At 34.2% G+C, this 144,179-nt stretch overlaps 4 protein-coding genes across 5 annotated transcripts; 2 read left to right on the forward strand and 2 right to left on the reverse strand.

The window, feature by feature from the left end:
- Nucleotides 1-19,403: 19,403 nt before the first annotated feature.
- LOC124363941 (probable cytochrome P450 303a1) lies at nt 19,404-34,522 on the forward strand. The gene is made up of 5 exons (XM_046819239.1): nt 19,404-19,491; nt 30,467-30,647; nt 31,141-31,258; nt 31,680-31,818; nt 32,488-34,522. Exons 1-5 carry the CDS (start codon nt 19,404-19,406, stop codon nt 32,673-32,675), a joined length of 714 nt encoding a protein of 237 aa, XP_046675195.1. The 3' UTR covers nt 32,676-34,522.
- Nucleotides 34,523-35,441: 919 nt separating this feature from the next.
- Nucleotides 35,442-81,954, reverse strand: LOC124363778 (zinc finger protein on ecdysone puffs-like). The gene is made up of 14 exons (XM_046819043.1): nt 81,801-81,954; nt 67,141-67,426; nt 63,006-63,170; nt 62,247-62,470; nt 56,509-56,551; nt 55,242-55,307; nt 54,990-55,091; nt 54,701-54,847; nt 50,429-50,530; nt 50,216-50,309; nt 47,998-48,255; nt 47,391-47,527; nt 39,398-39,535; nt 35,442-36,297 (listed from the first exon to the last, which is right to left on the reverse strand). Exons 2-14 carry the CDS (start codon nt 67,417-67,419, stop codon nt 36,007-36,009), a joined length of 2,046 nt encoding a protein of 681 aa, XP_046674999.1. The 5' UTR covers nt 67,420-67,426; nt 81,801-81,954; the 3' UTR covers nt 35,442-36,006.
- A 9,631-nt stretch (nt 81,955-91,585) lies between these two features.
- On the forward strand, nt 91,586-104,489 carry LOC124363789 (telomere length and silencing protein 1 homolog). The gene is made up of 6 exons (XM_046819053.1): nt 91,586-91,857; nt 94,276-94,390; nt 95,381-95,529; nt 98,515-98,727; nt 100,859-100,992; nt 103,899-104,489. Exons 1-6 carry the CDS (start codon nt 91,754-91,756, stop codon nt 104,054-104,056), a joined length of 873 nt encoding a protein of 290 aa, XP_046675009.1. The 5' UTR covers nt 91,586-91,753; the 3' UTR covers nt 104,057-104,489.
- Nucleotides 104,490-107,997: 3,508 nt separating this feature from the next.
- On the reverse strand, nt 107,998-143,993 carry LOC124363798 (integrator complex subunit 8). 2 transcript variants are annotated; one of them, XM_046819062.1, is made up of 15 exons: nt 143,703-143,993; nt 135,535-135,733; nt 129,471-129,644; nt 126,931-127,156; nt 126,294-126,536; nt 125,345-125,587; nt 122,625-122,832; nt 121,386-121,519; nt 120,025-120,135; nt 116,104-116,254; nt 115,160-115,411; nt 114,676-114,910; nt 112,980-113,098; nt 110,708-110,862; nt 107,998-108,472 (listed from the first exon to the last, which is right to left on the reverse strand). In XM_046819062.1, the coding sequence occupies exons 1-15, from the start codon at nt 143,818-143,820 to the stop codon at nt 108,170-108,172; spliced, it is 2,871 nt and encodes a 956-aa protein (XP_046675018.1). In that variant the 5' UTR covers nt 143,821-143,993; the 3' UTR covers nt 107,998-108,169. The 2 variants fall into 2 exon arrangements, with proteins under 2 accessions (XP_046675018.1, XP_046675025.1); XM_046819069.1 differs by lacking the exons at nt 129,471-129,644; nt 135,535-135,733; nt 143,703-143,993 and adding an exon at nt 128,115-129,433.
- Between the last annotated feature and the right edge of the window lie 186 nt (nt 143,994-144,179).

Below are 144,179 nucleotides of genomic sequence, written 5' to 3' on the forward strand. Positions count from 1 at the left end.
TGACTACAAAATGACAAATATTACGTTTATTTATACGCTGAAACGGTTGTTTACATTCATACTCTAAAATAAACTATAGCCCTTTAGTTTTCTAAGAGAAAAAAACCACTACATTGTACATAGGAAAAAAGATAGATTTAATTACAAAAAAGCCGAAAATACTTTATGTTTGTAAAACATATTAACCCGATTCATTGATGTTGACGTCATGATGAACACGGGAATATATACTTTAAGCCGATATAACAAAAATATTCCCTTCTTTAAGCCGATATAACGTAAATATACACTACTTTAAGCCGATATAACAAAAATATACACTACTTTAAGCCGACACAACAAAAATATACACTAGGTTTAAGCCGACATAACAAAAATATACACTACTTTAAGCCGACACAACAAAAATATACACTACTTTAAACCGAAATAACGATAAGAATACTCTACAACCGAAGACAGCAATTAAAAAGATAACTTTTAAACAATACTGGTGAGGCAATGAAATCTTTATAATACACTAAAACTATTAACGCATACTTAAAGTACTTTAAGTTATAACACAATAAGTTACAAAGACGTGTACGCACACATTTATCATACTGTATTTGGCATATTTCTGACCTCGAGGAGGAAGCAAAGAAGACCTTGCGGATTAAGAAGGAACGGAATACGAATAAATAACGTTACATTCTCACGCTGATACAATTTCAGCTAACTCGGTTTCCGCGGTCCGACGCAAACTTATAAATATTTCGGTACCTTTAATCTTCCCCTGGCCAACGCTGTAAGTTGTATTCATGCCGCATCTTATCTGTAGTAAGAGTTTAGATAAATAAATATCGATAGATATCACACCCCGTCATAAAGGGTCATCTTCTTATAAAGGAAAAAGTTCAGAGATGCAGTAATAGTTATTATAAATTATAAAATATCCAAGGAGGACAAATAAGGTGTATATAATATTTTTTCACTTCCAAACAACTAAACAATGTTTTTAAGGTGTTAATGTTAATGAAAGACGTCAATGTAAATGAAAGAGCTTCAAAGTAAAAAGAAAGACACACGTTGATCGTTTATGTCCCCAGCGTCATGAAATTAAAAGGCCCATGATAAATAGTTTTGTGAAAACAACAATATTAAATAACACTCAATGGAATTGCGTAGGAAGCACACTAAACCAGCAATGCAGTGAGATAGTGACAGGTAGGAAAGAACCCACGTGAATTGCGGTAATGAGTGAAGGTTTCTACACAAATAATGCCAAACACGAGGGTTATTACCTGTCATAGGCCGGCCGTAGTGCTATGATGTCAACAAATCCCTACTCAGTTGTTACAAGACAGTTATTAACAAACAGGTAGTAACTAACCCTCGTGTGTTGCACAACTGAGTGGGGGTTTGTTGACAACCTAACACTACGGCCGGCCAGCCAGTGACAGGTAGTAACTAACCCTCGTGTGTTGCACAACTGAGTGGGGGTTTGTTGACTACCTAACACTACGGCCGGCCAGCCAGAGACAGGTAGTAACTAACCCTTGTGTGTTGCACAACTGAGTGGGGGTTTGTTGACAACCTAACACTTCGGCTGGCTAGCCAGTGACAGGTAGTAAGTAACTAACCCTCGCGTGTTGCACAACTGTGTGGGAGTTTGTTGACAACCTAACACTACGGCCGGCTAGCCAGTGACAGGTAGTAACTAACCCTCGTGTTTGCACAACTGTGTGGGAGTTTGTTGACAACCTAACACTACGGCCGGCCAGCCAGTGACAGGTAGAAACTAACCCTCGCGTGTGTTGCACAACTGAGTGGGGGTTTGTTGACAACCTAACACTTCGGCTGGCTAGCCAGTGACAGGTAGTAAGTAACTAACCCTCGCGTGTTGCACAACTGAGTGGGGGTTTGTTGACAACCTAACACTACGGCCGGCAAGCCAGTGACAGGTAGTAACTAACCCTCGTGTGTTGCACAACTGTGTGGGAGTTTGTTGACAACCTAACACTACTACGGCCGGCCAGCCAGTGACAGGTAGTAACTAACCCTCGTGTGTTGCACAACTGAGTGGGGGTTTGTTGACTACCTAACACTACGGCCGGCCAGCCAGTGACAGGTAGTAACTAACCCTCATGTGTTGCACAACTGAGCGGGGGTTTGTTGACAACCTAACACTACGGCCGGCCAGCCAGTGACAGGTAGTAACTAACCCTCGTGTGTTGCACAACTGAGTGGGAGTTTTGTTGACAACCTAACACTACCGCCGGCTAGCCAGTGACAGGTAGTAACTAACCCTCGTGTGTTGCACAACTGAGTGGGAGTTTGTTGACAACCTAACACTACGGCCGGCCAGCCAGAGACAGGTAGTAACTAACCCTTGTGTGTTTGCACAACTGAGTGGGGGTTTGTTGACAACCTAACACTTCGGCTGGCTAGCCAGTGACAGGTAGTAAGTAACTAACCCTCGCGTGTTGCACAACTGTGTGGGAGTTTGTTGACAACCTAACACTACGGCCGGCCAGCCAGTGACAGGTAGAAACTAACCCTCGCGTGTGTTGCACAACTGAGTGGGGGTTTGTTGACAACCTAACACTTCGGCTGGCTAGCCAGTGACAGGTAGTAAGTAACTAACCCTCGTGTGTTGCACAACTGAGTGGGGGTTTGTTGACAACCTAACACTACGGCCGGCCAGCCAGTGACAGGTAGTAACTAACCCTCGTGTGTTGCACAACTGAGTGGGGGTTTGTTGACAACCTAACACTACGGCCGGCTAGCCAGTGACAGGTAGTAACTAACCCTCGTGTGTTGCACAACTGTGTGGGAGTTTGTTGACAACCTAACACTACCGCCGGCTAGCCAGTGACAGGTAGTAACTAACCCTCGTGTGTTGCACAACTGAGTGGGGGTTTGTTGACAACCTAACACTACGGCCGGCCAGCCAGTGACAGGTAGAAACTAACCCTCGTGTGTTGCACAACTGAGTGGGGGTTTGTTGACAACCTAACACTACGGCCGGCCAGCCAGTGACAGGTAGAAACTAACCCTCGTGTGTTGCACAACTGAGTGGGGGTTTGTTGACTACCTAACACTACGGCCGGCCAGCCAGAGACAGGTAGTAACTAACCCTTGTGTGTTGCACAACTGAGTGGGGGTTTGTTGACAACCTAACACTTCGGCTGGCTAGCCAGTGACAGGTAGTAAGTAACTAACCCTCGCGTGTTGCACAACTGTGTGGGAGTTTGTTGACAACCTAACACTACGGCCGGCTAGCCAGTGACAGGTAGTAACTAACCCTCGTGTTTGCACAACTGTGTGGGAGTTTTGTTGACAACCTAACACTACGGCCGGCCAGCCAGTGACAGGTAGAAACTAACCCTCGTGTGTTGCACAACTGAGTGGGGGTTTGTTGACAACCTAACACTACGGCCGGCCAGCCAGTGACAGGTGAGAGACGCTATATCTGGCCACACTGACGAGCCGGCACCGCGCCGCGCCCGCTATTATTAACCTACCCACTCGACCACTACATCGTATTATTTTCGCAATACCGATTATAATCAGATTTAGCAGGATCGTCCATCATTCATCAGTAAAGTAATGAATCAGATATACAATTGATACTTTGGAAGTTTGTATACTTATTTAAAAAAAAAACACACAGAAAGCTTCATTTGATAATACATAGCGGTTTCTTTCAACGATTTTCTAGTAATTATAATATATTATTGGGATTTAGTATGTTTATTCCTAAAATGGAATGGATGTCTTGTAACACACAACAAACTGTCAACAGGCAAAACTGTCAAACACTAATTCCTATTTGGAAACATGTAATCTTACAGAAAAATCAAATTTAATGCCGTTTAAAATGTTTCTTAACTCAAAAATTTCAACATTTAAGTAACATTAGCATAAGTAAAATATAAACAATGGTAACAGATAGAATAGTTTAAAAAATATTTTAAAGCTGGTTACTTAACTATTAACTCAATGAAATATAGTGGGGCTAAATCTTCTAATCAAATTTTATAGGCACCAACCACAATAATTTCGTAGAACATTAATTTCCACGGGTATCTAATTCAGAGTACTATTTTGTTATTTGGGAATCCATAATACTAACCCATAAATACCATACCACCATAATTCTAAACCCCCTAAATATATTATATTTACTGCCCAAACTTCATCACAATCATCTCCGTGTGGAAGGTTACATTAAGGAAGTTACATTGATCAATCCAAAGATATATTGGAACCATCAATCCAGCAACCATTCGAACAAACTTACTATCTTAATATTACTATCTTTTTGTTCCATTTACAGTAATCAATGTGTTACACACACACAAATAAAAAAGAAACAAACAATTCACAATGCTCTTAAAAAAACAATAGCATAATATTACATGAAAACAGCTGACCAACAATCAGCAACCAAATCAGGTGTTTTAAATGAAGAAAACCTAATAAACAATCTATCAAGACATTGTTGAGCAAGTCAATGTTTTGAACGTGATTGTCACTGTTTGAATGTTCTGTTCTTCTTTGTAATTCCTGTTAGTTTTTCCTGTTAATTTACATTTCTTTTATTACTATGTTTCTTGTACGATATGAACCGTTTTACTTTTGAAGAGTATGCTGATATTCACTTTGTGTACGGACTTGCTGGAGGCAATGCCAGATTAGCTAGCAGATTGTACAGAGAGCGCTTTCCAGATAGGCTGCACCCAGTTCATAGCGTCTTCAGTGCCGTTCATATTCGTCTTAGGGAAACTGGACATTTGAAAAATAATGTTGTAGAACGGGTAAAATCCGTACGGACTGTTGATTTTGAGGAAGAGGTTTTATTATTCGTAGAAGAAAACCCCTCCACCAGCGTTCGCGCTATTGCTCATAATTTGGATGTATGCAAAAGTTCTGTGTGGAAAGTGTTAAATGAAAAACGTTTGTGCCCTTACAGACATAAGAAAGTACAAGCCTTAGAACCTGCAGATTTTCCTCTCAGGGTAGACTGCTCTCGTTGGTTCCTTCACAAATTAGTTGATGAACCCGATTTTTTAAGGTATGTTCTCTTTACTGACGAAGCGTCATTTACTCGAGATGGCATATTTAATAGCCGAAACAGCCATTTATGGGCTGAAGAGAACCCTCATGAAATTGTGCAATGTAAGTTTCAGCACAAATTTTCTGTCAATATCTGGGCTGGAATAGTAGACGGATATTTGATTGGGCCACACATTATACCAAACAGGCTGAACGGACCTACTTATGAAGTTTTTTTGAGGGAAATCTTACCTGAGCTGTTGGAACATGTTCCTATTGAAACTAGACAAAGAATGTGGTTCCAACACGATGGAGCACCGGCCCACTTTTCCCTGATTGCTAGAGAACATTTGAATGAAGTGTATGGAGATCGTAGGATTGGACGTGGAGGTCCCGTCCCTTGGCCTCCACGGTCACCTGACCTCACACCCATTGATTTTTACTTGTGGGGACACATGAAGCAATTAGTGTATACCACTCCCATACAGAATGAAATGGATCTAGTAGCTAGAGTTGTTGAGGCTGCTGCAGTTATTCAAGACAGTAATCCTTTTGAAGGGGCGAGAGAATCGTGCTTACGACGCTTCAGAATCTGCAACGAGTTACAAGGACGCCACTTTGAGCAACGATTATGAAAGTTTTACAGTAATGTAATCATTGATTTCTTAATAAAAAATATCATGTTCAATAAAATTTTTCAAACACATTGAATTAATTACGCTGTTTCACACAATTGCCACGTAAGAAAACCCTATACCCAACCATAACGTAGCCCTATTAAAATTTTTTTAAGATTTAAAAACCAGGATTCACAATTGGTTAAGAACTTTTTTTAAATTTACCTTAAAACAAATTTAAAAAATAAATATTAAATTTCAGATTATAAATATTTATATAAATATTTGTTCACTATTTTAATAGAGAACCTTAAAAAGTTTATTCGTAAAAATCCACTACACTGTTGTATGTACTTGCAATGCATGGATTTAACCTGTTTTTACGTTTGGTGCTGTAACTCAGTTATTTGTTATTCAATCTTTTTGAAACAAAAATTGTTGAATTGGTAATAAAATACGCTAAAAAAAGTTATCCTGGTGAATTTGTTGTCAAAGTAGCCGTTTCAAAGCTAATACAATTTGAAAATTTTGAACGGCCGCCATTTCGAAATGCAATGAGATATTTGTTTTATTTTTTTTTCACTGAAAAGGACCAACACTAGGTTAACATAACTGTTAAGTTTGAATTCTGTATCTTAAGTGGTTTTTGAGTAGTAATTTTTTTCCCAAAAAACACATACAGACAGACAGACGCTAAACGAACCGAAATAGGGCACCTGTTATATTGCATTATTTGTTAGTTTTTGGCCTGCTGAACAATGTGGCAAAGTTTGTTCGAATGGTTGCTGGATTTTATATATATATATATATATATATATATATATATAAATATAAAATATATGGGTATATATAAAGGTATAAAGCATCACTAAGGGTACCTTTGTACCTACCTTGCGTAGCGTAGTAGATTATCAATGTTGTTTCCTGTTGATTTCCACAGCCAGAACCGGGTATCATTCGAGATGTGATGGTTTCGTTTATTAAACTTCTGACTGATAACCCTCGGACAAGGTGAGAGTGGCTGCAGGCGTGGGAGGCCTTCACACATTTACACACTCCGTGAAGTACAATGAGCCACAGCCAGTCTGTTAGCAAACCTAGTAGCCTACTATATCGACACCCGTGTTACCTGAAAACTTCTGACTGATAACCCTCGGACAAGGTGAGAGTGGCTGCAGATGTGGGAGGCCTTCACACATTTACACACTCCGTGAAGTACAGCGAGCCACAGCCAGTCTGTCAGCAAACCTAGTAGCCTACTACATCGATACCCGTGTTACCTGAAAACTTCTGACTGATAACCCTCGGACAAGGTGAGAGTGGCTGCAGACGTGGGAGGCCTTCACACATTTACACACTCCGTGAAGTACAGCGAGCCACAGCCAGTCTGTCAGCAAACCTAGTAGCATACTACATCGATACCCGTGTTACCTGAAAACTTCTGACTGATAACCCTCGGACAAGGTGAGAGTGGCTGCAGGCGTGGGAGGCCTTCACACATTTACACACTCCGTGAAGTACATGCGAGCCACAGCCAAATCTGTTAGCCAAACCTAGTAGCCTACTAAATCTATAACCCAGTTGTTTTTACCTGAAAACTTCTGGACTGATAACCCTCGGACAAGGTAGAGAGTAGCTGCAGAAGTGGGAGGGGCCTTCACACATTCTACACACTCCGTGAAGTCCCAGCGAGCCACAGCCAGTCCTGTCAGCAAACCTAGTAGCCTACTTACAATCGAATTACCCGTGTTACCATGAAAAACTTCTGGACTGATAACCCTCGGACAAGGTGAAGAGTGGTCTGCAGGCCGTGGAGTAGGTGCCTTCACACATTTAACACACTCCGTGAAGTACAAACGAGGCCCACAGCCAGTCTGTTAGCAAACCTAGTAGCCTACTATATCGACACCCTCGTGTTACCCATGAAAACTTCTGACTGATAAACCCTCGACAAGGTGGAGAGGTGGCTGCAGATGTGGGTAGGGCCTTCACAGCATTTTACACACACCGTGAAGTACAAGCGAGCCACAGCCAGATCTGTCAGCAAACCTAGTAGCCTACTACTAAATCGGATACCCGTGTTACCTGAAAACATCCTGACTGATAACCCTCCGGGGGAAAAACACAAGGTGAGAGTCCGCTGCAGGCGTTGGACGAGGCCTTCACACATTTACACCCTCCGTTAAGTACAGCGAGCCCACAGCCTTCATGTTTCCTGTCAGCAAAAACCTAGTATCCTACTACATCGATAACCCGTGTTACCTGAAAACTTTCTGACGGATATCCCTCCGGTACAAGGTGAGAGTGGCTGCAGACGTGGGTGATGGCCTTCACACAATTGTACAAACACTCCGTGACAGTACAGCGAGGCCAAAACCAGTCTGTCAGCAAACCTAGTAGCAATACTACATCGAGTACCCGTGTTACCTGAAAACCTTCTGACTGATAACCCTGCGGACAATGGTGAGAGTGGCCTGCAGATGTGGGAGGCCTTCACACATTTACACACTCCGAGAAGTAACAGAAGCGAGCCCACAGCGTCCTGTCAGCAAAACCTAGTAGCCTACTACATCGATACCCGTGTTATATCCTGAAAATCTTTCTGACTGATATAACCCTCGGACAAGGTGAGAAGTGGCTGCAGGCGTGGGAGGCCTTCACACATTTACACAACGCCGTGAAGTTACAACGAGCCACAGACCAGTCTGTTAGCAAACACCTAGTAGCACTACTATAATCGAACACTCCGTGTTACCTGAAAACTTCTGACTCGATAACCCTCCAGGACAAAGGTGAGAGTGGGCTGCAAGATATGGGAGGGCCTTCAACACATTTTACACACTCCGTGAAGTACAGCGAAGCCACCAGCCAGTCTGTCAGCAAACCTTAGTAGCCTACTACAATCGATACCCGTGTTACCTGAAAAACTTCTGGACTGATAACCCTCGGACAAGGTGAGAGTGGCTGCAGGCGTGGGAGGCCTTTACACATTTACGACACTCCGTGAAGTACAGCGAGCCACCAGCCAGTCTTGTCAGCATAACCTAGTAGCCTATCCTACATCGATACCCGTTTTACCCTGAAAACTTCTGACTGATAACCCTCGGACAAGGTTGAGAGGTGGCTGCAAGACGTGGGGAGGCCTTCACACATTTTACAGACACTGCCGTGTAAGTACAGCGAGCCACAGCCAGTCTGTCAGCAAACCAAGTAGCATTTACATACATCGATACCCGTGTTACCTTAAAACTTCTTGACTGAATAACCCTCCGGAACAAGGTGAGAGTGGGCTGCAAGGCGTGGGGTAGGCCCTTCACGACCATTTGACCAACACTCCGTGAAGTACAGTCGAGCCACAGCGCAATCTGTTATGCAAACCTAGTAGCCTACTACATTGATACCCGTGTTATACCTTGAAAAACTTTCAGACTGATAACCCTCGGACAAGGGTGAGAGTGGCTGCTGGCGTGGGCGGCCTTCATCACATTTACACACTCCGATGAAGTACAGACGAGCCAAGCCACAGCCAATTCTGTTAGCAAAACCTTAGTAGCCTACTACAAATTCGACACCCTTGTTTACCTGAAAACGTTCCTGACTGATAAACCCCTCGGACAAGGTGAGAGTGGGCTGCAGATGTTGGGAGGCCTTCACACAATTGACACACTCCGTGAAGTACAACGAGCCCACAGCCCAGTCTGTCAGCAAAACAAGTAGCCTACTACATCGATACCCGTTGTTACCATGAAAACCTTCTGACTGATAAAACCCTTCGGACATTATGGGTTGAGAGTGGCTGCACAGGCGTGGGAGGGACCTTCCACACATTTACACACTCCGTGAAGTATACAGCGAGCCACAGCCAGTCCTGGCTTCAGACAAACCTATGTACCTACTACATCGATACCCGTGTTACCATGAAAACTTCTGACTGATAAAACCCTCGAACAAGGTAGGGAGTGTGCTGCAGGCGTGAGGACGGGCCTTCCACACATTTACACACTCCGTGAATTACAGCGAGCGACACAGCCAGTCCCTGTCATCAAACCTAGTAGCCTACTACATACGGATACCCCCCGTGTTACCCTTGAAAAACTTCCTGACTGATAACCCTCGGACAAGGTGTGAGATTGAGCTGCAGGCGTGGGAGGCCTTCACACTTTTACACGACTTCCCCGTGAAGTACAGCGAGCCCACAGCCAATCTGTTAGGCAAACCTAGTAGCCTACAACATCGACACCCGTAGTTACCTGAAAACTTCTGGGTGAAAACCCTCGGAAACAAGGTGAGATTTGGCTGCAGATGTTGGAGGAGGCCATCACATCATATACACTCTCCGTGGAAGTAACAGCGAGCCACAGACCCCTGTCTGTCAGCCAAACCTCAGTAGCCTACTAACATCGATACCCGTGGTTTTTCTGAAAAACTTTCTTGGACTGATAAACCCACGGACAAGGGGAATGGAGAGTGGCCTGCAGGCGTGGGAGGCCTTTCACACATTTACACACTCCGTGAAGTACAACGAGCCACAGCACAGTCTTTTTAGCAAAACCTAGTAGCCTACTATAACTCGACCACCCGTGTTACCTTGAAAACTTCTGACTGATAAACCCTCGGACAAGGTTGCGAGAGTGGCGCAGATGTGGGGAGGCCTTCACACATTTACACACTTCCGTTAAGTACAGCGAGGCCACAGCCAGACTGTCAGCAAACCTAGTAGCCTACTACATCGATACCCGTGTTACCTTAAAACTTCTGACTGATAACCCGAACCCTCGGACAAGGTGAGAGTGGCTGCAGGCGTGGGAGGGCCTTCACACATTTACAACACTTACTCCCGTGAAGGTACAGCGAGCCACAGCCAGTCTTGTCCCCCAGCAAACCTAGTAGCCTACTACATCGATACCCAGTGTTTAACCTGAAAACTTCTGACTGAATAAACCCTCGGACAAGGTGATAGTGGCTGCAGGCGTGTGGAGGCCTTCACACATTTAACACACTCCGTGAAGTACATGCGAGCCACAGGCCGAGTCTGTCAGCAAACCTAGTAGCCTACTACATTGATACCCGTGTTACCTGGAATACTTCTGACTTGATAACCCTCGGACAAGGTGAGAGTGGCTGCAGGGCGTGGGAGGCCTTCACACATTTACACACTCCGATGAAGTACAGCGAGCCACAGGCGTCTGTTCAGCAAACCTAGTAGCCCCTACTACAGTCGATACCCGTGTTATCTGGACAACTTCTGGACTGATAAACCCTCGGACAAGGTGATAAGTGGCTGCAGGCGACGTGGGAGGCCTTCACACATTTACACACTCCCGTTAAAGTACAACGAGCCACAGCCAGTCCTGTTAGCAAACCTAGTAAGCCAACTATATCGACATCCGCAAACCCGTGTATCATATACCTGAAAACTTTCTGACTGATTAACCCATCTGAAAAAGGTGAGTAGCTGGCTGCAGATGTGGGAGGCCTTCACACAATTTCCACATCCTCCGTGAAAGTTACAGCGAGCCACAGCCATTCAGTCAGATGTACAGGCAAACCTAGTTAGGCCTACTACATCGATACCCGTGTTACCTGAAAAACTTCTTACTGAATGTTAACCCCACGGACAAGGTGAGAGTGGCTGCAGCGTAGGGAGGGCCTTTACACCATGTACACACTAATACCGGTGATAGTACAGCGAAGCCACAGCCAGTCTGTCACCCCCCCAAACCAAGTAGCCTACTCACATCGATACCCGTGTTACCTGAAAACTACTGACTGATAAACCCTCGGAACCAAGGTGACGAGTGAGGCTGCAGAGCGTGGGAGGCACCTTCACACATTTACACAACCGCTCTCCGGTGAAGTACAGGCGAGCACACAGCCCAGTCCTGGGTCAGCAAACCTACGTATCAAACTACATCGATACCCGTGATTACCGTGAAAACATCTGACTGATAACCCTTCGTACAAGGTGAGAGTGGCCTGGCAAGGCGTGGGAAGGCCTTCGACACATTTACACACTCCGGTTGAAGTACAGCGAGCCACAGCCAATCTGTTAGAAAACCTAGCTAGCCTACTACAATTGATACCCGTGTTACCTTGAAAACTACAGACTGATAAACCTCTCGGACAAGGTGAGAGTGGTTCAGCAGTCGTGGGAAGGTGGGCCTTCACAACATTTTACACACCTCCCGTGGAAGTACAGCAGCGAGCCCATCAGCCAAATCTGTTAGCAAAACCTAGTAGCCTACTACATCGACCAACCACGTGTTGGTGGATTTACCTGCGAAAACTTCTGACTGATAACCCTCGGACCAAGGTGGAGAGTGGCTCTGCAGGGTGGGAAGGCCATCACACATTTACACACTCCGTGAAGTACAGCGAGGCTCCACAGCCAGACTAGTCAGCAAACCTAGTATGCCTATCTACATCGAATAACCCGTGTTATCCTGAAAACATCTGACTGATAACCCATCGTACAAGGCTGTAGAGTGGCTGCAGACGTGGGAGGGCCTTCACACATTTTCAACACCACTCTCGTGAAGTACAGCGAGCCACAGCCGATCCTGATCAGCCAAACCTAGTAGCAAACTACACATCGGATACCCGTGTTACCCTGAAAACTTCCTGACTGATAAAACCTTCTCCCCGGACAAGGTGAGAGTGGTCTGCAGGCGTGGAGGAGGGCCCTTCACACATTTACCAACAGCTCCGTGTGTAAAAGTACAAAGCGATCCACAGCCAATCTGTTAGCAAAACCTAAGTAGCCTACTACCATTGATGACCCGTGTTACCCTGAAAACTTTTCCAGACTGATAACCTGCGGACAAGGTGACATGAGTGGCTGCTGGCGTGGGAGGCCTTCTACACATTTACACACTCCGTGTGAAGTTACAGCGAGCCACAGCCAATCTGTTAAGCAAACCTAGTAGCCTACTACACTCGACAACCCGTGTTACCTGAAAACTTCTGACTGATAACCCTCGGACAAGGTGAGAGTGGCTGCAGATGTGGGAGGCCTTCACACATTTACACACTCCGTGAAGTACAGCGAGCCACAGCCAGTCTGTCAGCAAACCTAGTAGCCTACTACATCGATACCCGTGTTACCTGAAAACTTCTGACTGATAACCCTCGGACAAGGTGAGAGTGGCTGCAGGCGTGGGAGGCCTTCACACATTTACACACTCCGTGAAGTACAGCGAGCCACAGCCAGTCTGTCAGCAAACCTAGTAGCCTACTACATCGATACCCGTGTTACCTGAAAACTTCTGACTGATAACCCTCGGACAAGGTGAGAGTGGCTGCAGGCGTGGGAGGCCTTCACACATTTACACACTCCGTGAAGTACAGCGAGCCACAGCCAGTCTGTTAGCAAACCTAGTAGCCTACTACATCGATACCCGTGTTACCTGAAAACTTCTGACTGATAACCCTCGGACAAGGTGAGAGTGGCTGCAGGCGTGGGAGGCCTTCACACATTTACACACTCCGTGAAGTACAGCGAGCCACAGCCAGTCTGTTAGCAAACCTAGTAGCCTACTACATCGACACCCGTGTTACCTGAAAACTTCTGACTGATAACCCTCGGACAAGGTGAGAGTGGCTGCAGATGTGGGAGGCCTTCACACATTTACACACTCCGTGAAGTACAGCGAGCCACAGCCAGTCTGTCAGCAAACCTAGTAGCCTACTACATCGATACCCGTGTTACCTGAAAACGCGCTTGGTTATCAAGTGCCGCTATGAATTATACAACATCATTATTATAACTACACATCAAACAGCGCTGTAAGAAAATAGTTACAGTAACAGAAGAGTATTATGTTCTAGTACTTTTTAGAATTTGTAGTATTATATATAATTATTTTACGTATATTTATAACAATAGTGAGTGTGTAATATGTAAGTACAATGAGAAACAGCTACGATTTAAAAATTATATATTCTTATTACATACTAGGCATTTAACCAATAGTACAAGTTTTACGCAAATATATAACAGCAATACACCTCGCTGCGGCGGCATCACAGAAGAACCTGATAATTTCGCACGATGGGCAGTTTTGTTGTTGAGATCGAATACCGGTTTACCGTACCAAGCACAAACTGTGGAAGCTTCAGGTAATTATGCAACGCAGTGCGCTGCCCGCGGTTTTATTACAGTGGACTGATAATTTCGCCAGAGAGGAACTTTGTTGTTGAGATCTAATACCGGTTTACCGTACCAAGCACAAACTGTGGAAGCTTCAGGTAATTATGCAACGCAGTGCGCTGCCCGCGGTTCTATTACAGTGGACTGATAATTTCGCCAGAGAGGAACTTTGTTGTTGAGATCTAATACCGGTTTACCGTACCAAGCACAAACTGTGGAAGCTTCAGGTAATTATGCAACTCAGTGCGCTGCATGCGGTTATATTACAGTGGGCCTGATAATTTCGCTAGAGAGACAGTTATGTTGTTGAGATCTAATACCGGTTTATTATACCAAACACTTACCTTAGAAGCTCCAGGTAATTATACAACACACTATATTGCACACAGTGTCATTAGAGTGGACCTGGTAAGTTCCCACGATGAGCAGGGGTTATGAGGCGTATCATTGTTTTAACTAGTGAGTTAAACCTATTTGTATTGACCTTGATGAACTATTACGATATAATTCTAGCAATAACATTGCAGATGTCATTAATCAATTTTTAATGGCCCCTTTGATTTGCAATGCTTTTAAATTTAAATTTATTTTAAACATTTTATGAAACATACGTACGTAGGATTGAGAAGCCTATTAATTAAGTTCCAAAAGCAAATTGTAACCATATTGAAAACGTAATCTGAGAGACATGAAGGTGAGATGTTAAGATCCAAGATGTTATCATTGCAACAAGATTAATGAGGGATTTTAAGATAGCAACCCAACTTTGAATAAGCACTACACTGGATAGGTTATTATTACAGACCTCTAGTATGCGCCATCTCTCTTCTTTTTTTAATTTCTTCAAAGTAAGGTGTTAATTGATAGGCGTCCGACTAATAACTTTGTCTTAGCTCAAAAAACCTATTTTCGGAGGAAGAGTTGAAAGTTTTCATACAATAAAAAAAGTATACTATAAACAATCAATTAGGCTACATTAAGCACACAAATGACATACACATGACATGAGCTGCAACATGTATACGAGTACATTAAGCAGCTAAACGTGACTTTCCCACAAGTAAAGGACTATTCGCGAAATTGCACTTATACTTAGGAGAATTGAATAGAATGTTCAACATTCATTAAATATACGTACATTAAATGCCATTATATACGGGAGTACAATTTCAAACATGGTTGGATTCAGATTACAGGTAAACAATAAACCATAATTTGCATCTAACGCGAATTGTCAAACGAATCAAAATGAAACGGCACTGAGTTAAGCAGATTCGCCAAGCCATCAATGAGCTATTATTGCAATAATGCATACAGTCCCTATGAGGCTGACGGCAGGGGGGGTCAATTACTAATCATGTATATATTATGCTATACAAGCTGGTTATTATGTTGACTGTGTGCACATGGCTTATACATTCATAGATCCATTATGCGACTATTATAGATGCAAAGCTCATTGTAAAGATTACTTTGTATTAATTACAGCTACTGCCTGATTTAAAAACAAACGCCAGGAACAACTTAGGTATTTCCTACTGATAATAATAGCAATAAACAAACGTATGGATCGCTAGTTGTATGTTACTGCTTTACACAGTTTAAACGGACAATAATGAATTAAGCTCGTGTTTGCACGTTTCGCTGGCCACGTTGGAACTAAAAATATTTATACTGTTAAGAGATGGCAATAAAACCACATTTATTGACACAATACAAACGCCATGTTTAACCTCAACTCGTCACTCACCGTATTTCAGTTGATTTGCAAACAAAGTTCGATACTGATAAATATTTATGTTTCACAACAGCTAGGGGCGCCGAATGAAAACAAATGAAGACAACTTTATTCCGTCTGTTACAATATTTTAAATAGATTACAAACGCTGTATCGTGATTTCAGAGAAAATATATACAAAGTCAGTTTACTACAGTGTTTGTTCATAGTGAAACAGGTGGTGTGGAATTATGACCGACCGTCAACTTCGGAAGTGTATATAAGTAAAATATATCCAAAATTAATTATCTGAAATATCACTAAAACGTTAGTTGTTTTTGTTCCTGTGAGGCTAAAACCCTTTTAAGGAAATATTCAAGATAAAGTATATTCCAAAATAAATTAATCTTAACATCTAAAATTTTGCCAATTCGTATCACGAATATTGTCAAGTAACTTAGAATGCATAAGATATCGCCTTTGTGGATAACCTCCGAATATCGATAATTAGACACAAGGCTGCTAACAGTCGGAGGTAACGATCACATGTCCTGCACGTATTAGCCGTACACACGGCTGCTAACGGTCGGAGGTAACGATCACATGTCCTGCACGTATTAGCCGTACACACGGCTGCTAACGGTCGGAGGTAACGATCACATGTCCTGCACGTATTAGCCGTACGCACGGCTGCTAACGGTCGGAGGTAACGATCACATGTCCTGCACGTATTAGCCGTACACACGGCTGCTAACGGTCGGAGGTGACGATCACATGTCCTGCACGTATTAGCCGTACGCACGGCTGCTAACGGTCGGAGGAGGTATACGATCACATGTCCTGCACGTATTAGCCGTACGCACGGCTGCTAACAGTCGGAGGTAACGATCACATGTCCTGCACGTATTAGCCGTACGCACGGCTGCTAACGGTCGGAGGTGACGATCACATGTCCTGCACGTATTAGCCGTACACAACGGCTGCTAACGGTCGGAGGTAACGATCACATGTCCTGCACGTATTAGCCGTACGCACGGCTGCTAACGGTCGGAGGTAACGATCACATGTCCTGCACGTATTAGCCGTACACACGGCTGCTAACGGTCCGGAGGTAACGATCACATGTCCTGCACGTATTAGCCGTACGCACGGCTGCTAACAGTCGGAGGGTAACGATCACATGTCCTGCACGTATTAGCCGTACGCACGGCTGCTAACAGTCGGAGGTAACGATCACATGTCCTGCACGTATTAGCCGTACACACGGCTGCTAACGGTCGGAGGTAAACGATTCACATGTCCTGCACGTATTAGCTGTTACACACGGCTGCTAACGGTTGGATGGTGGACGATCACATGTCCTGCACGTATTAGCCGTACGCACGGCTGCTAACGGTCGGAGGTGACGATCACATGTCCTGCACGTATTAAGGTTGGGACACACATAACCGCACCGCGCCCGACACGTAAGACGGCCGTTTGTTGGCCGTCATACGGTGAAAGAATTGCAGTGCAAGGTTTCAACCTGCAAGTCCACACCTGTCCGCACCGACACCAGACCGTCGTGGCCGCACCGTGCCCGCACCGTCACCGATATGTTTAGTTTGAATTTTGACGGGCACGGTGCGGTCTACGAGCGGCATCTTATGTTGTTTACTGTTGCGTTCTTCTTTTTTAAAACAATTTAAGTAGTCTACACGTTCTATTTTATTGAATTATTTAGTATAGCCTGCTAACTCTACAACTTTTATCCTGTGTTCGCGTACAAAATCATATTTATTATTAAAAGTATTACAATTTCTTACCTTAGAGTAAACTAGTCATATTTTCTTATTGTGTATATTTTCTTATTACAACAAATTTGAAAACCATGTTGTACATTAAGTGATTTTAAACAACTAAATTCGAATTATGAAAAATCTATAAACATTTTTCATTCATTACAAAATAACAAGCATGTAATTATTTGCGCAAAAATCTATTTTTCTTTGATATATTGAAGTTACTTGATAAATTTATTCCGGTATTTTGTAAGGGTCATATTTTAGAATGTTTCTATGACATTTTTAATTTTTTATTCTTTTCACTTCAATAAAGTAAAAATAAAAATATTTTATTTACAATAAGATTTCAAGCAAGAAAAACTCATGTTAAAAATAAATAATAATAATAATAATAAATCATTTATTTCCCCATAATAACACACTGAAATATTACAAATAAATATTATTGCCAGTGCTTTAGTAATAAATAATACTATGACATAACGTATTTATTTACAATAGCAGTAAATAAAAAAATACAAAAAAATGTTTTCTACTTACTTTATTTCTAATTTATGTACTTGGAGTAATAAAATATAAAAAAGTAAGTTACATCCTTTTAGATTTTTCTTTCTTTTTTTAAACTAATAATTAGGCCAATAGATTTACAAAAATAAGGGAAATTTAGGTACCCTATAAGAGGCTGTGCCTGTGTTGGGGATACTATATACAAAAAGAGTAAAAAAATAAAAATAGCGGAATCGAGCAAGAATGAAATGATAAAAATGTGTCATTGTAGCTTATTTAGTAAATAATGTACTCTTACGTTTAAAAGTTTAAATTTAGTATAACTAGTGTGCTGTATTAAACAAAAAGGATTTATGCATGATTTGCAATTCAAATATTAGGCTTTACACATGTAACATTAAATACTATATTATAAATAAGTATTTTATAATGCTCTAACGTGCCTATTTAAATATTATTATAACTTAGCAGACAAGACTAACCATACAATAATTTATTAACTTAAACATATACTCAATATAATTTTGACCGATCAACCATACTCTATTTTTTTAGAAAATATATTTATGTTTCTACTATTTTTTTGACTGATTCTGGTAATAAATTATTTGTCCTCGGAGCTATAAAAGAAAAAAAATTGTAAAATCTGTTTTTTGTAAGTTCTCCAGTATATATTTTACAAATATTTACTATGTTTTACAAATTATTATTAACGGGCTTGCAACATGGCAAACTCTCTGGCATCACACTATAGCTCTTGGGTTTTAATAAAAAAAACACTAAATATACTGTTTGTAGTGTATTTGACCGAAATTCACTGCAATGAAACACAAAGAACAAGAATTATAGAGATAAAAATATAACCAAGATAATGACATTTACAAATTTTACATACTAGCTGATTGTACAAAGCTTTTACTGTAGCATTACAATGTTTCATTCACCACAGCGATTAATAAAAATAACAACAATGAAATTAACAATTTTCTAAGGTAATACTTAATCTTCCGAATATTTTTTAAGTAGCTGTCACTTCTAATTCAAAAGAAACATGTTCTAGTACAAACAGTGAGATTGTTGCGGTCGGACTGCATACGGACATGTGTGGCCTCACGGTAACCGAGCCGAGCCCGCACCGACACTCGGCCGACTCACGTGTCGGGCACGGTGCGGTTATGTGTGTTCCAACCTTTAGCCGTACGCACGGCTGCTAAACGGTCGGAGGTGACGATCACATGTCCTGCACGTATTAGCCGTACGCACGGCTGCTAACGGTCGAGAGGTGACGATCACATGTCCTGCACGTATTAAGGTTGGGACACACATAACCGCACCGCGCCCGACACGTGAGTCGGCCGATTGTTGGCCGTCACACGGTGAAACAATTGCTGCGCAGTATTTAACCTGCAAGTTCAGACACGTCCGCACCGACACCAGACCGTCGTGGCCGCACCGTGGCCGCACCGTCACCGATAGTTTCAGGTTTGAATTTTGACGGGCCCGGTGCGGTCTGAGAGATCTCTTTTGAGCGGCATCAGCCATGGATGTGGAGAAACTTATTGAAGAAATAAGGAAGTTTCCTGTAGTTTATGACCAGATCGAATGACAAATATCGGAATACAGAATACAAGGAGAAAGTGTGGAAGAAAATTGCTGACAATTTGGAGCTTGGAGAGGGTAATTATAAATTTAAAAAGAGTTGGTCCACATTTGCGTTCTTCTTTGTAAAAATATTTCAGCAAACGTTTTATTTAATTGAATTATTTAGTATACTAACCCTACATCGTGCGCTGACATTTTGTACGTTTTTATTATTTTAACTGCAATATACTTAAAATTAAAATAATTAATTTACAATATAGTTTTCAAGTACGGAAAATAAACATGTACTCTAGTACTGCTATACAATTGTACTCTTTGTCTCCGCAATAAATACTTGACTATTGACTATATTATATATTTTACTAATATTTACTATGTTTTACCCATTATTATAAAACTATCTGCAACATGGCAAACTATGGCCTCACACTAAACGTTCTTGTGTTAAAGTAATACAAAATATACTGTTTGTAGTGTATTTTATTGAAATTCAAAATCAAATTTATTGATAAAAGTATTGGAAATATTTTTTAGAGTAAACTGGTCATATTTTCTTATTGTGCTAATAAAATACATCAGTTGGTATTTTATATTGTTCTAATAATAAGTAATTATAAAACTATGTTGTATATTAAGTAATTTTAAATAACTAAATTAGAATTATGTAATGTATTGGATTTATTTGGTAAAATTTATCCCGGTATTTCGCATGGGCAAATTTACAATGTTTCTATGAAATTTTGTACGTTTTATTATTTTAACTGCATTAAAGGTCAAATAAAAATAATTTATTTACAATAAAGTTTCTTAGTACGAAAATAGTAGCGAGTATACATTTTAATTCGCCGCTTTTCATTAACACCGTTGGATTATACAGTTAGAGTTGGGATAAAAACTTGAAATTTCACAATTTTGTAGTCAATACTATGGCAATGACGATGTAGTAGATAAATATTTTAAAAGTTTATTACAAGTGCTATAAAATAAATATTAATTAATTAAAACCAAATTGAGCTTTGGCGATGAACATGAAATAATGAGTCGGCTGCTACTTTTTTTATTTATTGGTCAGGCGAGTTTCGTCTGCGAGAAAGTTTGAGATAATAAACCAAATTTTACCGTAGTATTTTTATAAATTTTTGGAGTAAACAGTTTGTCGAGAAACGAGGTATAAAGCAGATACAAATTTCATGCGGCGCAAACACGTGCCCGCTGCTTCGCCTCCCTACGCTGCAATAGGTTAAATGTTTAAATGCTCAACCTCTTTTATACTCAAATCTATAAACATTAGTAACTTATTATGGGAATATATCTAAATTTGATTAAATCAACTAATCGTTGTAGTGGGTTTCAAAAACAAGAAGTACATAATAAAATGAAATATGATATGTATTTAAAGCAATAGCCTCTAAATTAAACCTTTTACAATACGGAATAACTTGAATGTTCTAACTTAAATAGTAAGTTAACTTTTTAATGTAATGTTACAGTTTACAATGTTACTGTTTATTTGGTGTTACAGTATATATCAATGAATGATTTCTAACATTCTACTAAACAGGTTACAGTATACACGTTTTTTACAGTATCCTTTTATGGTATTTAGTTTTATATTACCTTACATTACAAGGAAATACAAATGGTACACCCACGCCATTTTCGCATCGGAAGTATATTTTTAGTTTGAATCAATTCCTTAAAAAAACTTCCAATAATACACATTATATAATCCATCCACGTATATATATATATATATATATGAGTTATTACTGTGTATGATATCTATTCTTTATTTGGTGAAAATAAGCCTGAAGAACAAGACTGACGAGAAGTATGAAGTCTACTACCCAAGGAATAATCACAGCTTTCGTTTTAAATGTATTACGAACTCTCTGTTTTATGGTAATTTTGTTTTCGTTATACACAATTTCGAAAGAATGGTTCTGAGCCTGACTATTTAAAATTATTTTTTTTAAAATTCATAAATTAGCACAAATATTATCCGTCACTCCGGAAATACAAAAGACATACAGCCTCTAGTTTACAAGCAGGATGAGATCGTTACGCGCTCGGACAGCGTTAACGGACAAGATCGTGGCCTCGCGGTAACCGAGCCGAGCCCGCAACCGAAACTCGGCCGACTCACGTGTCGGGCGCGGTGCGGTTTATGTGGTGTCCCATAACCTTTAGCCATAACGCACGGCTGCTAACCGGTCGGAAGGTGACGATCACATGTCCGTGCACGTATTAAAGGTTGGGACACACAATAACCCGCACCGTGCCCCGACCTACGTGAGTCCAGGCCGGATTGCCGGTGCGGGCTCGGCTCGGTTTACCGTGCAGGCCTACCCACAATGTACCGTATGCAGTCCGAGCGGCAACAATCTCCACTGTTTGTTTTCTAGAACATGTTTCTTTTGAATTCGAAGTGGACAGATACTTTAAAAAATATTCTGGAAGATTAAGTAATTGCTTGAGAAAAATTGTTTAATATAATTGTTGTTATTTTTATTAATATCCGCTGTGGTGAATTGAAACTATTGGTTAAATGCTACAGAGTAAAGCTTTTGATACCAATCAGCTAAGTATGTAAAAATTTGTAAATATCATTATCTTGGTATATTTTTTTTTATCCCTATAATTACTTGTTCATCTGGTTGGTTTCATTGCTTTTTTTTCAATGAATTGTCGGTCAAATACACTATATAACCACGTTATATTTAGTGTGTTTATTGTATTAAACCCAAGAGCTATTAGTGGTGATGCCAGAGAAGTTGGCAAGCCCTTTTATAATAATTTGTAAATACATACTAAATAATTTGTAAAATATATACTCGTTCTACTGGAGGATACTTACAAAAAACAGATTTTACAAAATGTTTTTTTATAGCTCCAAGGGAAAATAAATATTAGTTATTGCCCAGAATTAGTTAAAAATAGTAGAAACATAAATATATTTTCTAAAAAAATTAAGAGTTATGGCTTAATCGGTTCAAAATGATATTAGAGATATTCTGTTTAGGAATAATACATTAGTGTAATGGTTAGTCTTGTCTGCTAAGATTATAAATAATATTTAAATAGACACGTAAGCGCATTAAATAAAGAAATAATTATTTATAAATATAATATTTAATGTTACATGTGTAACGCCTAATATTTTGAATTGTAAATCATGCATAAATCCCTTTTTATTGTTTAACTAACAGCACACTAGATCTTTCTGTTGTTTTTTTTTTTTTTTTTTGTTTGTGTTTTTTTTTCTTATTTTTTTGATGGTATAAACTAAATTTAAACTGTATGAAACACGTAATGAGTACATTATTTACTACATAAGCTAACAATAACCTCATTTTTATCAATTTTCATTCTTGCTCGAATTCCGCTATTTTTATTTTTTAAACCCTTTTTTTGGTGATAATTAGTATCCCCAACACAAGGCACTCAGCCTCTTATAGGGGTACCCTAAATTATCCCTTATTTTGCAAATCTATTGGCCTACATTATTAGTTTTCTAAATAAAAGAAAGATAAAATTCTAAAAGGATGTTAACCTACTTTTTTATATTTTATTACTCTAAAGTACATTAAATTAGAAATAAAAGTAAGTAGAAAACATGTTTTTGTATTTGTTATTTACTGCTATTGTAAAGTGACGTTTTATGTCATAGTATTGTAATTTATTACTAAGCACTGGCAATAAATATTCTATTATATTTTATTTTGTAATATTTCAGTTTGTTATTATTGGGAAATAAATGATTTGTTATTATTATTTTATTTTTAACATGGGGGTTTCTTGCTTGAATACTCTTATTGTTAAATAAAATATTGTTATATTTTTTACTTTTACTTTATTGAAGTGAAATAGAAATAAAAAATGATAAAAATGTTCATTAGAGAAACATTCCTAAATATGACGCCTTTCACAAAATACCGGAATTAATGTAATCAAGTAATCTTCAAATACATCAAAGAAAAATAGATTATCGCGTGCTAAATAATTACATGCGCAAGCTACTGCTTGTTATTTTTATAATTAATGAAAAATGTTTTATAGATTTTTCATAATTTCGGACATTTTGGTACAACATGGGTATTTCAAATTTGTTGTAATAAGAAAATGTGGCACAAATAAGAAAACAATGACTATTGATGGCAATTTTATGTTTACTCTTAAGGTAAGAAAATGTAATTACTTTTTTTTTTTTTTTAAATAAATAAATTATGATTTTGTACGCGAACACAGGACAGGATGTAGAGTTAGTAAGCTATGCTAAAATAATTCACTAAAATAAAACGTGTAGGACTACTTAAATAGTATTTAAAATATAAGAACGACCACCCCACAACAGTAAACAACATATGATTCCGCTCGTAGACCGCAACCGTGCCCGTCCAAAATTCAAACTAAACATAATCGGTGACGGGTGCGGGCACGGTGCGGCCACGACGGTCTGGTGGTCGGTGCGGACATGTGTGGAACTTGCGAGGTTTGTAAAACTGCGCTTGCAATTCCCCCCCCCCCCCCACCCCCCCCCCCCCCCACCCCCCCCCCCCCCCACCCCCCCCCCCCCCCACCCCCCCCCCCCCCCACCCCCCCCCCCCCCCACCCCAGATAATCGGTTTTCACCATGTGTTTAATACGAGGGTAAAGGTAGGGACACCACATAACCGCACCGCGCCCGACACGTCAGTCAGCCGTATGCTGGCCGTCATACGGTTGAAAGAATTGCAGCGCAGTTTTCAACCTGCAAGTCCATACTTGTCCGCACCGACACCAGACCGTCGTGGCCGCCACCGTGCCCGCACCGTCACCGATATGTGGAGTTTGAATTTTGACGGGCACGGTGCGGTCTACGAGCGGCATCATAATATGTTGTTTACTGTTGCGTTCTTCTTTTTAAAACTATTTATGTAGTCTACACGTTCTATTTTATTGAATTATTTAGTATAGCCTACTAACTCTACATCCTGTGTTCGCTTACAAAAATCATATTTATTGATAAAAGTAGGCTATTACATTTTCTTACCATTAGATTAAACTAGTCATATCTTCTTATTGTGCATATTTTCTTATTACAACGAATTTGAAAAACCATGTTGTACATTAAGTGATTTTAAACAACTAAATTCGAACTATTAAAAAGTCTATAAACATTTTTTCATTAATTAAAAAATAACAAGCATGTAATTATTTGCGCAAAAATCTATTTTTCTTTGATGTTTTGAAGTTTATTTGATAAATTTATTCCGGTATTTTGTAAGGGTCATATTTAGAATGTTTCTATGACATTTTTATTTATTATTCTTTTTCACTTCAATAAAGTAAAAATAAAAATATTTTATTTACAATAAGATTTTCAAACAAGAAAAACCCATGTTAAAATAAATAATAATAATAATAATACTAAATCATTTATTTCCCCAAAAGTAACAAACTGAGTATTACAAATAAATATTATTGCCAGTGCTTAGTAATAAATAAGACTATGACATAACGTATTTACAATAGCAGTAAATAACAAAATAAAAAAAATGTTTTTCTACTTACTTTATTTCTAATTTATGTACTTAGAGTAATAAAATATAAAAATTAGGTTACATCCTTTTAGATTTTCTTTCTTTTCTTAAACCTAATAATTAGGCCAATAGATTTACAAAATAAGGCAAATTTAGGTACCCCATAAGAGGCTGTTCCTGTGTTGGGGATACTATATACAAAAAGGGTAAAAAATAAAAATAGCGGAATCGAGCAAGAATGAAATGATAAAAATTAGTTGTTGTAACTTATGTAGTAAATAATGTACTATTAGTCTACGTTTCAAGGTTTAAATTTAGTATAACTATTGTGCTGTAGTAAAACAAAAAGGATTTATGCATGATTTACAATTCAAATATTAGGCTTTACACATGTAGCATTAAATATTATATTATAAATAATTATTTTATAATGCTCTAACGTGCCTATTTAAATATTATTATAACTTAGCAGACAAGACTAATCATACACTAATTTATTATCTTAAACATATACTCAATATCATTTTGACCAATCAACCATACTCTAATTTTTTTAGAAAATATATTTATGTTTCTACTATTTTTGACTAATTCTGGCAATAAATTATATGTCCTCGGAGCTATAAAAGAAATAATTTTGTAAAATGTGTTTTTTTGTATGTTCTCCAGTATATATTTTACAAATATTTACTATGTTTTACAAATTATTATAAACGGGCTTGCAACATGGCAAACTCTTCTGGCATCACACTATAGCTCTTGGGTTTAATACAAAAAACACCAAATACACTGTTTATAGTGTATTTGACCGAAATTCACTGCAATGAAACACAATGAACAAGAATTATACATTATACATTAAACATATAACCAAGATAATGATATTATTTACAAATTTTACACACTAGCTGATTGTACAAAGCTTTACTGTAGCATTGCAATGTTTCATTCACCACAGCTATTAATAAACATAACAACAATGAAATTAACAATTTTCTCAAGCAATACTTAATCTTCCAAATATTTTTTAAGTATCTGTCACTTTGAATTCAAAAGAAACATGCTCTAGTACAAACAGTGAGATTGTTGCGCTCGGACTGCATACGGACATGTGTGGCCTCACGGTAACCGAGCCGAGCCCGCACCGACAATCGGCCGACTCACGTGTCGGGCACGGTGCGGTTATGTGTGTCCCAACCTTAATTCGGAAAGTAAGGTCCGATTCGCGTTAACTAGACAAACAGTAAGCGAGTAGGGAAATGCGCATGCGCCCTGACTCCCGGTATGCATTGCGCGCAGAACGACGCCATTTGCAGTGAAATCGTTGTAGTCTGCTGTTGTCTGTGTCTTTTTAAAATGTTTAAAACTATTGAACGTCCCGCCGACTGTGAAATACGGTCTGTGATACGGTTTTTGACAGCAAGGAACGTTTCAGCAGCGGATATTCATCGAAAGATAAGTGAAGTGTACTGTCCAAATGCATTGAGTGACAGCCAAGTGCGGAGGTGGGTGAGAGGTTTTAATGATGGACGGGAAAATGTCCATGACGAACCACGATCTGGTCGGCCGTCAGTGATCACCGAAGATTTGTTGAAAGCCGTCGATGAAAAAAAAGATCGGCGATTCACTGTTTCTTCATCAGCAATAGAATTTCCAAACGTGAGCACGTTGTTTAAAATTGTTTCTGAAATTTTGGATTTTCGCAAATTGTGCTCACGTTGGGTTCCCAGGCTGCTTACTGAGGAACACAAAAAAAGAAGAATGGGTATTGTTCTTGAATTTTTGATCCAATATCATCAGAAAGGGGATAACTTTTTAGACCACATTGTGACGGGTGACGAGACATGGGTTTCCCACATAACCCCAGAAACAAAACGCCAGTCAATGGAGTGGCGTCACTCGACGTCACCGGTTAAAGTGGTTAACAAGACTGGTTATCGTCGCAGGCGGCCGACTTCTATGACACCGGCATTCAAAAACTTGTAGATCGTTATGACAAGTGTTTACACAAAAGTGGAAATTATGTAGAAAAATAGTGATTGATGTCAGGAATCAAATAAAACAAGTTTTTTGAAAAAATATGGTGTGGTTTTTTTTAAATAAAAAAAACGGACCTTACTTTCCGAATTACCCTCGTATATTTGATGAATATGATTTACCAATGGATAATAATATAATATAATTACTTTAATGCTGAGATAATTCAAAAAGAGGTTAATACTTAGGAGTAAATGTTTGTTCAACCAAAATAATGAAATGCCTTTATTAAAGAGGTGAAGTTAGGGCTGTCAAGCCCTCTCTACTACTCAACCTCATATCATATACAGTAAATTAACAATCATCATCATCATCATCATCGTCAGACGTTTCCGTTCTCACGGGTCGTCGTACACAGCCTCCTCCACTTTAGTCTATCGTTCCAGGTCTCCTCTTCATCCACCTGTATTTTCTGTAGTCCCCTTCTCTCTATGTCTTTCCACACTTGGTCCTCCCATCTTCCTCTCGGTCTTCCTCTTGGTCTTCTTCCTCCTTCCTCCTTCTCCAGTGCTATTCTAGGCATTCTATTATCTCCCATCCTCTTCACATGCCCCATCCACTGTATTCTTCTTCCTTCCATTGTCTCTTGCAGTGAAACTACCTTCAATCTTTCTCTGGTTATTTCGTTCCTTATTCTATCTCTTCTTGTAGTCTTCTCTATCCCTCTTAAAAATCTCATTTCTGCAGCTTGCAATCTGCTTAAATCATTTTTAGTCCACGTCCACGTCTCTGCTCCATATAATAAAATTGGTTGGAAATAAGATTTATACATCAATACTTTTGATTCTTTCCCAATGTTCCAACTCCACACAATCTTCTTTACCATATTGAAAAACTTTCCACTCTTCCATATTCTGTTTCCTATCTCTTCTCTTATTGTGCCCCTATCTGTTATGATACTTCCTAAATAACAGAATTCCTTCACCTTTTCAAGTCTTTTTCCTTCAACTAACACGTCTTTGTTATTTCCATCCCTTCTCTCTACTTTCATTACTTTACATTTTTGTATGTTCATCTCTAAACCATATTTCTTCGCCACTTTTGCCCATTTGTTTAACTCTCGTTCTAACTCTTCTTCCCTATTTTCCCATATCATTATGTCATCCGCATATGCTATTGTCTTAAGTTCTTCTGCTCCTCTGTTTCCTTGTACTTCTAGAATAATTTCATCCATTATAATATTGAAAAGGAAAGGTGACAATATGCTTCCCTGCCTTACTCCTCTCTCTGTTTTAAAAGTATCTGTATATTTTTCTTCAATTCTTACCCTGTTTTTACATATGCCGTACAGGTTCTTTATTCTTTCTACTATTCCCTCACGCAATCCTCTCTTTCTCATACTCTCCCATATCCTTTCTCTCAGTACCTTATCATATGCCTTCTGTAGGTCTATAAACGCTACCATTGTATCTTTTCCGTATTCCCACCTCTTTTCTAACACTTGTCTCATCACAAAAATAGCATCCACCGTTGACCTACCTTTCCTAAAACCACATTGCTCCTCTCTTCCTGTTTCTTCCAGTACTGGTCTAATTTTCTGCAACAGTATTTTTTCATAAATTTTTTGTGTATGGCACAACAAAGTTATTCCCCTGTAATTCTCGCATTTTTGCTTATTGCCCTTCTTAAAAATCGGCACTATTATTCCCATTTTCCAGTCTTCTGGTATCTTCTTTTCCTTCCAAATCACTCTCATCACTCTGTACAACCATTGAATTCCCAATGGGCCCGCCGCCTTTATCATCTCAGCCGTCAGCTCGTCTATTCCCGCAGATTTCCCCTCTTTCATCTCTTTAACCGCTTTTTCCAATTCGCACATACTAAAATCCTCTTCATCTTCTGTCTCCTCTGTCATATCTCTTCTTTCCTCTTCATTTTCTGTTCCTTCCAGTAGTTCCTTAAAATACTCTTTCCACGTCTTCAAAACCTCTTTCTCCTCCCATTTGATTTCCCCTGAAACATCCACCACCTTAGTCAACATTTCTTTAGGTTTCGTCTTGTTCCTTATCACCCCATAAAAAATCTTCTTATTTCCTTTGAAGTTTGATTTCAGTTTTTCTTCAAAATCCTTCCATGTCCTCTCCTTTGCCTCCTTCATCATCTTTGCTGATGCCCTTGCAAGTCTCTTCCATTTATCCCTCTTTTCGTTTGACCTATCCTTAAACCATTCTCGCCAAGCTCTATTTTTGTTTTTAACTGCTTCAGCAATTCTTTCATTCCACCAAGGGGTCTCTTTATCCCTTCTTTTACCTGAAGTTCGTCCACATGTTTCTTCTGCAGCTTTGACTATAGCATTCTTGAAATTTGTCCATTCCTCCTCTCCTGTTTTGACCTCCCCCTTGGGTATCGTTCCTCTAATGTTATTTACAAACTCCTCTCTAACTTTCGTATCTTTTAACTTCCATGTCTTGATTCTTGTTAGTCTTTTGCATGTATCCTTTCCAAACCTCATTCTTTGAAAATCAGCTACCACCAGCCTGTGATCTCCTCCCATACTTTCACTGGGTATAACTTTTACATCTGCCATGTATGGCTGCAGGCATTTCCTCACTAATATATAATCTATTAAACTTGGCTGTTCACCATTCCAATTGTATCTTGTGTATTTGTGGCTATCCCTTTTCTTGTTCCAGGTGTTCCCTATCACTATATCATTCCTTAAACAAAAATCCAGTAAATTTTCTCCTTCTAAATTCCTTGTTCCTACTCCATAACATCCCATTACCTCTTCATATCCTTGTCTAAACTTACCCACTTGTGCGTTAAAATCCCCAATTATTATTGTTCTCTCTTCTTTTACTTGTCTTTCCAGATCCTCTTCAAACTCTCTCTTCTCATCGTCCGTGAATGAAACATTCATGGTCATTACTGAAACAAACGCCTATTTTGAGAGCCTTGAGAAAACCTATTATTCGGAGGGAATAAAAAAATTTGAAAAACACTGGACAAAATGTATTGAGCTAAAAAGAGATATATTGAAAAATAAAATGTTTATTTGCCGAAAAAAAAAATTGTTTTATTCATTAAGTCACACAGATCTATCAAACCGCTCTCATATTGTAACATGGTCTATCCATTTCAGGCTTCAATTTATAGTTAGTCCGAGATTCTTTACTTTGGTAATTTAGTTCACTATTGTTAAGTTTTAGTTTCGATGGTATCAAGTTTAATATGGTTAATCAGTCTACCTATAATCCTTGCTTGCGTCTTGTTTTCATTCAGGCTCAGTCCATGTGGTTTAGCTCAAAAGTTAATAGCTTCAATATCCAAGTTGAGCAGTGACACAGCTGTGTCTAGTTCATTAAATAAATAGTGAAAGTATGTTTGTAAATCATCTGCGTAAAAATGTATATTTGAATATCTTTTGATTGAAGTAATATCGTTAATGTAAAGTGAGAATAGAATAGAATAATATCACTTCAATAATATCAGTAGGTGTAAAATATTATAATCTGAAAGCACATGTTTCCAAAACAGATTTGTTTGTCCAGAACAACAATTGTTGGCAATCTGCCTGGACATGTTTATGGCTGGCTCTGAAACAACAAGCAAGTCTCTTGGCTTCTGTTTCCTGTATCTTCTGCTGTACCCTGATGTGCAGAGGAAGGCACAGCAAGAGATCGACAGAGTTGTGGGCAAGGAGAGACTGCCATCTTTAACTGACAGGCTTAAGTAAGATGACACTTTTATATTTGTGATGTAACATTTCACTTAGAAATACTGATAATAATATAAATAATTTTTAAAGAAACCAATAAATTTTGGAACCTAATGGATTCATATCATAACACAACATTAAACAAATATAAATTCTAATATTCTAATATTTATTCTGGCACATTGGTTATAGCAGATTATATAAAACTGTATAAAGTACAAACGCAATTTAATTTTAAATAAAAATAGCAGTATTGAATTTTGCATTGAAACTCTATACTAAATACTTTGCCCAATAGATGCTTTTTAGTTGTAAAAATTATTTTGTCTCATTCTTGAAAAAGTTTACTTTAACTTTTTGTTTCTGGTAAATTTTATTGCTACCTCATTAAATATTACTAAATAAAAATTAATTTGTTGTAAAACATCATTTGACAGTCCCATTACTATGCTAAGCATTTATACTTTTTACATTGCAAGACATTTTCATGAGAAATTGTGTCCACAGCATGCCTTACAATGAAGCTGTGGTGTTGGAGTCCATACGATTGTTTATGGGACGCTGTTTTGGGCTTCCCCACAGAGCTCTCAAAGATACAACACTTCAGGGATACAACATTCCCAAGGTAAAACTTATCAACCTTCCTATGGTGAAATATTCTTAACTGAATTAAGGTATGTACCAATTCTCAGAGATAATACAATTTCAACTTTAAACTTGAATGAAGGTTATATTATAGTGAGTTAGTGTTAAGAGCCCTTTTATGAATGTTAATATAAATAATTATGGTATCATAACAGTTTTAATTCATTTAATATATAAATATACACATATGTCCATGTCAATTTCTACATTATTAATGAAGATTAAAAAATTAATTGTCTCCTTTCTTCTATTTTTTTACAGTAATTTGATTGTGCTGTTATTCTATATTACAACTATCTTGTTCTAATTAATTTACTGTTTATGATAAAATGGTATCTTGGTGCAGTTATACTTAGATGTTGTTTGGTTAAATCTTTATTGAATTTACATTTTATGTTTAGGATACAATGATAATTGTCAATTTTAACTCAGTCATGATGAATCCTGAGTTTTGGGACAATCCTGACGAGTACAGGCCAGAGAGATTCATTAAGAATGGATGTCTTGAGATACCAGAGTTTTACCTTCCTTTTGGTTTAGGTAAGTAGGAGATACTAAATAGTTTTCACAGTTCTGAGAAAGAATACACATGTACTGTAATCTGACCACAACAATGCATGCAAGAGTACTAAGATGATAGGAGAAAGCACTCATTTTGCCAGTCAGTCAGTAAAAATGAATTCTTTGTATTTGAAAATGCAATGTTTTTTTATTACAGTTTCTGTTGCTATCATTTCCAATATCCATGATGAACTGTCCGTTTACAATTTAGTCAACAGCTCAGATTTTATCTTATGAAAAACAGCCGTATGAATCCAATACAACTGACTAAAGTTGTACCAATTGTTTTGGTAATTTCGATGAATTTCAAGGCTGTTACCAACCCTAGTAAATTGTAATTGCCCTCATTCAATTTAAATTATAATCAGAAACGTTTTTTGTAGTAATCTTAGCTTATTTGCCCATTACTTTCTTGCCTAAGCCAAAGAAAAAAGAAAGTGTTAAGGCAATCAAAATCAGTCTTGAATTGTTCCTATAAATGTAACCGATTGTATGGTAGGATACATTAAATCTGGGCTATCAAACAAAAACTGGTGATTACAAAAATCAGTTCAAACTAAGTGAGTTTCTATTTATCTCAAGCATTGTCTTTAGCATGTAAAGGTTAAGTTTGTACACACTTGTAATGAAAGGTAACAATATTTACAGGGAAACATCGCTGCATAGGCCAAACCCTCGCCCGGTCCAATGTGTTCCTACTGACCACCACTCTTCTACAGAAGTACGATTTCTGCGTGCCCCCTGGACAAGAGCCCCCATCGACCAAGGGTGTGGACGGAGCCACCCCTGGTACTGGCCTGTACAGTGCTATGGTCAGGCCTCGTTCAGTTCTCTGATCTTTCGTTCTCAATACTGCTTTCTTAAGCTTCATACTGATTCTAATTTAGAAATAATGATTAGTATAGACTTAGTTTAAGCAGATGTTAAGATACAACTCAGAGCATATTTGAAAAGTAAAAACAGTATTAATTAAACAGTATGATATGAAGTTGAGACTTTTAGGTTACCTTCAGCAAAATTAACCAATAGAATGTAAGTGGTTCTCAAACACCAATTGTACCCTCCAAGACAAGCATTTACATGGTGATGTGTTTGTCATTCACTCTTTTATGATAATTTCCAGAAGGATAAAAATAAAATAAGCATTACTTTAAGGTTAAGGTATAACAAGGCTCAATATTCTTGCTTACATTAAAATGGTAATAGATAAAAAATAACAGCTGTTTAAGAATTAATTAAGAAATTCGTGAAATTAGTTTGTTCTTATATGTAAGAGAGAGATCATATATTCCAGTCTGAGAACCACTAACCTGTATTATTATTAGTATAGTTTATACACTAGAGTTTAACCAGCATTTCATTTTATAGGAAGCCAGGTAGAGTGTGATAACAATATATATTCATCCACATAGCTACTATTAAATATTTATATTTTTAGATTATTACCAAGGATAACTATTTACTGTCAAATGTAACTGAAAACTTTAGATATCCTGAAATCAAAACTCGTTATTTTTTATGTAATTAAATTAGATCAATTCAGGATTAATCCTCTATATCAGAGGTTCCCAAACTTTTTTGGCCCACGGCTCCCTTTGAGTACAGACATGGCTTTGCGGCGCACCTAGTATAATTTATCCGTTTTGCATTGCACTTACATTACACTAATTAAATTTTTAGTATAAACATTTAATAGTTATTTGTTATTATACTTTACGTAGCATTGTTAATAAGATTGTTATTACTTTTTTAACAACACACCAGGTTTACCTTTTTCTTACAACGGTAAAAAACATCATTAAACACACAAAAGTTGGATTGTACTTGATTTATTGCAAAAAAATGTAATAATAATAACTTAAAACAACCATAAGAAAAACACGACTCCCTTTATAAGAAAATTCTATAATAGAAATGAAATGCTAACTTGAAAAATATTATACATAAATAACAAAGTCCATAAGTTTCTGTTTCAATGGGACGGATGCGCTTGTTTGTCTTTTATAAGCTCATTGTACCTGGGTGTAAATTTTGATATAGCAACCCGTATTTTCTTTTCAATGTTAAGCTTTGATCTATACTTGGATTTTATCACTGCAACAGCGGAAAAACCACACTCGCAAAGGTAAGAACTTGCTAATGGAATAACTGCACGCAAAGCCTTTTTGCTCAACAGTGGAAATTCGTTTTCATTACCATTCCAAAACTCAAACAGGGATTGGGACTGAAATTTTGATTTCAATGACAAGTCCGTTGAAATGTCAATTAGCTGTTCTGCATCTTCATTGCTGAAGTTTTAAGGTATTTCAGTTTGAAAACTGGTCCGCACTGTATTGTAGTATGATGACATTTAGACTCTTTGGTAGACAACGGCGGTGCACCTAGCACTAGCTCGGGCGCCCGGGGGCGCCGCGGCGCACACTTTGGGAAACTCTGCTCTATATGGTTCCCTGGGCACACCCCAATTATAGCCCACATTCATGAATTATCAGAGCCAAAGACTGACTTTTTTATTTAGATTGCTTCATTTAGGTTAGTTTTCATTGACATTAACTAAACATTCAGTACAAATGTAATAATCACAATACAAAAGAAGATAGTAACTATCCTGTGTATTGTAGAATAACTTAATATTCTATATGAATCTTCTCTTTTTTAGATAAGTATATTTATATGAAACATTTCAAAAGTTGTTTTAATTTGTATCCTTATCCCTTAAACATTTTTTGGGTGTATGTAAAGAAACTAATCCTTTTCCATTATAACAATTAAAGAGGTACTACTAAAACAATGTACCTTCTGATTATTTTAATACATGACTTAAGTTAGTAGCAGAAACACTTAGTGGTTTTCTTTGTGGTCACCAGCATCCATGGAGTCAAGATTCAGGGTCCAATTAAAAAGAAGACTTTTATTTTGAAAACTATACTTTGTAACGTCAAGAAATAACTGTTGAAGATTAGGACTATTAAGACTATATTTTCTTTAAAACAGAATGTCAGTTAAAAAAGATCAGTCAGCAATATTCATCTCAGAAAGTGTTAGTACATAACACAGTTGTTATAAGAAATTATTATTACAGGCAGTAGAGTAAACGATGATGGCTACTCTTAGTTGTATGAAATAAGCCCATGAACTGGCGGTCCTAACTTGTGCTGTAATTTTTCATATACAGTAGGTTTATTGTGGAGGAAAGTGAAAGAAATAAACCTATAATAACGGTTCAAAACCTGGGTTCTTCAGAGTTGTACAGGAACAGTGTTATCAACCTGCAATAAAACATGATTGTAGACTAAGTATGTGCTCCATGAAAGGTTGAAAATTTTACACAGATTCTCTTGCTAATAACCTAACATTTGTTTAAATTACCAAAAACCGAGGGTAATTTTGAAATTATATTCAGCTTCATATTGCCTTTATTTCCAAAATCTATAGCTTTTAAAACATTTTTATTGTACAAGATATCAGATTAAAATATTAGGGATGTACAAAAAGATTCCTTGTGACAAGGAAAGATAAGTTCCCATTATTATTGTATCATTCTCAAAATTATTAATTTCAATTAATTATAACAAGTAAAGCAGGATACATTAAAACACAACTTCTTGGTCATTGATCTTTATTAAAATGGTTTCAATATGTAACTGATCTAATCTGAACTTAATATTGCAAACTCCACAGGGAAAAATCAAAAATTACTTTCAATTTTACCCAACTATTTAAGGCTACAAATAGTTGACTATATTAATAATACAATTACATAAAGGGTTAACAAATTTCAAGTTTCTAATATAAAACTTACAACATTAAAACTATAAATATATTTTTATTATTATGATAAAAGGAATGGAGTAATGTCGCACAGGCTAGACACAAATACATAGATTTACTATGTAGCATAGAGGAGATACTTGAGACAGATGCTAAGAGATACAACAGAAGATGCAGTGATATAATAGGCCCTTTTCACACTATCCAGTACTGGACATACAAGTTATTGTATGTAACTGTCACACAGAATGTCCCTAGCACAGTCTCAAACCAGTTCCACTCACTCTAAAGCGATCAGTGCTGTGCTCTATAATTTCATCATGACTTTTGATCAAACAAAAATGTCCAAAACAGAAGTGTGAAAGGGACCTAACTTTTTTAAAGTAACAAGACACTTTATTTCCCACGCCTCCCTCCACGACGGCCACGAGCACCGCCCCTGGGAGTGGAAGCCTTTGGTGCAACACGTTCCTCCTTGCTCTCCTCCTCTGGTTCTTCCTCAACGTTTTCCTCATTGTCCTTTTGTATTTCTGCATAGGCTGCATCTATATCCTTATCAACCTCTTCCCAAACACTTTCTGGTATATCTACTTTTTCCTCCGCCTTCTCCTCCTCCACATCCATTTTTTCCTCGTCATTTTCATTTGTTTTGCGTCTCTTCCAGTTTCCTTCATCATCTTCACCACCCTAGAAAGTGAAAATTCAATGTACAATCAAAGAACTAAACAATTTTTTTATCAGACAAATCAGTGTACAAAACATCAACATGAAGAAGGATCAGCCATAGTAAAAATACAATACAAGCTGGGCATACTTTTCCAGATGTAATATTCTTCTTTCCAGATGTAAATGACATCTTCTTTGGTGCTTATGAAACAATTTTTATAAAGAACAACCAAAATAGTTAGGTAAGTAATAAAGCTGAGCCTTTCCAAAATGTACACTTGATGTTTTTTATCTAATTAAATATTAATTTTAATATTTTATATATACATTTTGGCACATAATTTCATAATTATTAACATTCTCTTTACTGCAATTTTAAATGACATGTTTTTATTTAAGTAAATATTTGTTAACCCTTTGAGTGCCACGTCATATTTTCCCAAGTCATACGCATAAATTGCCGGAGCATTTCCTTCTGTTTTGCAAGCGTGTGTGGAAAAAACTATATTAAAAAAACTATTCAACCGATTTGAATAATTTTTTTTTAGTTTGTGTGTTATAAAACAAGGTATTTTTTCCATATAATATTATAATTTTATTTTTATTTACACAAAAAGAATATAGGTTATAACAAAAAACTAAAAAATGAAAAAAAATAAATTTCAAGTTTGAACTAAAATTTTATTTATACAATATTTTTTTTATTTTTTTTTAGCTATACCATATGAAAGAGCATGAAAAACTGAACAAAAATCATGCATAATATGGTGTGTTACAGTAATATTTAACCAGATACTGCAATATATACAAAATACAACAAAAAGCAATTTTTGTTCAAGTTTGTCAAAAGTTTAGAAACAATATTATAACTATCCTATTTCACTCAATGAAGTAAGACGACTGTAAAATACTAATTATATAAAAAGTATATAAAAATATACACAGGCCTACAATATAACCTTACTTCACCTAAAATCAATAGTTTGATTGGAACTTGCGTTTTACTTCATCACCAATCCAACAATAAAATATACGTCACTAAACACGAAAAAAGAAGTTTATAAATGCATTGTAAGTTTTACTGAACACAATTGCAGAATAGTAATAACAACAGTTTTCAGCATAAACACACGAAACTAGCACAATGTAAACACACAACAAACGAAACTGTGTAGTTAATGGCAACAAGTAGCAGCTGACCAACTATTGCGTCATCTGTTTTTTTTCTGATGGCAAATAACTACAAGGGGGCGGTGAACAATAAAAATCAATCACAATCGATTGTTCGAAACTTGTAGATTGCCGTGAAATAAGTTATTTGTCAAAACAAAAATGAATTATATGTGATATTAATTAAATACAAATCGTCTACTGGGTAGATGCCGGCAATTTATACACATTTAACAACATCTACTATGTAGACGCTGCGGCACTCAAAGGGTTAATAATATTATTTATTACACCACTTTTTTATTCAGTTATGTCGGTCTTATGATGCTTTCCTTGATATTTAGATCACAATAATTTTTTAATAAATTTAATAAAGAAGTATATCTAATAAGTAAGGAACACTACGAAGTACTAATATAGTTCAATTTAAAAATTTACAAATCAAAACGAAATATGGGTATTACTATAAAGTCTGGAACTGAAATAATTTTTTACAAAAAAGGCAGGTGCATTTTAAAAATAAGGCAAAAATGTTATAAAACAAATCATTATTTAACTGAGTTTTAAGTTTTTTAAGGGGGTGAGAGGCGGGAGGGAGAGGGAGGGAAAGAAAGAAAATAACTTAGTATTACAATTAAATATATCTGTCAAAGTTGTTTCAAGGCAAGAACTAAGAGAAAAACACACCGATCCTGACTGAAGCAAGGTAGTCATACATAAACAAGAAACACTGATATTTTGTCACTGATATGGGGCTTCCTTAGGGTAAATAAGAGAACAGAAAGTAAATCTGCTCATCATCAACTATTCACTGTTACACAAGTATTTGAGTGGTATTAACCCTTATCACACCGTAGACAGAATAATCCGCGATGTTGTTAGGTCTTATAACGCCAAAGACGAAATAATCCGCCGATCGATAAAAATATATTTTATTACTGTTTTTTAAGTTTATAAGCTCAATATATAAGCCACAATACTAAGTAATGTACTGGCTTGACCAAATAATCCAGTTGCAGCTGTCAGCTGGCCGCAGTAGGTAAACAATAAATTGTTTTGTTGCCGGCAGCTGTTCTCCCACTCCCGTCTGTACGGCAATGCCGATACTATCCGCCATTACTGACTGTCAGTGGAGCATGCATTGTGCCTTTGGCAAGTGTTCTTGTATTGTCATTCCTTATACAAACAGTTGTAAAAAGTTATTGTTACCATGTTTTAGGTGTTATAATCAAGTTTTTATTGTTTCTTTTCTGTTGTGCAATTATGGCTGCAAGTGATGTCCCGAAACCCCATGGCTTCATCCCGATTTGTGTTTTGAAGTTTACCATACAACTGCCTAAATCTATCATCAGAACTTATAAACTAATCAAGATCATATTACACTTTATTTGTTTTCTTATCATTGTACATAGTTTTCATCACATGTATTTGATTACTCTGTAATCTGAATTTGATTTTTCTTTAAATATTCCATTATTATGAAAAAATGTGATTATTTTAATGCAAGTATTACATTATTACAGAATTTGTGTGTGTGTGTTTTATTGGTCATTAGGAATGAATAAAAAATTGAATGAAAAGGAATTTTCATTTTTCACCTTAATGAGGGTAATCTAAAAAAAATACTAAATTTATATTGGTGTTCAAAGGGTTAAGTTATCTTAACCATCTTATATTGATAACCTCCTGCACTGGCCCAGTAACAAAAACTGGGTTTTACTGGTCATTCAAAGAAATTCAAAACTTTTTTGCACTCTATATACAAGAAATACAGCTTTACAAGAAAAGAAATTAATTAATACTTGCTCCATATTATGTGCATTTTTTTGAAGAACTTGGATCAACTTCAACAAGTTCTTCTGGTTTTATGCATATTATGTATAGAAATTTAATCTTACATCTCCTTAAAATGTTCAGTATAGCTTACTCCATAACAAGTTTGAATACTTACAGCATCTGATTTTTCTCCTTCAATGGTTTCATCTCCCTTTTCATCTTCATTTTTCTCATCATCCTCCTTTTCGTCATCATTTTTGCCATCCTTGGTTTGTTTAACTAGCAATCGCTTCTTTCGACCAGTCACACGGGCCTGTACAGTTTAAGATCAATATGCGTACAATAAAATAGATGTCAGACAAATTCATTTTTAATGTTGAAATAAACAAATTTCATTAACCCTAGAACTGCCAACTCATCCATCAATATTTATACTTACCAGGCACCGATTATGATCATAGCAAATTTCAATTCATTTTCCAATATTCATAATTTTTCCAACAGTTACCAAAGTACTCTTATTTATCTATTACAAAAAAACGAGCCTTAGAAAAATTGCATGATTATGTGGAAATTCGTCTCTATAATAATTTGCCTAGTTATGTCAAATCAGCGAATTGTTTACACAAGGTATTTAGGAAAAAGATGATGGGCTATTTGCTGGAAAAGTGCTTATAAAGTGTATATTAATTCCTAACTGAAGAGCAATAAGTTTGTTATAATTGTGATATGTTATATTAGGGATTTCAGTGTTAGCGATTGATTATTTATGCAGTAAAAACTACACAGACCGTAGGTTTTTTATTTGGAAATTCTAAGTTTATAATATTATGCCGCAGTGTTTGTCAAAAAAAGACCTGATTTATGGCAGACTGGAGACTGGTTTTTCTATCATGAAAACGCACCTGCACAGACAACCATTTCAGTTTCTGCTCCCAAACACACCTTACTTACCAGAGTATTTTTTTTTTGGAGCATTAGAAGGGACATGAAAGAATTCGGATTCAACAACATAAATGACATAAAAAGTGAAAAAGGAGCTGTCAGCCATTGTTGAAGATGAATACAATAATAGTTTAGAAAAGTGGAGGCACCAATTGGACAAATATATAATGTGGAATGGAAAGTACTTTGAAGGATATGAGATTGTTTTTATATATATATATATATATATATATATATACATATATAAAATAATAAATATTATATAAAATATAAATATATATATATATATATATATACCGGGTGCTTCAAAAAAATGTATACACACTTTGAACTTCCATAGAAAATTTATTTACCGTTCTACAAAGTAAAATTTCAGGAAATTAGAAAGCTTAAAGTCCAATGTAAATGAAACGTAAATAACAAATGTTAATACTGTTCAAATTGGTGACCTGCAGCATCAACACAATTCCGAGTACGAGTCACCACTGATTCTGTACATCGTATCAAAACGTCCAATGAGATTTCTCTACACACAGCTTGAATCTCATTCCAAAGAATGTCCAGGTTACGTGGTTTACGTTTGTACACCTCATCTTTTACTGTGCCCCATAAGAAGAAATCCAGTGGTCTAAGGTCTGGAGAGCGTGCTGGAAACTCGATTGGCCCCCTGCGTCCTATCCACTGGCCCGGCAAATTTTGATCCAGGTGAGCTCGTACGTCCCTGTGATAGTGCGGTGGGGCACCATCTTGTTGAAAATAAAAATTATCATTACCGTATAATGCACGAATGGTAGGAAATATGGAATCAGCAAGCATTGTTAGGTAATTAATACCAGTTACAGTACCTTCAAATCGAAAAGGTCCAATGAGTCCCCTTGAAGACAAACCGCACCACACATTTACACCAGGCAAATTTACAGCTTTTTCAATTGTAATGTGAGGATTGTCTTCAGCCCAGTAAACACAATTGTGCCTATTTACAGTTCCATTAAGTTTGAATTGGGCTTCATCCGACCAAATGATGCTACCCATAAATTCCGGTTCACGTATCACCATCTCCTGAACCCATTCACAAAATTGCAACCTTCGATCTGAATCGTCGTCACTTAGCTGCTGCACCAGCCTTGGAATGTAAACACGATACTTGCCTCTCTTCAGAATGCGTAGCACGCTGCTAGCACTTTCACGTGCCCCTTGCCTTGAAGATTTGTGTAGGAGAGCGTTGAAACAGTTTCCAGGACTGCCGTTGAAGACTCATCACTTGTAGCTGTTCGAGGTCGACCTGAATGACCTTTATGCACATCACACACTGTTCCATGAACTTCGAATTTGTCTCGTATGCGTGTAATTGTTAATCTTGAAGGTGGTTCTGTATCATGATCCCTTCTCCACTGTCTTTGAACTTCATTTACATTCTCAAACTTCCAGTACCACTTAATAACCTGCTTACGTTCTTCAAAACTCAAACGTACGTCCGCCATGTTATTACAAATTCCAACTAACAATATAACATAAAGGGACGATTATGCTGTCACCTGGCGAAGAAATATAACATTAGCCTTGTAGAGCGGGAAAACTACGATAGTTTAAAGTGCGTATACATTTTTTTGAAGCACCCAGTATATATATATATATATATATATATATATATATATGAGAGCTATCCAGAAAGTAATAGATATTTTGAAATAAAAATGAATCAACTGAAATAGGAATATTTCATTATATATATTTAAAAACTAGAATCTTAGGCTATTTTGCAACATAATCCCTGTTCAAATTGGGAATTTGTAGAAATCTGCCACCTGAAATTTTAACCACTGATTAACACCAGCGGTGAAGTTCAGCATCACTATCGAAGTGCTGCGTTACGAGCCAGGTCTTCATAGCTGGAAAGAGGTTGTAGTCGTTTGGAGCCAGCCCTGGGCTATATGCGGATGATCAAATACCTCCTGATCAAAATTATCCAAGACTTGTCGTGTACAATTGACTGTATGGGGGACTGCATTGTCGTGGCAAAAAAAAATGAGCTCATTGTCGTTTTTGAGCTCAATTTTCCCCTACACTTGTTTTGTATTGCTCGCTGTAGCTTCTGCAATGTTTCACACTACCTCGCTGCGTTAATTGTTGATGCTTGTTGAAGGCAATCAATCAGAATCAAATCCTTAGCATCCCAAAAAACTGTTATCACAATCATTCTCACTGACACAAGTTTGGAGACTTTTTTTTGTTGGGAGGATGTGTGTGCCCCCATTCCATGACTGCATTTACATGCTTCAACCATGATGTTTCATCACCAGTAAAAATACGATCGAGAAGTTCGTTACCAAGTTTATCGTATTCATCAAGGAAAGTTAACAATGCAGCAAGTCTTTGTTTTTTGTGACCTTTCGTAAGGATTTTTTTAACCTATCTGGCACAAAATTTATTATATCCAAGCTTCCCTACAACAATTTCATGAAGTAAACTTGACTCTAGGGCAGGATACGGAATACACAGACCAGCAGTCGACATGGATGTGCCCCTAGGAAGACATGCCATGGTTTTTCAGGCGGAGGTGGTCATGTCAATAGACTCATGATCCAGAAGACTCATACAAATGGGGACCAAAGGATTAAAATACTTAATACTTTCTGGTAGTCAGGCTGCACTAAAGACACTTGATACCTGTTCTTTTGATTCTAAAGCAGTCTGGGAATGTAAGAATGCTCTAGCTGAGCTGGCAACGAATAACAGAGTAACACTCGGTTGGGTACCGGGTCATGAAGGCATTCATGGAAATGAAAAAGGGAGCGGAATCCATAATGGTGGGGCCTGAGCCAGGTTGCGGGATAGCCTTCTCCAACAGTAAAACTCTGGTCAAAGATTGGGAAAAGAGGATAAGAAACATTAATTGGAGTAGAGCCTCAGGATTAAGACTACCCAAAATGGTTATCTCTCCTTACGTTAAAAAGGGTGGACAGCTCTCTTAGATCAGAATAAGGAGGATATTAGACTAATATTAGGAATGTTGAAAGGACATGGCCCCCTCAGGAAACATCTTATGAGGGGTAGGCCTTAGCCAGACTAACAAATGTAGACTCTGTGGAGAAGAGGAGGAATCAGCAGAGCATATTTGGTTAGATTGTCCTGCCATCTTAGAAACTCAGAAAATATTCCTGGGAGCATATCTCCTCAGCCCCAAGGAAATCAGAGAACAGGAGCCTTCAAATCTGATCGGTTTTTGCAAAAGCCTAGGACTTTGAGGACACAAAAAATAAAGTAAGGGAGGCACAAAGGTCCTTTTAGAACTAAGCGCGGGGACAAACTGTCCTTTTCCCTCAGGAAGGGGAAAAAAACTTCGTGAAGTTTGTGGTAAATGTTACGAGAATTCAGTCATTGTGAAACGGCGATTTTCATGAACTTGTCATTGATTTTCAACATCAAATCTTCAATCACTAGGCTAGACCGACCGTTACTACTATCGTCATGAACATTGGTGCAGCTATTTTTAAAGTCAATACACCACTGCCTTACTCTACTTTCATTCATTTATTCATTTCCATAAGATTCACACAGTTGGCTATAGATATCAATTGGTTTATGGTTTATTTTTTACTGAACGAACTTCACAAGTGGAGACATTTTTAATTGCAGCACACATTTTAATTAATCACATCGAGAAAATTAAAAGAGATACAGACTGTGAGACTAGAACTTGATGTGTTCTGAACGCCAGAGTGTTTTCAAGCAAGATGGCAACAGTAGCCCCACCCACTGCTGCATCATTCAAAAACGTCTGTTACTTCTGAATAGCCCTCGTATATATACAGGGTGTTTCATGAGTGGTTGGCACAACTTCAGGATGTGATAGTAGACACAAAAACAAGCAAAAAAGTTCATATTAACATATGTCCTATATCTGTTTAGTGTCTGTCCATATTCGTTTTTTATTTTAAAAATCTTATCTCAGAACCTGTTGGAGCAAATAACATAAAACTTGGCAGTTATGTTACAATAATTAAAGAGAAAATTAAAAACCTATTATTACTATCCATTTCAAAATGGCGGCATTAATATTTTTCAAAGTATATTCGAGAAACTGTCCCACGTAAAAATTGCAAGAATAATTATTGTAAATTTAATAACAAAACTAACAATACCAAATTTGTTAATATCGGTTGAATAATAAAATAAATTTTAGATAGTGAGTGTTTATGCTTTATTACATGTAGAAAGTATACTTTAAGTACAAGTCCTAATTGTTCATTATTTATTGGTCTTCACTTCATTAACAGCTGTTTTCTAGCTAATAATACAAAATTATGAATTATTTCCTTAATGATAGTATTAAAGATGATTTCATTTCAAAGCTACAATATGTTGTAAGTATTCTTTAAAATTTGGTTTTGATTGGCAATGTTTATTGCATTACAGTAGTAATTATTTAAAAGGTAGCTATGTACAGCAATGAGGAGTACACTTTTTATGAGGTCACATAAAGTCTATGGTAGTAATAATAATATTCTTTATTGCTGTAAACAATTTTGAAAATTGGTTTGCAAGTCATTCCTAAAATATTATTTTAAAAATTAATGCCACCTTAGTTAATCATAGGTACACTCAATTACAAAAATGTACGAAACAGAGATTCCTGATAAACAAGAATTGCTCCATGTGCAAGGAGAATGTAACAACATCAGGGCTACTCCTAAGATCTTTGAAAGACCAAGAAATTCCAGAACCAGAATTTAAACCACAGAACTGCTGTGCATTGTTGTAAGAGGGCATCACATTGAACAGTATTTGTAACTTTAAATCTTAATGTAATTTTAAGTACAAATAAAACTTCTTCTCCATATATTTCATATGATCTAAAAACAACTGTTGTAATGCAAAGACCGATAAATAACAAACAATTAGGAGTTGTACTTAAGAATATACGTTCAACATGTAAGAAAGCATAAAACTCACAAACTAAAATTAGAGTAATTATTGTATTTTTGAGCCGAATTAAAAATTGCTATTGTTAATTTTGTCATTAAATTTGAAATAAATAGCTATTCTTACAATTTTTGTGTAGGAATAACAGTTTTTGGTTTATTTTTAATGCAGCCATTTTGGAAAGTGATAATAGCTTAATGTAACTTCCAAGTTTCATGTTATTTGCTCCAACGGGTTCTAAGATTTAAAAAAAAAACACGTAAAGACAGACAGACACAAAACGAAACGAGATAGGACATATGTTGATATGAACTTTTTTGCTTGTTTTTGTGTCTACTATCATATCCTGAAGTTGTCCTCTTGTGAAACACCCTATATACATATATATATATATATATATATATATTTAGAAAATAATTCCAGTTTTATTAAACCTCTTTATCTTTAATATTTAGTGTTTAATGTTTGAATTTAATACACTTTTTTTATCTATAAAAGTTATGTTTAATTTAGTATAGGCGTTTTTAACAAATTATCATTTTATCAACTATAAGGTAATTTACTTTATTGTAATATGTAACAACACACAAATAAATTATATTACATAATATACTGTATTCGGACGTGAATAAATACATTATCAAAAAACCTTGTTCAACTGATACTAAAGTATTAAAAATGCTCTAATTAAAAAACAAAAAACAAGGTTAGTTACCTTTTATCTGATTTAACTAAATAAGACACCATTGTTTTTTTACCATTTGGAAATTCAATGTAAAAGATCTTAAATAACCACTATTTTGATATGTGTTCAAAACTATTTCCTTTATTTTCAGCTGTGTTAGGATTTTTAACCCTTTGAACCCCAGACCAAAATATTGATGGTGGAAAAAACGTACCAAAATCATTTGACCTAAGAACTACCGAGAATCCCCGGAGCAGAAACAGCTGTTTTGCATACTGTTTGTAAAAAATTAATACTTTTGCTATTTTTTATGCTATTGTCTTGTATTACACACCAAAATGTCCAGAATGAAATTATATACACAGAAAAAGATTAGTCTGAAGTATAAAAAAATGTTTAACAGCATTAAAATAATTTTAAAATATATGTATATAGATTTTTAGGCAAAAAAATTGATTTTAAGATTTTTTAATTAAAAAATAAGAAATATTTTTACCATGGGCACCCACATTTTATTTTTCTAAATTTAGTTTTGTGTATGTACAAAAAAAATTATATTGATATCTCTAAAAATAAACTTTTTTTGAATTTTTATATAAAAGTATGCGACTTGTAAAAACCTCTAGGCGTACAACACAAAAATCACTGATATTACCTAAATAAATAAATAGTCAAAATTGTTGGTACTTACGATTTTGTATTTTAATAAAATACATATAAATATGTATTAATACTCATAAAATAAGTATTTTACGATTTCAAATAAATATGTATTAAACGCATATCCATGGCGACGATATTACGTCGCCCGGGGATTCTCGCAACTTCATTGGCGACGATACATCGTCGCCGCGGGGATCTTCGCATATCTTCTCGGCGACGATATTTCGTCGCCTGGGGTTCAAAGGGTTAAGATAGTTAAGTATACAAAATAACTATGCTGTGACATTTATGAATTAAAAATTTTTCAAGTAAAAAAAAATCACAAACAGACACAATAAATGGAAAGCCAGAAACTTTTTATTTACCTCTTAAAAATTATAATATATAGATATAAGAAAGTTTGAACTCATACTTATATTTGAACAGAAATACATTGAAAATATATTGAAAAGCTGCCAAACCTGCCAATCAAACAATTTGTTGCTAACTATCCATGAGCTGCTTGTTGTCGCCATTGTATTAAATTGCTGATTTTTTAAACAGAGTGTTATTATAATTTCATATCATTTTAAGTGTAATGAATTGAACATGTGAAATGGAACCAAAAACTTTAATTCTGATTTAAGACTATGGATAAAATGTTGCAATTAATTTTGAGTATTTGAATGGATACTTTTATCTCTCCATTTTGTACCAACCTGACTGAGATACAATATAGACCATTTAAACACTTTGACTACTAAGCGCAGTGTTTGATTTCCAGACTTCAGGAACAGTAAGCTATGGTAGTGAACGTGTTTTTATTTGTTCTGAATGTATGGTTATGGTTAAGTGGTTCACAATGCAAAAATTCCCTCTTAGTAGAAGAGAGGTAAGTCGGTAGAAAAAAGTAAACACATTTTAATTTCAATAAAAAAAAACTCCACAGAATAGTTGTAATTTCTAGATTTACCTTGGTACGAACAATGCTGCAATAATTAGTGTAGTGAGAAAGGGTGCGGCAATGGACCTGGGCCTCTTCGTCTCCTTGCATGAAGCGGTTACAGACACGGCACATGAAACCGGTTACAGGAATCACAAGATCCTTGCCTGTCCAGAACACATAGTATTAATATATCACAACTATTTCAGTGCACCAATTTTTATAGTTTAGTCTAATTTTTGCTTTAGGTATTTATATATATATATATATATATATATATATATATATATATATATTGCAAATTATATATAAATTGCAGATTATCTAAACATATTTATTGTGCTTTTCTTAATATCAAATTTAAAAGTATGTGGGCTTGAGATAAAATTAAAGGCCTTTTTAAATATAACAGATTTTTATAAATGAATATTGGTAGTTAATTTGTGGTCTGCTCATTTGTATAAATTCATTTAATAGAAATCAACATAAAATCTATGTTAAAAGTACAATATAAATACATAGCCTAGTAAAGTACAGGCACTAATTATAATTAACATTGGATTTATATTTAGCAAAATATATTTTAACATGTCAACTTGATTATATATAAAATAAATCAATATATCAAATGTCTTACCGACAGCCACGGAAGAGTTGTACTTAGGCAGTTTGCTGGGGTCAACATCAATACCTTGTGGGGCTTTGGCTTCCTTATCTTTATTTTCTTCCTTGTCCTTGCCTTCCTCAACCATGCTTTCATCCTGTTTCTCTTCCTCTCCTTTTTCTTTCTTTATGTCTTCTGCTTCTTTGATGAATTCTTCTTTCATTTCTCCAATAACATCATCTTCAGACATATGACCCATCATGACCGGGATCTCTTTAGAAACCATTTCACCTGCAGATGCAGATTAAACAGGTATAATATTTTTTTCGAATCATATAGAATAAGAACACAAAAAGTTTCACCAAAACAGAAAACTGACAGCTGAAAAAATGGAACATATATTTTGTAAAGGTAAAAAATTATACATTAATACAGATCATAGAAATCATATGGTTTGATTACTATGTCAAACATAATATATTTTTTTCGAATCATATAGAATAAGATCACAAAAAGTTTCACCAAAACAGAAAATTGACAGTTGAAAAGTATACATTAATACAGATCATAGAAATCATACGGTTTGACTATGTCTTTTTAAGTGTTACACAGCAGTGAATATTTAACAAGTGACTGCTGCTAGAAACCTGACTGTGTTGTCGACTGTGGTACTGTTTTCATACACATGTTGAAATGTTGAACCGTAAAAAATGTGTGTATAATTTCGACATTATTAGTGTTGTATAAACAATTGTGATATTAGGAATTGATTACATTTTAAGGCTTAAAATAGCAATAACTGACCCTTACTGTAGGTGTACAGGTGAGTGGGTACTGTCGCTCATCACTATTCAAAAATTAACAAATAGTTTTTAATGAAATTAATTGAAGAATGATTTGAATATATGGTGAAACTGACGTGTGTGTGTGTGTGTCAGAAATCTCAAAGACGGACAAGTTGTTTTGGTGAAAGAACAAAAGGCTATTTCTAAATAAGATGTAGTTGAACAAGTTGACCTACACTATCTTTATAGACCACCCAGAATAAAGGAAAGTTATGCTTGATAGATTCCAAAAATGTTTTCTGATGACCAACCCAGTCCACCAAATGGCAATAAGTGGATTTCTTGATTATTATGAAGTTGAACATGTGTTCTGTAAAACAGCACAAAAACAAAATGATAGCCACAACTGATGAATTGAAACTTACTAAACAAACTCCAAAGATATCATAGAAATTTCTTCAACAGCAGGAAAATCATATGAACTATATTTTGGAGTCAAATTTCTTACAAGCAGAGACCACAACGATTGAAAAGAATAAAAAGAAGTAAATAGTGACAGCACAACTATTATGGAGTAATAGCATTTTATTGAAACAAAGTTAATAACAACAGCTATCACTAGGTATTCGGCTACTAAAGGCCATCCGGAACAGATAGTATTTTTTACTTCCTTACCAACTACTACACCATAGTAATTAATCTACTTTTGTGGACTGTCTGTTAGAAAAGTATTAGAATATTAGTAGTTGAATATAAGGTTGCTTTTGAATACACTGTATTTGATTCTTGTAAGTATTCGATTCTACCATAACTAACCCGAGCTGCACGATAAGTGTATAAGGCTTATTTGTCTGATGAGACACAGCACTCAAATCATCTCTTGACGACGTTGTCAAGAAATGAAGATGTAAATCCTGATAGTAAAGTGGAAAAGAGCTTGGTGAACAGAAAGCTGTTTTTCAGCACTCGATCTACCGGCAAGTGACTTCCACCCATTCCCTGGACTAGTGACTAGGATAGCAAGCTAGCTAACAAGTTCCAAAACATGTGACAATCCATTTACAGTTTATTGGTAGCAAAGTTAATGCTGGAATGAGGGTATTGGTAAAGCTTGTTTACCAATATAACAAATTCCTCAATTTAAACTATTATTATAAAAGTAACTAACAATACATGTAACTTTTTTACAAAATTACTTATTTTTTGTATTATTGTATATGTATACCATATTGGTCGTTGGTTGAAAAAACAGTTATCACATTTACATGAAAATTACTGGTATTTTTATTTTAACAATTTTTGACAATCTAAATTTATAAGAAAAGTAAATAACAAAAATAAATAAAGATAATGTTACTAAAAATTTTGTTGTACATGTATACGTACTCTTAGGCCATAATTATCCTGCTTTTAGGTATGTTATTATGAGGTTAAATGTTTAAGACATAAAACTGGTCCATACTTACCGCAGTTTACGCTGTCAGGGCACACAAGTTCATCGATGTCAAATTCATCATCTTTAATATTGGGCTTATTGGCACGGCGGAATGCAGCTACCTCCTGTAAAACAATTCCAATAAATAGTTTTAATCATAAACACATTGTATACACAAGTAACAAAATACCAAATCTTTAACTGACATCACAATGTGAAGCTCTAGACTCTAGACTAGACTTGCCTGTAGATGCGAGAAGGTGAGTCGATGGTCATCCCACTCCAATCTGGTGGAGAACTCCTTGTTACAATGTGAGCACTTGGGATGGAGGAAAGCTTTCAGTTTCTGCAAAGCAAAATTAATGTAAATAAGAGATCTTAAGGCTGATGCTATGAATGTTGTAGCACATTCTAAGAAAACTGACAGAATATTGCTTCATACATAAAAAAAAACATAACCACTGATAGTTCATTAATACGACTCATAGAACAAGCAAGACAAAAGTGTCATGAATAAAATTAGGTTTAAACAAAACTGTTGCCAACGTGTAGAAAATCGTGAAGAATTTTGTTTCTTAGATAAAAGTCCCAAATAAACTAATTGGTTTAAATTAGTCATTGCTGCAATCTAAAATAAAAATTAGATAATATGTACAACTTGGCATTACTATTTGCTCAACACTTTGACAGCTAATATTTTTTCCTGGAAAAACTAATTTTTTTTTTAAGGAGAAGCCGATATGTTTGCTTCTTAAAAAAAATTATTTATTATGTTCAACTATTTGTTAATTGTTTTTATTTCTTGAATTATAGCTATGTTTGTCAAAATTTTTAGATAATGTGCAAGTTGTCATTATTCCTATTTCATTGAAGTGATTTTTACAATGTCACGATGAAGATTTAACATAATTCTTATGACTTTTTTTAAGAAATGGAATACAATTCTGTTCATATTATAGAGATGTGTTGATCCATAAACTTCCACTCCATATGAGATGTGTAAGTGGATCAAAGCAAAACAAATAGATTTAAGTTTTATTAAATTACGAGACAACCTTTTAATTGAAAAAATACTAGAACTTCATTTAGAACATAGTTTATCAATGTGAAGGGACCAATTGAAATTGTTATCAACTACTAATTCTAAAAATGTTGTATTACCATGAAATTTAACTGGAATTTGTTGATTTGTACTCAGTTATTGGAATTTTGGAAAGAGAATTTGACAAAAGTGGTTTTATTTTCATCAAGCAATAGATTTAATGTGTTTAGTTGTTTTTTTACTATGTTTATTGCTGATTCCATTCAATGAAAAAGTTGTCAATATTTTTCTCAGAGACAGTTTGATTTATGTCATCAGCAAATAGAAATGGACACCATTCGTTACTACTTTTCAGTTCTGCAAGGCATTGTGGTAATTTACCTATAAAACAAAGAAATACAAATGGCCCAAGGAATTATTCTAATTCTAGATTTTATTTTTTAGATATTTGTGTGGTTTCATTGTATTAGCTATCTGTTAACACATTTACTGCTAAGCGTTTGAGTATTAGCGAAACCCTGGTGCTAATTTTTTAAATTTGTTTAATTAGAAGATATAACTTGCAGAAGTGACATAAAAGCATAAAAGATTATGTTTGACCTATATTTACATTTTTTTTTTTGACATCATTATACTGCAGGACCGATGGGTCCCGTCAGCATGGACCAATGCCCATTTAACCTGAAAATGACATTTATTACAAGAACTATTGTATTATTTAGGGGTGTACACGTAACCTTATGACTGTTGATGGTAGTAAAGACAATAAATTAGGCATTATGTTCCCAAGACTCCTAAAATTATGTAATATGTTGCGGGACCGATGGGTCCCGTTGTCCTGGCTGCAGGTTTTCGTTGATTTATACATGAGTTCACACTCAAAAACAAGATAATTTTCACTGTAAGGCACTAATAGTATATCATTTTAATATTTACAACCATCACCTCCCTTCTTTGTAGTTTTTAACACGTCTTATTTACAATATGTACATCATACCAAACACTTTTTGTTATTGTGCATCTTATTGTCATGGCACTTGTTACATCATCACGAATCATTGGTAATGTATTACAAACTACCTCGGGGTCTCGCGTCCCAGCCATTGTTTATTTCGCTAACAACAATCACGAAATAATAGCAAGCACAGCACTAGATGAAAACAACTATAGTTAGCTGAACCGAGAAACTATGCACACTAGAACAAAGAACGAAACCGGCCCAACATGCTCACGCTATCAGAAAGGGCCTCTTTGCAGTGCTGCCTAAACAGTGCCGAGAGCAAAACAACAATGCCCAGCGGGACCGATAGGCCCCGCGCGCACCAGTGAATGGTGCCGAGACGATCGGGCGGGACCGAACGGTCCCGCTTAGCACTCAATGTGTTAAATAACATTTAATTAAAAATAAATCTTTACCATTGATGCCATAAAAACTTAATTTTTCAATCAAAATAGAGTGTGACACACTGTCAAAAGCTTTAGTTAAATCAATACATGCAGTTATTACTTGTTCATCATTATCTAGTTTATTAATTATGTATTCAACAAAGTTATCGCAGTAGTTGTAGATTTATCCTGTCTAAAACCACGCTGTTGATTATCTATTAAGTTATTATTTTCAAAGTAATCTGCTAATTATATTAACATACATTTCTCAAAATCTTTTTATAATGAGGGTAGTATTGAGAGCAGTCTGTAATTTGATGGATAATTTTTACTTCCTTTTTTGTAAAGTCAAATTATTTTCGAGACTTGGTTCAAAAGGGAAAACACCAGAAATAAGGCTAGAATTTAAGACATGATGGAGTGGTTTGAGAATTTCCCATTTAAAATCGTTAATTAATTTAGTGGGAATCTCATCATAACCTAAGGACCACTTACATTTGACAAAACTGATAACCTTGATTAGCTGCTTCTTAAAAACTATACTAAATCTAAATTTAGATCCATTCAATTTAGTTTGAGGTTTGTTTAGTTTTCAAGTTATTTATTTTGGGAATTATTAAATTATCTACCATGTCATTGTAGTAATTGTTTAATAAGTTCACTACCTCATATTTAGTAACAACAGATTTTCCCTCATGTTTCAATTCAATTTGTTGGTGAAAAGTGTCCGTCTTCCCCAGGATCAGTGTTAATCAATTGCCAAATTGCCTTTTTTAATGTTTTCCAATTTACTTATTTTATAATTAAAAAACTGGTTGTCTGTAAAGTCGGTATACTGACGATAGTTGAATGTGACGTCATGAGAAAATACTCATGGAATGGTTGCATTTTTCAAAAGAAAATTTTATTTGTTTGATACATATTTTGTATGGATATAGAGAAGGAGGTAAATGGAAATCACAATGGAATTGATCAAGTTACATTTATTTGTACGCATAAATATAATTATGTAAATTTTTTTGTTTTAATTTTTTGAAATCATAGCTACGCCCGATAATTATTTTGATCGAATAGTAAAGTCATTGATTTTTTACTCATCGTGAAATAGTTCTATTAACTTATTGTTATAGTTTTGTCAATTACAGGTAACCTACAATCGCTGCACTAGCGGACCGATGCTATTTATTTTAATGACGAAAGCACGAATATTCGACAATATATTACTGAACATAATATTTAATATCGAAAGAATCATTACCTTTATCACCGCAATTATCATTGCTATAACAATTTACACACACCACATTCACTTTTCACTACACTTCATACTTGACGAAAACATGTAAATGTATTATTGTATAGCAGCTGTCCACGCGGATGCATCGCTCACTCAAGTAGGAGAGAGATAGATGTCGAACGCTGCCGAACGCGGAGGCCGATTGTGCCTCTTTGTCGCTCGTTCTGTGCTTTTGCTTGCACTTCAAGCCTTAAATGGAACGCCTCAGAGTGAGGTAATGCCATATGAGTCATGTTTTTTGGTGCGTGCAGCCGGCTCCATCGAATTATAAGACGTCATGTCAAAAGTTTACTTTTTTGTTTTATTAATTTCCTATCATTCCTTTTCTGTTTTTTAAGACTATACTTTAAGTCTATTTTTGTTTACCTTATTATACCTAAAATTGTGTATTAGTCTCCTTTTTAATCTAGTTATCAATACATTATTTATTGTCAGTTTTAGTGTGTACATTTTTAATGGGAAAGTTTTTGTCAAAGAAATACTTGAGCACATTGTAAAAGAAAGAGAATTTTTTTCATAGGTATTTGATAAAGTTCAGTCCAGTTTTCATTTGTCAAATCATTTATAAAATTATTTATATATGTTGTTTTAAATGTTAAGAGTATGATATGGATATAATCTATGCATGGACTGTTATATAAATTTTTTTAGAGACATTCTCTTTTAAAAATACAGAAAATGTTTCCTAATAGAATTTAACAATAGTTTTCTAAATACAATTTTTTGTGTAGGCTCATTGTGCCTTAAATAGAAATGGGTCAATCTACCACAACATGTATAAAATGACTGACCTGATGGCGGATGTTCTTGCGGTGAGAGATGAGATGGCCGTAGAAGTGCAGGTCACACATGGCGCAATACTCACGGGGGTGTTGGAACACTTTTGCTCCCTGTCGCTGTCGTCTCTCCAGGTCCATCTCCCGCTGTTGCTCAGCCAGCTATAACACAACAAACAATGTAACTAACTCAGCAAGAATTATCAATAAGTGGCATTTTAGGCTGCACCAAGGCATCAAATTACTGCTGACTGTCAAAACAACTTGGCAATTAAGTAATTTAATTCACACTTAAACAACTTACCCGCAACTCATGACGAAGTAAATCTACCTTCAGCTTGTACTTCTCGTTCAACCCATCCATCATGTGCTGGTGAGGCCTTCCCTTGAGATGTTTAGTGAATGACTGTAACACATCACAAGAAATACTTTATTGTCATTATAACACAAATATTACAACTTCAGATTGTAATCTACATCAATCTATATGTGATACTTATTTTTCATACTTCACCTACAACACAACAAGAATTTTAAACATAAATATTACACTTACGATTTCGTCCCACATATTCTTGCTGCAGACATGGCAATACAGAAGAGCAGCTGGGATGGGAATTTTCTGAAAATATATATTATATAATCATTAGTAATACATACAATATATTATAATGTGCGTGCAATATAGTTTTAGTGATTTGAAATTTCTTTTCTATAAAATACTGTTAACAATCAAAATGTATACACCCCATGAACTCTCTTGGAACTTACAATAAAATGTAAATATAATATTTAAATTTTAGTATAAATAATATTTAAATAACAATAATAGTTTAAACATTTTGAATGCTGTGGAGTATTATGTAAACATGCCAGAAACAAATTATGAGCTTCTTAGAACTTGATTAATACCAACATAGAACACACACCACACACAGTTGACAGTGACATACTGGAAATGCACTTACGGGAATTGTTTACTTTTGTATAAAGTTTGTACATTATTGAGGTATATAATGTTGTGGCTGAAAAAAAAAACATAACTTTAACAACGCAACGGTTTCACATTTCCTCCATGCAATGTCTATTGCCACCTATAACCATTGTAGAACAGAAGCTACTTTCAGCTGACTTCTAATTACACAGGTGGCAGCTGCTTTGTTCTAATGTCATGTGTTGTGTCAGCAATTTGACTCCCCGAAATTGTTTGATATGAAATTGTTACAATTGGATGAAAATTATTGATATATTGTTAAAGAATACAGTATTACTTCACAGTAAATCAGAACATTATTAGGACAAGATTCTGCAATCTAATAATCTACTGATAGATGCAAAGTGAACAAAAAATAAGTGATCCTAGAATTGTTTACTATGTAAAGCTTGGATATTTAACTTTATTTATAAAGTAAAAACAATGGTAAATGCTGAACATTTCAAAATTATTCAGTGTTAACCTGTAATGAATAACTGAATTTGTCACCAAAGTTGTTTTTCTGAAGACTTCCTTGGTCAAATATCAAGTTTTTAGACATTACCAATACAGGTTTTTAAATGGTCTTTAATAAAACTTACTTTTGAAAATTGAAAGTGTTTTAGAACAATAATAAAAAATACCAAAAGATGTTTCTGGTAATACATTTACTACATATTTAATTTCAACTGTCAAGAAACCATTGAATAAGCCATGTAATCTAAGTAAGGTACTTATTAAAACATACAAATCGGAGTTTAAGGTATTTGGTTAGATTACTAATCTTATACTATTTGAGTGCTCAAATGTTATTATATGTATTATTTGAATAATTTGGTTGGAAACTTACCTTCTTTTCTTCTTCTTTTGATTCATCATCCTTGCCTTCTTCCCTGAATAAAAAGATTCATCATAATTAATTTTATTTTCAAATGAAACTTTTGAGGTATCACAAAATTACAAGAATATGATCTAATTTTTGTTTCAATTACACAAGTCACTGTCTATATGGTCCAGTAATTTTAAAAAAATGTTTGTCAGTAACAATAAAAAAACACAGAATTGAATAGAATAACTTCATATTTAAGTCTAATAACAAAGTTGCATCTAAATTGTGTGGACTATTGAACCTAAGCAAAAAGTTTTGCACTATCATGTTTAGCAAACTTTGTAATTCCCAAAAGTATAACCAGGAACCAAAAATAATTTCAGTACTTTCTCAAACTTGCCTGTTTTAACAGTGACATACTGGAAATGCACTTACGGGAAGAGGAGAGGTAATTGTGGGTAGGAGGGTTTTTCTTTCTTGTGGTATTCTACCAAATAACTACTTGTGTGGTTCCCTTGCAGGTTTCAAAATAACCCATTTCAAATGGTTGTTTGTAAATAAAACAACCCTATGAGGGTATAAAATAAATTTTGCCATATAACGCTGGTGGTTCAATGGTTATGGAAGAAAACAAGACATCACTTACACTACCCCACATGAAATAGAAAAAACTACCAATAACAAAAAAACTGATACTAGTTCCTAACATGTTCATGTACAGCTAATAAAGATGGAAGGTAAACAGGTAATGCTACTGAGGAGACAGCATAATAAACTAAGTTGAATTTCTTATATTATAATTGAATTGAATATGCTACTGTAATTTATCAAAAGATTTATGAAAGTTATTGAGTCTAGAATTAGAATTAATAAAGGTTTTTATATAGTTTGTCTATTTTAACTACGCCACCATTTGCATTAAAAAGGCTAAATTAAAAAAAAACATTTAAATTGGAGACTTCACTTACTTTTCAGTGTCGAATCGACCCTTCCTATCATAGCTACGTGTAGTAAATTGTTACACAATTGCTAAACTTGGCTTGACATTTTTCAGCAGTACATTGATAGAAATCTCTAGCACTTTTTGGACAAACCTTTTTATGTTTCCGCATTAAAAGGGTTATACCTTACTATAAATTGTAATTTTTGAAGTAACAATGCTGGCACAATTAATATGGGCACCAATAAATATAGTTGCCAAATAAATATGCTTAGTATTGCTGTATAATTTTAAGAACCAAGAAAGTTAATATCACACCATTAACTTAAAAATAACTGGTATATTTTGGAAGTTAATTTAGATTGAAACTATTAACACAGTAGTCAATAACCAACAGAGAAATCATAGATTTACATTGTAGATACATCTTTATTAAATGAAATAACTATTAGAAGATAAACTTAACATAATTACAATCAATCAATTCTTTGATCCAAAGGACGCTTATACCATTTTACAGTAGACAAACAAGTACATTGTCAGTGACTTAAAAATAAAAAAAGATATGATCATATAAAATCAGTTAGTACAATGAATACACTGTTATAGTTTTTATCTACATGTTAATTAATTATATATACAGGGTGTTTCTTAACCCTCTAAGTGGCAAACGACATCTGAGACGTTCTATTTACGCCGCCGTGACGTGGCAAGCAACGTCTTAGAAGTCGCTTCACATTGCTGCTTATTGCTAGGCAACCGATAACTACTTTTACGCCTAGTTTGCACAGTTGCGTTCACCACTAAATTTCAAATACATTTCATATAGTATCATCATCACGATGAAATAATCAATGGTACTAACTGAAATAATCCTAAGTTTTCTCCCGTGGTCTGTGGAAAAACTAGCTGAGTAGGCCTACGTGACTGTTTCGTTTCTCTTGGCTTGTACATATAGCTATATATTTTCTTTATTATTATAACATTGTCTATCTTTTTGGTTTGTAATAAATTTGGCATTGTTTTTACGATCTTGTGTTAGTTTGTTTATTCACTGTTTCCTGGTACCAAATTTTATTTTCAAGTTTGATCACAAACAAAAAACTAAAAATAATAATTTACTGTAATAAACTGATCTGGTAGATCTGTAGAAAAACTCTTTCTCTTCAAAATAAAATATAGTATGCAAAGATTCTACAGCATTTAGGTTGTTTTTTACCAGTTTCAACAAAACAACTTTTTTGCTATTTTGCAAAAAAAATTTATTTTTTCATTTATTTTATTTATTTTTTTATAATTTTCAAACTTTTTCTTTTGGTATTTGTAGGTAATTATTGTTTCTACCTTTGATATATAATGGATTTTCTGTAACTATGTTTTTATTATTTTTTACAAAGTGTCAAAGTTATAATTTTAGTTTGGTCAATCAACATTTTTTGGTTTTTCACATGATAAGTCCAATTCAGGTTTAGTTTTCCGCCTATCTGTCTGTATGTGATTTTTACCAAAAAAGTTATATCTTTTAAACCAGTAAAGATAAAGTTATGAAACTTTGCAGTTGTGTTGGCCTTTTTTATGCCCATTTGAGAAAAAAATATGAACAAATTATCTTTACCCGTTTCAAAATGGCAGCCAATCATAAATTTTGATGTTAAAATCCGCAAAATTGATACCCTGTATGAAAATTTTACAAGAATATTAAAATGTTGCAAACTTTATTCTAAATCTAACAGTGGTTGTTTCATTAAAATCGGATAAAAAAACACAACTGATTAGTACTATTAAACATAATACCATGTTTTATACACTACACAACAGGAAGTATAGTTTTCTAAACTGTTTTACTCTGAACAGCTGATTTAGAGTCAATGACCTGATTAATGTGAACAGCTGTCCCAAAGGATATTGCTTTGTTTAATTCCGTTAGAAAGTTAGAAGGGGGGGGGGGACTTTTGGGACACCCGGTATATAACTGGTCAACTTTTTGCTACAATAATAAAATCATGTACATCTTCTTTGTTAGTTCCTGACAAGATAAAATTGCATTCTTTTCCATTTCACACTGCACTGTTTTCTTTTCATGTTCATTGTGTATACTACAAATGCTGCAGATTCCATGCAGTCTTCTTTCTTGTCTTGGCTCTTCTTGACTCAAATAGTTTCAAAAGTACTTGCATATATGTGGCACATGTATTATAAAAGAGCATATAAAATATCATTCTTTATTTCTTATGTTGAAATTCTAGTTCAGAAATATTGTTTTTAACACATTCTAAGCAACTGTGAGTACTAGATGGAATTGATAACTTAAACCAATATATTTTTAACTTACATTCCATCCTGTATTAACAAAATAAATAGACATTCAAACTAAAATGAAAAACTTTAATTAGCACTAACTCTATCAACTATTCCTTTGGTTAATTTATTCCAAATAAAAATGTAACATGTGTAGAAAATATTTTCTTACATAAATGAGTTTTAAGATAAATAAACACATAACCTCTAAACTAGGTCAATAATCACAGGTTTACATTTATAAAGGAGGAAACATTGAATGGCATTATTATAGTAGAGAATTTATAGCATGACCGGTGACTTCGAGATGCGCCGTAGGCAAAGACGGAACTAAAGTGGTGGGGGGTGGAGCGGCTCAGTCTGTTGTCGTATTTAGCCTTGTGAACTTCGGTCTCCAGTCTTCTATACGTGCCGCCCAAAAAACATTCGCTTGTGCCAATTCACGAGTTGTAATACAATTTGTGAATTAATTGCGTTGTGCTCATTACGTTTTAAGTAAAGAGTTTGAGATGGATCATAATGTAAAAAGTAAAATTGGAGGTAGAAAGGTTATACACAGCCAAGCAAGAAAAGTGCTTCCCATTTTATGAAACGGGAAGCAGAAACCAACACACTTATAAATTTGAAGAAAGTTCAACAGCGTGTCGTAGAGGCAACTGGAATTTCTGAAAGTACGCTGAGACGAATTTTGAAGGAGGAAAAAAAAATAAGTCCAATTGGCAATTCTTTTAGTACGCCCAACAAAGTAAGAAAACGCAAACATACTAAAAGTAATCTGGACAATTTTGATTTGGGTGTAGTTCGAAGAACAATAAATAATTTTCATCGACAACGGGGTTTTGTTATGTTAACTATTGCGTGTGGATCGTTGGCGTTATTGTTATTTTAAGTATACATCATTAAATTAACTTGATACAAGTTGGTAGATAAAACTGAGTTTTTTCTTATTCTACTGTGTATATTGACAAATTAGTTTAACCAGTTTTATATTAATTTTTAATTTAGCAGCTAGGCTATGTCAGTTGAAAATTTGGTAGTGTATAATTGTATCTACTATCGTAAATCCTGAAGCTTACACGGTTAGTATATGATAAATTGAATTTTAATGGCTAACAAAGCGTAACAATTACAAATTCTGAACTGTTGTCGTCGTTGGAGATCAAGAATAATATAAATTCCTACCCTTTCCCAATTTATGAGAACCCTTTCTTACCACCAGGTATCTCTACTGTGAACTCATTAAGAAGGGTGAGCTATGAACACAATTTCGGCAGAACATAGTCATTGTTAAGATCACGTACATCCGGTCCCAATATTTCCAAGATTTCCTGTATTGAATTCCCCATCATAAAAGTCCGTCGCCGTAACTTCAAAAGAGTCTAGAAATGTTCAAATATTCTCAAGGTCTCCTATACTAAATTGCTCATCATAAAAGACCATCGTGGTAAGAACATAAGGGTCTAGAAATGTTGGCAAACACTACAATATTCGGCTCTCGCCACCACTTTGAGCCGGGAGCCGAAAACTCTCAGTAGGGTTAGTAGCACCGTATTCACTCCCCTACTTTAGATTGTGCCCCCACGCGCTCAACTCCTCCACTCCTCACGCGCATCCCACCGGTCATGCTATAACTTCCCTAGAGTATAATGGTCAACAAAAAATTTTGGTTTTATTAAGACAGACTGCAATAGCAAATATTAAAGTAATATTTACAGTCTGGATCTATTTACTTCAAATAAGACCAGTAGTCCTAGGCTTAATTGGTTAATACATACCATAAATGACAGTAATTGCCTTGTTGTTATCTCTTGAAATATGGAATTGGTACAATAATAATTATTGAAAAGTGAAAAGCACTGTACCCCCAATATGGATTGTGAACATAGTAAATTTGAATAACAGGTATTTCTGCATCTTCGCTGGATTCAGATCCAAGTCTGCTTCACCAAGCCAACTGCGGAACAGGGGAGTCTTGATGAAACATCCCACCAGAACCAGTTTATTAGTCACAGCACAATATCTGATGATGTTCCACAGTGGTGTTCGTCACAAATCTTGGTTGTAAAAGAGTTGGAAGAATTGTTGCTAATAAATGAAACAACCATTTGGACAGTGAATTATCCAAATTTCAGCAGAAGATACAGTAATTCTACATACAGAAGATGGGTTAAAATACGAAGAAACCCAACTCCCAACAATATGCCTAGCCTATCAATGCAGATCAGAAAATTAGTGTAGACTATTATGAAATAATTGTGCTTGAAGTTTGATCAAAAAAATATTACAGCACACAAAATTTGGGATATTACTCAGTAATGCATAAATGAGTAAAGTAGTAAATTGGCCAGTACTGAAAATATTGACTGAAGTAGAAAATACTTTAGAGTATTGAGAAGAATTTTTGTTGATAAAACTTGAATTAAGAAATTATTAAAATTAGAAAAAGGCAATTTGAGAATGAGAATGCAATAGAAATCTTTGCTGGTAATGGGAAGATGAGGCCGGGCCTTCAATCTCTTACCTTGTGGAATCATCAGCGTTTTCACTTTTAATGTCTCCGTTCGATTTCTCAGCATCTTTATCTTTCTTATCTTTCTGATCCTCCTTTTGAAGTTTGGGAGATTTCGAAACAGAAGTCTTGCGGTCAAAATTGGGTTGGCGGTTCTTGCCAAGATTGCGGCGATCGTTGCCGCCCATACGATCGTTGGCCATACGATCGGATCCCATACGTCGGTTCATACCCGACTGGAAAGCATAATGGAGAAGCACACAAAGTGGATTATAACCTTTTTAACAACATCAATAATTAACAGAAATTGTTAATAGCAATGAGCACATAAATAAGAATCACAATATGAAATGAATGCTACAGGATGAAAAATGGAAACTGAATCTGATCCTTGGGAAAAAATTATGATGAACAATTGGTTTTTGTTTTTTGCCTTGTGAATTTGTGAAGTTTACCTTATTTAGAATTTAATTATAGAACCCCCATTTTGAAATTATTCATATTTTTTAAATACATATAATTTAAAAATTAATAAACATTTGATAGTTCAACTAATAACAGTAAAATAATTAATTGTGTTTAGAGAAACTACCAATTAATTTTTTAAAATAAATTATTTTAACAAAGTCAGTTGCTACATAGAGTATGTTTTTCCATATTATTTAAATTGACACAGCATAACCATGAAAAAATTAAATATTCAGAAAATACTTAAGTTTTAAAAACCTAGTGTTCACAATGTAGAAAGATAAAATGTAGCATAAACGATACCTTATTGTATGGTTCAGTTCTTCGATTCAGCTGGTCCATTCTCCCACGACGGCGGTCCTGGAAATTGCGTGTGTTGCCATAGCCATCATTTGACCTGTATGAGGACATGTGGCCTCCACCAGAGCCCATGTTGCCAAGATTGAGCAGCGAAGGAACAGACTGTTGCTAAAAACCAACAAAAATATGTAAAATCCAAATGAATGAATCCACTACAATTAGAATAAAATTAACTAACATACTTCCGAGTAGTTTAAATGCTTCAACAGAAGAATGTTTGATTGGAGAAAACCGAAGGCATTTATATATATATATATATATATATATATATATATATATATATATATATATATATATATGAGGATTAAACTGTTTAATAAACATGGCATGTGTCCATTATTAGACAGGATCCCACTTAATCTTAATCATCAAATTTAGTCGATAGTTTTTATTAACGTTACAAATAAAAATAGAAAAAGATGGCGTTTTTCACACAAAAAGTGGCAGTTTCTGTATTTAAAGCTAAAACACGTCACAAGCGTATTCAGTAGCCTAGGCCTCGGCACTAGCCCAGTTCTCACATCTCAACTCAGCTTGAATACAGGTTTGTCTCGTTTCTCAGGTGCGGAGAAATGGTGAAACTATTTAAAACCTTTCCATATCTTGATATATTTTTCTAAGGTAATCTATATAATTTTAAGTGTAAAAAAAATTCATTTTTAAATAAATAAATTGTAAATAATAAATTGATTTAGTTGTTAGTCTACATATATTATATGAAATATTACAATTTATTAAAAGACAGCGAAACGCCGATATTGGCTGCGATCTAGTAGTAGTGACGATTTACGATTGTCACACCTACACGCAGCAGTCAGCCAACTCACACTTGCTTGAATAAACTACTCCATTTAATCTGGTACACTAGTAAATTGCGCCAAAACTGTACAACAGGCCTTACGACATTCATGGTAATGACGCATGTTGATTAATTGAATAATAAGTTGTAGAGATTTACATGCTTGTATATTAAATTCACGTCTTATTTAAGGTTTTTTTCACAATGATAAAAAATCACGGTTTCAGGGTTTTCACAGTCGAGTGGGGACCCTGAGTAAATTTTAACCTTTCCAGCGTTATTGACGCGGATCCGCGGAGGGCCACTACAAGCTCAAAACGTTATTGCCGTGGATCCGCGTTTTTGCATTCTTTATTTTCTTACTGCTATGTTAGTTGAATATTTTGCTGTTAGATGGTTCTAGTCGTCATGCGACATACAGACGGGTTGCCCTGCCTCGAATTCTGTTACAATGGGAGTGGCAGTTGCTTCTAATTGGCCAAACACTGTCTAGCGGGCGTGGCCCCGCGCCTTTCACAAAGTCATTGACGGGAGCTCCCGTCAAGGCATCTAGCCAGTTGTTAGTGAGAAGCGTCCGGTACACGCATATGTATTTCGGTTATCGCTAATTTTTTGTTGTGTCTTATTCTTTTTAAAGTAAATTATTCATATTAAATACAGCAGTTTCCAGTATTTATTTAGTGTTTTTTACCATTATTCGTGTGAATGGCCTATCCAGACGATTCGGAATTTGAAGATTTGGTAATTCTGAGCAATTACTTGGTCAACCTCAAACTTTTTAATATTTTACTACGGTCATAAGGATGTTATCACAAAGCAAGAAACATAATTCAAGCCCTGCAAGGCTGTCCTACACGTTGCCGAGCGATAAGAAGGTTCAAAGTCCACGCGATAACAGTGGCTTGCGGGAGACGCGTGGAATGTCAGTTGTGACAGCCCGCCACTAAATAAACACTCTTTGTCTACTTTTGTATTTTTCTAATTTTATTGGTTTGTAATATAGTATACGTTTATCTATAAAACTGTGTTTCATTCCCATACTTACTGAATAAATTATAAAAATATTAGTGACAACTACACTGCTATTCTACGATATTCTCAAAAGTTAAAAATTATCCTAGGTAATCCAAAAAAGGCTAAACGAATTTTATTTACCGTTAAATAACTCTATTTTGACATACAGAAACGAAAATAAATTTAACTTTACACATTGGAAATTTAAAAAAATTGTAACTTTATCAAAGATCAGGTCTAATTTTTCATGACGCTTAAAGGGTTAAATACTCTAAGTAATTAATTGGATTGTTGATAACCCATTTTATTCTTTAAAGTTGAAGTACGAGGTTAAATACCCGGACGTGATCCTAGATATTGCCAAAGGGAAATGGTCTTTAATTCAATGCAGTCACGTGATAGGTGTATCTTGGGGACTTAAGCCGAGGCTCTTGTATTTGTTTTATGTCTCCGTAGTCAAGACCTGCACTAGCCTACTATCTTCAGCAAGCAGGACCCTGGTCGGGTTGCAGCGGTGGGCGCTGTAGAATTATTATCCTGATTCATGGGGATGCTTTACAAATGATCTCTGATCAGATGCCACAAAAATGTTACTTTGACCAACCCTTTAGGATTGTAATCCATCCTAGGGATGATTGGTCGGAGGGAAGGAAATCTCTTCCACCAGTGGAACTCGAATGGTTTACAGACGGCTCTAAAACATAAAGTGGCACAGGCGCTGGGATTGTGGGGGGTGAGACCATGCAGGGAGCATGGTCTCTATGGGTCCTTATCCTACAGTTTTTCAGGCAGAGTTTTCAGCCATATGGAGTGTGCTTGTAAGAATCTTTGTCTGGGTATAGGAATAAGATGATCAATATTTTCACGTTTAGTCAGGCAGCACTGATGGCACTGGGGTCTTTTGTGTTCAATTCCAAACTTGTCTGGTATTGCTATCAAGACGTTTCTTCCCTTGCCATAATCAACAATGTGACAGTTTGTTGTTATTCCTGGTCATGAGGGAATCCCTGGGAATGAAAGAGCTGATACCCCAGCCAACCAGTGCTCAGTGTCAATTATGATGGGTCCTCAACCGTTCTGTGGTATTTCAAGGTGTGAATCCTTTGGGGCTGTCTGGGTAGTTTGGACAAGGGTGTTGTTTTCGGCAGTTTGTGGAACTGCTGAAATCATAGACTTACAGGTCTCATGGTGTGCTTCCAGGGTGTGCAAAAGGCTCTTGAGGCTTAAGTGCATAGCAATAAGTCACCCCATAGAAGAAGAAACTAGCAGTTTCCTGCAGCTTCACATGATTTTCGTAAGCTTTGTCCGTGTCAGCACTTCTGGTGCAAGTGAATTATATTTCCAATGCCGATGTAGGGTTTACCTTGTTGCCATGATCAATAAAATCTGTCAAAAGTGCATGTTTATAGCCATTGTACAAGTACTTTATTATAAAGTGGTCTAACACTCGAACTTTAAGTTCAACCAGAAATCTATTTTAAAAACAAATATACATAAAAACTTAGCACCTTCAAATAGTGTTTGACTATTTAATATACGCAACTGTCTCGTAATTGCAGTTTATAATGTGCAGGCGCTTTCATAACATTTATATTTTGCAGCACTGCCTGGTGGTGAGTTACATCAATGGGCATAACATATAAACCTTCTACGTGGAAAAATACATATTGAGTACATACAAATTTTCATAATGGCCGGTTAAATAGTTTCTGAGTATATAAAATACAGAGACAAACATTCATTTCTATATATGTAGTTTGATGTCAATTTCATTGTCAGAAGTGCTTAAAGATTCTTCCATTGTGCTGTGCATTTCGACATTATCTGCCTTGGACAAAAAAAATTACAAAATCTGTATCTCTGTAACTAAACAGTACTTACTGAAAGACTTTATTTACATTGTGTTTAATAGATAATTTATTCCTCAATATTTATAAGATAACTAAAGCATTTTATTTTTATTTTCACATGAATGTAAAATAACATGGACAAGATGAAACTTTTATTGTAATTAACAAAAAAATTAATAATAAGATTTTTTATATGACTTTTTAATTTACTTTTTCTTTATAACATGGTGAACACTGGAAGAAAATATGTCAGTTAGTGACATCATTTTAAAATTAAATGGCATAGCATTTAGAACAGGATTGATAAAATTTCAAGGAACTAAAAAGGCAGGTAATATCAAAATTTATTACAATTATTTTGCTAGCTATAAACAGGTTGATAATATTAAAATTGTAAGCTTAAATGTACACTGACCTGCTGATTGATAAGTTTGTTGATCAAGTTGCTGGCCAACGCTAACTGCGCTTCCGGAGAAGTGAGCTGAGAGAGCAAATCTCCCTGTCCTGGAGATGGGAGGAGGCCACTGTTTCCTCCACCTCTTCCTGGAACCATCCCACCTTCCCATGGGTTCATTTGACTGTTGTAGCTGTCATAGCTGTTGCGGTAGTTTCCACCACCACCACTTCGACGGTTGCCACCTCCTCCATAATCACTAGACCTCCCACCATCTCGACGCATGCCTCGGTATGACATCTTGTTTCTGGTAACAAAACCCATTATGAGTGATATTAATTAACTTAAAATGAGGTTTCTACACATTACCCATTCAAGACAATGGATGGGCAGTTTCCGTCCTTCACTTCGCGCGGCCCAACAACCAAAGACGGGCTGTGCCCGTCCGCTAGACACGACATCAACGTAGTTGAATATATTGCCGATAGATCGCAGAGGCATTCACATTTGCTGCATATTTTGTTCTCAATATTCTAGTCTGTTTTTCTTCTTCTTTGTTGCTGAAAATCATCTGATATTGCTTAAAATCATCTTGGCAAAACAGCTTTCTTTCATTTGAAAACAGTCAAGATAGCGTCTCGCGACCGGAATGATATGTTCGTAAATTCGGACGATTTTGCGGCTTACGTTGCTAATGTTTTAGATGAAAGTGGTGATAAGGAAAGTGACAGTGAACAAGATGACATGATACATGAAAATAATGAAATGTCTGATGGTACAAACGATGACAGCAGTGATAATTAAAGTGACGATAACCCACCGGCTAGGCCTTGTGATTTTGCGTGGAGTGTTGGACCAAATACTGTTAATACAATGCGTTTTACCGGCAATTATGGAATAAATCCTATCATTTCGAGGCTGTTAAGAGAAAACTGCACTGAATCAGATGTGTTCAATCACTTCTGTGACGAAACCTTTTGGGCTCAGGTAACCCTTTGGTAGGCCTCCCGCTTGTGTAGAATCACCACTGCGCCTTCAAGGAAAGTTTTGGGGGCATTTTATTGAAAAGATACCTCCAACCACCAAAGCCAGGCCCTCAAGAAAATGTAAAGTTTGTGCCTCGCAGGGGAAAAAAAGTGAAACAGTGTGTACCAATGTAAAAAGTGCCATGTTCCACTTCATCTGGAAACATGTTTTGAGGTATTTCACACCCAAACCAACCTCTAAAGAAGTATAATAAAATTTTGTAAATAGTGTAAATATATGTATATTTAAAAAAACTAACATTTTGTGTTTGTACAATAACAAGGAATAACTAAGGTTAATTTATAATATTCATAGCATGTTATACAGTACCTATGTGTTATGCAAAGTGCACCTGTTCTTACACGAAAGCATGGAAAATATCCAGTTCTGTAGTCCAAAAATTATAGTAATTTATTCAGTCAGGAATGGTTTAAAATGTCAACTTTTTAAAATTAACTATTAAAATGTACTTATTGTTCGCATTATTGAAAGGTAAGTCTACATTGCCTTCTGATTCAGATCTAGAAACCTGTTATTGGAGTCTAGTCTTATTGTTTGATCTAGTCATGAGATTTAAATTTGTGATTGAGGATAATTTATTTATCTTCACTTCCAAAAGAAAAATCCGAAAAGACTTTCATCATCAAATGGCAGATTACTAAAAATATGAGCTCAGATTATATTGGAAGATAAAGGTGTGGCATCTGAAATGCCCTGGCCATCAGTGCAGGCTTTAGTGTGCTACCCCGCACTACTGGTGGAAAAAGAAAAACATCCCTCATGGAAACAAGATTTAGAACAGATGATAAAGGACAGAGACCCAAAGGATATTTTTAATGTCGACGAAACTGGTCTATTTTATAAATGCATGCCTAACAAAACACTTTTATTCAAAGATGAAAAATGTCAAAGAGGGAAGTTAAGCAAGGAAAGTGTAATAATTTTGGTAGGTGCAGATATGGACAGTTCAGAAAAACTGCCTCTATTAATGATAGAGAAATCTGCTAACTCCCAATGTTTTAAGAATGTTAAGTCGAAACAGACAGAATATGTAAACAGCTCAAACGCTTGGATAACGAGTGATCTTTTTGAAAAGCTGATCAGTTTAGATAAAAAGTTCATAAAATAAAAGTGCAAGGTCATCGTTTTTATGGACAACTGCACCACTCACACCACCACACCTTTAATGGAAAACGAGAAAGTTGATTTTTTTTTCCAGTAAACATGCCCAAAAAACAATATGTATGAATGCTGGTTTTTTCTGTTGTTCAGCCTATGGACCAGGGAATAATGAAAATTTTAAAACACCACTACATAAGGTTGTTGGTTGAAAACAGCCTGTTTGGGGATGGGAATGCTCTCAAAATAAAGCTGAATGTACCGAAAGCCTCTCGAATGTGTAAATAAGCAATAAAAAAACTGTTTCAAAAAAGCAGGTTTTGTTAAAACTGATGAAGACAGTATAGTTGAAACTAAAGCTGTTCCTTCCGTTGATAAATGAAACAAAACAAATTCAACTTGAAAATTTAAAGAATCAGCGTAATCAGTAAGTTATATGCAAATACAGCTCAGTACTTTATCTTCTTCCTTTTTCAAACAAAAACTTTACTCTCTACAAATTTTACTCTTTGAAAATCATGTCTCCATTTTAATAGTCTACTAAGACTTGCTAATGTTGTACAAAGTAAGGTTGGTAGTCCTGTATCAGTTTAGATGTCACAGAACATACTATATTTTTAACACTAGTAGGCTAGTGGAAGTCAATTCACTTGGTAATAGCAGGCCGTTTTTGTGTGTTGCATAAGGTATTTTTTTCTTTTTATTAAAAAAAATATATATAACATATATAATTATTGTTATTATAATTATGACTTGAATAAGATAAGCTTACATATTATAATAAGTGAAATAGTGACGCCATAACTAATCGTCAATTATTGCCAACTACCGCAGGACTGTCACTGACGAAATCGTCAATTGCCAACACTAGGGTTAAAGGTTAATAAGGAAATGTTACTTTGTATCTTACATAGGTAAGGTACTTTGTACCTTTATACTGTAAGATTATTTCTGTTGGAAATCCTCCTGAACAAAAACATATATGGTTTTAGGAGGTGCAAATGATAAATAACATGATTTTAGGGGGTATATTCATAAATAGTTTTTAATGTTTTAATGTCCTGCTTGTGTGCTGTGTCTGGATATCTGCAATATTAACTGCGGCTGGGACTGACAGCGTACCTGTTACCTGAGCGCTCCAAGGCAGAAGTCAATGTTTTACAAGATATTGTGTATGTACTGTAGTTTGGATCTAGTAAGTGCGTGACAATCATGGATCAACCATCCACTAGATCAACGAATCGTAGTGAAATGTGTGTGTCGGAGTGTTTTCTCAGGCATGTTAAGAGTTTATGTTTTGACCGACATGAGATTATTTCCTTCTTAATAGAACATGGAATTTTTAATAATCAATGTATTTGATCTGTTGATCTTCGTGCGGTTGCGTATTGTTTTTAAACTGGGAGGCTTTAATATTTCGTTGCCACAGAAAAATTTGTGTAAGTAGTAAAAAGTTTTAAATATTGTAATTTTTTTAAATCAGCCCGGGCAGGTTCCTTTTTATAAAAGAACGCACTTAGACATAGAGACATATTTTGGTTTGGTGACCACATTGTTGCATTTGAAGCCAGCAAGGTAACGCTATATTTCGTTGGAGTTTGGCGTTCTGCACATTCTGTGGAACACACTAATGGTAAGTGTTCTCTATTAATGTCCATTTATATATTTATATTAAGGGTTTTCATGATTTATTAAGTTTTTTTACACTTTACATAATTGCCTTTGCATTACAATTCAATTTATATTTCTGATCAGCCCCTCTAAAATTATCAATTTAACTGATAGGAACTATCTCGAGGGATGTTTTTCTTTTGTTGACATCAGCGCAGGGCAGCACCATGGTGCTGCAGCCCGCGCTGATGGTTGGAGGCACTCGTCTCAACCCGATAACAACTAATTAATTTGTAGCTCGAAATTAAGAAAAACATTATTAATTTGGGTAAAGTTCAACGCATTTCGGTATTATTTTTCATTTACATTTGCAAAGATGACAGCATTTGATGAAATAATCATGAGGTTGAATCACGGTCACAAAAGGTCACGTGACGCCCGACATGGCTGTACAAAATGGAAATATTGCTCAGTGCATGAACAGTTGTTCCTTTTTTTATTTTCTACAACTTCATTATTTCTCATTTGCATCCCGTACAACCTTATATTGTTGTTTTGTAGGACGATTCCAATAAGTTCATAATGCAAAACTTGTATTTTGCCACTCCATCCGTTACTTTAACAATTACCTTATTATTTGATGATTACTATTTGAATCCTTATAATTAGCATTTGTTGATGAATTTATACTTCTAGAGTGCCAATTTAATAGAGTTAATTCACAATGTGAAGTTCTAATGTTATGGCCCCATTCTTTAGAACTTTTTTAATTTGATTTTTTTGGGTATTCAAAGTTTTTTATTGGTTCCTTGAGGTTCAAATTATCTAGGTTCCACTGTGCAATAGGATATCCTAGATTGGTTTTCATTCATCATAGCCTAATTACTTTTTATACTGTAATTTGGTTTAAGTAGTTGTAGTGAGTATTCTTTACTTATGAATATTGATGATTCAATATTATTGATCAATCGAGTGTTGGACACTTAATAGACTGCAGCCAAACATGTTTACATTAGTACAAATGTCTTAATCAACTATTCAATTAATTAGTTGATTTGATTATATGAATGGGTTAAGATTAGGGTAGGGTATGATAAGTGGACCCGGGTTTTTATATCAAAATTGGCAAACGATATTACTTAATCATAATCATCGATGCTGATTAACCCTTTAAGTGGCAAGCGCCGTCTGAGATGTATGATTCATGCCGCCGCGAAGTGGCAAGCGCCGTCACAGCCATCGCTTCACATTTAAGGCTGTTGCTCTGCAACCGTCCTTATTTTTAGGCCTAGTTTGAACTATTGTATTCTCCATGAAATTTCCTATACATATCATATAATATAGTGTGTATTCATGTTACTAATGTTTGCTGGCTTAAATGAATCCAACAGTTTTCGTTTGACCTGGCGGCAGACGAGAGAACAGCTGTCTACTCGTCTCGTCACTGTTTTGTTTGGCGACTTTGCGTACTGTTATTGTCAGTATATTATTGTTTATCGCGTTGTTTGTGTTACCGGTAAATGTTTAGGTTATTCGTTCGTCATGGAAAATGTTGGGGTACTTTGGAATTATACCGACTACACCAGTATGAGGAACACAAACATATAAATGTATAGAAAAAAACATTATAGAACGAAAACATAACTCTTCAATTACAAAATTACAAACTTATAACGATTATCAATTGTTAATGGGTTTCCTGCGACGCCCAGAATGCAGCAATATCAAGAATGAGTGAGTGTAGTGGATTTCCGCCTTCAGCCGCAACTGCCGACCACCACGCATATTTTAGATTTAGGCAACTAGTCATGATCTTGTAAAAAAAACCAGTTTGTACATAGATTTAGTTTTTCCCATCTAACATTTTTTTCTTGTAAATAGAAAAAAATGTATAGGAAGTAATTTGTTTAGAATAAAATTGTGTATATTCTGTGAATTTTGATATTATTTTGTAGCTCCAGTAGTTTCAAAGTGAAAATTTTTACACATCTACAATGATATTCATCTGAAGATAAAGGTAAGGAACCAAATATTATATTTATTCTTATTCTATAGTTCATAAGGAAAACAAAAATATATAGTGTTGCTAGGTTATCACTTAGACAATATTTTATAAAAATAAGTTTAACGATCACGGCAATTTACCCAAAAACGGCCTGCCACTGAGACCAAAAATGACTGCCACTTATAGGGTTAATTATTTTGTGGTGATGATTATAACCCAGCTTTAGGCACTAATAATTAGAGTGACTCTGACAATGAAAATCAAGCCTTTACTACTTCAAATGTGACATTTCCCAGGCACAGGCCTACTCAGCCACCAACAAATGATTCAGATTTTGACAATGAGCCTAGGCCTACTCCACCACAATCACCTGCAGGTAATATGCCTAATCCACCAAATGGAAATTGGCTACGCACCTATCCAACTGAACCACCTATTGATATAAATTCAGATTTTGTACCTAGGCATACTGGACCAAAGAATATACCACCCAGAAATAGCCTACCTCTCCAGTATTTCATTTTATTTTTTACTGATATAATTTGGAACCTCTGGGTAAAGGAGACTAATGATTAAATGCCAATGCTAAGTTAAGGGAAAAAAGAAATTCTGGTACACTAACCCAACACAGTAGGAAAAAAAATGGGTAGATATTTCTAAAGCTGAAATGAAGCGGTATATTGCACTAGTTAAGAATATGGGTCTGAATTTCAAAAAAAATTATAAAAGTTATTGGTCAACTTCCAAGTCTCAGAAAGTTCCATTTCTTTCTACTGTCATGTCACTAAATAGATTTCAGTCAATTAAAACAAATTTTCATGTCAGCCCTTTGAAAGCAATCCGTAAAGACGAGCCTGGACACGATCCTTGGTACAAAATTAGACCGTTCTATGATTCCATGAACAGAGGCTTCAAAAGATTTTTCACCCCAGAACAAAATATGTTTGGATGAGTCAATGGTGGGCATGAAAAATCGTTGCTCCTACATCCAATACCAACCAAACAAGCGGCACGCCAGGTTTGGAATTAAAAAATTTGAGGTGTGCGATAGCAAATCAAGCTATGTACTTCATTCTGAACTATACAGCGGCAAAGGATTTTTACAAGATAATTCCGAAAGGGCTTTTTCTGAAAAGGTAGTAGTTCATGTTTTAGCCATGTGTGATTTGTTAGATAAGTACTACCACATGTACACTGACAACTACTATACCAAAGTTCCTTTAGCTAACGCATTGCTCAGAAGAAAAACCTATCTAACAAGAACTGTCAACAAAAGGTCTAAGGACTTATCTAAAACCCTCATACAAACTAATTTAAACCCAACTGAAACCATTTACTTCAGAAGGAATAAAACCCTGTTAGTTGGCTACAAACAGAAAAAAAACCAGGAAACCGGTGTATATGTTGTCGACCGCATTTACTGCTGATGATGTTCTGATACGCAGCAAGAAAAGTGGCATAGAAGCTATAAAACCAAAACTCATTGGTGAATATAATCTGAATATGGGCGGTGTGGACACCAAAGATAAGTCCATTTACCATTTCACATGCACCAGAACCACTAAAAAATATTGGAGAAAAATATTTGACAACTTCACTGACATGTTGTAGATGGAGCTTATATTGGTACTGATAACTTACTTACATTAAAGTTTTTTTTTATTTATTAAACTTACTTACATTAAGACTTTTGTGATGTGTCTGAAGAAGATATCTTTGATATCGAAATGCCTCACAAAATAATAAAAGTGTTAAATATTGGTTTAATGTTTTAATGTAAGTAAGTTCACTGACATGGCTCTACTCAATGCGTACATTCTATACGCACCGAACACCGACAATCCTTTGTCTAGGTACAGCTTCACTGTTAACATTATTGAGTCACTTGTTGAGGAAAATCATCACCAGCAAGTACAAAATAACCCTCCTCAACAAATACATCCAGGACCAGCTGGAGATGGTGAGTACAACTTGGTGCGACTCCCTGGCGTCAAACTTCGTGTGTGCGTAGTATGCTCTAACTCTCAAAAACAAACCCGCAGTCGGTACTGGTGTCCTGGATGTCTCTGTGGAGTTCACCCTGGTTGTTACAATCAATTGCAACACTTTGTGAGGCCTGTAGGGGGAGGCAGAAGAAAGAGAGCAGCACCCCCACCAGAGAGTGACTCAGACTAATTTTTTTAGTCTAATGTAAATATGTATACAAGCCATTTTTCTGTATTTTTAATACTTTATCTGTCATTTTTCTTACTTTTACTCATACCAGTAACTAAATATGTGTTTATTTTGAGGCAATAATCACTATTCAACTACTTACTGACACTTGTTGATGTGGTAAACATTTTAGTAAAATTTGGGGGAAAGAACATTCTTTTGTCTTTTACCAATTAGTATTGTGATATGTTGTGTAAAATGTTATAAAGTGATATTTTTCTTAACCCTTTCAGGGCCAGGACCAAATATGAGATGTTGCAAAATTTTTTCACATATCATATCCCCTTCTGACTAGTCAAAATTGCCAGGCTAAAATTGGCGATTTTGCAGTCTCTTAGATTAAAATTTATAACTTTTCATAAAAATTAGAGAATGACCTAAAAGTTGCACCAAATTACTTGTATAGATATATACTATCAACAAAAAAATATATAGATGTAGTTTTAAGTAATTTAAAATTTTTAAAAATAATGTTTTAATGGATTACATAAAAAAAATTTTATTTTTATATTTTTGTTGTAAATAACTAAAAAAGGAAAAATAATTTTACTGTGGGAAGCTATGTTATTATATTGTACATTTAGAAAGGAACAACGATACAAAATTTGGTGTTATTCTCTCATAAATAAATTTTTTATGACACATTTTGTATAAATACGCATAATTGTACTTCGCAACATTTTATAAATGATAAAGCAACTGACTCTTACACTGCAAGTAACTTAAAATAAATATTCACATTATGGATGTACCGGTAAACAGATGATTGTAGGATCCATAAACAGTTTCAATACAGTTAAAAACACTATTTACCAAGAAATACTTACACAATTTTATTTGAAATTTATTTATACTTTTTCTATTTACAAATATGCTACTTACAATTTCACTCCCGTGAGATCGCAAATTGTCAGTCATTGTAACTACTACACACAATAGATAAGCAGATAACTACTAACACTACTAATATTTACAACCACAAAATAAAATAATGAAGAAGAATCCAGCATACAATAGTACGATTACACTAAAGCATAAAGAATTAACAACAATAGATCGAGTCAGCTGATAATGTCACATGACAATTACGAAATAAAAATGCATAGACCTCCAAAATAAAAATGATACATTAATTATCTACAAATATACCAGGGAATAAAAAAAAACGGTACTTTGGGATTATACCGACCACACCCAGACATGAATCGTTATTTCACATTTCGTTTCTACTGATTACTAGATTAGCGTAGAACAATATTTCGTCAATATAAAACAGGAATTGTCTTATCGCAAACCCCTCCCCATCCTCAGACAGAGGTCAAAGTCGAGCGTCTAGTAGATAACGTGATTGCAGAGTTTCGCCGCCCGTTCAGCTGGTGCATCGCTTTGTTGTACTTCCGTGTTTTACCTCTACATTTCTCCAAACACAAAAATTCAACAAAAACAAACATTTACCAAACTAAACTCTTTATTAAAAAAACACTAAAAACTTGTTTTTATTCTTGATCACATTCCGCCACCCAAAATGCGAGTGCCTCCGGCCATCAGCGCGGGCTTTGGCAGCACCTTCGGTGCTGCCCCGCGCTGATGTCGACGAAAGAAAAACATCCCTCGAGATAGTACCTATCAGTAAAATATCAAATTCTAGAGGGGCTAATCAGAAATATAAATTGAATTGTAATGGAAAGGCAATTATGTACCGTGCAAATCACGTGATGCCGCGCGGCCTGCCGTAATCAGGATTCTCGAGAAAGATAAGATAACAACGACAACAATACCGATCACAATACCTGGAAATGCTTGTAAGTTTGTAATTTTGTAATTGAAGAGTTGTTTTTTCGTTCTATCATGTTTGTTTCTATAAATTTCTATTTTTGTGTTCTTCATACTAGTGTGGTCGGTATAATCCCAAAGTACCAAAAAAAACATAAAACTTTAATCATTTGACGTCGTATTTATAAAAAAAAACTACGAATATCAAGGCGGCGATATATTGACGTCTGGCGCTTTTCGCGTATGTCACCGACGGCTATATATTGCCGCCTGGCACTTTTCAGACGCGATCTATGGCGGCAATATGTTGCCGCCTGGGCCGGAAAGGGTTAATCAGCATTAGAATTGCTCACTAAACTGAAAGCGAAGAAAATAGATCCACCTTATATATTGAAAGATCTTTTAACGAGCTTTGATATGGAAATAATACTGGAAATTGTAAGTTTTCTTAAATCTATAAAAAAAAAAAAAAAAAAAAAAAAAAAAAAAAAAAAAAAAAAACTGGTCGTACATACAAGAATGTTTATCGAGGTTCCATGCTCAAAGTAAGCAGAACCTGCTGAAATTCAGCAAACAAGAAGAAAGAAAGAAACATATCAAGCATTAAATCTGGAACATTTTGCATATTTTTTAGAATTAGGACTGCTACATTTTGTAAAAACTATACGTCAAGGATTTTGAAAAATAAAAATATAAAAAACTACACAACCGGTTAACAGGACCAGATTTTTTAATGATAAAAGGTAAGCATTTTTATTTTTACTTGATATTATAGAACATATTTTTGTGAACAAAACCATATGTAATACATGCAATTTGAACATATATTAATTGTATATATCAAGTTTATTTTAACCCTTTTGATCCCAGCGTCCGATTTTTCGGACGTGTTATAAGATTGTGTTCGATCCCAACGTCCGAATTTTCGGACGTTTTAAAAAATCACGTTCGATCCCAACGTCCGATTTTCCGGACGTTTACAAAAATGTTTTTTTTAATACAATATAATCGGTTGAATACTTCTTATGTTATATTAAACCATTTGTAATGAACACCTTTACAAAGTTATAGTATGTAAAGGAACTTTTAGTTCAATTTGGCAACGATGTTTTCGTTCAAACTAGAAGGCTGTGGCTGCTCGGTGCCATGTGCTGTCTGCTCTCATTGTCGTCAGTCGTGAGTGTATCGTCTGTTTGTTATGAGCTGTAGTTAACCTTATTGTTTGGAAGTTTATTGGTTACGTTATTTACAATGAGTTTATGATTCTTTGTAGTTATTTACAATGAAACGGGCAAATTCACCTCTTAGTGACAATACGATTAGTCGAGTGATAAATGAAGATGAAAATTTTTCTAGTGATGAGAGTTTCTTGAATAATTTTGGCAGTGAAAAGTTGACAGTAGTTCCTCTGAAGTGGATGACACGGATAATGATCCCACATATGATCCAGATCAACCAGGACCATCATCAAACATTCTTCCAATTGTAAGTAGGCCTAGGATTTTATCGGAAAGTGAATCTGAGAGTAGTATTGATGGTGAAAATGTAAGGAGTAGGCTTACTACTATACATCAGCAACCTAGACAACCTTCTAGGCCTAGGCCTAGACATACTAATGGTAATTCAACTGATGATTCCAGTGGAGAAAATAATGAAGGATGGATTGATGTTACTGCAGAAAATGATCCAGGTTATAGTCATTCATTTTCATTTTTAGAATTGCCCGGCTTGAAACATTGTCCTCCCATGAATACACCATCAATTGCTTACTTTAGGCTGTTTTTCACAGTTACATTGATGGAAATGTTTGTAAAATATACAAATATGTACGCTGAAGAAGTTGTCAGAAAGTACAATTCTAATTTGGGACCGAATAATAGTTTGAGAACATGGGTCAAAGTTACAACTGCAGAAATTCAGGCTTTTATTTGTATCCTAATAAATATGGGTCTAAATCACAAACCTACCTATGCAAGTTACTGGTGGAAATCTAACAGTCAGAATTGTAGTTGGTTCGGGAGAATGATGAGTAGGAATAGATTTCAAGAAATTTTGGCATATTTCCATATGGTTGATACACGGAACCTTCCTAAACCTAAGGAGCCAAATTATGACCCTTGTGCTCGTGTGCAACCCCTAATAGATCATATGAATAGGATATCTAAGCACCATTATAGTCCCAATATGTGCCTTTCTATTGATGAAAGTATTATACCGACTAAATGCCAAAACCCCTTGATGCAGTATCTCCCTAAAAAGCACTATAGATTTGGAATCAAGTTGTGGGTACTGTGTGATGCAGTAACCCACTACTGTGTGCATTTTTTTGTCTATAAAGGAGCAAAAAATACCGATAGACAACATGTAAGGGAAACAGGCCTGGCCTACAATGTAGTTATGAAACTTCTTGATGTAGCTGGATGTTTATACAAAGGTTTTCATATATTTGTTGATAATTTTTTTACTTCTGTTAGATTGGCCAAAGCTTTGTACACTAAGTGTACCCATTCGACTGGAACAATTAGAATGAACAGGAAGGGTGTGCCTCAAGAAATAAAAACAAATTACACAATTGGGGAAAGAAAATACAAAAGGAAAAATTCAATGCTGTTACTTGGTTTTAGACAAAGGAAAACACAAAAAAAACCTGTAATGTTGTTATCAACTGTGTATAAAGCTGGAGAACAACAAAAATAAAAAAAAACGAGGAAATAAAATATACATTACTACTAAACCTAAAATAATAAGAGAGTACAATAACTTTATGGGCGGTGTGGATGGCCATGACCAAATGTTACACCAATACATGGGTGATCGCAGGTCGGCCAAATTTTGGAAAAAATTAACTTTCAATTTGTTATCCAGGATGATTTTGAATTCATATATTTTGTATAAACAAAATACCACCAATCCTATGACTAGACTAAAATTTTTAGTGACTCTAGTTGACAGTTTATCTGCTGAATGGTTTGATTTCAAAGAACAGAGACACCCGATTCCAGACACCGATGTCAGTGATGATGAAAATCAAGGTGGAGGCGATGCTGGAATACTACCCAGTTTTTTTGAAAAACTTCCTAATAAAAAGGAAAGAAATTGCTGTGTTTGCAGTGCAGCCAGCACCAGACTGGGTGGCAAGAGGAAGAAATCGAGCTACATTTGTAAAAAATGTAAAAAAGGACTACACACAAAGTGTTTTCCACTGCACAAGTGTTAGTGAACACACCAGAAAAACATTTTTTGTAACAATAAGATCATCATAAAAGCAATTGATGAAAGCTAAAATATAACTATTCATGTTCTTTTGTTATAATTTGTAACTTAGCAAGTGACAATACTTAATTTTATCTGTACATACATTTTTCATGTGTTTTTCGTAATGTTGTGCCTGTGGAACTAAATGTGCATTATTTAGTTGTAAACCTGTATCTCAGTTATTTGTGAATATAACCAAGTCAAAATTTAGAATACAACTCATGTTAATATGTACAAGGACATAATGCTTTCATTTTTGAGCAGAAATTTCATTTTATGCCTTCTATATCAAATGGAAACAGAAAATTTTTGAAAAAACATTTTTTGGTATCATTTTTTTTCAAAAAAATTGTGTGTGCATTTTTATTATAATTCTAGGTGGGCTTATGTTGTAGTAGAGTCTTAGAGAAGTATATTAAAAAAAGAATCAATAAAATCCATTGATTAATAAAAAGTTTGGGTATCAATTTACAATAACGTGACCATGGAAAGGTATGTTCATTTTTTTTTTTCCTGAAAACTACAATTTTTCCTGAAAACAATAGTGAAGAAAAAATTCGTTGGCAACGAAAATCAAAAGAGTTACGATTTTTTGAAATCCTCTGAAAACTCTGTTTTTGACAGTACCTCTGGCAATTTTACTGAAATGATGACGTTAATCCTGTCAACGATGCCTGCCCGCTGCACACTGCTTGCTCTTTTAGAAAAAAAAAATTAACTCGAGCTTGCAAAAGTCGAATCCCAGATCACGTGATGCCCCTGATCCTTAACCCTCCAAGTGTTGTTCGACAAAATTTTGTCGGTTATTTTCCATCCTTAATGCAATAATGCCCGAAAGGCATCAATATAATACAATGATATACTTTCCCCCCAGTTTATATGCACCTGTGATAATAATACTGGGCTATAAATGCCCAACCCATGAAAAAAAATTCCATTTTTCATGGTCACGGTATTGTAAATAAATACCAAAGTTTGTGTAACTTTTGCCGAAGCACTACATTTTCAATAAATCTTGGCCGGGACTGGGGCAGATACCCGAGCGCCAGACGCCGGGACGTGGGCAGACGCCCATGCGAAAACTCCCGGGATCAAAAGGGTTAAAAGACATGTCGAATGCTCGAAAATGGCCTAGCACTTTGAAGTGGTTTAGTCATCACTTGGAGGGTTAAATCGATTGATTGGCAAGGATTTGAGATGCGAATGTTAGGTATCGATGATTACATACATTCTTTATTATAAAAAACTGGGTCTACTTACCCTACCCTACCCTAAGATTAATATAGAAACCAGGTCTATTTATTGCACTCTAAAAAATAATGAAATGCAATGGCCTTGTTATAACTAAGCTTAATAGCCTAGCTCATAGTCCCACCATATATTATATATGGATACATAGATAGATTAGTTTACTAATACACCTGGTTGGATTTGTACAAACATTCCTGGAAACACTCAAAGTGTCATTTTTAAATGAAAACACAATCACTAGCCTACATGTATCGGGATTTGTTAGGTAATAAAATGACAAGGCTAGAGTCTTGGCCAACAAATCAGTAGTGTTAAATGAATTTATCAAGGTTTTTCTAGCAATCTTTTGGAAAGTAAATAAAACATTATATTAAACCTCATTGTCGATAACTATAAGCCTGCTAATATTATATAAACAGATACTTACGAAGTAAATTGCGAATTACCGGCACAAATTCACCAACAAGCACTACCAAGCACAAAACAAAATGGCAGAAGGATAGACTAGAGAACGCAGACGTACGATGTTCGATTGGCCTGTTCACAAATCCGGTGTAATTTAGAACTCGTAACTAAGCCTACCCTACACAAAGAGGCAAGCTATTTTCCTAGTTTTGTCAACTTCCGGTTTTTTATACATATCTTTCTTGAACTTTACAAACTACCTTTGGTAAAATTTGACGGCTAGCAAGGTAAATAAAATAGTACTATTTAAAAAAACTAGTACAATGGTTAAATAAAGTATTGATTTAATACGAGATATATATATATATATATATGTGTGTGTGTGTGTGTGTGTGTGTGTGTGTATACGTTGATTGTGTGTTTTATATATATATATATATATATATATATATATATATATAATATATATATATATATATATATATATATATATATATATATATATATATATATATATATCCTTCTGCAATTTTGTTTTGTGCTTGGTAGTGCTTGTTGGTGAATTTGTGCCGGTAATTCGCAATTTACTTCGTAAGTATCTGTTTATATAATATTAGCAGGCTTATAGTTATCGACAATGAGGTTTAATGTAATGTTTTATTTATATTCCAAAAGATTGTTATAAAAACTTTGATAAATTCATTTAACACTACTGATTTGTTGGCCAAGACTCTAGCCTTGTCATTTTATTACCTCACAAATCCCGACACATGTAGGCTAGTGATTGTTTTCATTTAAAAATGATACTTTGAGTGTCTATACACACACACACACACACACACACACACACACACACACACACACACACACACACACACACATATATATATATATATATATATATATATATATATATATATATATATATACCGGTACTATCAATGTATGTACTTGCCCACACTGTACAGCACCATTAATGACAAATAAGTGTAGCATACTTGTATTTAAGAGCAGCCTATTAACGTGGTCAGGAATGTTCTTAAACTTAACGTCCGCATGTCAAGGGAGATATCTGCTACCTCAAAGCATATAATGTGTAGCAACATACTTGGCAAGTTTGGACCTCCTCTAACATTGGAAGAGCATAGTGCAACTCAATGGGAAGCAAGCATTGATTCACTAAGCACAGTGAGATACTAATTTGTAGAAATACGAAAAACCACGTTAAATCCCTATGAGGATATGTATTTTTTTATTATTATTGCTTGTCTGAAACACTTGAAGGTGTTGGTTTCTTAAGAGTCCCATTAGCAAGATATGTCGTGTTCTTTCAAATCAACATAGCTAGTAATGTGTTGCATTAAAAAATCATCAACTTCTTAGATGCTGTAAAAACCTAGAAGTATGGAAGAACATGTTTAACAGACTATCGTTAAAACATACTTTCTACTTCCTTAGCTGCCAAAGCAGTTGACAGAAGAATTTTGAGTTAAAGCGAAATAAAAAGCTCTTCGAGTTAAAAGCATAATAAACCAGTTTTCTTACGATATGATCGAGTACCTATTGATCCTAAGAGTGCCTAAAGTTTGGGTTTTTATAACACTTGTTGACTTAACCTTCTTATAAAGGAAAGATTTAATCATCTTAAATGCAGCAGTATTGTATTTGTTGTCACAGAATCTGTCTACTTCTTGCGACTGAGCCGGGAGGACTATTTTAATTTCACTGTTTTATTATTAATATTGATATTGTTTGCATATTATTACTGTCACAGTTTTTAATGGGAAAGACATTTTTTATACTTCCACATTACATTTATTTAAAAAGCGCTTTCGCTGGTTAAAGGCATCATCAGTTTGATATTGTTTACAGAAAAAACATATGTGCGAAATAGAATAAACATACGAGTATGATAAAATAGAATAAAATTTAAAACTAACTGTAAAGGCCAAAAACTAATAAATTATAAAAGAATTATGTAGAAAAATATGGTTTGCAATTCATAATTTTGGAATGGATTTCTTTTTGCACTAATGGTATAAAAATATCACTGAAATTTACGGAAGGTTGGGAAATACAATTATCTTTTAAAACTGTCATACACGCACTTTCAATTTTATTTCTTTTAGTCCAGGAAGATTCTTTAAACACTACACTAGACGATTCAAAATTTATATGATGATTTTCCTTTACTGCATGTTCAACTAATTTAGATTTTTCAATGTTTTCTTTATTATAATTATAAATATGTTCTTTTACCCTAATTTCCACAGGTCTTGATGTTTGGCCGATATACGTCTTGTTGCAACCCCAGTCAATTTTATATATCACATTCCTGGTTTCTTGTTGTTTGTTTTTCGGTTTTAATTTTGTTAAGTAGCTTCTTATATTATTTTGGGACTTAAAAACAGTGCGGATGTTAAATTTATAATTTATCCTACGAATTTTTTCTGATGTTCCTTTCACAAGGAATAGTTACGGTAGTGAGATAATTAGGATTGTCTTTTTTGGTAATTTGCTTGCAACTTTTGTTTTTAGCCTTAGCTCGTTCAATAATTGACGGAGGGTAGTTGTTTTTAATCAAAAGTTCTGTAGTATAATTTTTCTTTAAAATTTTATCTTTGTTATCAGTTACCAAATTATTAATCTTCTGGAACAAACTTTGTACTAATCCAATTTTTACATGTTGAGGATGATTTGAATTTTAATTAAGGTACTGTCCACTGAAAGTCTTCTCGTAAAATAATGCTGTTTTAATTGTGTTTTCTTTTGTTTTTGTTATCAAAATATCAAGAAATGGAATTTCACAGTTAACCTCATTTTCAATAGTAAATTTTATCGATGGTCTAATTGGATTGATGTGTTTTAAAAATTCGTCTTACATGTTAATTTTATTTTCCCATACACAAAAGACATCATCAACATACCGTAACCAAATTTTGGGTTTAATACTCCAATTTTCAAAAGCAATGTCTTCAAAGTGGTCCATAAATATGTTGCTAATTATTGGGCTGAGAACACCACCCATAGGTAAACCGGATACTTGATTGTAAAATCTATCTTTTAACTGAAAATAGTTCTGGCTAACACATACAGTAAGAATTTCCATTACACAGTTAATAGATAATATTTTTCTCATACTTAGGTTGTTATCATTAGAAAGTCGTTGTCTAATCAGACTCAAAGCTTCAGAGACATGTACATTTGTAAACATACTATTTACGTCATAGCTGACAATAATATCATTGTAATCAATATTAATATTTTTTATTTTGTTGATAAAATCTTCTGAATTCTTGATGTAAGAATTAGCTTGTCCAAATAATGGACTAATAATAGGTAACAAAAATGTTGATAACTTTGATACAGGAGAGTCAATGGAACTTACTATTGGCCTAAGAGGAATTAAATCTTTGTGAATTTTTGGTAGTCCATACAAATGTGGTGGCTGTGAATACTGAGGGCTTAATTTTACAATAAGAGGTTTAGCTAGTCCATTTTCATGGGTTTTAGTGTCTGTTTTATAATTATCTCAATTTTTACTGTAGGCTCCTTATTTATTGAAGTATATTCATCACAGTTAACTAAATTTATTAATTTTACTATCATACGCTTCTTTAACTAATATTGTGACTAAAGCATTAAAATAATTTTAGAAATCCTATTTTATTATAATATTCACTAGTATTGTTTATTGCATTTTTTATTAATTCAAATATTCTAATAAACATTTAAGAATCACTTACTTGGTATTAGAATTGGCATTCCTAACACAAAACCTCTACTTAAGTGTTATTGTATTTAAACTACATTGATTAACATAGTGTTTGGAATGTGTCCATGAGATTAGTAAATATCTAAGAGTAAATTGATTTAAATATAATAGTCAATATATTGTGTGTAAAGATTAGTATAATGTATGTACATTCCAAACTTTTGTATAGGAATTAGATTTAACGAGTTCAGATAAAAAGATCACCAAGGACAGTTTATTAGATACGTGGTATTGTAATTAATAGAAATCATGAGGTGTTATTGATACATGTTATTTCTAAAATGTTGTGCAGTATCCCTACAGATTATTTGTAATAAATAGGGATAGCAATCCATGATAATGTATATTCTTCGATAAAAGACATGAATTAATTTCTTTGAATCTGGGTTAGTCTACTCAAACTAAAAATCTGTATTGAAGAGTAGGCCTACAGTAAAACAATACTGCTCAATTGGGTCACTCATTTTAGTTTATTGCGTCATTCACTCTGTTAATTAGGTTTATTATACGTTAGAGTTCATGATGAGTAAAATTGTGCTATATCTAAAAAAAGGGCTAGTATTTTATCTTGGTAGGCTCTATAGAATACGATATGCGTTCTGCTTTTTGCAAAGATAATTAATCAATAAGGGTTTGTTGGTTTGTAGATCTGGAGAGGCCATGGATGTAACTGAAGATGTTAACAGTGATGCAAGTTCTGTGGATGATCTAATTCTTGAAATTAAAAAACATTATCCAAATGCTATTGTAAAAGTTGTGAATGAGAGTGACCCAGCTGATTCTAGAAGTGAAACTTTTAATAATCCAAATATAACACACGGTGTAATAGACAATGAAAGTGTTTTAAACAGCTCTGATCTCGTAAATTTGGTGTCTGATGATCTTCCTAACGATCTTAATTGCAGTATATGTAACTCATCTATCGTGTTTGACTTTACAAACAGTGATGACCAAACACACATTGATATGGACTACCTTGTCTCACCTGACAATGATGATCAGCTGCTCATCCCTGTGGAGTACCTTGGAAATGAGGCACTCAGAATAATAGTGGCCTAACCCCAAATTGGTAGATTTGTGTAAAACCAAGTTGAATTTTGTCCTGAAATTAAATTATTTTTACTTTGTTTATTTATTATTATTTATTGCTAAAAATTTGTCCTTGTACACAGTTTTTCAAGAGCTTTCTAAATGTAGCACCCAAATTTATGAATTTTTATTAATTTATTAATAAAATGTGGGTTAGGCCGCAAGGGTAAAAATGAATCAACTCTGTATTAACACCAAAATATTTTAAATTAAAACATAAAAACGTTTAATAATTATAAATATTACAAGTTATTAGAGCTACATAGTCAATTTATGAAAGGAACAAGATTTTTTGAATGGAAAAATGCTTTAGGCCGTTACAAAACGCCAGTAAAAACAAAACGATTTCCATTAATTTACTTTTATGCATTGTCTTCTTCTGATCCATTGTCGCTCTCATCATCTACAGGAATGGTTTCAGGAATAGACTGACAGCTCAAAATTTGATTGTAGAACTCGTGCCTAAAAGGCGGAATGAATTCTAGGAGACTTAGTAGATCTTTTTTCTTATTTTCCTCAATTTTCTTCCCTTTGGGATACAAAAGATCCAGCGTTTCCACTTCCCTGTTCGCCCTCTTCTTCACATTTACACTGTAAAAGGGAACGTCTTCATTATTAGAATACTTGCAGAAGATTGTTTGTGGTTTATTCTCCTCGTAGCGCAGCCATTGTATTTTTAACCACTCTACTGTCTCCACTACTTCCACCTCCTTGTTGTTGATTGAAGCTTTCACTTTTTGTTTTTTTTCTATTGGTGATGTCCAAAAGCTTCTTGAATGAAAAAAAAAAATCTTTTTTTTCCATTCGTTTAACCACAAATGCAGGTTTTCTTGCAGCTAGAATGATGGGTATCCAGTCATCGGGGGCATAAACTTCTGGGTGATAATTTTTCCTTTTTTCTATTAAACCAAAGTCTTGGTCACATGCAAGGTATGTGTGTCCTGAGACAAGAAATTTGTGTTCAATTTCTTTGCAGAAATATTTGGGCTTCGTGACCAAATAATCACACAATGCAGCCATCTTTATGTTCCTATTTTGACCTCCACATTGGTCACTGTACATAATAAGTTTGGAGGTTCTAACATATTTTTCTACAAAATGTAGAATGCATGAACCTATCTCTTCAGGACCCCTGGAAGCCACAGATTCATTCCAGACGTACATGTAGGCTTCATTTGTTGATATATTGTGGATTCCAAGATTATAAGTCCAGAGTTGGCGTTTGTAATAAATAAACAGTGCCAGTTGACAGAAAAGGTGTCGGTAAAGTTTTCATGAGGTCAAAACTTATAACCGTAACATCATTTAACCTGTCTTTCCCTTTTTCGGCATCTAGCTTCATACCAGCTCTAGTGGATTCAGCTTGACGTAAATGTAGCTCTTGCTGTACTTTAATGGGATTTTGTTCTGGCGGGGGGGTTGCTTGTAACTTAGCTTTAAAAGCATCACACTTTTTGCAGCTGTAACTTACTGGTGCATGAAAATGTAGGTTGAACCTTGTGTCAAATACATGGTTAACCAACTTAATATTAAATTGCATATAATTATTAAATATATCAACCTTCTTTCTAATAAGAGAAAGAAAGAAGGTTGAATTAACAATAGATGTATTTTGAGACAGGATCAGCTGGGTTTTCTTCTACGTACAAGTTGTACATGATAGTTTTATTCAAACTAGGGGCTAAATATCTCCGGTCAAGATTGTTCTGTCTTGAATAGTGTGATGTGTAAGAAGGAAACTTTTTTATGAATTCTATTACTTTTTCAGTTTATGATCAGGTGTTTTTCTATGATTTGATGTACGTAACCCCCGTTTATCCTTTGGAGGAGTGATTTTTGCATAATTTTTGTGCGATAGGGCACGTGTCAACCTACCATCACTTACAGCTAAGACATTTTTGAAAAATTCTTTACATACTTTTAACTCACTTCCATCCTCTTTTGTGAGATAGTAAAGTCTTGTATTCGTACGTTTAAGGGGGTTTTGCTGGGCATATACACGTTGCTTACTTTGAACTTTCACCATGCTACTCAAAAAAGATGTTTGAAGATTAAAATCAAGATTTTAATATTCACAAAATATTTTCTGGCATTGTTCACGGGAAATGTTGTCATGACATTTTAAAGAACAGGGACATTCCTCAGATCGAATTTTTTCCCCTCTACAACAATACCTTTTACGTTTGTGTAGCTTTTCCAGAATTTCTCAACCTTTTTCTTACATTTTGTTTCCAGTTGTCAAAATTTCTTACCCTTTTTCTGGAGTGATTAGGCCTATCTTCAGGAGCATAGTCTTCAACTTTTGACTGGTTATCTAGTTCAAGGTTTTGTCGTCCAAGAGACATATTTTGTTTTGAAACATTGTTTTTTCTTAAGGTAGGGCTTGTTAGTTCGTTTGGATCTTTTGACTGACCAGGATGTAAGCCTACTGTCCTGTGGGAGTCTGGAGACATATTTTCAACCTGTCTGCTGCAATCATGGTCTTTGGAAGTAGATGGTGTATTAATATTGAAAACAGGCCTACCTTTTCGGTATTTATTGTCACTTTTACGCTTCTTTTTTCTTTTCTGGCGGCGGACAGCATTTTCTTCAGTGCTTGAGGAGTCGGAAGAAGGAGAGAAGGAGGATGATAGATACACATCAGCAAACAGCTCCTCTTGATCATCAACGTTTGAATCTGCAACAAATTCAGAACCGGTAGTGTAAATCTTGCAAATGCAGTATAATAGTAGACCTAGATAAGCAAAAGCCATTGCTTACAAACTTATTTTGTTTTTGTTTTTTTATTTTCTATCAAAAGTAGGCTAATCCCAGAATAGATTCTCTGTTTTGCTTCCATAAAGAGAAAATGATTCATTCCATAATACACTGGCATAGCTCAAAAATGTTAAAATAAGATACATCTTATTTTGACTAGTTTTTGAAGCTAGTGATTTAGACCCTTAAACAGTACAAAATAAACCTTAGCTGCACAACCTTAAAGTACCTGATTATTTTATTTATATGTTAGAATACAGTGTGAAACTAGATAAACATAACCGTTACTACATTCATCTTCACTATCATTCATGTTTCTAAACTTAGAATGAGGTTAGGACTTGAAACAACACAAAGAAAACCTTATCTGCAAAAATTTAAAAGTACCTGAATATTTTATTTGTATGTTTGTAGTATGAAAATAGCTAAAAGTAACTAAATACTATGTATGTACACTTACCTTCACTGTCATTCATGTTTCAAAACTGCAATCTCAAATGAATAATCCAAGAACAAACAATCTAGCTTGGCAACATTCACAGTACTTCACTCCAGTAAACATTTGGCCCAAGCCACAACTGTGAACAGCTGTTTTGTGTGTTAGGTCGCTTATGTGGGTTAGGCCACTATATATTTGTCAAAGACCTAAAATCACACTGTGAGTAACACTGTGAATAAAAAAACAAACTGGTGCTGATATCTAGTGAAAGAACTTAGAAGGTGGCTTAGGCCTCTATATATTTTATAGAACACATTATTCAGCAACAAATTTCCATGGTAATTCAAATAAGCAAATTTGAGGGTTAGGCCACCATAATTCTGAGAGCCTCAAATGACAATGAACATCACGTCGAAATGAATAATTCTAGCTCACCTGTCAACAAAAATCTACGTGATGCCACTATGGACCACTCTGTCTCACCTAGCAACAACATTGATAAAAGTCACACCGATACAAGGTACCCTGTATCACCTGGCAACATCGATGAAAATTATGTCACTGAGGACCCTAAAGGAGTTGACGAACCTGATTACATACCTGAGGGAAATGAAGATAAAAACAATTGCGATATAGATGAACTTTCTAAAAACAAATCAAGAAAGAGAAGGAAGAAGAGTAGTCCAGCAGAATGGGAAAAAAATAAAGTAAAGAAAGCGAGAATGATGGGACAAAGCTATCAAGGATACTCAAGAAAAAAACAATGACTCTAAATATGTAGTGCAAAAGGGAATTGATAAACCAGGAAGAAAGTTAGGACCTCCTTGCACATCTGAAAAATGTAAAAAAAGTAAATTAAGAAATTGTGAATTATTCACAGAAAATGAGAGACAAACTTTGTTTTGTAAGTTCTGGTCCTTATCGTGGGCGGAGAAATCTACAAAAGTCTCTGCTCTAGTATCAGTTGGGGACACCAGACAAAAAACATGCCTTAAAAGTAATCCTGAGAAGAAATCACGGAGAGCCATGTCTTATACATTCCACTTGGAAAGACAAAACTGTCGATTGATAAAACTGGGTAACGATAAATTCTGACAAGAATTCCAATGCTACCGAACATGAATCATTTCAAGTGATGAAGCTATTGAGGATATATCAAATAAGCATGAGAAAAAAACAAAGGAAGGCCTAAAAACAAGAGACATCAGCAGGATGAACAAAGAATGTTAACCATAGTTTATTACTACAAAAGTTGATGTAATGGTTTTTTACATTTTAAATAAAATATCAAAAACTACAATATTGGTTTTATTTGACCCTAACGAATTTTTACAATAGCAATCTATTGAAAAATTAAATATAATAACAAGTAACTCCGTTTAATATGTTAAAATATCAATCTAATAACTCCTATCTCAAACGCTTAATACTTCTAATACCACATAACTAAGTAAAAAAGTATTCCAACAACACGTATGCATTTATATATTTTTCCATTATAAACTACTTTTATACAAATAGTTGTATAAAGAATAATATAGTGCGTTTGTATAATATTTTAACTGTGCAGGTAGTTTTATAAAATTATTTACTTGATGATAAATAAAAAAATGTATTTTAAATTAAGTTTTTCTAGTCTCCTGAAAAATTAGGATTTTTGAGATATGCAGTAATAGACATAAGGCATCGATATGAGAATACCCGGGATGTATTCGAATATTATTCGATTCTGTATTCGATTCCCCCATCACTATTCACTTATTCACTAATGTTTTGCTTTGTTTAGGTTAGATTTGTGTTTTGTTAGATATTACTAATTTTACTATCTAGCTAATTATTTATTGTCATTATTTTCCAATTAGTTACCAGTCAGTACCGTTGTTACTTATAGGTTTGCCTTGAGAAATAAATTAAGATGGATAGCAGTGAAACTAAACACAAAAAATCTAAAAAGAATTTGAGAAAAAGGTTTACTGACTCTGATGATCATAGCTCAAGTGAAGAGGATTGTAGTGTAATGTAAGTTCAATAATATTTTGAAAAGTAATATATTAGATTATAAAAGGCCTATCTTACAGTAATTCTTTTAAAGAATTAGTCTACTTGTAGTTTATTATTTTAATATCTGCTTTACTCATATTTAAAAAAAACCGTCTAAAACTAAGATAAATATTTGTTTCACAGTATTTGTTGTAGTTCAATGCGATAATATTTATAAAGTTGTATGATATAAAACAAAATTATGGGCCACAAATCCCAAAGTGTAAGAAAGGAATCGAATATTTGAAAGGGCCCGACCGTGATGCCTCTTGGCCATCATTGCGGGTTACAATAGCATTTGCCCTCTGTTGACTTAAAGAAAACATCCCTCGGACAGTAATTATCTACTAGTAAAATAACATAACTCTAGAAGGTTTGATCATGAATGTTCTCTGGATCATTGGACTATTGGGATGTAACAAAAAAAAAAAAGAATCTTATTGCATTTTTATGCAATAATGTGGGATTATATGTTTTGAGAATCCCTAAAATTCTATATTGGAAAGGAAAGTATACCTCTAAAGGTAATTTGTACAAGTGGTTTTGCTGACATTAAAAAAAGCTTTTTTCCAAGAACATGGCACAACTCATCTAACATAGGCCTACCCTCTTATAGTATAAAATATATTTTGATTTTGCTGTCGTTTAATAAGTGGCCACCATGAAAATCGAATCAGCTATATTATTTGTGATTATCTAAACTATTGAACAATAGTAAACCAAAATGTAATTAACTGAATTAGCCTATGTTATAGGTATTTCAAGTATGGTATAGTTTGGGAATGTTTTGGCTATAGTATAAAAGCGGCCACCAACACAATCGAATTATGATTATCGAATCATCAATATTCGTCGTCACCCTCTAAAAACTAAAAACAAAATGTAGGACCAAATTATGTACTAGGTATTTAAATATCAATATAGTTCTGCTATAGTTTTTAAACTTAAAAATAAATATATTAACGATGAATAAAAAATTATATCTACATTTATAAAATGTTACAAACAAAACAATAACATTCACTTTTGCTATTTTCAAGGATAAACGTGTCTGCGTTTTTGTGACACACATACAACGTCATTGTTCTTGCTGCCATTAGTCAACAACTAAACACACAATTTCACTTTAAATTAATGTCCAAACACGATTTTACTTTAATTTTATTTTGAATAATATCAACCTGAATTACGTTTTAAGCTTTTAAAATTGTATTATAATAAAGCTATACTTTTATGTGTGTACAGAAACTTACGATTACTTAAAAAAATTAGTATTTCTGCAGGTGCCGATGCCATTCAAACTACATTAAACTATTAAAAAGTCCATTAATTTATTTGATTTTGACTAAAATAGTACATGATTTTCGGTATATCCATAATAGTAAATTTAGAATGTTCCAAAAAGTCTCTTCAAGTGCGTTTTTTGCAAAGCTGTATTTATTCTGACTTTTCTTGCAATGAAACATTATTTGATTTCCATCTTTAATTCTAGTTTTCATTTTCACACGATAAACTAAATACTTCGGATTTAAAGGAGTAAGGTCATTATTTTGTTATTTAAAACATTGAACAATGTTTAAAAATACATTTGAGACAACAATTGCATGTTCATCACCATTGTTCTTGCCGATGTGACTGGCCTACTCAGTACGTAAACAAAATTAAAACAGCTGGCAATGATTATGAATATTTATAGGAGAAATGTTGTATTCAATGTTATGGATATTTATAATCGATAATCATGCTGATTGTGTTGGTGGCCACTTATACTGCAGCCACTGTTTTTATATCTTAAGTAATAAATAAATTATATATAAAAGACAAAAACGTTCTTAAATGTTTATTAGGCTATTAAATGTAACTAACAAAGCACTGTAAAACTTCTTATTAATCTGAAGGATAAACGTGTCCCAACAGCTTGTGACACGATTAACACATGTTTATCGCTATTGTACTCAAATACCATACAATTGATTTTATGGTATTTTGGTATTATCAGGCTATTCTGTCCTCTCCATTACTTGTTGCGTGGTCTTCAGATAATACCAAAGTACCGATGTCACTTTGTTTAAATTAATGTTAAACAATTTGGTTTTTTTTAATAAGTTACAATAGCTTGCAATAATTAATTATAATGAGAATGTTTTTGCATACAGTAGTTTAGGTATTTCTAATCGATAATGTGGTTTGCTGAATTGATTGTCGTTGTGGCTCCTTATTATGTATACTACAGCCTACCTAACATTTTTCTAACATTTAATATTGAAAAGTCACAGTTCATACAATGTGTGAAACTGATAATAGTCCTAATTAAAATAAAAAATCAGCATGTAGTTCTTTATTGGTATCCAACAAAATAAAATCCCATCTGTACTCTAAAATTAAAACTAATTCCAGGTCCCAGCTGGAGGAATTAAAGTCACTTCAGAAGCTGCGTGGAAGACCAAATGGTGTGAATATCATTAGCCTGGCTCTCGGTCAGAAAGTTCCTGAAGAAGAAGAATGTTTTGTTGTAAGCTATTTTAATAAATATGGTGTAGGAGTAACGGTTTTATTGATTTTTACACCCCATAGACAAATAAATTGGCTTTAGGCCTAGTACATTAATACTAGTCATAGGATGAATATCACAATATGGGATTTTTTTCTGAAGATAATTCTATAACCACAGTACAACCCACAATCATAACTCATAAATAGCTTATTTCAGAGATGATATGGAAAAAAACTGATTACATCCAAGTATCTCCTCTCTCAACTCAATTATTGAATTATAAAAATAAGTTTTTAATCTGTTGAAAAAGTTTATAATTGACATTAAACTCACTGATTGATATACATTTTATTACTGAGTAAACCTATATATAGTCATGAGACGAAAAGCTATTAATTTTAGAGCTAAAACTATGCTAAAGTGAATGCATATGTCATAAAATTTTACAATTTTATCCTAGTATGTTAAGTATAAACTACAATGTAACCAAACCGTATATATATATATATATATATATATATATATATATATATATATTGAAATAATACTAAACTACCCTACATGATGAGTTCCATAATTAGCTGATAATAGTTAGCCTATGTTTCATTATTGTTTTAATAATTAAATAGGCTATATGTGTAGTCCACTATGATGGTTCAGTCGCACAATTAACATAAGGATTGCCAGAACAGCCCTGGGCAGTCACTCGGGTACTTCTTTTGTCTAATGTTATTTAATTCTCTTTTATAATTTTCTGTTAATCCTGTTTGAATAGACCACATGTTTTTCTAATACAAAGAAATACATACAGTATGTAAATATAATGTATTTGATATCATGCCACAAACACGCATTGAACATTTTTTTAATTGTGACCTTTTTAGTTCACACCAGAGGAATTGGAAATAATTTAATACTTTTAGAATAATGCTCTGTAGCTATGATAGGATTTAAACCCAGAACATAATGGTAAATAACAATGTATTATATGTACCTTTGGTGTTCTAGAATGATCCTTTTAAAGTAAAGTCTGGAGGTCTGGTAAACATGTCTGCCCTGAAGAGTGGAAAAGTAAAGCAAGTGGATGATGCATATGACACTGGAATTGGCACTCAGTTTTCTGCTGAGACTAACAAGAGGGATGAGGATGAAGAAATGTAAGTTGACAGTAAACTATTAATTTAGAATCCAAATAACATATAATCTGTGGCCACACAGTTATTTAGACATCCAGGTATCGGATTTTGTATCTCAGTTAACTCAGGATTGAATCTTGTGACCATAGTCATAGTCATAGTCATAGATCTTTATTCAAAGCTGTAATATTATAAATACAGTCAGAATAGTGTCACAAATACAGATAGACTAATATCATCACAGATACAGGTTAACCTATCTAAAATCTTATGTTAACTTAACATAAACATTGTTAATTTAAACAACTAAAATTAACTCAATTTTTATTTATATTTAACCCTTTGAACCCCAGGCGACGAAATATCGTCGCCGAGAAGATATGCGAAGATCCCCGCGGCGACGATGTATCGTCGCCAATGAAGTTGCGAGAATCCCCGGGCGACGTAATATCGTCGCCATGGTATATGCGTTTAATACATATTTATTTGAAATCGTAAAATACTTATTTTATGAGTATTAATACATATTTATATGTATTTTATTAAAATACTAATTTTTTTATTTATTTATTTACTAATTTATTTATTTAGGTAATATCAGTGATTTTTGTGTTGTACGCCTAGAGGTTTTTACAAGTCGCATAATTTTATATAAAAATTCAAAAAAAAGTTTATTTTTAGAGATATCAATATAATTTTTTTTGTACATACACAAAACTAAATTTAGAAAAATAAAATGTGGGTGCCCATGGTAAAAATATTTCTTATTTTTTAATTAAAAAATCTTAAAATCAATTTTTTTGCCTAAAAATCTATATACATATATTTTAAAATTATTTTAATGCTGTTAAACATTTTTTTATACTTCAGACTAATCTTTTTCTGTGTATAGAATTTCATTCTGGACATTTTGGTGTGTAATACAAGACAATAGCATAAAAAATAGCAAAAGTATTAATTTTTTACAAACAGTATGCAAAACAGCTGTTTGTGCTCCGGGGATTCTCGGTAGTTCTTAGGTCAAATGATTTTGGTACGTTTTTTCCACCATCAATATTTTGGTCTGGGGTTCAAAGGGTTAATGGCCCAAGCCCTCAAAAAATTCTTCAAAAGAATAAAATGATCGTGATATGAGATAATTTTTTAATTTATTTCTAAACGGATTGATTCCTTCAATTTTTTTTACGTCAATAGGAATGTATTGAATAAATCGTGTACCAGCGTATTCAGTTTTCTTTTTAAACAGCTCTAATTTATGATTTTCCAAAATTATACCACTCCTAGTATTATATCTATGAGTGGTATAGTTAGGTATATTTTTAAATTTTGTGTAAGTTATTGTATCGTATATGTATTGACTGTAAACAGTTAAAATTCTTAATTGTGCAAATAAATGTTTAACGGTTGCTTGCCATGGTAAATTTAGAATTAACCGTATTGATTTTTTTTGTAGTATAAGAATTTTTTCAAGGTTTTTATTTGAAGTAGCTCCATATACACTGATCCCGTAGCTTATATGGGAATGTATTAAAGAAAAATAAATTTGTTTTAAAGTATCCTGGTTACAAAGGTTTGCCATTTGCCTAAGGGCGTACAGGCCAGATGATGCTTTTTTTATTACGGTTTGTACATGTTGATTCCAGCTTAAATTTTGATCTATTATTAGACCTAGGAAACAAGTTTCCTCTACCTCCATTATATTTTGGTTATTTATCTTAATGTCATATTGAAAATTAAACTTCGATTGGTGTGTTTTAAAGGGTATAAAATGTGTTTTGCCGGGGTTAAAACACATAGCACTTTGTATTAGTTCTGTATACTTTATACTGTACAATTTCCAACCTTTATTATATTTTATAGATAGTTACATAGCCCAGTGAACATTGTGGGATAGCATAAAAAGGCTAACAAGATAACCACTAAAATTGTAACATACTATAGTTTTGCATAATACACATAATTTATTAGCAACATACCATGTCATATTTGATTACCTCTTATTCACCACTTTTTGTATACATCCTGTTTTACTGTGTTACATCAGGATCAGACTTTTCTATTATTGACTAATAAGTGTAAAATACATATTACCAAGATTAACAAAGCTTCCAAGTATTTGATACTTCGATAAGGACATTAATACAAAGCATCAATCTGTGTTACATATTTACAACAAAATTGCTGCATAAATGTCCCAAACAGCAAAATTGATTCAATCATTGCCTTTTTTAAGACTTGCGTAAACCTTCTACAAGGGTTGGGAATGGACGATTCCTTTAAGAATGCAATCCCATAGTAAAAATTAATTAAGGAATGTGTTTAATATTCCTTAAAAATTTGTTTTGTCTTCCAAGCAAAGTTTGGTGTAGTTTCACTACGGAATATTTAATGACTCCGTCGTTTGTGGATGAAACATTTAATCAGTATCATACACTTGTAATAAGCTGTGGTTACCAGGAAGTGTACACCAAACATGCTGGACTGTTCATGCCAAATGTTAGCTGAGAAGATATGGAGACTTCTTTAGGAATGACAATGTATAATCTTCAACTATTTTGAAAAGATAAAATTATGTTAGGTGTTTATTATGTTTTGTTATTAGATTGATTAAAATAAAAGTAGCAAAATTCCAGTACTTATCCAAAAAAGCCTTTTTCTATCATAAGAATACATTGAATATCAAATTAATACATATGTGGTCAGACTATATATTTTACTACTGTTATTTAGTGTTTTTGTTGGCCAAGATAATCTTAATTAAAAAAACTTTGGAAGACCTAGCTTGGACCAACTCCTTCGTGAACTTTGTCTACCTTGGAGAGTATCTGGACCACTATCACCCACACAAGTAGAACTAAAAATTAAGTCATAGAGATCAAGTATTAAGGTTAAGCATCTTAAAAAGAAAAGAGAATAGGCATTTTGTGTATATAAGTAATTTTTTCATTCAATATGTTTCTAAAAAAAGATCAACATTTTATATTAATTGTGTATATATGTGTCTAGGATGAGATACATTGAAGAGCAATTGTCAAAGAGAAAAGGAAAGCAGGAGGCTGAGGAGGAGAGGCGGACAGACGAGAGCAAGTACTGCTCCCCTGAAGAAGCAGCTTTGCAAGCTGTTCCCACACACCTGAGAGCCTCTTCCACCCAGAGGTCGGAAGAGATGTTGAGTAATCAGATGCTCAGCGGGATACCGGAGGTAGATTTGGGAATTGAGTAAGTATATGGTTATTTGTGCAATGTTTATAATGTTTAAATTATATTTATCTGTCAACATAGAAGTTACAGATTAGATATAAGTGGTTATGTTCAGTATTGAGCGTAAATGCTAGGTTTCAATGACAGTTTGATGAGTAGCTTAGGTAGGCAAGGTAGTCTTACTAAGGTTGAAGAGTATTTCTTTTCCCCTTATCTCATAAATATTAAGTTGTTCACAGATGGACAAAAACTAATAACACTAGAGCAGGCTGCACACAAATATTCCGGTGGTAACTGGTGCATTTGAATTCTCCTCCTACATCCTGTGTCAAACATTGCTGCCCGTTTTACATGTATGGAATTTCCTGATCCATCTCTATATCTGTTGCAATAAACAAAAATCATTAGCTGTTACCATAAAAATTGCATGTTCATGTGATTTTATTCACTTATTTTGCAAATCAAGCAGACAGTATGTGATCGTCCCCACATCACAGCAGGAAGAGCTGATGGTCAGCAGTGATATGGCAACACTGCCTCCAAAGTCACAGGTTATTGTTTTGCAGTTTGCAATAACTAATAACTTATATATTAAATAATTAAAAGTTATTATTGAACAATAAACTTACTAGTTCATTAATAGGAATAAACTGTATTCACTATCACGGTTACAGTTTTATATAAAATTTCTATTGAACTGTTTTCTTCCCAGCCTTGGTATACCGTGGTAGCCCGGGTGAGAGAGTATTAAGAATGCATTCCTGCGGTGATGCGCGGTCGGCTGCCTGTGACTGTGGTCGTATTGAGCGTGTGGACCAATATAAATATTTAGGTGTAATAAAAAATCATAAATTTTCTTGGTGTCCACATGTCCTAAACGTTAAATCTAAACTTAGAAAGCTAATATACGGGTTCACATAGTTAAGCCAGGTGTTGACCGTGGATCAGTGCAGGTCTGTTTATTTTGCCTACGTGCAGTCAGTCTTGCAGTATGGTATCCTGGCGTGGGGAGGGGTGTCAGCCAATGTCTTAGAACCACTCGCGGTCGCACAGAGGTCTCTCATCAAAACTGTACTTAAGAAAAATCATAGGTATTCTACTAAAACTCTTTTTAACGAATTTCCAGTATTAAATGTGAGGCAGTTATATATAAAAAAATTATTATTATACATCAAAATCAATAAGATTGAAATTTTATCAGAAATACAGCACGGCTATACAACAAGACACAGGACTAACTACGGATTCATTACCCATTACCCCTAAATTAAATCATGGTTCAGAACTTATTAACTCTTTTTATCTTGCTCAAATCATCTTTAGAAACTTGCCAGAGGAATTAAAAATGGAGAGTGAAAGTGTGGCTGTCTACAAACAGAGGGTGAGTCGATGGTTGTACCGCATTGGCTGGGAGGCTGCTGAGAGGCTGTTGCGTTCTCCTTATTTTTAACACAATTTTAGTTTCTTTTAGTATAATTACTAGTAACATGTCAGCATCGCATATTCTGATGGATAGGTACTCCAAACTTGGTAATCTAATTATTCTAAATAGTACAAAATTATTATATACTTTAGACTATATTTATATTAGTTAACTTTTTTTAATTATAAACCTACAATGTATATTTAATTAAGTACCATGTGTAAGATGTTTTTTATTTTGTATTTTTAGATTCATGTGTGCAAATTTTTCGTTGAACTCTCCCCGCTCACAGACCTACAGTCTTTGCGGGGATTATTCCTGTATTTTAATTTGTATTCCTAAAGTGTGCATTTGTTTAAGGAATAAATGTTGATTTGATACAATGTTTTATAAAAGTAAAATAATAAATTTCACTCTGCACTCAAATGAGCCCTTTGAGAGTGGCTGATCAGTGGTACTGAATCATCTCTCAGAAAATCATTTCTCTATTACATATGAAATTTCCCTTGTGATGTCAAAAAAATCCTATGTAGTTTATCAGATGGTCAGTTGTGATGTCAAAAATTCTGGACTTGGTTTTGTATGGATTATGTTATGTAGTCGTCTATAAATCTTTTCATTACGTATGATTGGAATATAGTGTAGCATTTTATTTGTGTTCATTATAATTATTAATTGTTTTCTTTTTAAAATTGATAAAATGTGTTCCCTTCGATTACTTTTCAGAGCAAAAATACGTAATATCGAGGCAACAGAGGAAGCCAAGCTCAGGTTAATCTGGGACAGGCGTAGCAAGAAAGATGGGCCCTCACAGTTCGTTCCTACCAACATGGCGGTCAACTTTGTTCAGCATAACAGATGTAAGTATTGATTATACTAAAGTAGGTGGGAAAAAAGTGGGTCAGTCGGAAGTACATAACTTCAACAGTACTTTTATTTAAGCGAATATACGTATTACATATTATACAAAGGTCCCAACACATTAAAATTGAATCATAGAGACTATATTCTTAGGCTGTCCTTTGTTCATTTCAGCTACTTGGTGCTTCCAATCTTTTGGTGACCTGAATGTATTTTCATTCTTATAACCTAGATGATGATTAACTTTTTGATGTATTACTTATTTCACCTCATTTATCCCCTCCTGCACAACAGTGTAGAAGTTTTGTGTATAGGGTTCTGTATTGTGTATTTAATAGTACGATATGCTATGATTTAGTAATTTTTGTTTTGTATTACTACTGATCTTTAAAGTTAAGTATTTTTACAAGTAAAGACAAAAACAAAATACTTTTTGTTCCTTACATATTTATACATACATGCAGCAAAAAGGCACACGTCATTGCAGGTACAGACCTAGGCCTATTTCTATTCCAATGAAGAGGATTATTTATTGCATCCCTACTTCATAATTCAGCACAGCAACTTAATTTCAGCAACATTTTCTTGTAGGTTTAGGGCTAGATTTTAGAACTAATCTTGAGGAAAGTCTATTCCAAATTCACTGTAAGAATGATCTGAATTGTTATTGTCTATAATTCTGTCAATTTCACTGTCTCTAACTTTATTTGTTACAACTTTAACTGTAGAACAACATACAATAATAATGTTTATTCTTATCCAGATAAACAATAAAGAAACAAACATAACAAGGAATGCCTCAAGACTAAATACTGACTGTAGACATGATTCACCACACACATTCAAAACTCTGCATTACACATCTAAAACTAATCCCCATGTATTTATTACAATTGTAATAAATAATTAAAATCATTATTACACATAAAAGCTGCTTGAAACAAAACAAACTAAATGCAGTAATCAACCAGCTGATTTGTGAGTAGTGACATCATCTGCTCCTAGCTGGATTGCAACAAAAGCTGATTTAACACAGGTTTTTGTCATGAAATATATTGATTTTACTTTAGTATAGTTTCAATTCTAGAAATCAATTGCTCCTTTCATTCTGTAGGATGTAGTATGCCACTTGAATGATTAAAACAACGAATTATTTGAAAATTTACTTGTTGTAATTAAGTGTCTAAGAATGTACCGACTACATAAAAATGCACACAAAGCAGAAAGTGGCAGACATACTGGGTACATAAAAATTGGTAGTACAGCCGGTGTAAACCATTTCTAATATTATTTAGTTTGTTATTGATTTAGCATATGAAATCTTATTTTCTCTAGAGTCACAACGTAGTTGAATGAAATGAGAATGAATAAGGTAACCAAATAACCATAAAAGAGGTCTAACACTCATAATAGATAGAACTTAAACTACAATATGGGCTGAACTCTATTCTTAAAAGTAAACTCAAGAAAAGAAAGGATAACTAAAGACCGAGTCTTGTGGCAGATAAGTCAAAGAACTACTTGGGAACTGTGGTCAGAGGTAGGCTGAGAAGCTTATGGGATTTGTAGAAACAGGCTAAGAGTGTAGACAGTCTTTCTTTCAGGGCTCTGATAGCTCATCAAACACCTGATGAAGCTTGGTTTAAGAGATGACAATATTTGTAGGTTCTAAAAATTAAAATCATTAGTTGACATCAAGAATATAAGTTACTCAATCTTGAGCCCGTTCAAGTGATTAGGCTTATTAAGTGAGACAGTAGCAAGGGAGCACAATACACTTCCTTACCTATTTTTTATGCTTACTCAGGGGAATACAACATAAATGTAAAATTCTATACATTTACTTAGAACCTAAAACTTGGTATAGTATAACATCATTTATCTGAGTTAGTTGGGATCGGAAGTGATGCGGATAAACAAAATTATGGATAAACTTGGGAAAACAGTAAATGAGTTACTATACAGCCAATTTTATGTTTTGTTTTACAGAAATTGATTATATAGGAAACAAATAAAATAACAAGTAAAAAGAAATGTTGTGTACGGATTAAACAAATACTAGTCAGTGTCTTATTTTTAACTTTGGTACACCTTTTCTGGGAAGCACAATCACCCAGACATTCCTTACTTCATTTTCACTGGTGAAATGTTGGATTTTAGCTCAAAATAAACCATCAGCTGGCCTAGCTGTGATGTAGCATCAGTCATGGTATTCCCCGTTCTTCACTATCAGAATAGTTTTCACTGTACTTCGTTATCGTTGAAGATACAATTTCTACGTTAGTAATCACATTGTGATAATGTTGTTGCTCTGAAATCAAGCAATTATTACATCTTCCAAATTTACAAAGCCTACCACAACAATGTTAATATATTGTATGTATTATTGGACTCCATCCTGCAACACCGAACCGGATAGCCCAGAAATTCAGAGAAATAAGCTCCGGATGAACAAGATTGTACTGCAGTTTATGTTCACCAAGGCCATTTTCTTATCAGAAAGAGTTTGGGGAGGTTTTTTTAAGATGTAAAAATAAAAAAAAAGAACAAAATATGGAAAGAGTGAGATTTCCCAAGAGACCTTGCTATTACTTAAATTCAACTACATCTGAGCAGTTAATATCCAATTGAACAGAGAACCATTTGAGATTTATAGAGACAGTTTAACAGTCTAGATATTGATGATGTACCTAAGCACTTTCCATTGAGTATATCACTGAATAAACTGCTGACCCTTTTTATTACCAAATTATTTTAAATTGTCCATCTCCAGTTGGTTCAAAATGATTTTCTTTCTATTTTCAAATTACAGCATTTTCCAATGCAGCCATTGCCCAATCATTGTATGAAATTTCTGAGATATTCCAATTTTGTCCTCATTGTCATTACTATTTTGATTCCACAGTTAACATGGAAGAGGCGGGACCACCAAAGCGCAGAGACAAAACTGAACCAGACCGGAAGAAGCCGATGTTTGTTGAGAAGAGAAGTAGGGAGAACGGAGAGAAAGCTACGGATGATTATCACTACGAGAAGTTCAAAAAACAGTTCAGAAGGTACTAATGTATTCCAAATTGTGGTTAAAAGAGAAAAACCATGGACTGAAAGAACAAGCTTGTATCTAAATTGTATGAAGGAATTTGTAATGGTAGCCATGACATCTAAAGTGTGGAGAAAAATAATAGCCAATTGTATTGTATATATTAGAATTAAAGAGCTAAAGTGTGGTGAAAAATAATATCCAGTTGTATTGTACATATTAGAATTAAGGAGCATGTTTCAGTTAAACTTAGGAATTGTAAATTCAAGTAAAGATTGAACTAAATTTTTCATATAAGAATGAGAATTTGTTCTGTATTTTTCATTAACCCTTTCCGCTCGGATGGGCAGCAGTGCTGACCAAATATGGCTTCTCGTAGGCTCGTATTATTTTAGTGTGTACTGTCCACTCAGATCGGATGGGCAGCGGTGCTGTCCACTATGGCACCTGCGTGCACACAGCAGCCATGTCATTGTTGCATCCCCACCAGCTCGGATTTATTTTCACCGCGTCATTGATACTGTGCCTTTTAAAAAGTTAAATGGATTTAAAGGTCCAAAGGTAAATAGATTTAAAGGTCCAAAGGTAAATAATAATGTAGTCAAAAAGTATTACAATGGAAATGTTATATTTCTATAAACTAACATGAGTTACAATGAGTATTAATAATGTGACAGTAAATAATTATAACATGATAAAAAATAAAATTTAACTGCTTATTATTGTTCCGAATACAAATTTTAGTGCAGGCTAGTTGTCATCTTGTTGTTGGAATATCTGAGAAGAATGGTACTTTTCAAAACAAATACCGATGTGAAGACCGGGCTCATTTTCACAAGTTTTGCAATAAAACTTCACTTTTTTCCTGGTGCCGCCTTGTGCTCTGCTGCTACACACAACGCAATTCTTCACTTTTCTACCTTCAAGAGGATATTTTAGATGAAGTTTCCCATTTAGTCGGGAAATGTCTTGCAATTTGAATGGCCTTCCTTTTTTATTTTTGTTTTTATTTTACATCGCCAACAAGCTCTAATACCAGTAATTAATAATAATACCAGTAAAACCAGGTATTAATACTGATATATTTACACTGATATCTACAAAACTTCATTTACACTAATATTTAATAAAATTGCACATCACTAAGAATAATAAACAATCCGTTCTAATAATGCGTGTAGGTTAACTCACTAGTGACAATGTGGTTAAAAGCGCGCTAAAACGAAAGCCTAGAATGCAATATTGACCAGATGATCAATTTCCAAGCTTTGTAATGAAACAGCTGATTGATCTTAATGCGTTGTATTATAAAAAAATACGTCATAATAAAAAAAGAGTTTATAACTTGTGGTCAACGCTGCTGTCCATCCGAGCGCTAGTAGGATTATTCAATGGACAGCACAGCTGACCATCCGATCTCTGAGGACGGCGACTCTAAAAATATATGCGCGCGCTAGAGGAAATGGCGGTGGCCAACACTGCTGCCCATCCGATCTCTGTGGACATTCTAACATTACCGCTCCGAGCGGAAAGGGTTAATTAATATTCATAAGATTAAGGGATGCAGAAGAAATAAATGTTATACCAGCAAAACACGAGGCATGTTTTAAGTAAGTACCATTTTGATATATAAACAAGTACACTTTTTGTAAAAGTTTCATTTATATATGAAAACACACTTATCTCATGTTGTGTATAATTGCTATAAATATTAAGGCACTTAAATACAAAAAAATCTTTTGTATAACCATTGTCACAGAAGTTAGCTGCCTGACTCAAAAAGAGTCTGCAACACAATCGTTTTGACACTATTATCATTATCTCGGTACTGAACTTCAAGATGCTTCTTCAGTTGGTAATACACGTAGTAGTCTCTATGCACACTAGATAGGGGCTGTGTGGATTATCAAATTGTTCCCAGGGAAATTAGATGATCTTGAGTTTTTTTGCCACATATAGATGAGCATTGAGCAGCAAAATGATCCTTTTTTTTTATAGTCTAAACGTTTACATTTTCATAGAGAACACTTCTTGAGACAAGGGATCGCCTCTGACAATAAAAGAATCACCTTTTTTGTATACCAAAATGGTGATCACTGAAGGTCATGCATTGAATTTCTCATCAACAAAATTCTCTCACCCATCTCTTGAAACTCTTAACTAAGTGCATGTTGTTTGTGAGAATTTTAACTGCTTTCAAACTAGGAAAAGAATACCAGATTATATTTCACAGTCAGCGGTATTCTCAATTGACAAAATCATTATAAAATATAAATGAACATATGTAAACATGATTGGTGTTTGGCTTAATGGCTACATCCATGTTACGGTCCACCTACATATTATGTAGGTGGACCCAGTGCAAGTGTGAAACCCGACCGCAGAGCTGCAGCAGCAGAATTTGGAACATGTACATACTTAAAAAAACTTACCTCATTACTTTATAGTTATTGTTTTCTTTATTTTTTATAAATAAATATTTAAATATCCTTAATTGTATCAAAATGTGTTACCATCTTCACTACAGCTCTATACTTAACTTGTCTCACAATACCACCACACCCTTGGGTGTTTACTACAGACAACTGTGAATAAGTCATATTAAGTGCTATGTATAGGCAATAAATGTTTTTAAAATTGATATATATATATATATATATATATTCTTATTATTCTTTATTAGATCATTGTCATATAAGTCGGTATTGTATAAATAACACAAAATTGTTACTGATAACTCAGTATTGTACATGTACTGCCATATTCCAAAATGTGATGTCACTGGGTGGTTAATTAATAGTTAAATATAAGTTAAAATTGTTAAATTCTAGTACCATAATAAATAATTTGGAGAAATGTTTAGGTTTGGATACTTAATTTTATCGTTTTGTAAATAGTGTACAGATTCAAAATGAAATATAGACATTATTATAAATGTAAAAATATTAAAAATGTAATAATGAATGGTTTTTATTTTATGAAACCTTATTAAAAACTAATATCATTTGGTTTGGTACAGTCACGGTTGCGCTATGTACTTCTTGTTAGGGAATTAGGAATAAGAGCTACATGTTCTTTGGAAGAATTAAAAGAGCTACATGTTCTTTGGAAGAATTAAAAAAGATCATTTCTGAGAATGTCATCCTTTAAATCTAACTTTCATTTTCTGATCTGTTATTTATTTCCCTTGTCTGTTCTTTCTTGTCTAGTTTGTAATGAATAAAACAAAATAATAATTCAAAAGTGACAAAGTTTTCTTGCCAATATCAGAGGAGCAAGTGATTTAATTAGCTGAGCTTTAGCGAAGCCTATCACTTGTTGGGCTGGAAATATCTCATTTCTGTCTGTCTGTTCCCACGATACCTCAAAAAAGAACTGACCTATAGACTTTTAAATAGTGTACGAGGCTTCATTTCTGTATGAGGAACACTGATTTGATGATGATGCATGTCACTCACTCTATGGGATTTGATTGAGCGTTTATTTTTACCTTGGGTTAATGAGTAACCATGATTGCAACAAGAAAGTAGTAAAATAGATAACTTTGCAAACAAACTCAATACACACATTAGTGATTCAAACGTGTGACATGTAGCCTAACTATCACAACACTAAAGCACCATTTTATAGTGACTTGGTGTGTAGACTTTTATTACTTAAACACTTACATGAAAACCGATGTAAAGAACAAATATGTGGATTAATAATGTAGCAAGATATGCAGAGAAAGATTTCTTACGTATAAACTTTAAATTTTGCACAAAACTGAGTTAAATTTTATGATGTGTCACTTTCAAGTTAACTTCTTTATTGTATGATTGTGTGTCTGTCTATCTGTCTGTAGAACATCTCGCAAATACAAGTGAGCCAAATAAATAAAAAATAGATTTAAAATTTTGCATGTAACCATAGCAAAGCCTGTTAATAAATGTGGTGTGATGTACTCCTACTAAATAGAACACAATTCAATAGTTCCAAAGTTGTTTATTTACACAAATTAATTTAACATACATTTGATAACATTGTATACTTAAACATGACACAAAACTTATTTTAAGCTATTTACAATATTTACACAGAGTAAAAAGTACATCCTTTACATACACTATTCTAAAACAACACTTACAAAAGTACTATCACAGAACATACTGTCTAACGAGTGCTTGCATAAACCTGATCTTTCGCTTGTTTGCTGCTTCTCGCTTGATCTCCTCGTTGTTGTTAGCGTTGAGCTCGAGCAAGCCGATCATATCAATAGCCTTCTTGGCACGGTCCTTGTTACCCTTCTTGTTCTGCAGGTAGATGAGGTACTCCAGGATGTTCACATCCCAGATACAGTCATAGTACGTGTCCATACAATCATGACAGACACTCTCTGTAAAGCTCTTAAAGGCCGTGTTGTAGTCCACTTCTTCCAGGAATTGGCAAAGGACTCCAGCCTGTTGATCAAGATTTGTGACATTGGAAAACATCGATGGAAACTCTATACTCTAAAAAGATTTAAAATAACCTCAAAGCATTATTTTTTCTGATTTTCATAACAACTATAAAGATTAAAGCAAGGAATTTACTCTTTTTTGTTCTGAGATACACCATTGGTTCACCATGTTTCTTAGCCGTTACTTAGAATGGACTACACACAATTGCACACACAACAAAGCCTTAAAAATGGAAAACAAACTACTGATGGTAGTGTTATTTTTGTACCAACTGAACTATGGCAAATGTAAAAAAAATCCTGTTAAATACTTTATGTCCTTTTATTTTTGGTCATTTAATTATTGGAGATGTCTTATTTTAAATATATTATTAATAAATATCCAAAGGCTTTATAATTTTTCTTATGAAATGTATATTTACACAATGAAGTTAAAAAATTTTAAGATTTTATTTTCTTAACAAATAATATCAATTTTAAAACAAACATTTTTTGGATGTGCAATAAAAAAATTACATGAAACTTTACATGTTGGAGGTGAAATTAAGACTATGAAGTTCTCTTTTCGTTTTTATCACAATAGAGTTTATCATATTAGAGAAACATATAGAAATTATTTGAAAAGAACATAATAACTGAATACAATAAAGTAAATAAATATAATTTACAAGCAACCTCCAAAATTTTAAATAAAAATTAAAAATGAAAGTGTTTTAAGATATAACATTGTTTTTATGAGGGTAAAATCAAGACCACCAGTATAAGCCAACTCTTGGATACTAAAAACACTAGTCTTCACTACTACAATAATAATGGAGGTTAGTATAAGACGGGTTTCTCTTATATTTTTGTATCTCAAGTTTTACATCAAAATTAGATAGACTCCATAGGAAATTGCCTATTGCAATCACCCTCATGACAGAATTTCCAGGAGATTTTTTGCATTTTGTTTGATCATGATCTCCAGAACCCCAAACTGATATAATTTAAAAAGTGTGTGGGGCTTGTGCAATACAAGGCGAGCTTGTGAACATGATAATTGCCATAATTTTTATAATATTCAGATTAAAATTGATAAAAGGACTTGCACATAACTTGGATGAATTTGTTAGCCAGTCTTAACCTATAATAAGTTTCAAGATGGCAGCCATTCATATTCAAGCAAACATTTTAACGTAACTAATGCCCAAAATAAACCCAAAACAGTATAATTTTAAAAATAAATTAGGTATACTTATAAACAACTTTTATTCTTTCACTTTTTTTCAATCTTAAAGTTTCAAGATAGCGGCCATTCAAAGTTTGGAAAAGGAACTTTAGATATTTATTACAGTGCAAAACAAAAAAAAGTATTTTAGAATGCTTAGGTCATTTACAATAATGTTTGTTTTTATGTATTTTTTTATAGTGGGCGTACAAAGATTTAAATAGTATAAAACATTGTAGAAATAATTGATTGTAAACACGATAACTACCGTAGTTCTATATTGCGACAAAACATGGTACATAGCACTATTTACACATAGCTAGGTTGAGTTTGTTAGCCAGCCTTAACCAATAAAACATTTTAAGATTACGGTCATTCACATTTGAGCAACGTTTTTATCTTGGGTATTTCATAGCATAAATAAAATTAGAACCTTGCCTAAAAATTGTCTGCATAAGCAACATTTATGCTTACTTATTGTTTGATAACTCTTCAGGTTTCAAGATGGTAGTTATTAAGTTATGGAAGTATACAACTGAACCGGTGAAAATAAAAGTAAACATATTTACAGCCATAATTTTAGATAATCGTATCTAAATTAAGTCCATGTTTTTATAAAGAAATTATAACAATTTTAGCATTGAAAGGTTTCAAGATTATGGAGTTTCTAAATGTTTTAGAATGTTACAATTATAATAACATTCAAAAATTGAGAATTATTCTCCCATTTGTTCTACAAATCTTCAATTTGACATTTAGAGATGACAGCCAACATGTAAAATCTACCCTTCTTCCAATTGAGCCAGAAGGGATATTTTAATTTAAAATTATTAAATGTCAAAGCAAACTAATTTCTTAGCTGTCGGATAAAAAAATTATAATCAAACAACAAAACTGATTTTATTTCTATATATAGTGAAATTTAATTAATTTTAACAAGAGTGATTGTGTATCTACTTTGGTGAACACCAGCAACTTGTATCAAGACTAAACTAGTCATCTTTTGGAAATGACGAAGACCACTAGTACCTGAGTGTGACAGTGTAACTGGCTCAAACACTTGATCATCCGCTTGTACACATAATCTTCCATTACAGCCTTGGTCAGAGGCCGGCTGAAGCTGTCTGTCGCTATCACGGCAGCCAACAGGTACTGTTTTACTGCTGCACTATAGTGTTCTCCAACTGTTTCAACATACATTATTTATAGTAAACATTCATAAAATATGTTACTATTTGTTTAGTTTACATTAAATATGTTTATAAACATTCTTTTAGATTTGTAAATTAATCAGCTTTTTGTAATTATTAGTCAAAATTTCTCAATTCATTGTGCAGTACATTAAAATATTGTAAGATAAAAATATTCCAGATGATGTTTAACCCTTTGAGTGCCGGAGCTATTTGCGATCCTGCATTTTATGCAAGAAATGCCAGAATCACTATTTGAGACTTCTGCAGTAGTGCTTATATTTTATATAGTATTGATCTAAATTGGCTCAATGATTATACATACGTATTCTAAAGGCTTCAACGTAACTTTTGATAAAGGTTTTGTTGCATTTTGGATAGATTCTGATTTTTACGGCGGTTGTAAAGATAGCATGTCTTAGTTTAGTTTAGAATCGACAGCGACGAGCCGTCACATGTTTTGTTTGCGCTGGTGTTTAAGTGTAAATGGGTTTGTAGTGTTAGTATCTTCATATTATTTTGTTTGTGTATGTTGTTCTAGTCTGTATGTAAGTAAAACAATGACTTGACCGTGAGTTACGGTGATCGTAAGTAGCTAGTACTTTAATACATTTGTATGGTTTTTATGTTTTTTGTGTTTGTTCAGTGATATTTATAAACAATGAGTCGTAATAACATTGCTTACAATGAAGACCTAGTATTGCAGGCATTAGATTCAAGCATTAGCAGTGTAGACAAGACACAGTGTCAGGTTAGGTTAGAAACTTTCTAGTTTTGTAGCGGTTCATATTTTCATGTTTATTTTCTAAACTTTATTTATAAGTATAAAATAAGTTTTGATATGTCTTTTTGTAAAGAATTAAATGGAGTATAAGATAGCATAACTGAAAATGAATAAATAAAATATTTCAATAACACTACGTTGTGTCAAAATAAAAAACAAAATGTTTTTGCTCATAAAGTTTTAGTTAATGTTTTTTTTATTGATATAAAGACGTTAAATTACTAATGAATGTATTATATTTATAAAGAAAATATATTTATCTACAAAACAAACAAAAACCCAGGACATTATACCAATAAATAATTTTTTTATGAATTTTTAACCAGACCCTTGCAAAATCAGGCATTTTGGCTCGGCATTTCATGCATACCATATGGCAAAACACCGCGGCACTCAAAGAGTTAAAAATATATCACTAATACCATAAATATTTTTTTAATATTCAATTAATAAGATAATTGTGGATTAAACTGTTAGGATTTTCTTCTCTAACATAAAAGTGTTGTACTGTTTTGAAAGAAAGGGAAAACTATAATTTGATTAAATAAAGTAATTAATGATATGTACAAAAAATATAATACCACTATCTAAGCTTGAGGTTTTATGTATTTTATAATGTGTTTGTGTTACAACAAGGAAATTGTGTAACAATCCAATACTCTCACTCGTCAACAGGGTTTGGTGGAGGTTTAAAATTAATTTGGGTGACACTGAAACTATGGTGATTGTTTTTCTTAGCAGGATTTTCCACCTGATAGTGAATGAAAGCACAAGCTATCTATTAGTATTCTTATCACATCAACTAAGAAGTGACAGTACGAATATATGCGGTGCGGTATCGAATAGATGTTAACTATATTTTTGATAGTTTCCCACTGATAGTCACGGCCCTTGTATTCTTATCCTGTCTCAAAATGTTAAAGCAAATAATATATCTATGAAATTTTTAAGTACATTGATAAATATTTATGTATCATGAAAATAACACATACAATTACAGCAAAAAAAATTAAAATCATTTCCATACATATAGTTCAATGTGTATAATGTAATTATTTAACGTGAATATGCCATGTGATCAGTTTGTAAAAAGACTTGTTACTACTGATTAGCTATGTGTTATTTATTAGAAGTGGATGGTACTTTGGAGAAATTGAGATTCATGAAAATAAATGTTTAACACTCAGAAGTATATTATCATAAGTCACAACTAAATGCTGTAATACACCTGACTGACCTTGACAGAAGATAGTATCTCTGTAGATGGTAAAATTACTGAGGAAAAATTGTCTACACACCTACACACTGTAGATTATCTTATACTCACCATAATAGTAATCTCCTAACAGTTTGTGTAAGCTGATGTTCTTGGGATAATACTCAAGGGCAGAGTTGACCAACTGCCACAGATGTTCACTAACCAATTGGATGTTGTAAGAATTTGTACTGAAACAGGTAACCCACTAAGACTAAAGAGAGAAACAAATTAATATAATTAAATATTACATTTTGATGTACTAAAGTCTGTTGTCAAATATTTTACATCATGTAGTACAATTTAACTAGTATTATGATTTAAAAACTACATAATTGTGACATTTAGTATTTCTATGAATAATGTGTAATTATTTACTTTTTATTAAATATTAAGTCATTACTACTTTAAAGGTTTAATCACACACATTCGGACACTACCTGCATGACAGAATGCAAATTATAGACCATTAAAACATGTTTTTGTTACACTTGTAAATGAAAAACGTGTAGATAGTTAACGAAATTAATGAGGTTGCATCATAGTTTTGTAAATAATATTTTGCTTGCAGTTCATAGTTTTATATTGATCTCGTTCACTGTGGCAAGCTGATCAGCAGTGTGCAAATTACCTAACGCTAAAATATGTTTTTTATATATTTTGTGCATGATAAGGTGTAAATAGACAACTACATAAACAAATTATTGTAGTTTTGGAAATATAGACAATTTCTAGTATTAGTTTACCTCTCAATTTGTGTACAGTGCAATCTCGTTAAATCATACCCTTTTATGTCCGATCTACAGGTAACACGGATCGGTTCAGAAAAATTAGCTTTTTGTCATCCGCCCAGACTGTCGAGCATGGGACGGATGTTTGTTTATCAGCTGACTGTTTGTAGAACTAAATAATTACATGTATATACTTGTTCTGATAAAGAGGATGAGAGTTATTGGTTTACTTCGAGCAACAAGAAGAGACATTGGACGAGCTTCTCATGTTGAAAAGGACATGACCACATGGCACATAAACGGCATTCAAAGCTAATGCAACTCAAATTTACAAAATTCTTTAAAAAAATTCAACTGTATTATACGTTATCTTGTATTTTAAGTGTTTTTCCGCAGTAACAAATATCGTATTGTTTGTACATGTTGTCCTTAATTTTTTTAAACAATCTCCAGTTAACCTGGATTTCCGTTATGTCGGATCGGCCACAGTCCCAGCTAGTCCCAACTTAAAGAGGTTGCATAGTACTTGTATACATATTATCTCTATAAAACATGTGAATGTTTATATTTTAATATTTTTTATTATGCCTAGGGACAGTTTGAATTGGTTTCAACATTTTATGTTTTACAATAAGTTTTCTGGCGGTATTCTTGGATTACTTTATATCATCTGGTGGTCTTCAAAGGTTTAATAAGAACAGCAGACATTCTTGGTTTGACCTTTTTATTTAAATCAAACTTATATTATAAAAATTATTATGATTAAAAACTTGAGGATCAGAAACTGAGTTTTTAAGATTTAGAATTAGATTTGAGATTCAAAAATTGTGGATTTGACCATCACTAGTAATCAAATAGTAATTTTGGTTAACGCATCTTTGGTTACATCATAAATATATTCTGCTAATGTAAAAAACCTCAAACTAATAATTCAATTTAAATATTCGTGTTTTTCCTGTTTGAAACATTATTGCTAGTAAGTATGTGTATGTGTGTGTATGTGAAAGTATGTAAGCTTTAAAAACGCTACAAAGTACCTGCTGACAACACTAGGCCAGAGGGCCGTGTGTTCGCAGACAAGCTCCAGGGTAGTCTCGTCTCGTAGGATATTGTGTAGTCTGGCCAGCAGAGATATGGCAGCACTAAGTACGGTCCAGTCCCGCAATTGGCCGCACAATCGCAGCACTGGCTGTAGAAGAGGCTGGTGGGCCTCGTGAACTAGCCCTCTCTTGCCAAGCCCTGAACTGGAGCCGTACACGAACACAGGTACAACTAAAATAAAAGATAATCATTATGACTAACCACTAAGTATTTAAGATAAGACCTTAATGAAATATATACATAGTATTCCAATCAAATAATGATTTCATCAGCTTTGAAAAATCATTTAAAATGACAATAAGATTATCTGACAAAATTATTATCATTGTCTAATGACAGTATTCTCATGTATTGTGAAATTACAGATCAACACTAAAATTACGTCCTTAATTCATCTTAAGAAGTAATAAAGACACTAACTAAGATCCCAAGCTCCGCGGGAGATCTTCTTGTTGCCCTTGTATTTGACGATGTCCTGACAAGCTTGAGCCAGCGAGGCGGAGAGGTCACAGAGCACCAGCCGCTTGTCCGAGGCCTGGTTGACCAGTGTCTCCCAATCGCCCAGGTTTAGCAGGGTGACAGCCGCGGTCTCCACCACCTCCACCCGTGGCAGCACCATCATATCACTAGGCTGCAGAATGTCTTGGCAGCGGGAAACCACCGTAGTACATCCTGCCAATGGCAAAATTCCATCTCAATACATTTAAAAAACTAACAAGTAGTATACTTTGATACTGTGTTTTGGTTCATTACTAGTAAAATATTTCTAATCTTCAATAAGTATCTATCTAAGTTAAGCGTTTTAGTTACCTTCCATATACTTTAAAATAATTTAGAAACTAATAGGATGGAGAGTGTTTTATAGCCTTTCAGGAAGCACTTGAGAAACAAACAAGCTGAGGTCAACAGTCACTTGCCTCTGGTAAATTTGATTTATAATTATTAGTATTGACTGTGATATTATTTGTACTGCCTGAAAATGTAATACAAATACGTATAGTACAAATGCTTTTATTATTACCATTCATGCATATTTTTATGTAATGACTTGCACAAAAACTTTAAAGTTCCAACTGTGTGAATAAAGACGTTTAAAGTAGACTACAATTAAATAACAATTTTGCATAGCAGATCTAAAGCTTGTAATGTTTGGGTAAATACATGACCCAAAAATTAACCAAATCATTAAGTACATAAGTTCAAAAAAGCTACTTGCTTTATTTACTTATATTAATTTGTATTTGAAAATTAATCAATAATTCAGTGCAAACTGAACTCTTAATAGTTTAGATTTCAGAGTGAAAGTAAAACATTATGGTATAAAGACTGTGTCCATATGGCAGTTTTGAATTATGTTAGCAAACCTGGAGTCTTATTAGGCCACTCGGCGTGCAGATGGTGACACTCTACCAGCAATATTTCCCACGCAATAAGCTGAGCCAGTTTCATCATACCTCCGTGGTGTGTGACCTCAGACTCAGCTGCCACCAACAGCCGCCTTGCCACCTCAAACCTCTACAACAGAGACAGACTTGTGAATGTTCTCTTAAAGCTTTTCTTGGGTTCTTTATGAGGATCTTACAGTAAACATTTAAGAAGAGGTGAAAGGGACAAGTGTTTTGTTTCCCTGCGATCATAGCAGGAACTAAATGAACTCAGATTCCTGGCTCCCATTCAACATGAATTGTGATGCGATAGCGAAGTGAACTTACTTCCACTACTACAAACACTACCTGTCTGTCTGTCTGCTGCTGTGCTGCACTACTCCCACAATGACGACCCTAACTGTGACTTCTCTCTCACCTGCCTGCCATACTTCACTGTAACCAACTATGGGGTTTCTTTTTATTTCAGATTGTGACTCACACTACAAGTTTTACTAGTATTTGTAGCTATGTTTAATATTACATTATTTATTCAATACAACTTACATTTTAATATTTTAATCAAACAACTATTATTTAGAACACTTCGTACATTTGTAAAAATAGAAAGTTGTTACAAAAATAAATAATTTTTTATGTTTCTTTTCACACACAATGTTGAAGACAAGATGGATGGAAATACGTAGGGACTACTATCTCATAATTACTGTAGGTTTATCTATTTTTGATTATTTTTTATGTTCTTTAACCCTCCGAGCGTTCATCATATTTTGTGAAATGCATACTTGTTTGTAAGGTTTTGCAGGCTCTCCTTGTAAAATTTCTAATAAATATAAATGGTAACTTAAATATATAAAGTGTTATACACCGCTTTTCTTTCAAAGAACTGTGCTTTCAGACTATGTAAAAGGAAAAAACATTTACAAAAAAGTAAGCATATATAATTGGCCCCAAAAACCGATATAGTTCTTCAAACTACCGTCAAATTTACCCAGTTGTAACTTAGGCAAATGGTACAGTTGTTTAGAACAAGAAAGGTTTGATTTACCATATGATTCATGGTTTGAACCTTGGCCACCAGGCCTTACTTCTGAGTTATTTACATTTATTGCCGTATTTACATTTTATTGCTATCCACCCTTCACTGTATATTGTAACTCTCTACCTCATCATACTCAGCTTCAAGAACGTTTTCATCATTTTCTGTAGAAAACAGTTCACTAATAGGCTATCTGCTTTATCCAATAACTTTTCGTAAAATTCCAAGACATCTTGTGGCACTGTCAATGCCAAGCATTTATTTGGTGTTTGTGTAGTGTTCAACAAAATAATTCATAACTTAAAAAAAATAAACATTATGTAATGATTTTTCTTTAATTATGCAGCAGAGAAAGCAACCTATAACTTGTAATATTTATTTAAATGATATATAAAAATAATACACAAAATAGACAAAAAATGAATTTTAAAAGCTGTGTAATACAAAAATGATTATTTTATGATTAAATCACTTTTTATTTGTACGTAATTTTTTCCTTATGTATATAGAAACAAACATACCAAGTTTCAAAAACTAAGTAATCTTTCTTCTGTATAACAAAGTAATAGTTTTTTTTATAACTGTGATTTGATTTATTACATTTGGTATTTGTGTAGTATTCCACAAAATAATTCACAACTTAAAAAAAAACATAATGGGAAGAGTTCTATTATATTGTGTTGAGGGAAACATAGAACATGACATACTATTTATTTATTAAGATAATAAAATTGTTGAAACTTTTAAATAAACAAAATATTTATATTTTTAATTTTTTACACGTTGACAAAGAAAAACAGTAATATTTTGATCTTAATACATTTGTATGCAACTTTTTTATTGTTCCCTATGTAAGTAGAAACAAATATAGCTTACTAAATTTCTAAAAAGTAAGGATCTGTAAAAATTAGTATGACTTTTCTTATATATTAGAGCAAAGGATTTAAAATCTACTCTCGCATAAAAGTAGTCTCTCATATTTGGCAAAATGGCTTTTACTGGCTGTAACAAACAAAATCAAGATAGGTAATCTATGTTTATTTGGTTTATTTTGTATAAAATGAAACTCAGTACAGTGTTATATGTCAACATTTAGTAACAGAATAATAAATAGTCTAAAGCCAATCTTGTCGGCCCTTGGCACTTTTTGGAAAAACCTGCAAGCCGATGGCTCTTGGCACTTAAAGGTTAAACTGCTCTTCCAATTTATTGAAACAGTGTGTGAATCCTATTCTCAGTTTGTATTCTTTCTTTCTTTAGTTGATCTAGATTCTGTTTGTACATCGTTGCTACCCACAAGAGATGCCAAATTTTCTGTTATAGGAATTTAAATTAACAATGGACCTAGCAGATTTCAACTCGGAAGAAAAGGCAATTTAAAGAACCCAATTAACAATAACTGAACTTGTTTTTAATGGAATTGTAAACATAATAGAATACCATTCTCCATAAATCATTTTTCCCACAGGAGAAGAATGAAAAACATATCAACCATGTATTTATATTTTACAACAAATAATTTAAAACATTTTAACATGTGTTTTTTTAACCACTGGGTTTGAATGTAAATACTATTATTAAGAGTAGTCCACTGCCAACATGAATCAATAGTCAAACTTTCAAAACATATTGTTTACATTATATTTACGACAATGACATTAAAAACTAAAGTAACTTGATATAAAAGAAATTTATCGTAATAAGATAAATACTTATTCTTTGTACAGTACTAAGTTTAAAAACCTAAAAGGAAATAAATATTGCCTATAATAACAATTATTAGTAGACGAAAATTATTTATAATATGATTAATTCATAACATAACAATTTGAAACATTTCAAATCAGCACACAATTTATATAATATTCAAGAACTGAACAAACTTGCGATAAAAGATATTTGTCGATCATTACAAATACTTATGATTTGTATAATAATACATTTAATATTGCCTATAATAGTAATTAAAAGTATATGAAATTAATTTAACATAATATGATTAAAGTACTAGTAACATGTATTGTTTTAAATAAATAGAAAAGTACTTTATATATAGAAAAACAGATTGACCGACAAACTTTTAAATTGTTCGCAGAGTGTAGAATGTTAGATTTCATTACATTCAGCCAATTAGGTCAATTATTAAAATTAAATTGATTATGCTTCTTATGACCTAATATTAGTCCCCCTTTTTCTTTCCTTTCTTTTCATCCCGAACAGTTTCCAAATATATGAAGGATCTCTAATCGTAATGTTTAAAACTTACAATTAGTAGTTAAAATTTGTAATTAATGAGTAATCTTTTATAGCATGTGATATAATCAAACTAACAGCTTAAATTATCAGTCAACCACAAATGAGGTACCTTGACACATGTCACTGTGCTGTAGTCAACTAGTACCAGTGACTTAAGAAAAAATGTACTTTTGCCTGGTTAACTTATGTGAGTTATTTAAAATCTCTAAATGCAGGTGGTCAAATGGTTTATCAAAATAACAGCTTGCCTCATATTACATGCCTCTTTATAGAATGCTGAACATTTAAAAATCGAACACTTTTAAACGTTGTTTTTACATGGTGGGATTTTGCAAAACAACTAGCTCCTGTTTTAGCAATAACTCAATTCAATACATTGCATGCATTATAGTGGTAAATGGTATTAATAACATTTCGATATGTGTCACTGAATAAGCAGAACCCGTAAAAATATGGATTACACAATATAAATCAGTCAATAACATAAAACTATAGGATCCAAGGGCATTTTGACATTCCATAAACAATGTTAAATAAAAAAAAAATCACCCGATCAATAAAATTAAATATTTCTACATGTAAAATCTGAAATCTAATTTACATACCCCAAGACTATCTAAATATTTTGCCTTGCCAAGCAAAACGTACAAGTAATGCTGCATCATTTCTGAGGGAATACTGAGCACAATCGCGTGGAGAGGGGTGCCAAGCTCCCACTGAAACACAATCACAACAGTGTTATTTATTTCTACTAGTTTATTTATATTTGTGAGCTCACATACTTTGAAAATGTTCACAATGCCTTGATACTTGCCCCAAACTCCTGGTGTAAGATTTATTAAATTTATGATGTAGAAATTAAATAATATAGTGCATACAAGACAACTAATAGCTCATATGATTATTATGAAAATGTGGAAACAGCCATAACAATCTGACTCGATGTAATTTCATTCCAATTTTACTTACTAGCAATTATCACAGCTAGGCACACAGGTAAGTCATAGGCATATCCTTTATAATAGCAAGTTTACACAGCAATATTTTGGAGCCCTGATGTCAGAAAGTGAAATAGTTTTTATGAGCATCAATGAAAAACAGAAATAAATTTCTCTGCAACATTCTATAATATTTAAATGAATAGCTTCAACAGTTTTATAACACTACTACTACCAAGACAATACTATTATTTTAAAGCACAAAGCACTATGATAAAATATAAATATATGTTGGTTTGTAAAGTCTTCTTTGGTCAATAAGGTTTTTTTTTTGGCCATTGTAATTTATTTGCAGTCTAAGATATTTTCGATGCCATAGTTAGTACCCATTCTATTGTTGCCCTGATTAAGAAAATATACACATACACAGATCTAAAAGTTTTCTTAAGTGAAAAGTGACTACCCTTATAATTTACTTCCAGTTAATGCGTTTCTGGCCCCGTAGTAGCGTTTGATTTATTGGTCTAATCAAAAGTACACATACGTTGGTTGAAAAATCAACTTCAAAAAGTGACTACTTCCATCTATTGCAAATCTAATTCTGGTATATCCGGTACCGGAAGCTTGTTGAGAGCGTAATACACATGTATTCAAATTTTTTCTTTCTAGGATATCGGAATGTTGAAAAATAAAATATAGTTCTTCTTAGGGTTGCAACCCCTACGGGTGGTTGATATTTATTAAAAAATCTTTATTATGCCTTTTGTGAGCGTAAGGAACATGTATTTTATATGTCATCAATCTAGACCATTGGGCAGTTGAAAAACACTAAATATTGTACTATGGGTTACAACACTATTTCACCTCTATGAATAGTTAATTTTTATGAAGTCTTCTGTTTGTATATTTGTGATAAGGTATATTTCTAGGACAGCGGGAAGTTGAGAAACAAAAATATAGTTCAAAAGCAGACGGGGGAAGTCATCTTGTACACAATGCAACTAGTGTAAACATCTAGTTTATATCACCTTGTTTTCAATCTGCCAAACAGGTCTGATAGCATTTGCTTCCACCAGTTTGATGATTATTTCTTTAATATGGAGTGGCTCATTGCTGTTTATCAACTGATTTTCAAGTTCACCGTTCTTCAACTGGATGTTGTCTGAAAATCACAGTGATTTCATTAAACTATAGATTAACTTATGAGAAAATTACGAAAAAACTGTATTTTAAATATATTACACATTATTACAATTATTAATTGTAAAAACTAAAACTGAGGGTCTTCTCAAATGCCAAAATATTGCAATAGTTTAATAGTAACTTTACAAGTGCTCACATAATCTGAGGTGAATTTGGGTATTATCTCAAAGGATATATATTTTTGTTTCCAGAAGTGCAAGTTCAGGGCACTGTGACACTGAATTCCATACTGATGGCAAGGGCATATCTGATTGATACTTTCCCAAACTCAGACCACATTGGACGATCTGGCACATGATCTAAAGTTGGGAAAGTACTGATCAGAAATGCCCATAACCATCAGTGTGGGCAATAACAAAAATGAAAATGATATCCTTCTTCTCTTCGACTTGTATCAAAGACGTCAAAGTACTGGACTTCATACTAATCAATGACCCTTTAAGTGCCAGACTTTATCCATAGAGCGTATGCAAGAAATTACAGAAATAACTCCATATGTAGATGCAAGAAGTGCCAACCTATAATTGGCCATTTTTAGCTGTTCACAAAAACTATTACAACTCTTTGTTTTCCTCATAAAAACATACTGTTAATGAAACACATAAAATAAACTTAGTAAATATGGATAACAAAAAATAAAACAAGATAAGAAATTTCAGTTTCTGATTTTGTTGCTGAATTTTTCAGTTCTTTGTAAAAATATGACCACTTGCCTAGTAAACAATGTATCAATCTGTAAATAGAGTATAAATACCCACATTGTTTTGTCCATATATCCAAGACATTAAACACTTCAAATATATTTAATTGAGTAAAATACAGATGACAGCTGTTTAAGACTAGTAATATCCACTGCCACTTGTATTTAGTTTCAGTTATAATAGTTTATACGATAAAAATAAATTTTTCAAAAAGAATAATCCTTTATAAATAAACACAAATTTAGCAAACATATAACCATTTAACCATGTTTTATATTTTTTTAAGAATTTTTTGCATGTCTGTATAATCTGATACTGGGACATATTGCACATATCATGTATGTACGTGGAAGTAGTACTTACTGAAATCAGGGGGCACAAAGAGTTGTGTAACCGGTGCTTTAATGTTGGACTGCAAGACAGTCTGGTCTCTACTGAGCTGCCTCACTATCTCGTGTCCTATCAGCTCTAACTGGACTCCAGCATCAACATTCTCCAGTAGTTCCACCACAAACAGACTAAGTTGCTCCCTCTCATCTGGTCGTGAGTCCGTTAGTGTAGCTTTCAGTGCCTGCAGTCAACCAATCATAGTTCAAGTTTAACAAGAACAAATAATTTAATATGTTCCTACAAAATCAATGAAAGCGTCTTAAACATGAGGTAAGGATATTTCAAGAACAGGATGTTTGAGGATTTTATCATTAGTAAAAACTACCATTTTTGTATAGTTTTTTATGTTTTTTGTTAATTTGTGTATTTACAATTTTATAGCTGTCTTACACTACCAGTTTCTTGATCTGACTATACATGATCCAAGAACTTATCAACTCTTTGATTGAATTAATTAATATTTATTACCCAATAACACAAATTTAAATACATATATGTATCTCATGTTACATTTTATTTTAAAACATAAAGAAAGTATTAATTATATCTGAAAACAAAAATAAAAAGACAAATTATATATGGTGCCGATAATTGGGATGGATTTTAGAAGAAACAAAATTAATGGTAATACATTCAATTTAATGGTAATACATTCAATTTAGAAATTTTAGAAACAAGTGTAAATACCAAAAAATAAAAAGAATAATAAAATTTTAATGTTAACTGTTTTAGTGGATGATCTTTCTGTTATTGATGACAACCTCTTTAAGCTAAAAAATAATCAAAGTAAATAATATATTAAGATCAATAATTAAAAGGCAATATCAGTTGGATAAAGTTATTATCGTCCAGGAACAGCAGGATGTGCAATGAATGATGTGATGACTGAAAGGCAAGTGAGGGGAGCAAGGTTAGGTCCGCCTGCTGTATTCGGTCACAATAATGGCCTCGACTTGCTCTTCACTGACACTGATAATCCATTCTGACACTTTCCTTTTAAAAGTCAACGGTACCGGTATTTGAAAGTTCTACGCCTTCATAATTCAAGCAAAAATTTCTGTAGATGAGTTGAGAAATGTAATATCAATTAGTAGTCGAAAACGATTGAGTAAGATTGGAGGTAGTAATTCCTGTTTCTAGAGTATCTAGTGCTGTAATTGTAAGTAATTAGAATAAACATTTCAGTAAAATTATTGTACATATGTATCAATAAAGTTTTGATGAAAATTTGCCAGACAGTAAAAAACTCTTGTCTCTTGGAATGGGTCGGGCAATGTTTACTTTTCCTAAAAGCCACTTTTAATATTGATTTTTTATTTATACTAATTTTATGAGTTACAGTTTTATTTGCTCTGCCCAACACAATAATACCAAAAGACATTATCGACTGTACATATGCAAAATAAGCTACTCTAATTTCATTTTTGTTCAAAATACTAATTAACTCTTTAAAAGCAAACATGTATATTCTCAGTCTATTTTTCAAATACTCAACATGTTCCGACCATTTCATACAATTGTCAAATATAATTCCCAGATATTTGTAACTGCCAACACACTGTATATTTCCACAATTACAGTCAGTGTTGATGTAATTTCCACAAGAGTGAATGGTCAAGTCTGAGAGTTCATAATCTGATTGTATAGTTGACGAAATAGGTATAAATTTCGTTTTAGAAATGTTTAATGTAAAAATATTTTGATCAAGCCATTTTTTCACAATCATCAAATCACGTAGAGCATTTAGGCGTACTTCCAGGTTTTTCGCCTCGTTAAAATAAGAGTGTCATCGGGAAAGAGAACTAATTTACTTGTTATATTCAGCTTACTTATATTATTTATATATATTAAAAATAATATAGGCCCAAGTGTGCTCCCTTAGATTACTCCGTAGTTAATGGGCTTCATTAGTCTGTTTCCAAAATTATTTCCACAGTTAACTATGGCACAACCAAAATTGCCTAGTTATAAAAATTATTTGTAAAAGGTGACTATGATAAACAAATATCTGGTCTATGTGTTTATTGGATTACCGCAAAATGTATAAAGGGTGCTTGAAAAGTCCCGTAGCAGTTTAATAATTTTTTTACCATTTCCTGTAAAGCAATGAGACTTCATATATTAATATCAACCATAAAAATCTAATTTTAAAATGCAATTGTCAGGTTTTTAACTATCATCAGGAGGGGAGCCGCTAGGAGTCTAAATAGACTGTTAATTTTTTACCTTTTATTGATTGTGATTCTAAATTGCCATTATATAAATTATGGACGTTTTCCACACACCACCATTTCTGATTGGATCAACCTTTTGAGATGCGGTTTGTGGCATTTAACTCTACTTAATCAGACCATTAAATTAATGTACGATTGGACCTGACTACATCATTACAACTTACACTTAATGTACTCACTTGGACTTTATCTAACATTTAAGGTTTCTAGGACACCCTTCATGGGACGTCCCCTCAATGCTAGCATGTGATGTTTATTTAATAAAAAAAATAAAAAGTTAGCTGTATAAAACTGTGCAACGTTTTTAAATTTTATCTGCAACGGTTTTCAAAAATATTAAAGCACTTCTAGACTTTTCAAACACATTGTATACTGATGGTTAAACACATTAATTATGTTGACTCATGTAACATCATAACAGTATTAATTACAACAATTCGGATCCAAACTCAAACTAACCCAGGCAAAGATCTCGACTCCTCTACGAGCAGCCACGAGTTTTTCACAGTAGTCGTAGAGACAGGGGAGATCTGCAGCCCGCTTGTACACTGTGTTGAGTGACTGGATCTGGAAGATGAGATCCCTGGTGGCTGTGAAACCTCCAGAGGAGATTGCCGCTGCAATGTCCAGTTCCAGACTCTCTCGCATACTCACTGGCACTTCACGCTTCAAGTTGTCCTCCGCTAGGATCGCCAGTATACCCTGTGTAAGACACACATACTTTTTATAATAGGATATTTTGTAGACACTCTTTTCTAAATGGATTTATTTCTTCTTAAAAATTAATAAATAAAACAATCTAATAATTTTTTGTTTTTATTCTTGAGACCTTTTGTTTATAACATCTTCAGATCTACATAATTGAACAAAATTGTTATTTATTAGTCTGAAAATGTATTTTTCGAAAACAATAGGACACAATACATTTTTAACTGGATTGTTTGATTTTAAATTAGTAAGAAACAATATACTAAATTAAAATTTTTTGTTAAAATATTTGCATTTGTAGTATATAATAAAAACATTGTGATTTCCTCTACAATTATTGTACCAGGATAAATACCTATCAATCAGTAAATTGTGCTATAATTTATGAAATTGATGTAAAATAACTTCAACTCAGATATTTTACCCATTGAACATGTTATTTATTACATTGTAGTAGCTGCCTCATTTTGTCCATTCTTATTAAGGAAAATACTTGGTTGATTTTCTGTAAACAGTATTTTTGACAGTTATTTAATTAAAAAAAAAATACTTGCTGACTTAAGACTTTTCTAACTTGTTGTCAACAGTAACAAAATTATTATTATTCTCGTTTCAGTTTAGGTTATAATTAATATTTAGGTTAGGGGTCTTATTAGACTTCCTTTATAGTCTGTTTTGTAAATAATATGAGAGTACTCACCTCATAGTGATTGTTGACTGATATCATGAACCTGTCAGTGAGAGACAGTCCCGATGACATTACTGGTGCTTGACATGCCGTGATGTAGCCTTCAATTGTGGCCATATCAGTCTTACAGTACCCCTCCAGAGCAGCAGTGTTACCATTCCACTTTTCAAACTCCCGCTTGGACTTCTCAAAGTATTCAAGTGCCAAAGTGTAGTCTTCCCGGTAGAACAAGTATGTCGCTAGATCCATTAAAACCTGAACACAATGTAGAATTTCATTTATTGGTGCAAGAGTATACAAACTACATATTATTGCAGTAAACAGAAACCAACATTAATCTATATTTGATTTTCTTTGATTCTGAGGTGAACTTCTGTTTCAAACATCTGAATGTTCAGGGCCAGTTAGATGGAAGTCTGCTGATGTTACAAGAAACACAAATGTAAAATAATGAAATCTTTAGTCTTAGTTTTTAACATTATGCATATCTTTAAACTTTAACAAAGAAAATGTTGAATATGTATTGTTTATAACTTTATCATCAAAGAATTATGACAATAATGTAAAACCACAAATTTTCCTCCATCATGATCATTACTTGTTTTTATACAAAAGATAGGATATATAAATGATAATGATTATTAACTACCATAGTGAAAAACTCAGCAGAGGGAATGTTGGTGCCTAAGGTCCAATTGGGAGTTTTCTCGTTTTGCCCATCCTCTACAAGTGGCACAAAGGTCTGTGAGGATGGGACAACCATCTGCGGGCCCAAGAGCAGCCTATTGATGTCCATGAGTATACGGACACTCTGGTCCGCTTCCTGCTCAATCCGGTTGAACCTGTCATCTTGCATCTCCAGCCCTGCTCCATTTCTGGAATCATGAGGATTCTTTGTTTAAAGTTTGTTATTGACAATGGAAGGATTGTGAAGGAAACACGATTTTTTCGGACATTTGCCATCGTTCAGTGATACAAAAAAATCAGTAACAGTACGTTTGGAGATCTTCAATCTGATCTCTACTTCAGGTAAATAACTAACCTAAAACATTAATACAAACTAGGTTAAAATAAACCTAGCGTACATACCAGAGTGTTGTGATATGCGTAAATCAGGACTCATAACCACCATGCTGTGTGTTAACTTCACTAACTCTAAAACATGCACTTAATAAAAAAACTAAAAACACAACTCCGATTATTAACACTGAACTACAGAATACAGGTCACAATAGGTCTGCATTCATTGACCAATCACGTACTTTACCTAAAGCAGAACTCAGATTGCAGATCTCGAAAAGTAGTGTTACTGATTTTTTGTATCACTGAACGCTGGCAAACATAAATAACCTTCAAACAAAGAGCTGACAAATATCCGGAAAAATCCTGTTTCCTACACAAAGAGTAATTGTCTTTGGAATTTTACCTTCCTTTAATTAAGATCTTTAAAATGAATTGTCGGGTAAATTTAAGATTCAGATTTAAAAATTTTTAGTTGCTTCCCCCTCTATTTTGGTTAAAAGTGTTACAACTGTTAAAAATAGAGAGAGGGAAGTTAACTATGGCACCTTATGACAGGATAGTAACAGTTAAAGCTTGTTAATAACCTTAGTTTTGAATGGAGAGCATTATTGAATACAGCACTGACTGCCCATCTGTGGTACAGCAAGACAGCAAATTACACATGGACCGGTGCCTTGCCCAGGTCTGTTGACTCTACCTCCTCGTGGACCAGACGTATTTTAAAAGTGAAGGGAGGGAGGTTAACTATGGCACCTGATAGGGATGGCACCTTAATGACAGGATAATAAACAGCTAAGACCTGTTACTGACCTTAGTTTAGAATGGAGAGCATTATTGAATACAGCCCTGAGTGCCCATCTGTGGTACAGCGAGACAGCAAATTACACATGGACCGGTGCCTTGCCCAGGTCTGTTGACTCTACCTCCTCGTGGACCAGACGTATTTTAAAAGTGAAGGGAGGGAGGTTAACTATGGCACCTGATAGGGATGGCACCTTAATGACAGGATAATAAACAGCTAAGACCTGTTACTGACCTTAGTTTAGAATGGAGAGCATTATTGAATACAGCCCTGAGTGCCCATCTGTGGTACAGCGAGACAGCAAATTACACATGGACCGGTGCCTTGCCCAGGTCTGTTGACTCTACCTCCTCGTGGACCAGACGTATTTTAAAAGTGAAGGGAGGGAGGTTAACTATGGCACCTGATAGGGATGGCACCTTAATGACAGGATAATAAACAGCTAAGACCTGTTACTGACCTTAGTTTAGAATGGAGAGCATTATTGAATACAGCCCTGAGTGCCCATCTGTGGTACAGCGAGACAGCAAATTACACATGGACCGGTGCCTTGCCCAGGTCTGTTGACTCTACCTCCTCGTGGACCAGACGTATTTTAAAAGTGAAGGGAGGGAGGTTAACTATGGCACCTGATAGGGATGGCACCTTAATGACAGGATAATAAACAGCTAAGACCTGTTACTGACCTTAGTTTAGAATGGAGAGCATTATTGAATACAGCCCTGAGTGCCCATCTGTGGTACAGCGAGACAGCAAATTACACATGGACCGGTGCCTTGCCCAGGTCTGTTGACTCTACCTCCTCGTGGACCAGACGTATTTTAAAAGTGAAGGGAGGGAGGTTAACTATGGCACCTGATAGGGATGGCACCTTAATGACAGGATAATAAACAGCTAAGACCTGTTACTGACCTTAGTTTAGAATGGAGAGCATTATTGAATACAGCCCTGAGTGCCCATCTGTGGTACAGCGAGACAGCAAATTACACATGGACCGGTGCCTTGCCCAGGTCTGTTGACTCTACCTCCTCGTGGACCAGACGTATTTTAAAAGTGAAGGGAGGGAGGTTAACTATGGCACCTGATAGGGATGGCACCTTAATGACAGGATAATAAACAGCTAAGACCTGTTACTGACCTTAGTTTAGAATGGAGAGCATTATTGAATACAGCCCTGAGTGCCCATCTGTGGTACAGCGAGACAGCAAATTACACATGGACCGGTGCCTTGCCCAGGTCTGTTGACTCTACCTCCTCGTGGACCAGACGTATTTTAAAAGTGAAGGGAGGGAGGTTAACTATGGCACCTGATAGGGATGGCACCTTAATGACAGGATAATAAACAGCTAAGACCTGTTACTGACCTTAGTTTAGAATGGAGAGCATTATTGAATACAGCCCTGAGTGCCCATCTGTGGTACAGCGAGACAGCAAATAAAACATGGTCCGGTGCCTTGCCCAGATTTGTCGACTCTACCTCCTCATGGACCAGGTGTAGCAGGTCTTGGAGAAGCATCCATTGTATAGAAAAAGGTAATCTGTAAGAAAAACTTGATCTTGATAAGTCTCATAATATGTAAGAAAAAATATGTATTTGTAATGTTATCTAACTTGAATAACTGATTTGTGTAAATAAGTATAATTACCTAATAAATATATATCTTTTGAATCATATTGAAGTTAAAAATAGACTGTACGCCCGGCTCAGGAATCAGCCACTGCTCACCCGTTGTTATCACCAAAAACTCTTTTAAAATATCTTCTATTTGTGGGATGGTGTAAAATTGAATTACCACAAATCATAATCAGTATTCACAACCAGTATGTATAGTATCATTCAGTCTTTTCAAAATGATAACTAATAACCGATTTCGTAAGGGTTTACAACAAAAATAAATACACATTTAATTATTGTAGTTGGGGGAAAATTTCAGAGTTGCCCAACATAGACTAAAATCTTACGAGAGCCTACCATCTGAAGTTGATGTAACATTTTTGAACAAAGTTTCTGATCATGTAAAGAACCAGACAAACTCTTTGCATTTTAATCAATTACTCAAGCGCTATTTAATATTAAATGAGTTTTATAGCATGAGCGAGTTTATGGAACATAAGGTTTGATCGGGCATCTCTCACTGAATGTTGACATGTCTTATGTTGACATTGTCTATTTTAGATGAAGATTATTTAATTTTCTTTTACTATGTACAACAATTGTTTAAATAAAACAATTTTAAACATTAACATAATTTATTAGTCAGTCTATAGAGTTACATGTATTTATGAAGATTGCTATAGAAATTTTGTATTTGTTTTCTGGCAATAAAGAATTGTGATTGGTTGTAATTGATTGACTTAGAACTCTCAAGTTTTGCTATGTTGTTCTTCAAGAGACATACAAAAAACGCTGTATAACAATTTTACTATCATTACTTTTGGAACAATCATGAGTTAAAGTGGAGACAGCTAAAATTTTCAAGAGAAAACCATGTTTTTCTCCATATTTTTGGTTATCACAATCCACAATAGCGCAAAAAATATTATTCTTTTAGTCGAATAAATCGGTGAATACTACCCAAACAGTAAAGATTTACTTAAGAGTATATTTTAATGTGGTAAACGTTTGAAGTGAGATGTTTAGGTTGCCGGGACCCGGCTCCGTCAGGAATCTTCTTTAGAAAAACAAACTATAATAACAGCTTTGACTCTGTAATTACTATCTTCTGCCACAAACATGTTTTTAGCTCCATCCACATTACCCCAAAGCGCTATATCATATAATAAATATACATGAAAAAAGCATAATATGTATTTAGAATTAAATGACCAGTTGAGTAAGTCCACAGCTTCCATATAAAAAATACAACTCTGGCAAGTCTAATACATAACTGATTGGTACATTCTACCCAGGACAGCTTACTACGAGGGTCGTCCAGAAAGTAAAGAACGTTTTGTTATAAGTCAATAAAAACAAAAGATAAGAGCATGAAAATTTATTTATAAATACTTATAAACTTACTCTATTTTTCTACAAAATCGCCGGAACTGTCAAGGCACTTGTTGTAGCGTGGCACCAGTTTTTTCTATACCGACGTTATACTGTTCTGCCGCCAAGGAATGAAGCCACGTTTTTACTCCTTCTTTGAGGTCTTCGTCACCCAAAAAGTTTTTTCCGCCTAAAAACACTTTCAACTTTGGAAACAAGTGATAGTCACTCGGAGCCAGATCTGGACTATACGGAGGGTGTCCGAAGATTTGCCATTTGAAAGAATTGAGTTCTGCTTTGGTTCGTGCACTGCAATGAGGATGAGCATTGACGTGGATCAGCACCACTTTCGACGACAGCATTCCGCGTCATTTGTTCTGAATAGCGCGGCGAAGCCGATGCAAGGTCTCGGTGTAGGCCTCTGAGTTGATTGTTTCGCCTCTCGGCATGAACTCCACATGGATTAGGCCTTTTCGGTCCCAAAAAACTGTTGCCATCAATTTCCTGGTGTTCAAATTTGGTTTTTCTTTCCTGTTTTTTGTTGGTGAATTCGAGTGATGCCATTCCATTGACTGGAGCTTTGTCACCGTAAACTGCCTTAATTTGCCTATAAATTTCAATAGGTCGAACATTCTGTGCATTCAGAAACCGTATCACACTACGCAGTTCACACTTGGCGGGATTTTCAATTAACGCCGCTATTTTAAACTTTCACAGGAGACGCAAACGTGACCTCACGGTACCGCTACTCAGCTCACACTGAGGCAGAAGGTGTGGCTAACGAACAAGCTATCTACCGCGGTAGTGGGTGAACTGCGCCGCCCGTGATGCGCAATCGTTCTTTACTTTCTGGACGATCCTCGTATCTTATGTTATACCTAATAGTTTCACAGAAGAAGATGTTTACTTAGTCTAAAAATAATATCTTCAGCTTTTTCAGTATTAAAAAGTTTGTTTCAACCTTTTGATCTTTCAAGTGTAGTTTTCTTCAACTAATTAATTTTTGCCATACTTCTGTGAGCTAACAGGAAAGTTGTGTAATATGCATATAGAATGCTCTTAGTATTTACAAAAACAGACAATTCGTTAATATATGCTATAAAGAGAAGGGTCCCAAGACAGAGCTTAGAAGACCCCATACTTTTAACCACCAAAGGCTTTGATCTGAGATCCTAGAGTTTGACTAGTTGTTTTCTATCAGACAAATAAGACAGCAGTAGACCTAGTTCAGTGCCTAAGATACCATATAATCTTTATTTCTCTATCAGGACAGTGTGTGAAACCATGTCAAAAGCTTTGCTTAAATCTAATAAAACTCCACAAATTTCTTTCTTATCTTCAAACCCATATAGTACATAGTTAACTACATCTTAAACAGCTTTTATTGTAGACAGGCCTAGTCTGAAGCCAAACTGTGGCTATTACATATTAATTTATAAGCTATGTATTCTTTGTATTTATCATAAAGCAGTAAAACTAAGCTTCTTAAGTGAGAAAAAAAGGGTTGAACCACCTATTAACTATAAAATTTTGATCCTTTAGGTTTCTAAATTTAGTTATCATATGACAGAACTCATTAAAATTGCTAGTTACTATAATAGTATGAAGCTTATTTCATGTGATTGAATTGGTTTAATACTTGCAGCCAAACTAACTAGCATAACCTATACTTAAGGCTTAGTAAACGTTCATCATTCAGTAGTAGTGACTGTCCGACACAGAAGTATACTTAGCTATCAATATCAATAAATAAATATGTATATATTTATTTATTAATTATATATAATAAATAAGTGTGTATTATATATATATATATATATATATATATATATATATATATATTTGTTATTAATTTTTGTTATTACCCATTCTCATAGTTCACTGTTTCAAAACTCAAATCCCAAACCCTCACTCTTTATCCTCTCCATTGCTGATCTGCTAAGTGTTCCACTTTTATAGCTGTGTCAAATAACTATTTGACTTTTTAAAATATTCTGCATTTAGGATTCAGCTTACTGCTTTGCGTATATCAAACTTCTCTAAAGAAACCATATATCAGCTTCTATTTTTGTATAAATTGAGAATTCTTTATTCACTTTCTAAGTTTAAGTATGATTTTCGTTTATTACGTGTTTGATGAATGCAAATTTATAAACCTTTACTGCGGCTTTAAACTGAGTGATCTAAGTAGTCCAACACCTTATCATGCGCACTATGACGTGTGCCTCAGTCAATGTGTTAAACTTACTAAAAAATAACTGACTAACTATAACATATGTATTTATTTATTTCATTTTGTTTGACAAAGAAAAAGATATCTTTATTACATTTATCGTCAAGATAAGCATAGTATCATAAAAATACAACTGAGGAGTAAGTACTATTCTAAGTAAGTTTTCAAGAGTCCAGTTCATGAATTCTTCAATGCTGTAGAAGTATTGATTGATGAGCCAGGTCTTCAAGTGGTCTGTCTTTATTTACCAATTCATATACTACAGCCACTTAAGGTTCAATATTTAATAATAATTTAATTCTGTTTATTTTAGAACAGAACATAGCGATGTTTACTAGAAATAAACAACAATGTCAAATTGATCCAAAGTTATCGAAATATTTAATAGTTACAAAAGTGTATTTGATTATCTTAATTTATCTTATCACAAGAAAACATCAATTTCAAACCAAACAACCAAACAAAGTGAGCTAGACGCATTCAACCGGAGCAATGCATGGAAAGTGAGATTTGTTCGTGGCCAGCCAGATCTTTACAACAATGTTATTTGTGGCAAATACTACGCGAAGCAAATACCACTGACACTAAATAATTGAAAAACAACCATCATTAGAGCACCATTAAATTAGATGATCATATGTATAATGTATTATTGAGTTGTCAGTAGTACAAATATTAAACATGTGAAGTCTTTCCTTTTTGAATTTATATCTGAGTTTGCTTTCAAATATGTTTGGCAGACAGTCAAGACTTGCGCTATGTTACTAGACCTGATGCCTCCATGAGTGGAAGTGGTTGTGTCATTTGTGTAATAGTACCATATGGGTGGCACCTTATCCTCCTGCAAAGGGTTTCATTGTCTACAGATAGTTATGTTATATCCGTATAGGCTAACATAGTTCAATCACAAATTTTAAAATAAAACAAATAGCACAACTTAGAATCTCGAAACCAGATTTTACTGTGAACTGTGAAAGATTTTACTTAGGAAGGTATTGAAAAAATTAATTATGGTTAATAATTTTTATGATACCTGTATGAAGCATAGTAGCATATTTTACAAGTTTCTGTTAAAAGAATTGATATAGTGTATTTACTTAAATTTTTCAATTTGCTATTTCTTTACAGTAAATGTTAAGTTCAACTTCATTTCAAATTAGCAGTGAATCAAACCTTCCCACCATAGCTACATTACATGCCAAGAGTTTTTTTCCTTTCTGAGGGAAAAGGACAATTTGTCCCCGCGCTTAGTCCTAAAAGGACCTTCGTGCCTCCCTTACTTTAATTTTGTCCTCAAAGTCCGAGGCTTTAGCTAAAACCGATCAGATTTGAGGGCTCCTGTTCTCTGATATCCTTGGGGCTGAGAAGATATGCTCCCAGGAATCTTTTCCGAGTTTCTAAGATGGCAGGACAATCTAACCAGATGTGCTCTGCTGATTCTTCCTCTTCTCCACAGAGTCTACATTCGTCAGTCTGGCTAAGGCCCACCCTCATAAGATGTTTCCTTAGGGGGCCATGTCCTGTCAGCATTCCTAATATTAGTCTTATATCCTCCTTATTCTGATCCAAGAGAGCTGTCCACCCTTTAACGTAAGGAGAGATAAACATTTTGGATAGTCTTAATTCTGAGGCTCTACTCCAATTAATGTTTCTTATCCTCTTTTCCCAATCTTTGACCAGAGCTTTACTGTTGGAGAAGGCTATCCCGCAACCTGGCTCAGGCTGCGCCAAGAGTTTTGAGCTTCTTCGTCACCAACTTTTTTGAGATCTCTTCAAATGGACGCTGACTCCAAATTTCAGGAGTGAGAAGATGAAACAGATCTGAACTCAACATTCACATTGAGTTAACCCTTCCCACTCTAGCTACATTATGTGTTTTTCTTTACTATTTCAAAATATTTAACTATTTGTGAACCATTTTAAAATTATTCATAGCTTATTCAAAACAGTTTCAAAAGTACTCCTAGTCGATTCATTCTCAGATTTTACTACTCTTAAACATGGTAGCACACTAAATTAGGATTTAAGTTAGTGTACCAAGACATGAAAAAGTGGGGAATTGCTGCTATACACAAATAGCAAGTCTGAAAATTTTAGAAATAAGTCGAACACATTTATACTAAGTAGAAACAATACTTGGGGAACAATATTAGAGAATTAATTATTTATTATATTCTTAATTATAGCAATAGAACATATAAGTACTTACTTCAGTTCCAGTGTTTCTAAATCCCACTTCAAAAAGGCAGCTATTTTCAAAGCTAATATCTTAAGACCTTGGCTTCGCCTACTTGGTTTTGTCTTATCTTCTAGTTCAGAGTCCGGCTCCAAGACCAAAATATCCTTCCCTACACTGATGTCTGCAGATATTGTGAGAAATTTGGAGATCAGCTCTGTTGGGGAAGGATCTAAAATAGATTTAAATCAACATATTATTTAAAGGAATGGTTATTAAAATAATTTAACGATAAATCTAAGGATTACTATGTTAGCTTCATTTTATATTTAAAATTGTTATTCTTAATTTCTTTTGTCTATTCGACACCTTTAATCATATACAATATTATTAAAAATGCTTATTTTGTAATAATAGAATCATCAATATTCATAATTATCAAACTTCAATATTCGTGATTATTGAAACATTCATATTAATTTGTGTTTACAATTCATCGATATTCATGATTATCGAATCAACGATCATCCTTGATATAACTACTGACACCAAATAACGTTATAGGTATTTCAAATTACAGTTAAGTTTAACTGCTTTTACGTCTTAAAAATTAATAATTTAATGGTAAATAAAACCTATCTACACTATGTATATTTATAAAATGTAAAAAACAAAACAATGTAACATTTAGTTTACTATACACATGTTTCAATTACTTAGGAACAATAATGTTGAACCAAATTATGTTATTTTTAAATTGTATTAACCCATTGTTGGCAACTTTACTCCTGGAAAATCTGCAGTGCTCTTCAACCTTGCGGTTTTATTAGGAAAATGCAAGCTTTTACCGAAAAACATTTCCTGGACTAATTTTTAGTTCCTTTTAAAGTTTTTTATGGAAACTTTCACTAAATTGTTGTTTATAATTTTTTTTAATCAATGTGTGTGTGCGTGTGTGTGTGTGTAGCTTCTTGTTTTTGTTTTAATTATATTTTTATGTATACTTTTAATAAAAATACTTAAAAAAACAAAATTTTAAAGTAAAAGCTTGTACTGCAGGAATAAATGACATTATGGCTAAATCACACTTTTAAATTTAATCTGCATGTAACTCCTTACACAAAAATATTTTGACTTATATCATTTTGAAAAGTAATTAACTAACAAATTTTAGTTTTAGTTTTACCATTAAATTTTATACTTTGAAGATTAATTTTAATACGATGTAAATCTTAGGTATATACACACATCTAATTACACCATAATAATGTAGATTTTCTGTTACCTGACTGTTATCAATTTGATCAACTGACATAGCATATTTTAAATCAATGTCTTGGGTAAGCCTATCAACTATAACTGGTTTGAATTCATCGTTACTTTCTTCCCTTTCATTACACTCATCCTCACTTACATCCAACAGCAATGAGTTTATTCCTTCCTCATTGCAACCATGCAAACGAAACATTGTAATACAATAACACAAACAACAATAGCTCAGTTCATGTGTAGACTGCATAGTCATGATTACAAACTGCAGACAACCACTGTACAGATACAGCCATCAAGATGTCAGCTGAGTGAACAGCTGATAAAAGCAACACATCAGTTACTAATTTAATTTTTCATTAATATGAAATAAACATAGTATTAATATGTTTTAATACTATTAACTTGTTTAAAAAAAACTTTTTAAATAATACATTATTTAAAATTTTAGTGAAATACAAGTTAACTCGTATATCAGATTTTGGGCTCCGGGATTGGACTACAATAAACTTGTATATAAACGTGAATGGGTAAAACAATCTTGTTACTCTGTAAAATAATATATTTCTAAACAGAACTGGCAATTATTAGTTATGAATATCTATAGCTCAAATGTTTTTAAATTCAACAGTTTAGATATTTCTAATCAATAGTTTCTTTGATTGTCATGGTGGCAGCTTATTATATTAAGGCTACTATCTAAACTACAAAACCAAAATGTTGAATGGAATTACGATATAGGTATTTCAAATTACAGTATAGTTCAAATGTTTTTGTACCTAAACAAGTATAAAAAACTATCAAGTTTATGTGTATTTATAAAATTTAACCAAAAACCACTGTAACATTAAGTTATTTTTTACTATTTTGAAGGATAAACGTGGCTAACAGCTTGTGACTGAGATAACATGTATACATCGCCATTGTACTTTTAGCCATTAGTCAGATACCATAAAAATTATTTTACTGTCACTGAATGAATTTTTAATAATATTTTTATTAAATACATTAAAAATAACTGGGAATAAATTAATTGTACACAATCTTATGTATTATTAGAATGCTTTTGTATTAGGTATTTCTAATTGATAATTTGGTACCCTGTTCGATTGTGTTGGTGGCCGCTTACTATACTCAAGCATTGTTATTTCATACATTTACTTTTTAAGCATTTTCCTTTGGAAAAAACAAAAAATATTGTGAGGTGGCTAAATTAAAATACCTAAAGTTACCTTTTTCAGTAGCAAAGTTATCAGTGAGGATAACGGCCAGAGTTGCTGATTAACATTTTCATGCTATTAACATATTCTGCTCGTCCTCCTGAACAAAACTATGTATCGTTATTGGGGGTGCAAATGACAAATAACATAGTTTGGGGATTACATTCATAAATAATTCAGTTTTCAATATTTTGTTGGTCTCTATATCTGTGTACTCTAATGTTTTCTGTGGTCACCACTGATAGCATATCTATTATATCAGCACTTTCCAGTGCTTCATTAGATATCATGTCATAGGTATTAGTACCCTGATAATGGGTACGGTACTGCAGTTCATAGCAATTGTGTGTGCTTTATTAATAATGGATAAAACATTAACTGGTACTTTGGGATTATACTGACCACACCAGTATGAAGAACACAAAAATATAAATTTATAGAAACAAACATGATAGAATAGCTCTTTAATTACAAAATTAACTTACAATGATTATCAATTGTTAATGGAATTAGATTCCGTTATATGCCCCCAACGCTTAAACTTTTTTCAATGAACTTAGAACGTTATAAAACGATGTAGTTGAGTAACAGAACTAACATTCCATCAATCAACAAGCATTTCCAGGTATAGTGATCAGTATTGTTGTCGCTGTTATCTTATCTTTCTCGAGAATCCTGATTACAGCAGGCCGCGCAGCATCACATGATTATTTAAGTTTTTAGCACGGTACATAATTGCCTTTCCATTACAATTCAATTTATATTTCTCATCAGCCCCTCTAGAATTTGATATTTTACTGATAGGTACTATCTTGAGGGATGTTTTCTTTTGTTGACATCAGCGCGGGCCAGCACCGACCGAAGCACGCGCTGATGGCCGGAGGCACTCGCATTTTGGGTGGCAGAGTGTGATCAAGAATAAAAACAAGTTTTGAGTGTTTTTTTTCAATAAAGAGTTTAGTTTTGTTTGGTAATGTTTGTTTTTGTTGAATTTTTGTGTTTGGAGAAATGTAGGGGTAAAACACGGAAGTACAACAAAGCGACGCACTAGCTGAACGGGCGGCGAGACTCTGCAATCACGTTATCTACTAGACCACTCGACTTTGACCTCTGTCTGAGGATGGGGAGGGGTTTGGGATAAGACAATTCCTGTTTTATATTGACGAAATATTGTTCTACGCTAATCTAGTAATCAGTAGAAGCAAAATGTCAAATAACGATTCATGTCTGGGTGTGGTCAGTATAATCCCAAAGTACCCATTAACTAATTCTAGTAATTTCCATCCGGATGAATTATGTTTGTGTGAGTGTGTAATCGGACACATGTAAAGTTTGGGTTTTAACAAAATGAAATGATTGCATTTTTAATTTAACATGGTATTTTTTAAATGAATGTGTGTTCACCGTGCGGGCATGAGTTGATTTTAAACTGGGAAACTTTGATGTAATGAAAAGTTTCGTAATAATAGTCAAAAGAACGTTTTGAATCTTGCAATTTAAAACATCTACAGGATTATTTTTTTACAGGACGCGGATGGACATTTGACGGTTTTTTGTCTGGTGACCACTTAATTACATTTGAAGCCACCGCGACAAAGGTATATTTCGTTGTAGTTCAGAGTGTCAGTACATTCAGTGGTGCAAGGGTTTTCTTTCTACCACGAAGTTTACTTCCACCATATTTTAACGTCGTCTAAGAAAATTGGAGGTCCTCTGACAGTTGTAGAAATTGATTAAGCAACATTTGGAAGAAGGAAATACATTTGCAACAGAAGAATCCAGGGACAGTGAGTTTTCGGGGGCAACAAAAGGCAGAGTAGGGGATCATTCCTTGTCCCTGTAGAAAAGTGGGATAGGGACAGTTTGCTATATATTATAAACAAATGGGTTCTGCCTCCTACAACAATAGTAAGTGATTGTTGGAGAGCTTACAAATATCTGGGTGACGAGGGATTTCAACACTTATCCCTCAACCACGACATAAATTTCGTCGATCCAAATAGTAGCGCTCATACCAACTCTATTGAGAGACACTGGTACGAACTGAGGGCAAATATACCACAATAAGGTGTCAGTGGGGACACTTGGTTTGGTGACCACGTTTTTGCATTTGAAGTCACCGAGACAACACTATATTTTGTTGGAGTTTGGCGTTTCTGCACATTCTATGAAACACACTAATGGTAAGTGTTCTCTATTAATGCCCATTTATATTAGGGTTTTTCATAATTTATTAAGTTTTTAACACTTTACATAATTGCCTTTGCATTACATTTCAATTTATATTTCTGATCAGCCCTTCTAGAATTTGATACTTTACTAATAGGTACTATCTCAAATGATGTTTTTCTTACATGGACATCAGCGCGGGGCAGCACCTTGCTGCCGAAGCCTGGGCTGATGGTCGGAGGCACTCGTCTTAACCCGATAACTAATTAGCTCTAAATTAAGAAAAACATTTTTCATTTGGGTTAAAATTCTGCACATTAAAGTATTATTTTTCATTTACATTTCCAAAGATGGCGCCGCATCTGATAACGTCATCACGAGGTTGAATCACGGTCACAAAAGGTCACATGACACCCGATGCGATGTACAACGTGGAAATATTGCTCCGCACGTGAACAGTTGTTCCATTTTTTATGGGGTAGGATACGATATGCGGACCCAGTTTTTTATATCGAAGTAGTCATCGAAGAATGTAGTCATCGATACCTAATATTCACATCTCAAATCCTAGACTATCAATCGATATACAAGTACCTATAGTCCTCAATAACAATCATATGTTTTAAATTAAAATATGAATTGGGCGGCTGAAAGGCAAAGTGGTCTAAGTCACTTTTTTTTTTGTCATTTTGAGTTATGGTCATATTTGGATTGCCAGCAGCTGATTTCATTGTTATGGCAAAGAGACCCAAGTCGTAGTTCGCCTAAAAATCCGCTAGAGCGCAGAAGCTTACTGTGCCTGACTGATGTCAGCTGTATATTCGGATTCGGCCGGCAGAGTGGTCTAAGTCAGACTTAGACCAGTTTTGCCTGAAATCGATTTGTTCATTCACATTGTCATACCAGCTGAGGCTTGAAACAGTTGCTTTCTTTGCCAATTATTGTTTGTGTTTATAAAGTTCACGGTGATGGAAGACGATGATACACCTAGTGAGCCTAGCGTTCTTCAGTACTCAGGATCAGATGACTTCCCAACCTTCTGATGAATTTAGTTCAGGTAAGAAAATAAATAATTATGAACCTAACCTCAAAACTTGTACCGGCTGGGCGTAGATCTACACATTACTAGGTACTTTGTTTAGATCGTAACAGCTATAGTTCAATCTGTATAAACGAATATGTGTTTTTTTTTGTTACAGATGACTCTCGGCACTCTGGAAACCCTGAAAATTCTGCTGGTGATGGCGAAGGACATGATGAAAATGATTCCAGTTGCTGTTCAAGAAGAGCCACCCAAAAGGACAACGAAAACGTCAAAGAAGAGAAAGCAAGCGACAAATTAGAAAGAAGCAAAGGAATTCTGGTTCGTCCTATAAAACAGAGAAAGGTAAAACAGTTGTAGCAAAATTATTTAGAAATACTCCGTGCTTTGTGCAAAAAGAAATGTGACAATAACATTGATGAGGAAACAAGGAAACATGCTTTTTCAGTTTTTTGGAAGTTTGGGATCTTTCAAATTGCAAAATGCCTATTTGTGTGGACGAAACCCAAGCTTCCCGTGGTTCCCAAGAGATTAGTTCCTGCGTAACCAAAGCACTTGCTATCAAGGGCTAAAGATTGCAAACATATTGTTATGTACAGCGATACATGTACTGGACAAAACAGAAATTGGAACTTTGCTCATGCTATGCAAAAGTTGACACAGATGGAAACGTCTATCGATGTAATTGATTTGAAATACATGGTAAGTGGCCATTCATTTTTACCAAATGACACGGACTTTGCTTCAATCGAGTCCTATGCGCAGAAAAAGCTACAGGTAATTTATACCCCAAATGAGTGGAATGAGGCCATCCTGAAATGCCGAAGTAAGAATCCGTTTCACTTAACAAAAATGGACAGAGAGGACTTCTATTTCCACCACGGAGTTTAGTTGATGCTGTAACTAAACGGTCAGTGAACGTTGATAAAGGAAAATTCAACTGGCTGAAAACCCAGTGGATCAGATTTATCAGAGAAGAACCTTTTGTCCTTTTCTACAAGGAAACTCTACAGAAAGATGTACAGTTTGAATCAGTGTCTCTCGCTTGGTCGAAACAAAAGACAAAGAAAAAATCGAAACAATGACCAAATACCTGTTGGGTTGATTGAACAAAGTCACTTGTACAATGCTCCCCGTCCTGTGACTAAAGAGAAGAAAAGGGATATGTTAGACCTTTTTGGACTATATTCCACCTGTTCATCATGAGTTCTACTACCATAACTTGATCACAGGTGATGATGTTGAGGACATTGGACTTCTGGAAGAGGTGGCTGAACCAGAGCAAGACGACAAAACATTGATTAAAAAAAAACATTTATCTGATGTAGGCCTATCATGTCTTTTTTATACAAGTTGAACTGTAATAAAGTAAGCTACTTTTTTATATTACCAGTTTTTTTTTTATTTTTCATTTTCCAGATAGCTAAAAGTATCAACTAACGTAAGCCAAAGTGATCTAAGTCACGTTTTTAAAACGGTAAAGTGGTCTAAGTCTTGACTTAGACCACTTTTACCCATCTAATTAAATTAAAATTGGTATTAAAACTTACTTAAGGTAAAGTGGTCTAAGTCAGTTTTTTGGCTATAGCGTTAAGGAAAAACACGCTAAAAAAACGTTATATGCTTTAAAAAATAAAAGATTATTGTACAAAAGTAACTAAAAAATAATTGTTTAACTAAAGTCAGTCATTACAAAATTATTGCAAAAAATCTAAAAAACATCAATTATCTCAGAAACAGGTTTGTATGACTTAGACCACTTTGCATTTCAGCCCGCCCAATTTAATATTTACAATGATCAAACAAATTATTATAACCAAAAGTAGGAAAACTGAAGACGACCATATTTGCTCCTCTCACAGTTACAGTTGTTTCTTTTCCACAAATTTCACATAATGGGTTTTTCAGTACGAGTCCATCATGTTGAAGCCACAAAAAACATGCCTTATCATCTTTCAAAGCAATGTCGTGCAGTTTTTTAAATTGACTGCCATTTTTAATAATCAAAATTACTTATGTTAAATTGAAATATTACCCTACGTGTATTATTTTAAAGTGTTTACAACTGTTGATATAGATTATTTAAGTTAATAGTTCAAAATAATTAATCAGTATCGATTGATTATATCGATGGTTATGATTAACATTTGTCAATTTCAATATTAAAAACCGGGTCTGCTTTTCGTACCCTACCCTTTTTATGTTCTAAAACTTCGTTACTTCTCATTTCCACCCCGTCAAACCTTAAATTGTTTCGTTTTGTAGGACGATTCCAATAAGTTAATAACACAAAACTCGTATTTTACCGCTCCGGCCGTTACTTTCACAATTACCACAAATTGTTATGATTGGTTTGACAACAGAATCTCAATAAGCATTGTAATCATTTATTTTAAATGCTGTTAGCATATATCACTTAATTGTCAAAGATAATATTTTTAAAATAAATTAACTTAAACTACATAATAAAAAGAATTCCTTCCACAGACTAAGTTAGGTACCTGGTTTTGTCTTCTGTAAATGTGAGTCCAGAATATTGGGATCTAACAAAAATTCAAACCACATTATTGTATCTTTAGAAATTGGGACAGTTCCGGGTCTCAACAAATCCACATCCATTTTTATTGAATATATTACCAAATCCCTGATATTAATATACAATCGCTATTTCAAATTGACATAACCTTAAACCGGATTGAATTGAACTCGGAATTATATATTTATGTATCTGGCAACCTATCATCACATGACAAAAAAACAAACATAACCATGTTTAATGTTTACTGGGATTCCATTCCATGCCCTACAACCAGGCTTGCCAATGTCAACTGCCAAAATGATGCACACCTGTACTTAAAATAACTCGCAAATACTAATGTTATACTGTATTGTTCATCTGATTGTATAATATTTACAATATTTGTATAATATAAATGTTAATATCCAGTTTTATATATAGGTTGACAATTCTAGGGAAA

The sequence above is a fragment of the Homalodisca vitripennis genome, chromosome 1 (assembly GCF_021130785.1).
Source record: "Homalodisca vitripennis isolate AUS2020 chromosome 1, UT_GWSS_2.1, whole genome shotgun sequence".
In the NCBI taxonomy this organism is placed as follows: Eukaryota; Metazoa; Arthropoda; class Insecta; order Hemiptera; family Cicadellidae; genus Homalodisca; species Homalodisca vitripennis.

Bases quoted from the DNA above. Each gene is read 5' to 3' on its own strand.
- LOC124363941 (XM_046819239.1), top strand. From the start codon at position 19,404: ATGACCAGATCGAATGACAAATATCGGAATACAGAATACAAGGAGAAA. The intron at 19,492-30,466 runs GTAATTATAAAT...TTGTTTGTCCAG, and splicing joins CAATTTGGAGCTTGGAGAGG to AACAACAATTGTTGGCAATC. The intron at 31,259-31,679 runs GTAAAACTTATC...TTTTATGTTTAG, and splicing joins AGGGATACAACATTCCCAAG to GATACAATGATAATTGTCAA.
- LOC124363778 (XM_046819043.1), bottom strand. From the start codon at position 67,419: ATGTCATACCGAGGCATGCGTCGAGATGGTGGGAGGTCTAGTGATTAT. The intron at 54,848-54,989 runs GTAAGTTGTTTA...GTTGTGTTATAG, and splicing joins TACTTCGTCATGAGTTGCGG to CTGGCTGAGCAACAGCGGGA. The intron at 47,528-47,997 runs GTAAGACATTTG...TGTTCTGGACAG, and splicing joins CAACTCTTCCGTGGCTGTCG to GCAAGGATCTTGTGATTCCT.
- LOC124363789 (XM_046819053.1), top strand. From the start codon at position 91,754: ATGGATAGCAGTGAAACTAAACACAAAAAATCTAAAAAGAATTTGAGA. The intron at 91,858-94,275 runs GTAAGTTCAATA...AACTAATTCCAG, and splicing joins GAAGAGGATTGTAGTGTAAT to GTCCCAGCTGGAGGAATTAA. The intron at 98,728-100,858 runs GTAAGTATATGG...ATTACTTTTCAG, and splicing joins GAGGTAGATTTGGGAATTGA to AGCAAAAATACGTAATATCG.
- LOC124363798 (XM_046819062.1), bottom strand. From the start codon at position 143,820: ATGGATGTGGATTTGTTGAGACCCGGAACTGTCCCAATTTCTAAAGAT. The intron at 121,520-122,624 runs GTAAGTACTACT...TGTGATTTTCAG, and splicing joins CTTTGTGCCCCCTGATTTCA to ACAACATCCAGTTGAAGAAC. The intron at 120,136-121,385 runs GTGATATAAACT...ATTGTGTTTCAG, and splicing joins TTTGGCAGATTGAAAACAAG to TGGGAGCTTGGCACCCCTCT.